General features: G+C 38.6%; 10 protein-coding genes and 1 pseudogene across 19 annotated transcripts; 5 read left to right on the top strand and 6 right to left on the bottom strand.

Moving 5' to 3' along the window:
• Positions 1-9230: 9230 nt before the first annotated feature.
• On the bottom strand, positions 9231-10093 carry LOC132269415 (uncharacterized). The gene is made up of 2 exons (XM_059770600.1): positions 9676-10093; positions 9231-9492 (listed from the first exon to the last, which is right to left on the bottom strand). The coding sequence occupies exons 1-2, from the start codon at positions 10039-10041 to the stop codon at positions 9322-9324; spliced, it is 537 nt and encodes a 178-aa protein (XP_059626583.1). The 5' UTR covers positions 10042-10093; the 3' UTR covers positions 9231-9321.
• Positions 10094-13550: 3457 nt separating this feature from the next.
• On the top strand, positions 13551-21266 carry LOC132269412 (transcription factor BOA-like). 8 transcript variants are annotated; one of them, XR_009469489.1, is made up of 5 exons: positions 13551-14768; positions 19590-19673; positions 20403-20470; positions 20622-20743; positions 21017-21266. XR_009469489.1 is itself a non-coding variant. In XM_059770597.1 (2 exons), the coding sequence occupies exon 1, from the start codon at positions 13798-13800 to the stop codon at positions 14746-14748; it is 951 nt and encodes a 316-aa protein (XP_059626580.1). In that variant the 5' UTR covers positions 13551-13797; the 3' UTR covers positions 14749-14768; positions 19590-19861. The 8 variants fall into 8 exon arrangements, 1 of the variants encoding a protein (XP_059626580.1); XR_009469492.1 differs by lacking the exon at positions 20403-20470; XR_009469488.1 differs by having other exon boundaries at positions 20622-21266.
• Positions 21267-25556: 4290 nt separating this feature from the next.
• Positions 25557-27992, top strand: LOC132269733 (uncharacterized). Its single transcript, XM_059770986.1, has 7 exons — positions 25557-25686; positions 25885-25982; positions 26187-26292; positions 26418-26855; positions 27017-27226; positions 27319-27377; positions 27537-27992. The coding sequence occupies exons 1-7, from the start codon at positions 25557-25559 to the stop codon at positions 27990-27992; spliced, it is 1497 nt and encodes a 498-aa protein (XP_059626969.1).
• Positions 27993-31094: 3102 nt separating this feature from the next.
• On the bottom strand, positions 31095-33378 carry LOC132269411 (pentatricopeptide repeat-containing protein At5g59600). Its single transcript, XM_059770596.1, has one exon. It carries the CDS (start codon positions 33099-33101, stop codon positions 31446-31448), a length of 1656 nt encoding a protein of 551 aa, XP_059626579.1. The 5' UTR covers positions 33102-33378; the 3' UTR covers positions 31095-31445.
• An 869-nt stretch (positions 33379-34247) lies between these two features.
• LOC132269409 (protein TOC75-3, chloroplastic-like) lies at positions 34248-39098 on the bottom strand. Its single transcript, XM_059770595.1, has 8 exons — positions 38382-39098; positions 37358-38347; positions 36956-37177; positions 36741-36848; positions 36464-36655; positions 35697-35945; positions 34801-35055; positions 34248-34686 (listed from the first exon to the last, which is right to left on the bottom strand). The coding sequence occupies exons 1-8, from the start codon at positions 38634-38636 to the stop codon at positions 34450-34452; spliced, it is 2508 nt and encodes an 835-aa protein (XP_059626578.1). The 5' UTR covers positions 38637-39098; the 3' UTR covers positions 34248-34449.
• A 25702-nt stretch (positions 39099-64800) lies between these two features.
• Positions 64801-69447, bottom strand: LOC132269410 (protein TOC75-3, chloroplastic-like; annotated as a pseudogene).
• A 1838-nt stretch (positions 69448-71285) lies between these two features.
• LOC132269408 (protein TOC75-3, chloroplastic-like) lies at positions 71286-78947 on the bottom strand. Of its 2 annotated transcripts, XM_059770594.1 has the most exons (8): positions 77740-78947; positions 76137-76788; positions 75449-75670; positions 75235-75342; positions 74936-75127; positions 74563-74811; positions 72021-72275; positions 71289-71872 (listed from the first exon to the last, which is right to left on the bottom strand). In XM_059770594.1, the coding sequence occupies exons 2-8, from the start codon at positions 76743-76745 to the stop codon at positions 71633-71635; spliced, it is 1875 nt and encodes a 624-aa protein (XP_059626577.1). In that variant the 5' UTR covers positions 76746-76788; positions 77740-78947; the 3' UTR covers positions 71289-71632. The 2 variants fall into 2 exon arrangements, with proteins under 2 accessions (XP_059626576.1, XP_059626577.1); XM_059770593.1 differs by having other exon boundaries at positions 71286-71872; positions 76137-78947.
• A 1355-nt stretch (positions 78948-80302) lies between these two features.
• On the bottom strand, positions 80303-84899 carry LOC132269406 (protein TOC75-3, chloroplastic-like). Its single transcript, XM_059770591.1, has 7 exons — positions 83478-84899; positions 82893-83114; positions 82686-82793; positions 82398-82589; positions 82061-82309; positions 80996-81250; positions 80303-80832 (listed from the first exon to the last, which is right to left on the bottom strand). The coding sequence occupies exons 1-7, from the start codon at positions 84693-84695 to the stop codon at positions 80593-80595; spliced, it is 2484 nt and encodes an 827-aa protein (XP_059626574.1). The 5' UTR covers positions 84696-84899; the 3' UTR covers positions 80303-80592.
• A 1664-nt stretch (positions 84900-86563) lies between these two features.
• On the top strand, positions 86564-89990 carry LOC132269407 (pentatricopeptide repeat-containing protein At1g11290, chloroplastic-like). Its single transcript, XM_059770592.1, has one exon. It carries the CDS (start codon positions 86823-86825, stop codon positions 88698-88700), a length of 1878 nt encoding a protein of 625 aa, XP_059626575.1. The 5' UTR covers positions 86564-86822; the 3' UTR covers positions 88701-89990.
• Positions 89991-90548: 558 nt separating this feature from the next.
• On the top strand, positions 90549-95222 carry LOC132269405 (uncharacterized). Of its 2 annotated transcripts, XM_059770590.1 has the most exons (5): positions 90549-90769; positions 92657-92831; positions 93212-93469; positions 93934-94581; positions 94831-95222. In XM_059770590.1, the coding sequence occupies exons 2-5, from the start codon at positions 92744-92746 to the stop codon at positions 94872-94874; spliced, it is 1038 nt and encodes a 345-aa protein (XP_059626573.1). In that variant the 5' UTR covers positions 90549-90769; positions 92657-92743; the 3' UTR covers positions 94875-95222. The 2 variants fall into 2 exon arrangements, with proteins under 2 accessions (XP_059626573.1, XP_059626572.1); XM_059770589.1 differs by having other exon boundaries at positions 90549-92831.
• A 4796-nt stretch (positions 95223-100018) lies between these two features.
• On the top strand, positions 100019-112351 carry LOC132269404 (L-type lectin-domain containing receptor kinase SIT2-like). The gene is made up of 3 exons (XM_059770588.1): positions 100019-102006; position 102764; positions 111793-112351. Exons 1-3 carry the CDS (start codon positions 100336-100338, stop codon positions 112161-112163), a joined length of 2043 nt encoding a protein of 680 aa, XP_059626571.1. The 5' UTR covers positions 100019-100335; the 3' UTR covers positions 112164-112351.
• Positions 112352-123387: the final 11036 nt, after the last annotated feature.

Here is a 123387-nt window from a genome sequence, read left to right as displayed (position 1 = left end):
TGAAATACAAACACAAGGAGTGTATTCTTTCCATCTAAAAAAATATGTATATGATTTTTCTTTCAAGTAATCGCTTGCTCTGTGTAATCGGCTCTTTACCGCCTACGCACCCCTCTTTGTTATATGTTAGGTTGACTGCCTAAAACTGTTAATTTGAGATGAACATAAATTATATGATTGGTTTTAGGAAAAAAAATAAAATAAAGGAAAATCATGATTTATTATTATTATTATTATTATTTTTAGTGCTACTTAGAATTCATAAAAGCATGACAAAACTGGCGAGCCCACGTGCCAGATCACATGGCCTCAATTAATTCCAACTAGGTCAAATGTCTTCACCTCCCCACATGCCCGTGGGTTCTAGGTTACATGCTGCTACACCGATACTTTGCATGGCATAAAAAAAGTGGAGTTTTTTTTAAGTCTTTCCGAGCAATGTGCATAAGAAGAGTCGGGTTCTTTTTAAAGGCTTTCAGAATCATGTGTGGACTGTGGAAGTAGGGAGGGTTGGATGATTTTAAAATGTTGAAAAGATTATATATATTTGTTGAGGATAGAGAATATTCTAGAAGAATAGGAAATTTGGTAGAATAGTAGACATTTAGATATGACCCTTATAAATAGGGTGAGGATCTCAAGAAAAGAGGGGCAGAACTATAAAAATACTTGTTTATAAGAATTATACCAGCGACCTTAGTGCTAATGTTTTTGTTTACGGTTCATCACATATAGCATTTTGATCTCTGCCCTGCAAATTGCGTATAAGGTTCTTGTTTATTTGTTTCCTGTTTATCAGATATGGTCATTTTGATCTGCGGTGTAACTTACGTGTAAAGAAACATTGTAGTAATTCTGTTCTTATATATGTGATAACTTATTTCAAGGTATTACTATTCTATTGCAACTTATTATTTTTGCAAAATTGACTGTTAACGGTTTATTTAATTGAACACATATATATATATATATTTCAAAGTTGTATTTTGAGTTTTTTTAAAGGTATTTTGTGTTATATTATATTTTGAGTTTGTTATTTTCGTTTAATGATTGGGTTATACAATAGGCCCTCTCTTACCCTAAATTGTCCCCTCCTCTCCCGATCTCCGTTGAAACAAATGTAAAATATCTTCTCAAAAAAAACATTTTCTATATGAAACATTTTGAGGTAATTTTTTTTTTAATTTTTTATTTTTTTACTTTTCGGTATTTAACAAAGGTCTTGAAAAAAAATATTTAGAACAAAAGCACCAGTCATTTTTTTCAGGTTTACTTAAATTTTGGACAACTAAACACCAAAAAATAAAAATAAAAATAAAAATAATAATTTCTAAAAAAATATTTTACGTAAAGCATTCAAATCTCTTTTAAGACTACCTAGAGACACTATTAGTTGGTGGTACCTTTAAACCTATATCCTAATTTTAGCTCCAAAAGAAACAATGTCTTCTTTTTTTTTTTTTTTTTTTTTTTTGATAAGTAAGATTTTATAAAAACGCTCAAAAGGGGAACGGAACCATGGAAACACAAGGGCCACAAGGCGCCTTAAACCTTTAAAGAGGCCAAAAATATAATAATCTCCTCAATAGATTTATAATCTCTCCCTGAAACCCAACAAAAAAGAGTGAAAATAATAGAGAATTCAAACGTAGAAATAGAAACACTGTCTTGACCTGACCACAAACCAAAATCCCAAGCCCGCCCGCCCACCTCCCAAGTACCACCCCACTAAGAAAAGAAGTAGTCCGGTGACTCGTGGAAGACTGGCTATTATTTAGATGTTGAATTATTTAAAAATGAAAATCATTTGATATCTCCACAAATTAATGGAATACAGGCTCGTACCATTCATTTCAGAAGCTCTGTTAATCGACCCTGCATAAAGTTGATTACACACTTATGAAGAGAAGACTATAAGTTTAGTAGGAGAGAAGAGTTGAGCAAAGAGGGACGGGAAGGAGAGAGCTGGCCAGCCTCAGAGTTTTCGAGGGAAAGGGAAAGTGTTGACAAGAATGACTTATTCACCTTTTAAGCCCTTTTGCCCTACAAGAGCCGTAATTCTTTTATATCATATACAGAGTACATCCATGAAAGACCCTTCCTTTCTACTTACCAAAGCAAAAGGAATATCATTCCCTAGATCTACATACCTCCTGTATCTCTCCCACTTCCTTTCCTTTTAGATTTTCACCACTCCTACCAAACAGAGCAGACTCCAAGTTGCTGTACAGTTTCCTTGGTTCAAAAATCTCTTCATTAATGATTGAAATCATTTTTCCGTCATGTTGAAAGAACAAGTAAATAATTACCACAAAGCAGTAGATGGAGGGTTGAAGTTTCATTGGGGCAAAGTTTTGAGTTTCAACTACTGAAAATAAAAAATAAAAAAAATTTAAAAAATGAACAAGTAAATTCACTTGCAGTATTTTCTTCTTACCCAAAAGATTTATTCTTATAAGAAGATGAATAAGCAATTGATTATTTCTATAGTTTGTACATGTATCTGTTTTCCCTATTTTATGAGACAAAATCTTTACTAAATTTCCAATACAAAAAGGAAACAAAAGAATTTAATCATATAACTCATACCATATAACAACTTTTTGGTTTTATTATAGGTCCACCTTGCTTTGGTGGTAGAGGCGTTTGTAACCATCCATTGCACCACCTCATCGTTGCAACGGTTGTAATGAATAATTTCTCGTTATAAAGGCCCATGCAAGGAGATTGATTATCTCCGTTGCTAGCCAAATGATCACAGTTTTAGATGATTGTAACTAGTAAGATCTGATATTCTAGATCAAACTAGGAGATTTTATTTATTTATTTATTTTTATGGACAAACTTCCATTCTCTTTTAAGTTTCACACTAGAGGAAAACGAAGTCTAAAGATTTCTTCTTTTAGCCTACAAATTCAATCAATGCTCTAACTTCTAATAACTCATTGAATTAGGAAGAACTTAACTCTTCTTTCCCCGAGGAATTCAAGCGGGAAACAAAAACTGTAAGCCAATCGACATCTACACAACTCTTTTCCCTTCTGAGTTATCAAAGGAGTTAAGGATACAAGGCTGCCAATGCTAATTCACACCAGCCTAAATTGCGGTACTGAATATCATTGGTCTACAAATTCGATGAATGGGGTAAAAGAAGTGTTGATGGTGATGTTACCGAACCTAGGTATAGCCTAATGTCACGGACTTGAACCTTTTCAAGCTCCCGTGCGGCCTTAGACACTTTCAAGCCCCCTTGAAGCACTAAGTCAGCCTACTCGAGTGTGCTAGCTTAGTGAAGACTAAGGCTAGATAAGTGTTTTGCTTACTTGGGTGTGTAGGAAGAGGTTAGGCAAGTGAGCAAGAGAGTTTGGGAATATATAGAACTTGTATTACTTGAGAGGAGAGATTACAACTTGGTTGCTTGGTGAGGAGCAAATGAACTCCCACCTCCTATTTATAGGCCTTTGGCCTTACAAGAACATTCTAGATGTGTACAAATGTGTGGCCTAGATTTAGTGTCTAGAATCCTCCAGAAATATCTACACAACTCTAGAACTATCTACTATGTACAAGACAAGTCTAGAGAATTCTAGAGAATTCTATACAACTCTAGACAAGTCTAGAAAAGGCTAGACAACTCCACACTAATCTAGAGAATTCCGGAAAGTTCCATACTTGTGTAGAGAAGTCTAGAAAGCTCCAATCCATGCAGGCTCCATGTCATCGTCTGCTGGGCGTCTGCGTGGCGCCTGCGTGGCATAGCCTCTTGGTAGCGGGGTGTGACATTCTCCCCCACCTAAGCTCGCGACGCCCTCGTCGCGTCTTCTTGCTTGAACCGCTGGATATGCTCTGCGAACTGCCATAGTGTATCCTCATGCTCCCAGCTCGCCTCGCTATCTGGCAGGTTCTTCCACTTCACTAAATACTCTGTATATTTGGGCACACCTTTTCCTGCTCATCACACGATCTGCAAGGATGCAATCAACTTCCTTGTCAAAGGATGTGACAACGGCCGTGGGTGCCCTATGCGATATGCCCCGAGTAAGGTCTTCCGTGTCTTCATGATAAGGCTTGAGCATACTGACATGGAAGACTGGATGTATCTTCAACTTGGGTGGAAGCTCCACCATGTAGGAGACCTTGCCCACCCGCTTGACGATGGGGAACGGGCCCTCGTACCTCCTTACTAGCCCCTTATGCACGCTCCGAAAGGACTTAAACTATTGGGGTAGTAGCTTAACCATCACCTGGTCTCCCACTATGTACTCCACCCGCCTTCGCTTGGTGTCGGCCCACTTCTTCATCTTCTTTGCCGCCTTGTCAAGGTACGCCCTAGCCAAGTCGGACTGCTCATGCCACCTCTTGGCAAATTTGTAGGCCGCCGGACTCTTACCATCGCAAGTTGAAGCAATGGCGTTGGGTGTCATAGGCTGCTGTCCGGTAACAACCTCAAATGGACTGTGATTGGTAGCCTCGCTCCGCTGCAAGTTGTAAGAAAACTGTGCCACTCCAAGGAGTTTGGCCCAATCTCGCTGGTTGGCACTCACATAGTGCCTTAAATAAAGCTCTAAGAGAGCGTTGATGCGCTCTGTCTGCCCATCTGATTGGGGGTGGAAACTCGTAGAGAAGTTAAGATCCGTCCCCATCTTCTTGAAGAGTCCCGTCCAAAATCTACCAGTGAAACGCGGGTCTCTATCACTGACAATATTCTGCGGAACTCCCCAAAGCTTGACCACATGGTCAACAAATAACTCTGCTGTCCTCTCTGCTGTGCAGTCTGCTGGTGCGGGTATGAAGGTGGCATATTTGCTGAACCGATCTACCACCACTATAATGCTCCCGCAACCCTCTGACTTGGGTAAGCAAGTGATGAAATCCATAGAGACGCTCTCCCATGGTCTCTCTGGAATAGGCAGTGGTTCTAGTAGGCCTGCAGGATGCTGTTGCTCAATCTTATCTTGTTGGCACACAAGACAAGTCCTCACATATGTCTCCACGTCATCTCGCATCCGAGGCCAATAGTAAGAATCTTCCAGGAGTGCTAGTGTGCGCCGCATACCTGGGTGACCAGCCCATTTGGTGTCGTGGCACTCCCGTATTAGCTCCTTCCGCAAGTTGCCCCACCTGGGCACAAAGAGTCGGTCCCCTGTAGTGAGAAGTAAATCATCCCTTAGCCAAAAGCGCCGAGTCTTCCCTTCCTTAGCTAGCTGAATAAGGCTTTTGGCTAGAGGGTCATGCTGCAACCCTTCTTTGATTCGCTCCACAAGAGAGTGTTGGGGCCGACTAATAGCTGCGAGCTCGGCCTTGCGACTAAGTGCATCCGCCACAACATTGGCCTTGCCCGGCTTATATTCGAAATGGTAAGTGAACTCCGCTAGGAAGTCCTGCCAACGAGCTTGCTTGGGGCTAAGCTTCTTCTGTGTCTGGAAGTAGCTGGTGGCAACATTATCCGTCTTGATCACAAATTGTGCCCCGAGCAAGTAGTGCCTCCAAGTACGTAGGCAATGGATGACCGCCGTCATTTCTTTTTCTTGCACAGTATAGCGCCGCTCAGTGTCATTAAGCTTGCGGCTCTCATAAGCTATGGGGTGTTCTTCCTGCATCAACACGCCCCCAATAGCGAAGTCTGATGCATCCGTGTGCACCTCATATGGCTTGGAGTGGTCGGGCAAGCTAAGTACCGGCTCCTCCGTAACTGCCCTCTTCAAGTCATCAAATGCCCCCTGGCACAACTCTGTCCAACTCCAAGCACGCGCCTTCTTGAGAAGGTCTGTCAATGGGGCTGCTCTCGCCGAGTAACCCTTGATAAAGCGGCGGTAGTAGTTGACAAGCCCAAGGAATGAGCGTAGCTCTGTCACCTTAGTAGGCGGCTCCCACTCTTGAATGGCCCTCACCTTTGCCTCATCCATCATCAGCTTGCCATCCCGTATCTTATGCCCTAGGAACAACACCTCCTCTTGGGCAAATGAGCATTTCTCCGTCTTCACATATAGGTCGTTCTCCCGTAGGACTTGGAAGACCGCCCTCAAGTGCTGCACGTGCTCCTTTAGAGTGGTGCTATACATAACAATATCATCCAAGTACACCACCACAAAGCGATCCAAGTAGGGATGGAAGAGCTTGTTCATCAAAGTACAAAAAGTAGCAGGTGCATTGGTGAGGCCAAACGGCATAACAAGAAACTCATAGGAGCCATACCTCGTTACACACGTAGTCTTAGGCTCATCCCCGTCCGCTATCCGCACCTGGTAGTACCCCGAGCGCAAGTCAAGCTTAGTGAAGTAGCGTGCTCCACCAAGCTGATCAAAGAGATCGGCAATGAGAGGAATGGGGTACTTATTTTTGATAGTCACCTTGTTGAGCGCCCGGTAGTCGATGCACATACGCAAGGACCCGTCCTTCTTCCTCTGGAACAACACCGGTGCGCCATATGGGGCCTTCGATGGTCGAATATAGCCCGCATCTAACAATTCCTTAAGTTGCCTCCGCAACTCCTCCAACTCTGGGGGTGCCATCCGGTAGGGCACCAAAGCAGGGGGTTTAGAACCCGGTTCCAGCTCAATCTTATGATCCACCTCCCTCCTAGGTGGAAGCTTCTTGGGCAGCTCCTTAGGCATCACGTCCGTGTACTCGTCTAGCACGGCTCGTATCTCCTTAGGCACCTCTTCTTGTGGGGAAGGGACTAGCTCATCTTCGAGTGTCTCCAGTAACGTAGCAAGGTAGCTAGTCTCTCCCTTCTTGAACTGCATAGCTGACAAAGCTTGGGCTTCCAACTTGGCGCCTCGCTCCACCGGCACCATGCATGTTGTGTTGCCTTCCATAATACACATAGTGTTGGCAAAAGGAATGGGGAAGGCTCTCACCTTGTCTAAGAACTCCAACCCAAGGACTAGTTTGAAGTCGTCCATGGGTACCACCGATAGATCTATGTGGCCACCCCACTCGCCAATGCATGCTTGGACGCCGTGTGCCATGCCATGTATAGCCTTTGCCGCCGAGTTAACTGCCTTCATGGAGCCCCCTTCTTTGCTATACTTGAGGCCCAACCTCTTGGCCTCGTCAAGGCTCACAAAGTTGTGGGATGCACCCGTATCCACCAAAGCACGTGTGGGTGTCCCATTGATGCTCGCCTCCACGAACATTAGCCCTTTAGCTGCCGCCTTAGGGACTTCAGTTTTAGCCTTAATGGCATTAAGGATTTGCAATGAACCCATCTGCGCCTCCTCCTGCTGTTGCTCTTCGTAGCGGCTTGTCATGGCATTGAGGGTCTTCCGCTTTGGGCAATCTCGTACCCAATGTGGTCCATCACATATGAAGCAAGAACCCTTAAGCTTGGGTGCTCCTTCCTTGTTCTCCCTTCCCTCTTTGCCTCCATGGCCACCACCTGGCTTACGGGACCAATCCTTGTGGGGTGCAGCGCCCTTGTCTCCCCCACCTTTGCCGGCATACCTCCCCTTGTCCTTGTCTTTGTCTTTTGGCTTGGACGAGGGTTCCTTCTTAGAGCTGAAATCAATAAAGGACTCCGCCTCTGCAATAGCTGTGGCAAGGTCTTGCACGTTGCGCCGCCTCAACTCCGTCTTAGCCCACAACTGCAATCCATCCATGAAGAAGAAAAGAGAGTCCTTGTCGGATAGATCCGGGATCTCAAGAGTCAAGTTAGTGAATTCCTTCACATAGTCCCGAATCGACCCAACCTGTTTTAGCCTTCGGAGTCTGCCCCTAGCTTCATCCTCGGCATTCTCAGGATAGAAATGCTTCTTGATTTCCCTAGTGAAATCAGCCCAAGTATCAATAGAGACCGTACCTTTGCCTATGTCACCATACTTTTTCCTCCACCATAGCATGGCATGGTCGGTGAGGTAGTGGGTCGCCGTACGTATCTTGATGGTCTCATCGGTCATGCCCGTAGCCTCAAAGTATTGCTCCATGCTGAAGAGGAAGTTCTCCAACTCCCTCGCTACCTGGTTCCCACCATAGCACTTAGGCTTGGGAATATCAACCAGGGGTGCTACTACCCCCGTAGTAGCTGTGCCGGACGCCACCGCCCGTTTGCACAATGTCCAGTCCGCTCGCATTTCCTCCATTTGCTTGCGGAAAGTGCCAAGCTCCTGATCAACATAACCACGTAGGGTGGCAAACTCCCCCAACATAAGTTCTCTAAGTGCTTGGAGCTCCTGCCGAAAGTCACCACTTAGGGCATTGAGTGACCCTTTGACAGCATTTTGGACCTCAGCATCCTCCGACTCCAGCCCATCCATGCGTTGGTGAGCATCCTCAAGCTGCTCCAACACGTTGGCTATGGACCCCTCCATGTTTGCCACACGTGCCTCTAAGCCCGCCATGATGTCCTTCGACCTAGCCCTCGTCCTCACTCCGCCTAGAGGGGGATTTGTTTCCCTTCCACGTAGAGTCTCCTCTTGGGTGCCAGTCACGTCTGATAGCTCCGCCATAGCTTCCTCCACACAAGGTGTGACGCCTCACGACCTTAGCTCTGATACCAACTGTCACGGACTTGAACCTTTTCAAGCTCCCGTGCGGCCTTAGACACTTTCAAGCCCCCTTGAAGCGCTAAGTCAACCTACTCGAGTGTGCTAGCTTAGTGAAGACTAAGGCTAGATAAGTGTTTTGCTTACTTGGGTGTGTAGGAAGAGGTTAGGCAAGTGAGCAAGAGAGTTTGGGAATATATAGAACTTGTATTACTTGAGAGGAGAGATTACAACTTGGTTGCTTGGTGAGGAGCAAATGAACTCCCACCTCCTATATATAGGCCTTTGGCCTTACAAGAACATTCTAGATGTGTACAAATGTGTGGCCTAGATTTAGTGTCTAGAATCCTCCAGAAATATCTACACAACTCTAGAACTATCTACTATGTACAAGACAAGTCTAGAGAATTCTAGAGAATTCTATACAACTCTAGACAAGTCTAGAAAAGGCTAGACAACTCCACACTAATCTAGAGAATTCCGGAAAGTTCCATACTTGTGTAGAGAAGTCTAGAAAGCTCCAATCCATGCAGGCTCCATGTCATCGTCTGCTGGGCGTCTGCGTGGCGCCTGCGTGGCATAGCCTCTTGGTAGCGGGGTGTGACACTAAGCTGCCTACGTATCCAGCTACGCGTAGCGTGATGGGAATTAGGTCAAACGTAGTTTGGCAACACCATTAGAAGACATTCTACAATTCCCCAAACAAGACTTTCCATAATTACTCATTATATCATAAGCTAGAACATATAAACAAAGAATGAGAAAATTTCATTTCCTCAAAATGTCAAGATAGAATTACAAAGACAATGAAAATCTTACATTCCGGAGTGCAATCTAATCATTCATCATCATCATCATATTCCTCAATCTTTTGTCCAAAACCTCTTGGTCCAGCTCTAGCTCTCACATTCCCCTTTTTACCACTCTTCTTCTTCTTTGCGGACTCCTCTTTCTCAAATCTCTCTCTCTCCCTCTTCTGCAAGAAATCTGTCACTGCTATGTAGATAACCTGGGGGGACAAGAACCACCACAAATCAGCAACAACCAACGTTCCAAAATCACAAATTAGCAACCACCCAAATTCCAAAATCACAAATTTCAGTCAATCCCTAAATAATTGCATCGATTTTTTTTTTATTTTTTTTCAAAAAAGAAAAAGAAAATAAAGAGCAAATCAGCTAGAGTACTTTACCCCTATAGTGAGAATGGATAGGCCAAGAAAAGCAATGAATAGAAGAACTGAGATTATGGTGGACACACCATCATCACCAGCAGAAACAACTATCTGCTCGGAATTCTCAACTGAATCTGAAACGAATTCATCTCCGGACAGTGCAGAGATTCTCCAATTTGGGTTGTTTCTTAGAGGAATTTGATGAGGTGGGTTGTGAAATTGTATGGTTCTTCTGGAGGTAAAAGACAGGGATGAAACATGGGTTTTGATGCACCAACCATGTTTTGGGTTGAGAATGGAGGAGGAGGAGGAGAAAGGTAACAGAGATAGAGATATGGATGTGGCAGCCATGTTTCGTCTGCTTTCCACTCTCTCTCTGTACATTGGCAAAAGAAGCGTCAAGTCACAAAGATGGGTATACAAGGGAATTCTAATTGGCTGTTGTCAGAGACGCCCTATCACTGTGTGAGCTACCAAGAAGCTGCTAGCTGCTGACAACTGTCCTATGAAATACTAGTTTTAATATGGTTAGATCAGGACATTTTGGGGGAGAGAAAAAAAACTTATGTAGCTAATTTCAAAATTATACAAGAAGAGTATAGATGATCTTATTATTATTATTATTATTATTATTATTATTATTATTTATCATAAGAGGATTAGAGATGATAACTAGTATCAAAGTTGAACAGATTCATGTAATCTACCATAAATAAATTTTAATTGATAATAATAGTTAGATGCGGGTTTCAATAATTATGTATTATCCCACTATAAGATAGTGGGTTATCATAAAATCAACTTCATAGTAACATTGCTCACTTAAAATTATGAGTGATGAATTTAATTTATTTGTACATAAAGGAATTGTGATATTAAACTGAAATATTTCAAGACTATTGAATGCATTAAAGTGGAACTCAACATGAATTCAAGCTCGGTTCCATAAAATGGACAATTTGTTTGGCAACCATAGTTGTTTTATGTTTTTGCTTTGACTCGAAGCAAAAATAATGTTTCCGTTTTAGGATGTGTTTAACATTATTTCAAAACTTGTTTAGTAACGTAAATTTGTTATAAAATTTTTTGAAACAAAAACGTGAAAGTTAGTTTGGTAAAAAGTGTTGTACTTTGAAATATTGAATGACTAGTTAAAAATATTAATTTAGAAAGATTTTTTTTTTTTTAAGAACAGTACTTTGTTATAGTGCGGAAGCAAACAAAAGTATCATTTTGATACTTCTGATTTTGACTTTAATTTGGAAAGCGTTTCGATACTATTCAAATGACAACAACCATTATCGAATATACTTTATGTTTTTGCTTTGTTACGTTACACTAACAAAAGCAAAATCTTTAGCCAAACAGGTATATAGTAACATTTCTAATCAAAATTTCCAAATAACAATCATTACCTCTTCCACGGTCATGCGCACTTGTTTGGTTTGGAAAGTTATATTACTTGTTCCTATTGGGCTTTCTTGTACTTTTAAGTTAGCGTTGGGCTAATTCCTTGCGGGTTGCGCTTTGTTCTCGTATTTATTCAATTGAAATTCAACTTTCAAAAAAAATATATATATATATATAGTGAGATCTAATCCATTTTATAATTAAATAACTAATTTAGTCGGATTATTCAATCAAAACTATTAATTTTTTTAATACGTAAACTTTGATCCAATAATTTATCTAATCCGCTTCTTGATTCATTTGACATAAGCAGATATGCTGACATCAGGAAAAAAAACATTAGTACTTAAAAACATGCCACATCGAATGCTTTCGAGATTAAAATAAAATTGTTATTACTTAATTGGCAGATTCAAGCTCTATGTTAAATGCCTCATAATAAATTACACTTAATGGTGGCAACATAATAATCTTTTTTTATTTATTATTTATGAGAAAAAGCTAGTGCACCCAATCGCTAATAAATTCTAATATTCAAATTGAAGCCCACTTTGGATGGATAGGGGTTTCAAATTTGAAGCACATTAATCTATTGTCACACATCACATTAATCTTAGAACTTATCATAAAAAACTATAACTTTTATTTGTAAATATATCTTAGTGAAACAAAACCCATAATCTATTTAAACTGAATTTAAACCCACATATAATATACATAACCAATAATATATTTTATACGATCAAATTAATTTGTGACATTATAATTTCTGAGGCACGAAATAATTGTGTCACAACTTTAATTTGATGTGTTGAAATAGAGGATAGCAAGGATAAAATACATTAAATTGAGAATGCAACATTATTATTCTTAAACCTTGATTTAATGTGTTGCAGCTTTCACTTAAATACAATAATTTGAAATTGTAACATGATCATTTCTAACTTCAAAATAATATTGCATTTTGATTTAATGCACCAAAGAGAGTAATGCTAAGATGTTGGAATTGTTTTTTTAGATGACCCCAGCAAATAAAAAAATCGGTTGGTACTTTTATAATTTTTCAAAGAAATAAAAAAAAAAAAAATGTGTAAAAGTTGTGATTGTCAAGACAAGAAAAACTTAAATGTTTCAATCATAATAATAACGCAGTATAATATGACGTACTTATTAAAGATGGACACAAAAATATAGAGATGATTAAAATAATACATTCTTATTTATATATCCGACTTTATTTAATAAGTTATATCATATATACATATAGTTTATAAAACATATATACATATAAATAATATTATAATTCAGGTTCGAGTTTTAGCATGCCTAAGTCTAATTCTAATTTTAATTAAATTTAAATTGAAAATTTATAATCTAAACTCATTCCTATTTGAAAAAATAATTGTTAAGCCCGTAAAAAAGCAAAGTGTTCTCAAATTGAATTGGGATTGGCCATCCCAAATTCCCACCCTAATATCATGCATGTCATTACTACATTCGCAACGTTCAAGTCTTTTTACACATCAAGACCATATGTTATTAACTTATTGGTGGTGCCGTCACAAACTGAACCACGTTTCTGGCTTCATTGTCAACCAAGTCACTGTACTCCTACTGGGTTCATGTGGACACTGGACACTTTAACCCCACTCAAAAAAGTTTGCACTTTTTGAGATTTGATGGAGTCCAATTAACCTATTTGAAGGCGGTGCTAAAATATACCACACTCCTTCAAAATATCCGACCCCATGAGCAAATTAAATTTAATAGTTTTATATCGGAACACGGAACATTCAAACTCATTAGTGAGGGTTGAGTAGTTGAGCAGTGTTAGGGAAAAAAATAATAATTTTATTTTGCTATAACTCGATTTAAAAAAAAAAAAAAAAAAAAAAAATTGAGAAAAACGTTTGAAGGAGTAATATTTACACGACAATGGTTCTTTTTAAAACAGTTCACCACAGTGGTTTAATTACACTAGTACAAATAAGTGAAAAAAATTTATTTTTTCTTTTATCTTAATTTGGGCGCTTTTTTTCTAAACATTACCATTGACCAAACATACATGTCTCTGTATTTCACCAATTTGACAACAAACACATGTAACAAAAAAAGTTGCCAAACATGCCCTAACCGGACATATAGGTGTTCTTGAGCCTGAGACTTTTTTTTTTTTTTTTTTTTTTTTTTTTTTTTTTTTTTTTTTTTTTTTTGGAAAGGTATCATATCTTTGGATAAAAGAAGATTTTGGCTCATAAGGGACACAATAGGCATGAACCATAGAAAACAGATCAGCCCAAAACACCCAACAGAAGCCGAGGACAATATAGGCAACAGGAAAAGAGCATCGAAAATATCTTGCTAAGACGGCCACGTTGGCAACTGGCCACGACCGATCTGGATCAGATAGTGCACTTTTTCATACCTTTCTCCTCAAAAAGAGAGATAAAAAAAAATCCTTTTTCTATTTAACTTTCCACTTCTTCCAAACCGAACCACACGTCTTCCTACGAATCTCTCTCTCTAAAATATCTCCACCCAAATTATATAAGTCTTCTCTCTCCCTCTCTCTACATATACATCTACCTATATATATATGTATATATCTATTCACAGTTTGCTCCGAGTTTTGATTAAAACCCTATTCCCAAATCTGCTGTTGAAAGTTACCATAGACGTATATAAACATGAATTTATAAAATCTGGAAATCCTAAAATTGTGAATTGAAGATGGGGGAAGAAGTGGGGATGAGTGAATACCAAAGCAGCGGTGATTGTGGCGGTGGCGAAGACCGAGTGTCAGAGTGGGAATTTGGATTGCCCAGCGCCGATGATCTCACGCCGCTGTCTCAGCCGTTGATCCCGCCGGAGCTGGCGTCGGCGTTCAGTATTATGCCGGAGCCTTGTCGGAGCATGGGCGACGTGAATCGAGCGTCGCAGACCACGTTTTCGAGTCTCCGAGGGCAGAGTCAGGGGCTGTCCTCATCTACCCATTTCAATTTCAAGTCGTTCAACGACGATGGAGTTAGAGACCCCATGGCTGTGGAAGGAGACGAAACGGATCTGACGAGGGACGGTTCGGATTCGAGGAAGTTGCGGAGGATCGATAGCGGCACGGAGGAGGTGGATTCGGCGCTGCGATCGGAGAATGGCAACGACGATACGTCGGCGAGGGCATTGAAGCGGCCGAGATTGGTGTGGACGCCTCAATTGCACAAGCGATTCGTTGACGTTGTGGCGCATTTGGGTATCAAGAACGCTGTGCCCAAGACGATCATGCAGTTGATGAATGTTGAAGGCTTGACTCGCGAGAACGTAGCCAGTCATCTGCAGAAGTACAGGTTGTATCTGAAGAGGATGCAGGGGTTGTCTAGCGACGGTCCCTCGCCTTCGGATCACCTTTTTGCTTCGACCCCGGTGCCCCAGAGCTTACATGAGTCAGGAGGTGGTGGACATGGACACAATAATGGGCAAGTGCTGATGCCCGTTCCAATGCCTTTTGTACCGCAGATGATCCCTGTGCCAATGCTCGGGATGGCCCATGGTCACGGCCAAATGGGGATGTCGGCTGCCCCTGTTCCTTATCATGGGTTTGAGTCGAATTCGTACCATATGGTGCAGCACAGAGACTGGTCAGGCAATAATTTCAGCCGTCACCATGTTACACCTAGTGAAAAATAACATTATCACCAATTAAAGAGGTTACTTTCTTGAGCTATATGGCCCTTTTACCATTAGTTATTATTGTTATTATTATCATTACTGTTGGTCTTTGCAACAGTATTTTGCTGTTGGATGAATTAATAATATACCATTGATATTGGGTTCAATCAGAATTTTGACTTGGTGACTCATAACTGAGGCTTTATATAGAGAATTACTCGATTTAGATTGGTAGATATTAGAACCTAATAAATCTTTATCATATGCTAGTTATTTGCAGCTGAACTTTGTTTCTCTGTTGCGTTTAAATTGGAACAACCATTACTTATCATAGTTTACTTGAAGCTAATTCTAGAAATAAATGGTTTAAGGCCCTTTTACCATTAGATGATTATTATTATTATTATCATCATCATCATGTTTACTGTTGATCTTTGCAACAGTATGTTGCTGTTGGATGAATTAATAATATACCATTAATATTGGGTTCACTCAGAATTTTGACTTGGTGACTCATAACTGAGGTTTTTTTAAGAGAATTACTCAATTTAGATTGGTAGATATTAGAACCTAATAAATCTTTATCATAAGCTAGTTATTTGCAGCTGAACTTTGTTTCTCTCTAGCATTTAAATTTGGAACAACTATTACTTATCATAGTATACTTGAAGCTAATTCTAGAAATAAATGGTTTAAATTACTATGTAATTCAGGGACATAGTGGCCATGGTATGTATTCTTCATTTGACTATTATGCTCTTCATAGGTGTTCTCTATATAGGGATGACAATGGTACTGGTATGGGACAGGTTTGCCTCAACCCTACCCTGCCCCCATTAAAGAATACCGCATCCCATCCCAGTCCTGAATAACCCTACCCTGCCCCCATTAAAGAATACTGCATCCCATCCCAGACTTCCCAGTCCTGAATCCCCCCCCCCCAAAAAAAAAAAAAAAAAAAAAACACAACAGAAGCAACAATTCCATCCCTGCCCAAACATACGATTTTTAGAAACCACAATCAGGTGATCTATCCACCAAGATCAATTTCAATGACAACAATTGATCCAGAAAATATAAAGAAGAAGAAGAAGCACACTCCGATCAAGATGAGAAGCTCCGTTCTTGCTGCCATGGTGGAACGTGGGACTGTTGAAGGTTGGGGTACTCTGTATATGATAGAGGGCCCTTTTTAGGGCGGCATGTGTTTGGTAGCATACACTAATGATAGAATGGTAATTTCAGGAAATGTTTTATATATACATATATTTAATATATGGCATGTATGTATCAGGGGTGGGGTAAGCATAAAACACATCGTCCCTAAATCAAGTCAGGTTGATTTTTTTATTTTTTTTATCCTCCTCGGCCCTAACCCAATAAAGAGTATCCCAAACCCTGTATAAAGGGGGCGGGAACCGCCAAGGCAGGCTAAATTGCCACACTTATCTCTGTATGGATTCCTTTCAGGTTGTAACTTAATGATTGCTGCTTTTTCTTTGAAAATTGTTGTACATTTATTTACCTTATGGTTCTAGAAGTCAAAGGGAAGCAAATATTCTTTATTTTTCTTTGTGCATAATGCATTAAGTGAACTAAAAATTAGTTGAAACATCTCACTAGGGAGGTGAGAAGTGGGTAGTTTGACCTTTTTCCATTTGATTATAATTGCTATTATTATCATTATTGTTAGTCTTTGCAACATTCTGTTTGCTGATAATAAGTGAATAATATAGAGATTGGATTCAATTGTCGAAATTGTGACTTTGTCACTCATAGTTAAGGCTTTATTTAGATAATTTATTCCTAAGAAGCACAGACACTTAAATGAGGTGCTGTGTCCGACACTGACACTCGATGGACACTTCTAGACACGTGTTCGACACTTCATGGCCGTGTCCATTATTTAAAAATAAATTTTACTATTTCAGACACTTGGCCGACAAATCTTAAACACTTGGCCAACACATTCGAAACACTCGACCGACACATTCTACACTATTCGTCTTATATAAAACAAACACACTACATTCATAGAAACAACATTATGAACATGCATGAAGATGTTCAACCTCTAAGGAACAAAAACATAACTATAATTGTAATGACCTGAACCCGAGGGTCCGAATCGCTAATCGGGTCCTTACCTGAATCCGAGGTCATATAAGACATTACAATTATTTCCAATGTGGAAATATAATTAATTACATTTAACTGCAGAAGTCCAGTCCAATATATACAAATGTCCCAAAAACAGATCTAAACATGCCCCAAAGAATAAAGTTACATCGTCAGGTCAACTATAAAACAATTACATAAAATTGTTTAAAACTTTACAAATATACATCATAGTACAAAATGGCTAATAAGAAATCTTTTCTAGTCCTGTCCATGCATGCGGAGGATCCTCACCCACCACCTCATCCCCGTGACCTGAAAAATGTAGAGGAGTGAGCACAACGGCTTAGTAGAGATTGCCTAAGTGGCATCTCCTCAAACAAGGTAATTAATCACATGTCTTTCAGACAATGAATAGGAAAAAGAACTAGGGATCATGCGAGGGATTCATATACAACATTTTCGTTTCCCAAATATCATCATACCATCCTCATGCAAGACAATGCATAAAATGCCCCAATGCAACCACACACAACACCCACGCATCTCACATGTCCACGTACCACATCCACCCCCTCATGTATCCACACATCACATCCACACCTTCGTGCATCCACACATCACAACCACACCCTCGTGCATCCACACATCAAATCCCTCATCCACACAACTCAATACCCATGAATGCCCTTATGCCATGCATATAGAAATGCTGTAATAATAATCAATCACTACTCGTTATGCTTCATAACACAATAGAAAATCGAAGCCCTCGTCGTGCTCGTCGACTTTGCCTTCAGTAGCAAATTCAAAATCCCAAAGATACAACCTAAATCTAAGCTTGAAATCAGAAAAGAAAAAAGAAAAGAAAAACCATACAGAGGATGAAAGAGAGATAGTGGCGTGGAGAAAAAGGAGTAAAATGGTCATTCTAATAACTAAATGTATAAGTGGGGTCCACTTGTATATAAAATATCTTTTGTCATTTAATATATATATATATACACACACACACACACCAACACTTTACAACCATACATTTCTAAACATACAACCACATAATTATACATTAAATAATAATGTACGAAATGCAATTATCCCGAAAAATAATTCCCGTGCACAACAACTCCGGTTGCGGATCCCGCCCGGGACCTCCCGACCCGAAAAGTTGGAAAATGCCGAAATGGGCAGCGATGCATTTCTAAGAGTCCCGAACTCGAAGAAATGCCTCAATCAACTCTCGGAACTCATCCGGCACACCCCACAGTGTCCAGCACGCAAAACGAGGCAAAAAAATAAATAATCTGAAAAATCCCTGAAAATGAAAAATAAGAAAAATCAGAAACGCTACAATAATGACAAGATAGGATAGTAATATTATATATAATATGCATATTCTTTTTGATATTCGAATAGCGTCATCTTCTAACTTACGTAACTTTAGTATAGAATTTATAAATTAATTAAAGTTCTATAATTATCTCATTCGTTAGATATACAAATGAAATTTTATATTTCTATTAGCCGTATCTACACCGTGTCCATGTCCTACTTTTTTAGAATTTGACATGTTGTCATATCCTTGTCATATTGTGTCCGTGTCCCATGTCCGTATCTGTGTTTCTTAGATTTACTCAATTTGGATTGCTAAATATTGGAATCCAATAAATTTCTTTCTGAACCTAAGTATCTGCAACTGAATCCAATAAATTTCTTTCTGAACCTAAGTATCTGCAACTGAATTTTATTTTTCTCTCCTGGTTCAATTAAAACCAGTACTCGCCATAGTTGCTTGAAATGAATTTTTAAATAGATGCAGGTCTCATTCGTTCTCTGGCCTAAATACAATATAATTCAGGCACATAGTGGCCATTGTATTTCTGATTCATTTGACAATTATGCTGTTCGTAGAGGTTCTCTTTATGGATTCTTTATAACTTAATGACTGCTACTTTTTCCTTACCTTATGATTTGTAGAATTTAAAACAAAGCAACTATTATTTGGTTATTCTTTGCACTTAATACATAAAGGGACCGAAGATAAATTGAACAGCTCACTGGGGAGGTCCGAAGGGGGTGGTTTGAGGTCATTAATTGCAATACATGAGTATATATTCCTCTACCTTCTGGTCTAGAAGACTATAACTAGTTACGCAGCTCATCAGTTTATCTTTTAGCTAATATTATATGTCTGACTACCAAGATCGTATTGAATATCAAGTGTGGTTGGAGTTCTGTAATTTAATCTTAATTAAAATTATCTGCCAGACTTTCATTATCATTCAGAATGTAGTTGGATAACAAATGAAGAACTCTAACGGGTATTTTACTTTTCTTCTCTTGGGGTAGTTAGGACCTTTATTTCTTACCTCATAAGACCTAGTAAACAGGCACAATGTGCCCCAAACAGAGTTATTCGATTTGGCTAGTTAAAATTTATTTCATCCTTTTCAAAAACTGTGGCACTAGCGTTTAATTTCGCTGGTGTTTCTTGTCTTAAAGTTGCCTTCATCTAAGTTCTAAAGCTATTATTTAGACTAAATTACAGTGTGTGTGCTTTGTGATTACCTGCACAACTATGCAGAATAGCTTTACAAGCCTGCATGTTGCTCCATCTGTTGTCTCTAACTTTTGGTTGATGAGTTTGTTCTGTGATCTTCCCGATTTTAATATCTATTTGTAAAGTGATTTACATAGCACTTCAATTTTTGTTTACAAGTTACGTTTTTAATACATTTCAGGTCTTCCCTTATGTTCACATATTCCCAGTCTTAATGGGTTTCATGATGATTAGAGGTGCTTGCAAGTTTTATAAGAAGTTTACAGTTAAGTTGGGGTCTGCTGGATCATTGCGCGACAGATTATTTAGATTTATTAATTCAGTGGTTATTGTGTGCCATTTGCCTTCTGTAATCTTCCTCTTTTTCGTGATAATGTTAACTTTTTTCCAATGTGTCTTCATGAGATGGTTTGATATGGTATTTTTTATTCAAAATCAGTTAACCTTGTCTTACCTTTGAATTTTTGCTGATACTAAAATTACAATATGAAAAATGTGTGCGTGTGTGTGTCTGTGTTTCTTTTCTTTTTTTGTTTTCTTATTATTTCTATTATTTTTTCAAGTGCTTATTCTTGATCCATTTTTTCTCAATAAACATATCAACAACATTTGTTAGTTGTAATTTTTGAAAGTCCACTGTTTGCAATTCTCTTGTTGAAGCTTCACATTCAATCTCTTCTCGTAATTGAAGATATCATCCTGTAATTTTATGGGTGTGTTTTGAATGGAGATTAGACTACCCCGTTATATTTCATGTGTAGTATAGTTGCAACCTATCAGCAGCACGCTGTAGAGAAATGGCCATTTCTCCTGAATGATAAGTCAGATAATATATCATTAGCCTCTGGTACTTGAGAAAAGAATTCTTTGATGGCCCCACAATTGATGATGGTTTTTTACCTTAAATTACTTTGTGAGTCCAATTGATACTTCAATTTCCTTGGAGCATCTATACATGGCTTAAAGAGATCATGTAGAAATGGTGATGATGCAGGGTGAAATAGATGAAGGGGACAAAAAGAAGAAGGAATTATTGATGTATAAAAAGATTCAGCATAACTGGTATAGAGTTGTTTTGCATGGCATTGAGGTTTTTCTAGTTAATTTCAGTTGATTGCATATTTCTATTATATTTTCATACGTTTTGTTGTAGATTAAAAGCTTAAGAAACTTGGCACTGGTTTAACTTTTGAACTCTCAACTTCTTTTTTAGCATAATTGGTAATCCTGGGCCTGCCAGTCATGGGAGAAGTTCTCAAGAAATCAGCAGAGATGCGTTGAGGTGTGCTTAATTATGGTTCGGGGGATTCTATATGAATCAGGCAAAGAATAAAGGTGAATTATTTCCATTTATGTCTTTCTGTCGTTACATTGAACTGGAAGGAGGTGGCTGGTGTATTTTATCTTGTCTACCTAGAGGATTGCAAGTCACTTAGTACATTCTCAATCAATTTTCAATCAGTGTGTTAATGACTGTATTAAACCTTGTTTTTCAGCAAGAAAGAAAAAGTGGATGCAAGTTGTCAAGCACATTCTTGACCTGTTCTTTAACATAAACGTTTTATTCTGTTCATTATTAATGAAAATATTGAATTTCTTTTCTTTCAGCAACAAAGTGAAAGCCAATGAGAAAACTGAGCAAAAATCAGGCAGCACTCCTTGGCTGCTGGGCATTCCTTGTTGTAATCTCCCCTTTCGGTATCCTGTCTTGTATAAATATATTCCTTTTTCATAAGCTTGATGATAATTTATTGCAACTTTGGTTGCATTTACCACTGATCCCTTCAATATTTGCTTCTTTGTACTCCTTTGTATGATGCTGTTTCATAATTATATCGTTTTGATATTTATTGTCTTAGCATTCCATCTTAAATGGGCTCTTTATTTATGAAAGTTAGATGAACTATCTACTCCAGAATGTTCACCATTGTAAGGACGTTGCTGTTCTCATTTGCAGGCTATAAAATTGTTACCACTGGGCCATCACCTGGTTAGGGAGGTGAGGGGTTTGAGCCCTGTAGTAGTCATTTGTGGGTATGTGCTAGTATTTAAGGGTTATAAAATTGTTGGAAGTCCGTAAATGGCATGGCTATCTTGAGCGGTTGTGTAACGACCCGAATCCGGGGGTCTGAATCGCTAACCGGGTTCTTAACCAAACCTGAGGACTAGGGGTAAAATGATCATTTTACTTTATGAGAGGTTAATCCATCCTTAAACTAATCAAATGAGGTTTAAAACAATCATTTTAGTCATTCTATGACATTTGAGGAGGTTCTACCGTCGTTGGATGTGATTTCCCAAAAGCGTCCTTACCCGGTTCAAGGGAATTCCTGACACTGTTTCACTAAAATAGCAATAACTCTCAACATGAATAGAATTTGAGGATGAGGTTGGTCTCATTGGAAAACTAACTTAAAATTCTTGAAAATGGGTTAAAGAATGATTCTATTCGGGTTTGGAACGAAGAAATTATGGGCAAACAAAGTGGTCAAAGCTAATACACTGTCAAGGCAAAAATATACATTGGAGGGCTGGAATCGGTTCCCAAATCTTGGTATCGATTCCACATGGAAAGGAAGTCACAATGCGAACCAAAAACACCTTTGAACTGGTTTCATAAAGGCTGAACTGGTTCCCGAAGTCCAAAAACTTGAAAATAGCCCAGAAAAGCCTGAAATTAAACATTTGTGTATATGGGTATTCCCTTGGTCCCTTGATGACTTTATTTAAAGTCTAAACCTATCCCAATTCATGCATTCAAAGTGTGTAAAACATAATTAAACTCCCGTGCCTTTCATTAAACTAAATACAAGTCCAATACATCGTTTAAAAATCGACTCTCATTTTATACAATTTCAAAAGGATTAAATACAAGTAAAGAGGCTTCCATGGCCAAAATTTACATAGCTATAATATGAATAAAATGAAATGAATTCCTAACTACACCAATGTCCATAGATGCATAGCATTCACCGGCTCACCTCCGGATTTCCTGAAAAATGTTAATAATGATAGGGTGAGCTTAACAGTTCAGTAGAAAAAGCCTAAATCACATTCCTAAAAATCCCGTGAGCCACAACCAAACAAAGGGAATCAAAGAAAAGGGATCAGGGGATTATAATTCATATTAATCATACATGAATTTCACAAATTCACCAACCATTCCATCACACATGAAATGCAATGTTCCTTTCTTCCTTTCCAACTTAACCTCACCAAATCCTTCATAACCTTCATCTTAACTTACAACACAACCCATCCTCTCACTTCCTAACCTTTCTTCCACATCAAATCTTCATCCTTTCTACTCACCCCATGTTAAGAGTATGCATGGCATACCACCATTCATCAATACACAAGTCATGGTTCACATCATAGTTATATTAAAACATTCAAACACAAAAATTGATCACATAAATCATACTTTCACATTTTCTCATAAAAAAAATAGCATGCTTCGCACAAATACAAGAAAACCATCATATTCTCAACTCAAGTAATTAGATCAAAACTATCTCATGCTTAACATCACAACCAAAAATTTACAACTAAGCATGCTTCACAATATCAAGATATGCATGTAAGAAAATACATAGAACTCACTAAAATCATAGAAAATTTGTAATTTAGACTTCCCCTACCTCAATATGATTAGCCAAACAAGGCCTTAGCAAGCCCCAACTTTGAAATCCTCCAAACCCTAGCAATATGGGTGCCAAATGGAAGCTCTCCTCAAGCTCATCAACTCCCTCTCTATGGCATCACCAAAAGCACCTTCTAATCTCCCCAAATCCAAGGTTGAAACATATGTGAGATATATGAGATATAGATTTGTAATATAGAGAGAGGAAAATGAAGACAAGGAAGAGGAAAAGGTGATGCCCAAAATGGAAGGGGAGGGGGAAAAAAAGTTGTCTTTCATCTTCCATGGCCAAGGTTGTGCCAAGTGTCACAATTTGAGTAATTTCTAAATCAAGCTAAGTTACTATAATGCCCCTCCTCTTTCAATGAAATGCCATTCTTACCCCACAAATATCTACCTCTAATATATAGATATAGATATATACATATATGTGAGAAAAGTCTATTATGCCCCTTCCTTAAAATGACAAAATCGAGAGAATTTACCGAATCCGGAAATTGTCCTGACTTCTAAAAAATTCTAAAAATGAAACCGTCACTTCTAATTGACTTAAAATGATTAAAAAAACACTTCTAAAACCCTCGGCTCAGAAAATGACCAAAACGCCCCTCAAGGCCTGCGTGGCACGTAAAACAAGGTAAGGATTAACATAATTCAGAAAATTAAATAAATTCCCGAAAATAGAAAATAGGGAAAATCGGTAACATTACAGGTTGAGAGTTATTGTAAAGGGTGGGTTCTTTGCTATCCGACCCAAAAACTTAAGTTATTAGGCGGGACTAATATCCAATCCATATATACTCATTGACTTTTTCATCCGGATCCGATGTGGACAAGCTTCCCCTTGTTACATTCTCCCTCACCTGAACTCGCAACTCGGGCCACCTTGCTGGAAGCTCTCTGGGCCGGGTGCTTGGCTTGACACTGGATCATAGTTGTTAAAGGCGCCGAAGGCGCGCGCCTGAGGCGCCAGGTGCCACCTTGGCGCCTTGAAAGGCTTAGGGCGAGGGCCTTGTATTAGGCGCGCGCTTTTGGGACTTAGGCGCAGGGCTACAGGTGCGCCTGTTTGAATTTTTTTTTTTTTTTTTATTATTTTGGTTGTGACTTGTGTGGGACAGTCAACATTCAACAATGAGTCGTATATTCAGTCTGCAAATCTTTAATTATCACTTGCAAGTTACAAAGCCAAAAAAAAAAAAAAAAAAGATCAAAAAGCAAAAAAGAAAAGGAAAGAAGAGACAGAGAAGAGAGAGAGAAGTACGAAGTGTCGAAGCCAGAACTGGAAGGGATTCAAGGGAAGCTCGGATCTGCCGTCTCCGTCTGCAAAGCCCGGATCTGCGAAGCACCGGTAAGTTCTCCTTGCTTCTTCTTCTTCTCTCCTTCAATCCTTCTTACTTCTTCTTCTCTTCTCAGTTTTTTTTTTTTTTTTCTTCTCTCGGCTCTCCAGTCTCCAGAGTCCAGCACTCCAGCCGTCCAGCCTCTCCTCAACTCTAGTCTCTTCTCTTGAGTCTTGCTTTTATTTATTTTATTTTTTTTTCTTTGAGCCGAGTCTCGGACTCTCGGCTCTTCTTTATTTTTTTTATTTTATTTTTTTATTTTTTCCCCTCTACTCTTCTTCTCTCGACTCTCACTCTCAGCCTCTAGTCTGATCATATTTTTTTTTTTTTTTTTTTCTATTCTTCTTCTCGGATTATTATTATTTTTTTTTTTTCACAACAAAAATATATAAAAAGAAAAACCTTTTTTTATAACAAGAAGTGAGTGTGCTTCTCTAATTTCTGATCTTATTTGCGGCTCTTTTTTTTTTTTTTTTTTTTTTTTTTCCCCTCTATTCTTCTTCTCTCGGCTCTGAGCCTCTTTCTGATAGTGTGATCTTATTTTTTTTTTTTTCAATTCTTCTTCTTCTCGGCTCTCTTTGACAGACTAACCTCTTATTTTTTTTAATTTTTTTTTTTTTTTTCTATTCTTCTTCTTGGCTCTTTCTGCTTCTGCTCTTCAGCCTCTTCTTTTATTTTTATTTTTTATTTTTTTATAATATGTGCTGCTGGAATAAATTGTAGTTTACAAACTTTACAATTCTGTGCTGCTGGAATAAATTGTAGTTTACAACTTTACAATTCTGTGCTGCTGAAATTGTTAATATTGCTTTGAGCCTTTGATTCTTTGAACTTTGAAGCTCTGTAATTTTTTTCTGTCATAGTTGTTGCAGACCGTAGACACTGATTAGTGATTACATGATGCTAATCTTGTTATTATTTTGTTATTTTGAATTTGATTGTAATTTGTACTTTAAAAGATGCCTAGCGATGGTTAAGAAAGGATCCGGCATGGAATTACTCACATTTGGAGAATCCGAAAGATACAAATGCCGTCACTTGTAACTTTTGTGCAAAAGTTACAAAAGGAGGTATTTATCGGGCTAAGCAACACTTAGTTGGAGGGTATAGAAATGTGAGTGCATGCACAAGATGCCCATTTAGTGTTAGAGAAGAAATCAAAGAGTACATGAGTAAGAAAAAGGAAGAAAAAGAGCAAATGAATTTGTTACCTAGTGATGAAATTAATTTCATTGATGGAGAGGATGAGGATGATGCTATGGAAGTTAACAATCGGGGAAAAAGGGTAGCTAGTGTAGGTAGTGGCAGTGCTAGTGTCAATTCCTCAAAGATGCAAAAGTAAAAGGGACCGATTGATTTATATTTCACTCCCAGACCGGAAATTGTGGTACAAAAAAGAAAGGAGGGGGGAAAACAAACAACCATTAATGATGCATGCAAGAAAGAGTTGAGAGGAAGAGCGTGTGCTGCTTTTGCAAGGTGGATGTATGATGCAGGAATTGCATTCAATGCTGTTAAGTATGATAGCTTTGCTGAGGTTGTTGAAGCAATTGGACAATATGGTCCTGGCATGAAACCACCTAGTTATCATGAGGTGAGAGTTCCTTTGCTTAGGAAGGAATTGGATAATACCAATGCTTTGATGAATGACCATAGAGAGTAGTGATCAAAATTTGGATGCTCATTAATGGTAGATGGGTGGACAGATAAGAGAGGGAGAACATTGCTTAATTTCCTAATAAATAGTCCAAGGGGAACCATGTTTATTGAATCGATAGATACTTCTTCTTTTTCAAAGGATGGTGCAAAGATGTTTGACTTCCTTAATAAATTTGTGAACCGCATTGGAATAGCAAATGTCGTCCAAGTCGTCACAGATAGTGAATCAAACAATAAGTATGCCGGTAAGAATGTTCAATGTTTATAACTTTTAGAGTTTACATTCTTTACAAATATATAATTTAAATCTTTTTTGATTTACTCATTCTCTTTATATCATTTTTTTCTTTTTCCATTTGGTTTCAAATAGGGAGGATGTTAGAGAAAGAACACCCACATTTGTATTGGACACCATGTGCTGCTCATTGCTTAGACTTGATGTTGGAAGACATTGGGAAATTACCGTCCATCTTTAGAACAATGCAGAGGGCAGTGGAGTTGAATAGTTACATTTATATGCGTCCAAAGTTGTTAAACATTATGAGGAACTTTACTCATAAAAAGGAGTTGCTTAGGCCCGCTAAGACTCGATTTGCTACATGTTTCATCACATTATCAAGTATTCACAAGCAAAAGAATAACTTGAGAAAGATGTTTACTTCAGAAGAATGGAATCGTAGTAAATGGGCGAAAGAGGAAGCCGGTAAAAGAGTTGCTTCTTATGTTTTGATGCCTTCCTTTTGGAACAACATTGTCTTTAGCCTTAAGGTTTCCGGTCCTCTTATTCCGGTTTTGAGATTAGCTGATGGCGAGAAAAAGCCTCCCATGGGATACATTTATACGGCTATGATAGGGCTAAAGAAGCCATTGCAAAATCATTTGGGGGAGTAGAAGATAAATACTCAAATATTTTTGAAATAATTGATAAGAGGTGGAATGTTCAACTTCATTGCCCTTTGTATGCAGCAGGTTATTATTTGAACCCAGAATACTTTTATTCAAATCAAAAAATTGAAGAAGATGAAGAGATTGCAAAGGGTTTGTATGCATGCATTGCAAGGTTAGTCCTGGATGATAAAGATCAAGACAAAATTACTGAGGAACTGTCCTTATATTCTAAAGCTGAGCGCCTCTTTGGTAATCGCTTTGCTATTAGACAGAGAAGTACACGAGCACCAGGTAAAGTGGTAAAGTATATTAAGTTAGTATAGCTAAGTGTTAAAATGATGAAGCTAAATTTGCTAAACATCATTATTAATTTTTTTTAATAGCTAATTGGTGGGAAGCTTATGGCAAGTCAACAAAACTTCTCCAAAAGTTTGCTATAAAGGTTTTAAGCCTTACTTGCAGTTCTTCTGGTTGTGAACGAAATTGGAGCGTGTTTGAGCATATAAGTATATACTATTTACTAACTAGGTTTGTAATTTAATTGTTGAAAATTAAAATTTTAATTTTTTATACTTACTAGTTAAAATTGAATTTATTGCAGCTTCATAACAAGAAAAGAAATAGGCTCGCTCAAACAACGTTGAATGATTTAGTGTTCATCAAATATAATAGAGCATTGAGGCATCGATATAATATGCGTGACACTCTTGATCCCATTTTACTCGATGACATTAATGAGAGCAACGAGTGGTTGACGGGGAGGATGGATGATTCTGATGCAGAATATGATCTAGTCTATGAAGATGATTCCTTGACATGGGGTGATGTTGCTAATTTTACTGGTATTGGAGAGGCTAGCAGGCCGCAACGGTCTACTAGATCAAAATCTAGTTCTAGTTCACGGTTACCAACAAAGGGAGTAAGAAGTTCTTCAGTTCAACTTGTGGATGAGGATGAGGATGATTCAGATGAGATAGAAGAGGATCCTAAGAATTATGAATCATTTAGTGACGATCAAAATGATGTTATGCTTATTAATGACAAGGATGATATTTAGATTCGTTGGTGTTGTCTTCTTAGGAAGAAATGATGTTTATATTTGTTTTAGTTTTATCTTATATTTCTCCTTAGTTGACTTTTGTATCTTTATGTTAATATGTTTGATTATTCACTGAATCATTGTTGAACTCAAATACTTGATTTACTTGGTTTTGGCATCTTTATGTTGAATATTTAACTTAAGTAATTCATTTAGTTGACTTTTACATCTTTATATATACTATTGCATCTTCAATACTTTATTGGGTGGGTTTTGTTTTTTTTTTTTCCAACGCGCGCCTCGCTTCAATCGGGCGCGCTCCTCGCCTTGCACCTTGCACCTTGCACCTCAGGCTCCAGGAGGCATTTGCGCTTTTGTGCGCCTTGAGCCTTTAACAACTATGCACTGGATTAAGGAACGAGTTTGGTTTTGATATCAACTGTAACGGGTGAGTACTTCGCTATGATCCAAAAACTTAAACTATTAGGTGGGGCTAATATCCAACCCATATATACCCATTCAATTTTCTCTCTGAATTCGACGTGGGACAATCTCCACCTTGTTATAGTGTACTTGAAGCATTTATAAATGGAATAGGATATTAACTCAATAACTCAATCTCTTAGGGCTGTTTGGTATCCATTTCTATTTTTCGTTTTTGTTTTCATTTGAAACAGACACAATAGTAATTGAAAACATGTTTGATAATGTAAAATTTGTTACAAGAGGTAACGACCCAGCTCCTCATGGATCCGGATCATTAAACGGGTCCTAACCCGACCCAAAAACATCCAAGGGTGAAACGGTAATTTCACGCTAAATTAAAATGTTGAGTTCCAAAAAGGGCAAGATGGTAATTTGCCATATTTCAATAAATTAAGACCCAAAGGACATCATAGTCATTTACGTGTATCACACAATAATTAAAATGAGATCCGGGGTAAAATAGTCCTTTTGGGGCAAAAATATAATTATGGCATTTAATTGGGTCATAAAATAATTAATTTCAACTTCAAATGATGCCAAAGTGTAATTTTAAGAACTTAAATTGGTAATTACATGAAAAGGCAGAACCGGTCGACGTATAATACGTCGACTGGTTTGGGATATGAACAGTGGGAAAACCCACTGCCATGATACCAGTCGACGTACCCCATACGTCGACTGGTTTGGGATCAGGATACCGGTCGACGTATGGGATGCCATAGACTGGTTTGGGACGTTAACAACTCAAACATATACGGTGAAGATACCGGTCGACCGGTTTGGGTTATACGTCGACAGGTTCTAGAAATTTTTCACTCCCACTTTCCACTGTCCTGTGTGACCCTGTACTCCAACTTATGGTCGTTCAACCACCCACGTCACTACACTTACGTGCAAAATTAATACATTTCAACAATAAATTCGAGTACAACAACCACGTTATTGACGTAATTTATCACACGTCACTAAAATACACTAGAGGATTTAGTGTAATTAAAAGTTAATTACATTTTAACATCAAATAAAACTACAACAACTATCAACAACATGAATCACCCCACGTTACTTAAATACACAAAAAAAGGCTTATGTTTGAATAAAACTTAATTACATTATCCAATTGCCATAATTGCAAACTTATTTACATTCTCTAAAAATTATAATTATACATGGAATGGCCAAATACAAAACATCTTCTAACAATTTTCAATTTTGAGGTGAATTGGCATCCGTCGATTCTTTTCCAAGACCTGAAAAAATATATATATAGTAGGGTGAGCTATATGCTCAGTAAGTGACACTTAAGAGTTGCATAGGCCAATGGGAGATAGGGAGCATACAACATAGGGGATTAATACAACATTCCAACCAAATTCGAATACAAAGAATGTAATGCCGTGGAATGCGAATGCATGCCAATGTCACTCCCCATTTTCATTCTCAAAATCATCACTTTCAACTGTTAATACAGCCCGCCCTTTGGTGACCCCGTCACGACACGAGATGAGGATTGGCTAGTATTCTTGACCCTTGGTAATCCCGCGGCGTCATTATGGGGCCCAGCTAGCTCAACCACGCTAGGGCGACTCCCTAGTCCCCTCTAAGCTATATTAACTTCCGGCCCGTTGGTAACCCCGCAGCGACCGGGTTTGCATAAAACCATTTTATCCAAAACACTTCCCCGAAATTCCCAATTTCATTTCGAAACAAATTTCTCCCGTTTCATGCAACCCAATGGTACATGTATGCACATATATTCCATACTTTCAATATTATGGTATTTAAAGAATTACAACACCCAATCAAACATATATCATGTTCAACATTTCTAGAAAGGTCATCAACATAATAAACACAACAAAGCATCAACTAGACATACTTTTCACATAGAACAAGTCATATTCAAGATTGTGAAATTCTCTAGACATCACTTACACAACATTAAAACAATTAATTCTCAATTTAAGCATGTTTATTACACAAAGAAGATAAAATTCACAAAAGAGCAAAAACATCATGCATTAAGGGTCCCTACCTCAAGTTTGCACCAAAACCCTAAAGATGGGTCCTCAAATTCGAACTCCAAAGGAAGGCTCAAAACTGAAATTGTTGGTATGAGTGCGTAGAGCTCGTCGTGCTCTCCGTTTTGCCTCAAACGGTACCTTAATCCGCCAAGTAATGAGAGAGTAATCAAGTCTCAAAGATTGGCTTGAAAAAGAAAAAGAAAATGCAAGTTTGAGAGAGTGGAAGAGAGAGTAAAGGGAGAGAGAATGAGTGATAGACCAAAAATGGTCTCTAGCCACTTATTTGAGATAGTGGTAGGCCCCTCCACTATGAATTCCTTTTTCATTTTCTTTTACTTCAATTCTTACACTACACACAAAAATGGACCACATCAATGCTACATAAATCATATAAAATTAAATGCACAAAAATGCAACTAGACCCAGCCACAATCCCATACGCAACATGTGAAAAGACAAAAATACCCCTGCGACAACACGATTTCCAAAAAACGGAAAATGCCAAAAATCAAAAACGTCACACAAGAGTTTTGGAAGTAAAAACATAAAGACATGTTTTGTAAAAAAGAATTGCAAAATTAAAATATGATTTGGGTCTTTTTCGGCATCAAATGCTATATTATTCAAATTGTAAGAAAAGTTATCAAGTACGTATTTTGCTTCGCTACATACACTACCCACAATAGAAAACATAAAACAAAAGCAATTGCCAGACATATCCTTATTACTTAACTCGTCCGCATCAACAGAACATCCAACCACACCAAAAAGCAATGAATAGAATCACATATTTGGTATTGCTATAAATTCCGTCAGTCATGAGAACCTCAAGTGGGTGATAAAAGAACCCCATTTGAAGCCAATCAGAAGGGGGAGTCGAGCAGACACTTTGACAAGAACAGGGTCACACACTAAACAAAAAATTACATGAACACTTTTCTTATCTAGCTGTGATCACACATCAGTTAGCTTCTATCGAATCTATCCAGCTGCGACCTGTGATTTTTCTCAGCTTTCTTCTCTTTATCAGCTTCTTCACGCCTGCAGCATTTCTCCAACTACCGGCATCAGCATATAAACTTGACAACAACAAGCTGCTTCCTGCACTGCCAGGCTCGAGCTCACGAAGATGCTCAACTGCTATTTCAGCAAGATCTATATTCCCATGCTGTCTACATGCCCCTAACAATGCTCCCCATACATACAAATCAGGCTCAATGGGCATTGTTTTAATCAAATCATAAGCCTCAGAAATTTCCCCTGCTCTACCGAGAAGATCCACCATGCATGCATAATGCTCTAATCTTGGCTTGATCCCATACTTCTCCTGCATTGCGCGGAACAAACTCTGTCCAAGTTCAATCATCCCAACATGACTACAGGCATTGAGAGCCGCAGTGAAAGTCAAGTGATCTGGTTTCTTATTCTCCTTCTCTACCATCTCATTAAAGAGCTCAATCGCTTCATTGCAATACCCATGATTCGCGTATCCAAAAATCATGGAATTCCAAGTAACTGTGTTTCTTTCAGACATCTTATGAAACAATGTTCTTGCTTCATATATTAAACCACATTTTGCATACATGTCTATAAGAGCACTCCTCACGAATATATCTTCTTCAACTCCAATCATCACTGCATACCCATGAATCTCCTTCCCACGCCTCAAGTCTGCCTTGGTTGCGCAAGCAGGCAAGAGACTACTAATTGCAGCGGAACTAGGATGCAACCCAAGATCCAACATATGCTTGAATGTCTCAAAAGCCTTGCTGTTACGGAAATTCTGCACAAACCCAGAAATAACTGAAGTCCATGACACCGTGTCAGGCTCAACACCGTCAACGCGCATCAATTGAAAAAGTTCAGAGATCATTGATTCATCGCCTGCTTGTGCAAAGCCGGCAATTAATGTATTCCATGTTACCACATTGCGCTTCACTCCCATTAGTTTCATTTCCTGAACCAAACTCCATGCTTCTTTAACACACCCGTGTTGAGCATAGCCAGAAATCATGGTATTCAATGCCACCAAATCTTTCTCAAACATCCCATTGAACACCCGCTCGGCCTTTCCAACCTGCCCACATTTTGAGTACATATCTATCAATGCACTATTGACAAAAGTATCGGATTCAAACTCACACTTTAGAACTAAAGTATGTATCTTCTCTCCGGTTTGTTGATCAGATAGATGACCACATGCTTTGAGAACGCTAGGAAGGACAAACTTGTTGGGTTTTAGGCCTTCTCTCTGCATTTCACAGAAGACACCCATAGCCTCCTGATAGAAACCACGGCGGGCATAGGCCCCAATCAGAACAATCCAACGTCGGATATTTGTTTCAGGAATTTTGTCAAACAGTTTGCGAGCATCGGATAATCGTCCAAGCTGTGAGTAGAGGGCTATGAGCTTAGAGGCAAAATGGGTCAAACGAGCTAAGCCATTGATGATCAGGTGTGCGTGTAATGCTCTGCCCGATTTCCAGGTTCGATCACGTGTGTACAACTCGATGAGGTTTGTATATGCATCGGATGAAAGATGAAAGTAACGGTGTTTTTTAATAAGGATTCTATGATGGGCCCTAGAAATAGTTGTTCCCTTGAAGAGTGTGTGCATCTTACAAGCGCGGGAAAGAAACCAGGCAACATTTCAATTGGAGAGTGAGGATTATTTCATTAATATGTAAAGCTTTTATTTATGTATTTATATATATGCCTCACTCCTGCATTATGGGAGCCGAGCAATTTTAACATGAAATGGGAGTAATTTTTAAAAATTAACTATAAAAAAGAGTTAAAAGAAAAAGAAAAAGTCAAGATAATCACATTCAGGTAAGATTAAGGAAGGGGAAATTCAAAACTCTAGTCAGCGCCCATATGCTATGATGGGGACTTCAAATATGTGAGGCCTCGACTAATCGGGTGTCACGATGTCTATCATTATTTTTCAAGTAACCATAATAATGACGATACATTCTTTTTCGTGAAATATTAAATGTTGTCTGAATTGCAAGGCTCAAAGAGTTTTATATAATACAATGAGAATAAAAGATTCCATTGAATTGAATAGGAATTTACAAATCAAATAAATAGTGAGAATTTTTTAATCCTTTGTAATTTGAAAATTCGTCTATAAATTGGCACCCTTAAGAGTACACAGTCGTTTGTTAAGTAAATTAGTCAAATTTGAACAACATTTGGAGCTACACTCACAAACATATTCTCAATTGATTTAGCAAGACTTATTTGGATTTGTTAACCATTTTTATTTTTATTTTTTATTGATATTGATCTCAAGATCGAGCTTAAAATTGACTAAACATACCAAGCAAGTTAGGCTTGACCGATATATTTGGATTTGACTATAAGACAATTGTTTGATTAATCGAACTAAGCTCAAAAACTCAAGCTTGAGTCGAGCACATTTAGCTGGCATGATTGTAGCCAAAACCAAAGGTTAAATCCCTATAACCTATGTAAATCCCTTAACATTGTCTCTATGAATCACAACACATTCGTTGCCAAAGCAAACTGCGTGACGCATCATTCTCTATCTAGCAAGCACAGTAGTTACATTCCAAATTCGAGAGAGAGAGAGAGAGAGAGAGAGAGAGAGAGAGAGAGGCCATTAAATAAAATTCATTGTAATGTTTAAAACATAACATTTCAAATAAATTATAAATGCGAGCCCTCTATTTCAAACCAAAAAAATATATAGAGAGATATAGATAAAAGTATTTACTACATTTTGATTATCCAGCAATAAAATATTTCCAGGCATTTCCTTGCTTCAGGAAAGGCTACATGAGAATGAAGATAAGCCGCAGAAAGTATGAAGCCTACTTATAAAAAGCCTTCATCGTTATAGATAACTCAAAAACTTGCAACATCCAGATATAGCTCCAAGAATCCTTTGTCAGACAAAACAAGATTAACGTACCAGTAAAACCATGAAACACTTCAATTCAAAATCGCTCTCCATATCTGAAGAACACAGCACCAGTGCCAGAGTTGTGATCAACGGCATACTCAGCCCGTCCTTGGCCTAACTTGACCCCACCATACGAGGAACCGTGACCTATTCGCCTGTAAACCTCCGTTGGGTTTCCCTTGACATCCTTTGAACTTCCAAGATCATTACCATGCTCTGCAAATGCATAGACATGCGTGTTCTTCACAGGCATCCGCAGCTCAGCAGCAAGCTGCACGAACCCATAAGAACTTATTTTACCAATAATTTGTTAAGGGCACATCCATAGATTGTTAACTGTTATAATGGCCTGTTGAAGGTAACAACTGACTCCAATGACTCTTACCTCCAGGATATTTCTGGCTGCACCTATCTCGCCCATAGCGTAACCCCTCACTGAATAAGGCCCCCCAAGTGTAAAAGCATCATAACTTGGAAGGTCTCCCACACAACCACCATAATGGCCATGTAGGACTAGCACAGGTGGTGGTGGTTTCCCAGCACCTTCCTCCACTTCTTTTAGCTGGATAAATCTTGTCACTGTTAGCTGGTGACGATTAAAGAAAGGAAACTTACTGCCGATGCCAAGACCTTGGTTCAGCTGCAATATTCATATGCAAAATACGCATGTCAGCAGGTAATGCAAGTCCTTGTTACATATGAAGATCATCTGAACTAGAAGACACTATTAATATTGTAATAATATTGAAAACAGGAATTTGCTCCGAATTGTCAGTCAAAAACTAGCACCTTCCCTTTTATGTAACACCCATGAGACACAAAGAAAATGGTTGTCTTGAAGTCTTCAGCACATATACATTTCAGGAAAACAAGAATATATGATTTCAGAAGGATAATTAACTGTTATTGCATCATTAAAAATAAAGAATTCGAGAGAACCAACGGAATTCAGATTAACGGACCTGAATGGCATTAAATAATCAATGCATTCTTCTGATGACCATAATATTTTTTTAAGGAAACAGAAATTATTTACAGGAAGTATATCCAAAGTTGGGCAGAAAAACTAAGAAACACATACATAGTAAAAGCACTGAACCACTTGTAATGTTCTTCAATGAGCCACTCCTAACACTGTCAATTATATCGGCTTTATTATATCAAGGACATCCAGATTTATGTTACTCTCAAATAGTAGAAATAAGTAAGGACATATATATGACATAAGCTTACGCAATCCGCTGGGGACACACCCAAAAAAGAAAAACGAATGACTCTCACCTGGAACACATTCCTCTCACCAACTATTGCTCCATTTACAAACTTAGTGTTATCACGGGTAATATTTGCCTGGAGAAATGCCATTCGGTCAATGCCAGTGCCACTAAGTGTTGTTGGAGGTCCGTCTGAACTAATTTCTCCACTTGGCAACACCCTTTGACCAAGTCGAGAAATACATTTGCTTTCATCACGAGTTGTTATCTCTTCCATCACAAGTCCGTAAGTGAATTTGCTCTGACGAGTGAAATTCTGCACACAAATATCAGTCAGAAAGTCATATTTTTTCATACGCAGGTATTTGTATTGATCTCAAATGATACGTCAATCAATACATAGAGCAAAGTGAGGGCATACCCTCACATTACAAAGAAAACAAGGGAAATAGAGAAGTACCACTTCCAGTACATCTCAAAGACAAAAATACCGCAAAAATAGTTACAAGACAGCACAAACATCTTGCACACAAAGTCCTGCTGCATCCACCACTTGAAACCAGGTAGTTCTAGCTACCTCTGTAGGATCTCTACAAGAACCTTGATGGTACCTCATGTTTCTCTCCCTCCAAATGGCCCATAAAACTGCCTCTAGTGTGCTGTTCAAACCATTGCCATAAGTGATCAAAGGATTCAATGGTAGGCAAGGACCAGTGAAACAGCTCAGCAAATCAGCTCCAAATGTCCACTGAGAAACTACTAAACCACATGATGAAGGGCCTCCTGAGATTTATAAGCATTATATTAGAGAAGAGCCAAAAGAGTGCACAATACCTCTGTGATATTAGCTTTGACACCAGCTCGATCAACCCAAATAGGGGGGACTTTGTCCACTTCTGGCCCACCGGTGAAAACTGGGCTAAGTCTGCTGCTGTTAAAGCAGCTTGCTCGGAATGTACGGTTGCGAGGCTTATACACACCATCTAAATATGGATGCACATACTCAAGCTTAAAAGCAAGATCACGCTGCAAAAAAAATTACCCATTAACATTGTATGATGCAAAATCATTTCTATAAATGATGTTATTTTTACATCGAAGTAAAAATCACCTGAGGGTTGAGGAAGTTTCTAGCCGTCACTGAACCAAGAAGAGACCTATTTAACCCTTTCATATTTCGGTGCTCAAAGGAAACAGTTCCACCAGGATGGAATGAAGCCTAAAATGGTAGCAAATAAACAAAATTCCAATCAGAGTTAGAACAGCAAAATTGAAAGCCCAAATCCTTAGTCCTCATCAAGTAGAGATTAGCTATTGACTTAATACCAGTGCAGGACGACCTCCGCGTTCAGTAACAATACTCCACTCTGTACTGACTTCAGCAGACTTTTGTTCTAATTCTTTAAGATTAAACTCAACAATGACCCCTCCCCCATTCTTCTCATCAGGTATTGGATTAACTTCACAACTAGAAAACAAGGATAACACACGTGTGTTCCTTAGAGCTTGTTTTGCAGCTTCTATATTAAAAGCATGCCCTTGTGTGAGCTGTTAACACAATTATAACATTCGGTAAATAACAAACAAAACCCTCTTAGCTATATGGATAACAAACAAAATTGGATACATAAAGCATCAAACATTATCAAATCTCCATGAATATGACTAATTTAACAAAGCAAAATCCATTCTGCACAAATTGATGGATGACAAACATCAATAGGCTACCTGTTTGGGTATTTCTCGACTCAAAACTGCGAATTGGGTGTTCCCCTCGCATACATTCCCAAGCTTATCCTGAAACTGAATCACCAACTGCGTAATATCCCCTTCCACAACCTCGCAAACCAGCTCCCTGGGATTTGAAATTCTAAATTTCACAACTTGAGCGTATACATACCCCTCGTTGTCGTACCACTTTTGAACCCGGTCCTTAATCTTCTGCAACAACCTGGCGCTCAAATTGCCTTGCCCTCTCATCATCTCTAACACCTCTCCGTGCACCGGCATTGGCAACAAACATGGCCTCGCCGTCCTGACTCTCCTCCTATAATTATTCTTTTCACTCCAATAGTACTCCAATTTCTCCTTCCCCGTCATGTCAGGGTCCATTTCAATCGGCTTGGACTGGGGCATTAAACCGACATTTATGCACCTAAACTTGTCCGCCGATTGCCATGTACTCTCCGTAAATGATATGGTTATTGCAATAGTGCCATCCGGGTTGGTCTTCCCTTCAAGATCCACCTTCTTAAAATATCCACAAGTCGCGAGTGTTTCGAGCTCCTTCTGGAATTGGGCTTTGGTGTATATACAGCTGGGCCGGATTGAAACCATATAAAAGAAGGAATCTCCGGTGCCGGCGGTGGTGATCCGACTAAGTCGATCGAAGAACAAAATTTCAGAGACTTTGTATTTCTTGAACCCATTAAGCTTGTTGAGCTGTACCACAATGTTGACAGGTAACCCGTGTGAGTTCCATTCTTGAGATTGTGATTCGTCATCTTTAGCGATCGCGGCAGGAGAGAATACTTTTGACCAAAAACCGCCGTCTCCGCCACCTCCACCACTGCCGCCGCTGCCTCCGCCTCCGCCTCCGCCGTTGCCCCAACCACCTGTAATGCGACCGTACAGGTTGGTGAGAGGGGGGCCAAAGAGAAAGAGGAGGCCGGTGGCGGCCGACAGGGCTAGAGATTTTTGGAGGAGTAGGAGGGGGGGGTTTAAGCGATGTACATTTTAAAGGTTCAGGGTTTTGGGAAGAGGAGTTGGGTTTTAAAGGATCAGGGTTTTGGGAAGAGGAGGTGCGTTTTACAGGTTTAGGGTTTTGGGAAGAGGTGATGGGTACGCGAGTGGAGTTGGGTAGGCGAGAGGTGGCGGGTAGGCGGATGGTGGTGGGGAAGCGAGAGGTGGCGGGTAGGTGGATGGTGGTGGATAGGCGAGTGGCGGTGGAGTGAAATGAGGGATTGAGATTCAGGAGAAGTTGCCCCGGGCCGGCGACCGTTGCCATGGCAGATAAGGAGGGAAGGTAAGGAGAGAGAGAGTGGGTTTTTTACTGTGTCCTACCAGCTGCTGGCGAATTTTCAGGTGTTGCGGACCAACTGAACATCTCCACATCACGGATGATGTTTTGTCCTTAGCCAAAAGTTTTCGAGGCCAACTTTAATGACTAGGTGGATACAGTGGCACGGGAGCACTCCACAACCAGACGGTGGTTGTATCAAAGTTCTCGAGCTAAAGTTTTTTTTTTTTTTTTTTCCGAGGGACTCGGAGTGCAAGGAGTTAGAGAACTTTATTTGGATATGAAACGGAACTTCAAGGCCCCTCATTTTTTTATTTTTTTTGGGAAAAAACTAGTAACATGCATCTCCTCGACTACGCCAAGCTTTGGTGGTACACTCTAACTGAGTAATACCTCGAAGAAGGAACCGAAGGAGTCCTCCTCCTCCTCATCCTCTTTTTTTATTTTTATTGTGGCAACCAATGAGCACTTACAAGCAAGAACTGTGACGACCCTGATTTTGTAAGTCAGTGTGTTTTGTGATGAATCGAAATTTAACTCGATAACGAATTTGAAATGCGAAAGCGAAAACATAAATAAGGTATATAGGGATATACAATATCCCTAGGACGCTAAAGTGATCTTCTATGTGTTCGCGGAACTTCACGAGAACTGACGCGAAATAAAAGAACAAAAAAAGACCAAAAGAAGTCCCCAAGGGTAAAATGGTCCTTTTTACATGGAAGCAACGTCTCAAGAAATGCATATCATTCCCAAGACACATCCGGAAGTCATGAAATCCAAAGAAAGCAAGCGGAGGCAATAAAAAAGAAAAACTGGGCAAGTTTAGCCCCAAGGACAAACTGATAATTTTTTAAAAATATCCAAGTGTAACCGAGTACACCAATGGATTGACAACGAAAAATTAATCAAGTTAGACTCAAAATTCGTTTGATTCGGATTCCGAACGAAAAAGATATGGCCTATCGACGAAAAACGAACAAATAACGTATAAAAGGGCAAACTGAAAATTTTTCAGAAAGATCTGGGTGCAACCGAGCACACCGTTGGAAAGATAGCGAAAAAAATAATAAATTTCGAAAAAAAATTCATCTTATTTGGAGTTTGGACGAAGGAGAACGAGCGAAAACAAAAATTGACGTCAGGATGTCGAGACAGGAGCACCATGGGTGCCCACGGCGCACTCCTAGTGCGCGCGCGCCAACGAACACCACCACGAGCATCCTTACAAGCACCCTGACATGTTATAGGCCTGCATAGATTTTGGAGTTTGAAATGCAATTTTGAAGGCCTAAATGGCATTTTTTGGAAAAAAGTTGTGAAGTAACCCCAAAAAAAAAATCATGTTTTTGTTTAAAATACTTTAATTGTTTTGATATTTCCCTGATTTTGTGCGCGGACTTGATCAACCCGTGTTCCGAAATTAAGGGGTATTACACCAACTCTTTCTCTCTGTTTTCCTCTCAAAACTCTCTGGTTTGTGTGTAACCCTATGCAGACATATAATGTTATATTTGTAGGCTTCTATACAAACTTAATTCTAATTCCAACCTAGTAATAAGTCGGCTACCCTAAGGAGAAGAAAAGAAAATAAAAGAAAAATACATAAGTCAGCTAACCCGTGAAAATATAAAAACCCTAGAATTATATTACAAATTAATTAATGAATAAAAATATAATTCAATTATTAATAATTATTAATAATTAAACTAATCCACTTATACATATATACCCATATATACATGTCTAAACATTCATGGGTATTAACCGTACCCATTTAATCCATACCATCCAATCCCATCCTTAATAACATTAAACACTTTAATTTAAATATTTAATTCAAGTCACCTATGCTATAATTTCAATTAAACAAATAAGGCCAGTTAGACAAATAAATTAATTTAAACCATTAATGAACATCCACAAAAGCATATAATGTAAGTAACACAAAGAAATCAATTCAAACAATTAAACAATTAACAATTAAACAAATTGACAAATAATCAAGTAAAGAATTTAAAAATGCACAAAAACCATAAAAGAAAATACCGAAACTATCCTTTTAAAATTAGGAGTATTACAAATCCTTTCATCCATGCCCCTACGGGAAAAAGAAACAACCGGCAAGCTTTTCTCCAAAAATAAAGTTAAGCATTTCGAGAAAATCAACTGGAATGAAAACTCGTGAAGTCAAAACTCAACTCCGAACACGGAAAGTGAGGTTATGCCAACAAAGTGACAAACGGGAAAAGCACGAAAAGTGAATACTGTCTAAAAAATGAAAATGTGGAAATGATTCGGTCATTAAAGAAAGTTGTCAATCCAAATGAAAGAGTCTAGGAAAGAGTCTTGGAAATCATTTCTGAGTACTAGAGACGACACTAAGTGATGAGTAACTGAACTCAGAAAAGAAAATTTAACGGAAAAAATTTATCCGTAAAATTTGAGAAAAAGGAAAGGAAGAAAAATGACCGGGTCATTACAAGAACAACAATAAACTCTAGAGAACAAACATACCATAACCAACCTAATAAACCAAAGAAACAGTCACCCCCAGAAGAAACAAGCAAAAGCATAAAACTCAAGGCATCGCCTTGACAGCCACCCAAAGGATCAATTTGACTCGGTTAACCGGGTTGAGAAGCCCTGTAATACCCCTAGTTTTCAAAAGGATAAAATGGGAATTTAATTTTGATTTTATTACATTTTTATTTAATTATGTGACTTTTGTGTTTTGTGTTCTTAATTGATTTATGGTGAATTTGTTTTATGTGTATTTGCTTAATTGATTATTTTTGTGTATTTAAATTAATTATTAATTAGAAATTGTTTTAATTTAATTGTTGATGTGTTTGGAATGTTTTATTTAATTATATTTATTTATTTATTTTCCTTGGTTTGTTTGTTTTAAATGTCTTATTTTATTATCAATTTGACTCGGTTAACCGGACTGAGAAGCCCTGTAATACCCCTAGTTTTCAAAATGATAAAACGAAAATTTAATTTTGATTTTATTACGTTTTTATTTAATTATGTGATTTTTGTGTTTTGTGTTCTTAATTGATTAATGATGAATTTGTTTTATGTGTATTTGCTTAATTGATTAATTGATTATTTTTGTGTATTTAAATTAATTATTAATTAGAAATTGTTTTAATTTAATTGTTGATGTGTTTGGAATGTTTTATTTAATTATATTTATTTATTTGTTTTCCTTGGTTTATTTGTTTTAAATGTCTTAGTTAATTATCTATTTAATTGTAATGGACGTAACTGTTTGGTCATTTGTTAATACAGTGTTTACGTATATTTAAGTTTAGGGTTTTGTTTTATGTAATTAGGTAAGCCGACGTATAAGTAGGTTGGTATTAGGATTAGGGTTTTTACAGAAGCCTATATATATAGAACAATATATGTCTGCAAGGGTTTGACAAACCCTATTCACGTATTACCTGGAGAGGGGAAAACAGAGGCTCTTGAATGGTTTTGAGAATAAACAGAGAGGGTCTTGGGAGATTTAATAAAGGGAATTGCTTGTGGGTTGAGCCAAGGAGCAACCTAGGTAGAGAGCAGTGGACGGAGGAGGAAGGAATGGTCTTGAAGTTGCCGGATTATAGAGACGACGTTTTAAGGTTTCAAACCGAAACCTAAAGGTAAGTTTCATTCTATCTCCTTCCTGTAAACTTGTATTCTGTGCATTCTATATAGTCTCTAGGGATTAATTCAACTTTTAAAGCTGATGGTTGATGCATGTTATTTCGGACTGTAACTTGTTTTACGTTTAAATAACTGAAATCGGTTTCTTGCATAAACTGTGTTGTTTTTTTTATTTAAACTTCTGTCAATAAATTCACAATAGAATTTGAGGAGTTTCTAGGACTGTTGGGACTTATATTGAACCTTAAGAACTTTAAGAAAATTTGGAACAGAGGACTAAAACTTTGCCGGAAGAAGAAGCGGAGAAGGAAAAACGGAGGCTGGGTGAGTGGAGGCGGCTCCACCCTTCAATGGAGGCGGCTCCATTGAAGTGGAGCTGAATCCACAAGGTGTTGAGGTGGCTCCAATGTGGGTGGAGCCGGCTCAACCTAAAATTGGAGCTGGCTCTACCTTTTGTAATTGCCCAGAAATTATTTTCGGGTAATTTTCTGAGTCCAGGGGCTTAAATGGAATTTTTGGAAACTATTGTGTGGTTTTAAATGTTTAAAATTAACTTGTTAAAGCCTTAAAATAGTTGGTTTATGCTAGGGTACTAATCCTAAGGGGCATCATGAAACATAAACAAATAATAGGCATATTGTCAAGGAAGGAAGGAGGAAGGTGTAAATCGTTAGTTTGTTTTAGCAACTTAAACGGACTGGTGTTAAATTATTTCTGGGATGTTATATAAATAATATATATAATTTAATGAAGGCCAGAAAGGTTGGTTTAGGATGTGGTTATAGACATCATGAACTTTAGGTACTAAATTGCGTGCTGTCAGGAGTTGAGGAAGTTTCCCTCGCTGGTTATGTTTTAACCAATTTAAATGGATTAGTATAAAACACTATTGGGATTTCATATAATGTGTATTTTAGACTTCTGAGTGTCATTATACCACGCACAAGTTTTATAATTGGGGATTAAATGGACGTCATGGGATTTAAAGATTAATTTACATGCCGTCAAGGATTGAGAAGGTTTTAAATGCTAGTCTTCGTTTTATCAATGCGAATGAACCAGTATGGAAGAATTGGTTGGGAATTCTAATATAATGTTGCTCAGTTTATAATTCTGATAATCATTATAACATGTTATGGATGTTAATTGCTGAACTGTATTAAATTTTTGTTCTGTCAATTATATGAAAATTGATGGTGTAAATTGTTTATTATTATTATAACAATTTAAAAGGAGGATCTATGATTCATGATAGGATCTTAATATTATCTGATTTCTATTATGCTGGTTTCTGGATATACTTGATGTTCATTTGAGTGTGCATCATTTGTAGATCATATGCATTATATGCACCGGTATGGGACGGTGGCATATCAGAGATGGATTAGATCAAAAAGTTAAGTCCTACCTCTTCATATGTAAGGAATGGATTAACTAAAACAGTTAAATCCTACATGGATGCATGTCCTGTCAACTAAAATAGTTGAACGACATAACAGATGTTTGCTCTATATTTTTCTGCAATAGGAAGGATAAGGATTTAATTGAAACATTTAAATCCTAAGTAAATGTCGTGTCTTGGCAATGAACAGTTGAGCGGCACTTCATTGGTTTTGGATGGAATTTATATATATATTTATGTTACCACGATATGAGCTTGTGTCTTAGGATCGATGGTTAGGGAGCGTATATGCATTGGGATGCATAACTGGCTATGATGGTTTGATGTGTGCCCTGTTAGGTCTGCTAGTCAGGTTGAGACAGGCCTGTTGTCCAGGGAAAGTCCTGTAGTGCGGATATATTTATATTTACGGATTATTTAGATATTGCTGAGCTATCTAGGATGTATCTGCGTATCGGGTTTATGTACGGATTTTAGTAGGATGGAACTTGCATGTGGGCTTGATCCACTCTTATTTTTCAGGTGTTCGTCAGTATAAGGCTTAGGGCTTGATCGTGTGGGTGCAGATACAGACACTCACTCTTCCGATTACATAGGATTTCTTTTCTTATTTTAGTTTTGGATTTTGGTTTTGTATTTATTGTTCATTTGGAGTTATTAGGGGTCCATTAGATGGATTCCCGAGTTGTACAGATTTGAAGGATTTAAATGATATTAATTTATTATTTTAGTTAGAGGATTTTTATATTTAGATTTCTGTTTAGCGTATTAATTTATTCTTATTTCATTTTGTATTCCTACTTGTTTACATATTGATTGTTTGGTATCTCTTGGATCTGTGCTCAGACTTGATCACCCGTGACTCTAGAATCGAGGGGTATTACAAGCCCCAACCAGAAGTGCAAGCTGTATAGCGAAGGACTGTGATGGAGACGAGTTGGATTGACCGGATTCCCCATTATGAGCACCAGATGTCCCACCTTGATCCGACTGAAGGCCAAGCAAAGCACCAAACGAAAACTAGTTATGAAACACACCTTTCTAGGGATTGACCATCGAAGCTTTGCGCTTATTTCCATCCACCTTACAAATACTAGGAACACTGCCAGACGAAAGTTGGCGTCTCTTACGACCTTTCTGCGTTGAGGAAGATCCCTGGTTTTGCGATGACGCCGAGCTAGTCGAAGTCCTTCCTTTATATACCACAGCCACCCTTTCCCTTTCCTTCCAGCCTTAGTTAGTTGATCCCACCTCTGCAAAGGTAAAACTCTTCCTGGACACTAAGAAGTAGGAGGAACACAGTGCATGGGCTCTTCAAGATTCGCGGATGCCACAAAACTCTGAGACGATGATCGTTGAATCCCTTTATCGTCAGGACCATGAACGTCATCAACAAATGGGATAAGCGCTTCAGAATTCCCAATCCCAATGACCTACTTGCCAATAAAACTAGGTACCATAATAAGGCTAGTAGAATATTCACCATGACCGTCTTCAGCAACCACTAGCGTGTGCACACCCATAGTAGAAAATGCCACTTCTACATTATTCAAGTTGTCTAATTGACACAGAGAAGGAGGCCGAACCTGTTGATGACCCTCAGCGTCACCATTTGAGTCCTCTCCCTCCATTCAAAGCCAGTTTTTCCCGAAACTAAAACACGTAGAATTAACTCGATCACTGCCTGGGTTCCAAATATCTTTACCAAGATAGCATTCGACCCCTAACCAAGGACCATACTCCTTCAACTCCGTGGGAGAGAGAGGAGTGCCAAAGGGGCAAGACTTCCAGTGATGTCCAATAATCCCACAAGCAAAACACAACGATAGTAGCTTTTCATAACGAACTTGAATCCACAACTCCAAAACCGTAGGCCCCGATAACAGAACATGTCGTCGAAGAGGTTTAGTAATACCCAACTCGACTTTGATACGGAAAACCCTACTATCAACCAGTAATTTTTTCTTACTTTTATTCATCTCTTTGTCCCTAAGCTCCACCTTCAAGCAACGACCAAGCGTCCCAGTAATGCATTGTTCCACTCTCTCGGATAGATAATTAGCATGGACATCCAAGAGTTGAATCCAAAATGGCGAAGTTTGGAACAACGACTCAGAGAGAAGTAAACCATCCTCCCATTCTTTCAGGATAAACAAATGACCGTCAAACAACCATGGACACCCATTGAGAATCCTTTGACGAGTCGAACTGTCAGGAATAAGTAGCTGAAACAAATTCCTCACAATTTTATATACTGTAAGTCTCGTTGACAGAGACTCTTGCACCTTCTCTGTGATAACCCGATTTTTTTTGAGATTTTAATTTAATTATTTCAAAATTTCAGTTGTCTTATTTTATTTTAAATTGGAAATGGTGATGATGTTGATGTAGGTCCCACAAGAATTATTAACGGGGATTTGGTGTTGTTGTATCTTTATATATATATATATATATATATGTTATGTCTATTAAGTTATGAAGGAGGCAGCAATGGTGTATTTGGCGGGTCCCATGGATTTGATTTAGTTGGTTTTCTTTATAAATATATGTGATATTTATTTATTTATTTTGTGTCTGAAGGTGGAAGTGATGTGCCAGCGGAATGGAAGAGAAAAAGGAAAAGGAAAGAAAAAATAGTTTTGGCAGGGCAATAGGATTGTTTTTGGGCTATTCACGTGGGTTATCAGATGTGTTTGGAAAGAGTGTGTTGTTTGTTAAAAAAAAAAAAAAAGGTTAAGTGGGGTGGGTCCCACTAGGTGTGACTTTTGGGCCAAATGCATTTGGTTTGGCTTAGTTTACGTGATGATATCTAGAAAGTGTACTGTTTATCTGATAGAAATAATAAGGAAATGGTAAACTAAGATAAGGATGGGTTGGTGGTGTCCACTGTGATGATTTCTTTTGACTATTGCAATTTGATTTGATAATGGTATAGTGCAGTGTGAATTGTATCGGTATAGTTTGCCTATATATTGGGTGCGTTCTTGTGGCTTGGTGAGCATTCAATGACAAAATAGAAAATTAGAAAGAGAGAGACAGCGAGAGCCGAGAGTTAGAGAAACAGAAAGAGTGAGCCGAGGAAAGAGAGAGTTTGAGGACAGTGAGGAACCGAGAGTCGCAGAGGAGTCTCAGAGCTTGATTTGATGATCCAGTGAGGAATTACTTTTTTTCAGTGTAGGGTTCTCTATACCTTGAATGGCTTTTAGTGGTTTTGCTTCAATGGTTTTATTAAATGTTTTGATTAAATGCATATTTATTTTGTTTATATACTGTCATGAATATGTATATTTTGTGAAGCTATTTTATTAAACCTTCATGACATTCTTGTCATGGTTTTTCCTACTGGGACTTTTGTCTCACCATCCTCCAGTTTCAAGTACCGGGATGAACGGGGATTGCTAGACTCGGGCTTAGGCTGAAAAGTCGGCGTTGCAGGATTTTTTTTTTTTTTATTTGAAGAGTTTTTGTGTATAGTTGAGGAAATTGGTTTTTGTATAAAAGAGAGCAATTTTTTTTTTTTATGATCTTGGGTGTATTCGAAATGTATTTGGATTTGATTAAATTGAGGATTTTAGTGAATTTTTCGGGTCGTGACATTTTCTTTGGGCCACAGTTTGTGAAACAAATTTCCAAAAGTATATTTTGCCCTAGCCAAAGTGATAGTTTTAGAAGACCAAATCTTACCAAACAGGCTGCTCCAACACATAATGACCCCTTGAGCAGTATCTTCAACTAATAAAATAACCAGCTCTTTTTCCTTGCACGTCAAGGTCAACCCACTAAATTTATCAACCAAACTGGACTCCATGAAAGCACAAGAAACAGGGAAGAGAATAAGATAAAGAAACAAAACACCCAACCCACTAGAAGATCAGTGCATATCCTTCAGCAAAGAGACCCAAAAACATATAACCCAAATAGAGAACGTGCTAGAAAAATATAGAAAGTGAACTTAAATAAAGAGATGGTAACAAAGCCCTAACATAATCATTAAGAATGACGTCACTAGGGAACACGTCTGATATACGCTGCTTCAACCAGACCACACAAGGCAAGAAATTTGAGCTAAGCCCACGTGAAATACCTAACCAAAAAGTGAAGTGATGTTTTGGGGGCATAGAACGAATTTGATATCGCACGTGTCAATAGCCCACCTTGCCCCACCAGGAAGCATCCTGAGTATGCATCCTCAATTAAAGTCCCACCCGATCAGCCGAGGACCGCGCAGGCCGTGTACACCCAACCGCCAACCATCCCGAGGATAAGCGAGAAACTGGTAGAAGCATCCCCAACCCCTTAACATGGAAGACAACTTGAATTCACTGTCATGGCATAACAAAAACAAGACAGAACAGTCGCCTGAAATCAAAACCATATGCCTGTGATAAGAAGCACAGTGTAACATCCCGAACCCGTAGGTCTGAACTGTTATCCAGGTCTTTACCCCGAACCCGAGGTTACTTAAGTCAATTGCCATCAAGTTCAGTACTATTACATCCTTAATACATCTTATAAATGATCCATGAGACTCTAAGCGACCTTCCAAGTCTCGTGGTTAGCTAAACCAAAAAAAGGGTGCACTATACACAAATAGTAGCAAACTGGTCGACCAAAATGGAGCTTTGGTCGACCGAAATGGCTCCTATACCGGTCGACCGAAATGGCCATTTCGGTCGGCTGGTTGTGATCCAAATAGTTGCTGAGGCTACTGGAAGTTTCGGTTTACCAAAATGCCCATTTCGGTCTGCCAAAATGACCTTGCGAGCTGAGAATTTTGCAGTAAGCTGCTATAAACCTGGGAATGAGTAAAAACTAATTATGGAACTTTATACTGAAGAAAACATATCCAAGCACATGCAAAATAATTGAAATACAAATCCCAATATCCATTTAAGTCCGATAGCAACATAAATATACATAATTCTTCATAGTCTCATACAAAAGAACAAGTTCTTATAATTTTACAGCCCTTGAGTTACAATTGTTTCCATAGCATCTACCTGTACAACATTATACAAATTACCCTTGGTCATTAAAAAAGATTATGGTTCATGTTTTTATACAAAAGACGGCAAAATGATAGTCCTGGTCCAAAATCAGATTTATGGTGGATTGTCGTCCGCCATTTCTTTTCCCAAACCTGAAAAATGTTAAGATAATGGGGTAAGTGATGTGTGTTTTTATTTATCAATAATAAAATACCACTTGCAATAGAACGAATCCTTGTAGGATAGAGCTATGTTGAGGGTGTCGAACCTCAAGGACTGTGGTGGTTTCTCAAGTTTTCAATTAATACTATTTTAATTTAGAAAGAGGATTTGATTTTGTGTGTTGTGTTACAATTCAATAACAGAAAAGAAAATAAATAATGTAAAAGAGAAGGGTAGAGATACTTAGGGATTGACTCCACCACGATCCTCCTACTATGGTCAACTGTTCAACCTTAGGATGTCAACAATTTATATATCATATGAATTAAACTCAATAACATTCATTTAATTCGGTTTTAAAGAAAGATATTTCATTGAACTTAGTTAACTATAACCTATCAAAAGTTGGCACGAATTATCCGCCTACCTACTTCTAACTAATGTTGCAGTATAACTCGTCTTCCCTAAGCATAGATTATGAAAGAGTTCATTTAAGAAAATCGTTTGAATACCATTACATGATCTTCATTCTTATGTCCAGCAGGGCTCCGTCAGATACCGTCCAATAAGAATGGGTTGAGAACAGTTTATAAACAGTTATATCTAAGATAAGATAATAACTATTCAGAAACTATTAATTCATTAAAACACCAATTGAGTTGGCTCAATTGCTCAAAATCATATAATCAAAGTATATAAATTATTAAATTCCTAAAGTATAAACAAGCAAATCATAGTAATCAGATCGGGTTACATCAATGCCCTAGGAGAGGAATTAACTACTCATGACGACGCAAGATATCATTTGTGGTGTTGTGGTCTTCATCGCCATGGACCACCAAAACTCCTTTTGGATCTTCTTCTTCAAAACCCTAAAGCCGCCGTGAGAGAGATATATATATATATATATATGAGAGAGAGCAATCGATCCCTTTTCTGTGGCTTTCTCCTCTTCTTTTATAGTAGAGAACCAATCCCAATCCCCTTTGGATTGGTTTTCTAGATTTTGGTAACAATTGGGCCCATAAGGAAATAAAGAAATATGATTTTTGGTAATTCCCACATGTATTTATGACTTCCAGGACGTCCAGGCTCGAGCTTTAGAGTCCCAGGCTCGAGCATTTGGGTTCAGGCTCGAGCATCACCTGCCAACAACTTTGTCTGAATTTGCAACGCGATTTTGACCCCTTTAGAGTGTGAATTCGGAGATGGCTATTAGAGTCAAAAACATCAAGCTTCAAGTCTTCTTTCTAGAGCCGCTGAGTTTACTCAATTTGGAGTTCCTAGTCAAAATTTATGGCCAAAATACTAAAGTGGGTTCAGAGTTTTCAGCCATGCTCAAGCCCGAAGTATTAGTGCTCGATCCTTTCTTCATGGTGCTCGATCCCAAGGTGTTGGGCTCGAGCTTTGGGGCTGTAGGCTCGAGCTTTAGGTGTTAGTGCTCGATCCTTAAGGTCTGGCATGAGGTCTGGGAGCTTGGAAATTAATTCCTTCAAATTTCGACACCTTGTGCTCGAGCTTAAGGGTCAAAGCTCGAGCACTCTGTGGTCAGGCTCGAGCATCCTTTGTTTAGGCTCAAGCCTGATGGTGCAAGGCTCGAGCTTCAATGCCTTCGGCTCGAGTTTTGAATTATGATTTCTTCTAAACTTCACCATTTAAGCTCTTGGCTTGCTTTGAATGACCGGAATGACGCGGTAAACTTCTTTATCATTCTTTTCATCATAAAAGCCCGGTTTTAACTACTTCTTTGGGAAAACACCTAACAATATGAAATAAACATAAATCAGTATAAAACATGATAGATGTATCACTTTAGGTCTTAACATATGCGTATTTAGGGGCTCGAATATGCAATATTCAACGCTCATCACGGTTGCATTAGCTTATGCAACAAGCCTTTAAACCCCTAAGTTACCCCTAGTGGACGAGTTATAGTCTCATGAGGGTTTCCAGTAAAGATACCCACAAACTTCTCAAATCAGTGCCTTAATTGTACGGTAAGCTCATTCAAACCTATTTTCATATCATAATGTCCCAGCAATGCATCAATCAGTTAACTACAACAAGTATAAGGATCTATATTAAACAGTGAGAATCTTCAACTCTCAATATCATATCAGCAACCATGGTCCCCATATGTCAGTTTAATCACATGTTTAACAATCTCGATCCCCAAAATCCTTTTTAATAGTGAACTTACAATTTTAAACATGTGACTTACCATCCATACTTATATCTAACTCATGTTATCCCTCAATTCACAAGTAAACCTTTCAAATTCTTATCCCCAAGGTATTTTTTCTAATGTTCTACAGGTATGCATTTATTTCATTCATCACTCAAATTTTTTTTTTTTTTTTTCTTCATAATGGTACTGTGCAATGCTCAGGTTAAGCTTTCTAAATCACTCTTGTAACGAGTTTTCAGCCAATGATTTCCAAACCAGATGGCTTTAGGGCATTAGGTGTTAAAACACCCCAACGGACCTAATTACTCAAGTAATCTAGGCAACCTAGACTTCTTATGTAACGAACTTTCAGCCAATGACTCCCAAACCAGTTGGTTTTAGGGCATTAGGTGTTGAAACACCCCTAAAGACTTAATTGCTAAAGTCATTTAGGTACAGATCCAAACTTGACCCTTTTTCTCTTTTTTCATTTGTTTCTTTCACAATGGTGAAGAACTTTTTTTTATTTTATACCTTGGTTCTCAAAATCATCAAATTCACCTGCTCATTTCAGTTTAACACAAATCAGAATAAGACTTCAAGTTTATACCCCACAGAATTCATGCAAGTGTGACCATGTGCAAAGTGAAGTATTTTAGCAATCAAAATCATCAAATTGCAACTATTCTGACAAAATGGACCATAAGCCACCAATTGATATCAATTTTTTTAAAAAATCTCTATTTAACATGAATTCGGCATACAAGCCATCTTAAACCAACATCAGACTGAATAGAGACATCACAACAATCAACAGACTCAAAATCATGCTTAAACAGTTAAATTGCATCTTTTTGTGCACAATATATCATCAACATAATTTTAAAAGGCACTGCCTTACCCCCAAACTTAAGATGCACATTGTGCTCAGTGTGGGAAAACAGATGTAGAGTAAGAAAGATATTACCAAATACGCAGAACCAGCAAGGATCACAAATTAAAGCACAGAGGATGAAATCGTCACCTCACCCCCAAACTTAGTCCTTTGTACCTGACAAAATAATCACACTCCACAACACACATCAGAGTATCAAGTATATGGAGTAAAACAGATATAACAAGTCGTTCAATTTTTTTTTATTTTAAGCAAAATAAAACAAAACAAAGCTGACCTAATCTAAAAATAAAAGAAAAATACACAAAGAAACTAACCTATTTTTCTTTTTCTTTTTTATAAAAAACAAACCTAAACTAACCTAATCTAAAAATAAAAGAAAAATACAAAAATGAACTAAAAACCTAAAAAAACTAAAAAGAAAAAAAAGAAAAAAAAATTTAATAAAACTAAAGTACAAATCTACAAGTGCTAAGTTTAACGCCAATAGCTCGACAGCATGCTAAGTTTAACGTCGCTAGCTCGACTGTACACCACTCCTTAGCCTGTATCCAACAAATCAACTACCTCCCTCATCCCAAAATCAGTCCTATGGGTGATTATGAAATTCGAAACATGAGGAACCACTGTGGTTCCATCAAGACCCATGAAAGAATACTCAAGCTTATCCGGTGGTGGCTTAGGCTCAAGTTTGTAAGAAGACTCACAAGAAGGACAAAAAAATATTTGAAATCAAATGAGGAGGATCTTTTGTTGGAAAGATGGTGACTGAATCCTTATCCATGACATCAATAAAGAAACACTCATCTTTCTCTGAGGAATATGGAATGGCATTGAAGATGTTTAATTTGAGCTTCATATTCCCAAAAGAAATATCCATAGCCCCAGTTCTACAGTTAATGTTGGCATTCGTTGTAGCTAAGAATGGACGACCAAGGATTACAGGAATATATTTATTGGGATCGTGAACAAGTTTTATATCCAGGACAAGAAAGTCAACTGGAAAATAGAACTTACCCACTTTAATAAGAACATCTTCATTTATCCTACGTGGTTGCTTAATAGATCGATCAGCAAGTTACAACACTATTGACATGGGTTTAAGTTCTCCCAAGCCTAATTGCTCATACACCGAGTAAGGAAGAAGATTAACACTCACTCCAAGATCAAGAAGTGTTCTGTCTATCACATTGTTTCCAATGATGCAAGATATAGTACGAGCACCGGGATCTTTGAACTTACGATGAGTGCTTTACTGAATGATTGCACTGACTTGCTTAGAGATTTTCTTAGAGACTTGGCTTTTTGATTTTCTCTTTTGAGTGCACAATTCTTTCAGAAATTTAGCATAAGCAGGGATTTGATTGATAGGATCTAGGAGAGGAATATTGACTTTTACCTATTTGAAGACATCCATCATGTCTTGGATTTTCTCTCCTTACTTACCAAAGTAAGAGGGTTCCTTGAGACGTTCAGGAAAAGACGCTCTTGGCTCATAAGCTGTCTCAAGGTTGGTAGTAGATGAAGAAGTGACTTCACCTTCAGCTCCTTTGGAGTTTGATGGAGTAGGATGTGAGGGAACATCTACAGGATGTGGAGTTGGAAGAATGGGATTGATAGGAATCCTACGCTTCTCTTTTTCTACCTTTTTTTTTCTCAACTTGATTATCAATGATCTTTCTACTCCTTAAAGTAGTAATGGCATTAACTTGCTCATGACGAGTACTTGAAGAGTTAGTCTCATCAATCATGTAAGTTTGCCTTTTGTGGATTTGCAATTGGCTGACTAGGAAATTTCTTTTCCTCTTGTTGATTAAACACTTTTACTATTTCCCCAACTTGAGTAGATAGTTACCCAACTTGAGTAGATATTTTCACAACTTGAGTTTCTAGATTGAATATAGATTCAGAATGGAAATGCAACAATTCATTGTTAAACTTAAGGTTACTAAGGTAGCCATGACATTCTCTTCAAATGCAGACGAGTACTTAGGAGGAGGAGGATCAGGATTAACTTGGTTCCTAAATTAAGATGTACAGTAGATGGAAAATTGATTGAAAGAATTATTTAGCAAAGGATTAGATGAATTTTGGTACTGTCCCTGAGATTGGGGAACAGTATTGCCTTGGCTTTGATTTTGCCATAATATACTGGAATGATCTCTCCAGCCAAGGTTATATGTTTTGGAATTTGGATTGTAACCCAAACTAGAGAACGCAACATTGGTTTGCACACTATTAGCATAATGAGATGGATTAGCACAGACAGAACACACCTCCTTTGGCAAAGAGGAGTGCTGAGAAGAATTAAGAGTACTGACAGCTGATAAAACTTGGTCAAACTTTCGATTCAACACTATTTGAGTGGCTAGCTCTCTAGATTTTTCTGCTTCATACAAACTTTCAACTTGATGGATACCAGGAGTTGACCTAGACCTAGAGGAAGAAGCATGTTGAACATAATTTTCATTTAGGGCCTCAAACAGTTCCCAAACGTCATCTGGGCTCTTATGCAGAAAACCACCATTACTAGAAGCATCTACCATGTTCCTATATGGATCATATAATCCATCATAGAAGATTTGCACTAAATGCTATTTAGCAATATCACGGTGTGGACACTTTCTCAGAAGATCATTGTATCTCTCCTAAGTATCATAAAGTTGTTCACCTGGCATTTGGGAGAACGCCATGATCTCTTTTCTCATTTATGTAGTTTTACCCACAGTGTAGTATTTTTTCAAGAACTCTTGTTGCAACTTATCCCATGTGCTTATGGAATTATGAGGGAGGGAGTGCAACCAAGTTCTAGCTTTGTCCTTGAGAGAAAATTGGAAGAGTCTCATCCTAAAAGCATCATCAGAGAGAGTGGACAACTTGGTAGTTGAACACAATTCTAGAAATTCATCTATGTGCTTATAGGGATCTTTAGTAACAAACCCATGGAAAGTTGGAAGCATTTGGATCATAGCTGGCTTGATCTCAAAGTGGGTTGCATCAGATTGTGAAAATTGAAAGCAACAAGGGGATGTATATGAGGTGGGAATGAAGTGATCCCTCAATTGTGCCCCATTTGAATTATCACTATTATTAGCCATGTCTGATTTAAAAAATTCTCCTAACAATTTAAGCTAATTTTAATGGTAACAAGCAGTAACAAAAAGAAAAATTTCAAGTGAAGAAAAACAACAAAAACTCACAAAAGGTCCTGAAACTGAAGCTTCTATTCCTTAGGCGTCTTCATCCTTGCTGCTAGATTCTTGCACTTGAAAAGAAAAAGAAATAAGGTGAGATATCACAAAGTCCTAAAACTATAAATTAAAATAAAAACTAATCTCAAACTTAACAAAACCGTGACATAGTCCACGGCAACGGCGCCAAAAATTGATGTGTGTTTTTATTTATCAAATAAAATACCACTCGCAATAGAACAAATCCTTGTAGGATATAGCTATGTTGAGGGTGTCGAACTTCAAGGACTGTGGTGGTTTATCAAGTTTTCAATTAATATTATTTTAATTTAGAAAGAGGATTTGATTTTATGTGTTGTGTTGCAATTCAATAACATAAAAGAAAATAAATAAAGTAAAAAAGAAGATCAAGGGTAGAGATACTTAGGGATTGACTTCACCACGATCCTCCTACTACGGTCAACTATTCAACCTTGGGATGTCAATAATTTATATATCATATGAATTAAACTCAATAACATTCATTTAATTCAGTTTTAAAGAAAGATATTTCATTGAACTTAACTAACTATAACCTATCAAAAGTTGGCACGAATTATCCGCCTACCTACTTCTAACTAATGTTGCAGTATAATTCGTCTTCCCTAAGCATAGATTATGAAAGAGTTCATTCAAGAAAAACGTTTGAGCACCATTACGTGATCTTCATTCTTATGTTCGGTAGGGCTCCGCCAGATATCGTCCAATAAGAATGGGTTGAGAACAGTTTATAAACAGTTATATCTAAGATAAGGTAATAACTATTCAGAAACTATTAATTCATTAAAACACCAATTGAGTTGGCTCAATTGCTCAAAATCATATAATCAAAGTATATAAATTATTAAATTTCCAAAGTATAAACAATCAAACCATAGTAATCAGATCGAGTTACATCAATGCCCAAAGAGAGGAATTAACTACTCATGACGACGCAAGATATCATATGTGGTGTTGTGGTCTTCATCGCCATGGACCACCAAAACTCCTTTTGGATATTCTTCTTCAAAACTCTAAAAGCCGCCGTGAGAGAGAGATATATGAGAGAAAGCAATCGATCCCTTTTCTGTGGCCTTCTTCTCTTCTTTTATTGTGGAGAACCAATCCCAATCCCCTTTGGATTGGTTTTCTAGCTTTTGGTAACAATTGGGCCCATAAGGAAATGAAGAAATATGATTTTTGGTAATTTCCGCATATATTTACGACTTCCAGGATGTCCAGGCTCGAGCTTTAGAGCCCAGGCTCTAGCATCTGGGTTCAGGCTCGAGCATCACCTACCAGTAACTTTGTCCAACTTTGCAACGCGATTTTGACCTATTTAGAGTACGAATTTGGAGATGGCTATTAGAGACAAAAACATCAGGCTTCGAGTTTTCTTTCTAGAACTGCTGAGTTTACTCAATTTGGATTCCGAGTCAAAAGTTATGGCCAAAATACTAAAGCGGGTTTAGAGTTTTCAGCCATGCTCGAGCCCGAAGTGTTGGTGCTCGATCCTCTCTTCATGGTGCTCGATCCCAAGGTGTTGGGCTCGAGCTTTGGGGCTATAGGCTCGAGCTTTAGGTGTTAATGCTCAATCCTAAGGTCTGGCACGAGGTCTGGGAGCTTAGAAATCAATTCATTCAAATTCCGACGCTTTGTGCTCGAGTTTAAGGGTTAAGGCTCGAGCACCCTATGGTCAGGCTCGAGCATCTTTTGTTCAGGCTCGACCCTGAAGATGCAAGGCTCAAGCTTCAATGCCTTGGGCTCGAGCTTTGAATTCTGACTTTTTCCAAACTCCACCATTTAAGCTCTCAGCTTACTTTGAATGACCGGCAACGACGCGGTAAACTTCATTATCATTTTTTTCATCATAAAAGCCTGGTTTTAACTGCTTCTTTGGGAAAACACCTAACAACATGAAATAAACATAAATCAGTATAAAACAGGATAGATGTATCACTTCAGGTTTTAACATATGCGTATTTAGGGGCTCGAATATGCAATATTTAGCACTTATCAGTGAGCATAAACTCAGTAGGAGGTGTCTAAGACACACCTCTTATGACCTTGTGAATCCACGCAAATAATAGGTAAAAGTAGGCAGGATCATAACATAGGGAGTGTACATGTAATACTCCTAATTTTAAAAAGGATAGTCTCGGCATTTTCAACATATTTATTGTATTGCCTTTTAATTTATTTTATTATCTTTATCGTATTTTTATTTAATTGGTTATTTGAAATTTGAATTAAATTGTTTTATGTGATTATTTGGTTTAATTGTTGTTTACCTATGTGTCATGTGTTTTAAATTGAATTAAGTATTTTTAATTATTTAATTGGGTTTTTAATTGGAATTAATTAGTTAAGCGGATTTAATTATTTAATTGTTTTTTTTATTTAATGCTGTGTTAAGTTACAGTTAACTTTGGGGTTGGAAATTTCGCGTTTAGGTAAGCCGTAACAAAGGTAGTTTCATGGGCCGACTAGGTTTAGAATTAGGGCTCTGTCTCTGATTAAACACGGATTAGGGTTTATGTTTTTACGCCTATATATATATGGGTACTCTGTATCAAGGGTTGGAAAAAAAACCCTATTCACGTACCAAAGATACAGAGAGAGAAACAGAGAGCAGTTGTGGGGAAACCAGAGTGAGGCTTAAGAGGAAGTGTACAGAGAGGACCAAGGAGGTATTAGGAGGCTAGACAGTGTTGCAGTGGTTACCGGACGTTGGGAAGACGGCGACAAGTTTTAAGTCCAAAACTTCAGGCAAGTTCTTTTCTTCCTCCTTCCCGTTGGCCTGTGTTCTGTGCACCTAGACATACTCTAGGGTTCTAATGGATCAATAATTGAATTAAGCATGTTTTTATATGTCAATTTAACCTTATCTTTGCCTTGAATAAATTCGGTGATGGGTTTTGAAAGTTCATTACAGTAGTTGTTTTTCCTAAGCATGATTTGTCTGTGGAACTTGTAGTTTTTTGTTTTTGATTTCAACTGTTGTAAACACTCCATGGGGATTATACTGGACATAGTTAGGACCCTTGGGAACGGTCTAAAACTAAATAGAACGGGTGGGAAGCGGCCAGCGTTGAAGAAGAAGGTCGCAGAAGTCACAGACGGACAGACGGCTCTCAAAGAGGGAGAGAGCCGGCTCCATGGAGGAGGGAGCCGGCTCCCCCCTAGTGTAGAGCCGGCTCTACCCAAGTAGAGCAGGCTCCAATAAAAATTGGAGCCGGCTCCCCTTTTGTTCATAACCTGTTCTCGCTCAGTTTGCTTCCAGAAGGTGTTTAATGTACTGTTTGAAGCTGTTGTGTGTGGGAACTGTTTAAAAAAAAATATTGGGACTTGCCATAGTGATTAAGAAGTTAACTTTGGGTATTAAGAGGTCTTTTAATTGATTAAAGTTTACCTCTAAATTAACGGAACAAACTGTATAAAATTTATGCACATTGTACACGATTAAGGGATGGAGGAAGACTTAATTGCTCAAGCTTATTTTTAAGCATTCCAGTGGGATCTAATATGTTTATAAATTGTTCTAAATACATTATAGGGTCATTGATGTATTGAAGTTGACCTATGCATGCTTTAGAGGCTAATTGTTGAAATAGTAAATACTTTCTGCAATGATATGGATTATCGTTTGGATTTTTAATTGCTAGAACATCAAATATCTTCCTGCAATTATTTGGATAATGTTTTGGAATGTAATTTACTAAATTATGATTTCTATATTGTAATTGGCATTGATATGGAGGATTATATGCACCGGTATGGGACGGTGGCATACTAGGGATGGTTTAACTTCAAAACGCTAAGACCTAACCTAATGGATTAATGGAATGGATTGTAAGATATCGAATCCTAATTGTGACTAAGTCAGATCAGCTGTAACCAAGTTGGATGACTTCCTGGATTAACGGATGGTAGTTAAGTCATATCCACTGAATAAGTTGAATGACTAATTAGTTGGTTTATTGTAGGTCAGTTTAATAAATTGTTAAACTGCTTACCCTGGATTTGGACGGATTATATATATATGTTTATGGTACCACGAGTTGAGCTTGAGTCTCAGACTTGTTGGTTAGGGTGCGTATATGCAGTGGATGCGTAGCTGGTTATAATAGGTTGAGGTGTACCCTGTTAGGTCTAGGTACTCATGCCCACCTTTGGGTGCGTATTCGCATGTTGCCTTCTATTCAGGTTGAGACCCCTATTATAGACTAGTGAATGTCCCTTAGTGTGGATATATTTATACGTATGGACTAGATGGATATTGTGAGGTGTCTATGGTGTATCTGTGTATCGGGTCACTGTATGGATTGCAGTTAGATTAGAACTTGCTCGTGGGTCTGACCCACTCCTTTATTATTCTTTTCAGGTACAGGACGGTTCCAGCCTTAGAGCTTGATCGTGCTTGTCGAGGACAGTCTCACTTTCATCTGATTACGTAGGACTTCTCTCGATGTTTCTAGTATTATCTATTTTCAGTTTCATTCTCAGTTGAACTTTTAGTTAGGGGTCCATCAGTGGATTCCCAAGTTGTAACTTTGAAGTTTTGGAGGATTGGAGTTTCAATTTTCAGTTATACATAGAGGATTTTATAATTAATGTTTCTTTCAGTTTTATTCTATCTTTATTGTTCTTTTTGTCATCTGTGTTCGTTTTAAAATACTTTAATTGTTTGATATTCCCTCGGGTTTGGGCCTGGGCCTGATCAACCCGTGTCTCGGATCCGAGGGGTATCACAGTACATCAATAATCGCAACAACAAGCATATAAACAAGTGTTATCCAATCATAAATACACCATATATGCAAATGATATACAATGACATGCTAATGTCATTCCTCGTTTCCGAAACAATTCCGTTTCAACTTCCAAACCGTTAGTGCAATCCGACCCAAGACACCTTCAAGGCGTCACGAAAGGAGGATTGGGTAACCATCCACGACCACAAGGCACCTCCAAGGCGTTGAATCCGACCTAGTTAGCTCAACCACATTAGGGTCTCTCCCTAGTCCCCTCTAGACCACACTAACACCACGGATCACTAAGCGCCTCCTAGGCGTCCGGTTTTCACAAACGCTTTTCAAAACATTTTCCAAAACAATTTCATTTATTTTCAAAAACATTTTCCCCCTTTTCTTTCCCAATGGATGCGTAAATGCTTCATGTTTCTAATCATCAATTCAACCATAGAATTTTCACACATGCTATTCAAAATAAATTTCTAAATTTCATAACTCATACTTTCATTAAACAATGATCTAGCATAGTAAGCATACAAAACATAAATTCTATTTTACATAGGCATGCTTAATTACAACATATCAACTAACACATAGCCACATATATTATATACAACATTTAAGCAATTTACAAGAATTTAGACTAATTAAACATGCTATACAACAAAATTATGGAGGAATAACCCACAAAAACATAAGACATTGTGTATTAGAGACCTCTACCTCAATGAAGAAGAAAAGCCCCAAAATTCCCAAATCAAAGCCTTAATTTTGAAATCCCAAGGTTGAGCTAAATGATGCTTGGCTCCTATCAAATCGATGGCCTCGACGAGCTCTCCAACTTTGCCTAAGGTACTACTATCAAATTCTCAAAATTTGAGGAAGAAATCTAAGCTTGAAGCTTTGTAGAGAAAAAAAAAAAGAAAAAGAAAATGAGAGGAAGAGAGAGTGCCGGGGAGAGAGGAAGAAAATGACATCAATTGATGGCCTATTTGCCACTAAAAGCTTAGTGGTAGATCTTACTACTAAGAAAAATTCACCCTTTTTAATTTTACACCACAAAATATATACATATGCACTATACTACAATCACATAAATTAACTCACAATATACAATTATGCACAAAATAAATATGCATGAAATGCAATGGACCCATGACATAATTTCTGTGCACAATAATTCCGGTAGCGGGCTTCACCCGAGACCTTCTGGCCTGAAAAACGAAAAAATGCCGAAATAGCAACCATTGCATTTCAAAAAGTCTTGGACTCAATGAAATTCCCCAACCAATTCTCGGACACACTCCGCACACCCCACGGTGTCCGGTACGTAAAACGAGAAAAGACGAAAATGCACAGAAATTCTGGAAAAATAAAAAATAGCGAAAAACAGGAACATTACACGCAGGATCGCCCAGATTTGATCAAACCCTAATAGAGTAGGTACAGAGCAAGTGGCGAGAAACTCACTCTGTAACTTTGCGATCCTCCACTTGAATCACAAACCCCCATCATCGAGAGATCCAATCAACTGGCGAGGTAGATCGACCTAATGGAAAATAGAACAAAAGATTAGACAATGGCCACACTCCATCAAATCCACAAGAAAATGAGAATGTGTGCTAAACAGAGACGAAACCAAGAATATCCATTAACAAGAGACATAACGATTCAAGGATACAATACCAGCCCACAGAAGAAGAACAAAAATCCGAACTCTGATTACACAGAGGAAGCTCAGAAAAACCGAGGACACTTATGAAAAGGGAAATGACATGAATGGTTTAACGGATGTGATGGTGGGTAGATAGATGACCCAATAACTTTCACGTTAGATATTCAAAGTTCAGAATGTAGAAATAATTTACCTAACCTAATTTGTGTTGTAAGGAAGGATCCTTCCTTACAACACAAATTAGGTTGCATAGGAGTCTCTTAAGAAGCTGAGACACACAAGCATTATGCAGGACTATGTGAAAGAGTTCAACTTGTTAATGTTGGACATCAAGAATATGTGTGAGGAAAATCATCAACTTTGTGTTCGGGTTGCAAACTTGGACACAAGCAAAATCGAGATGGTAGGGACACAAATTATGTTACATGGGAGTCCCTTAAAAAGCTGAGACGCATAGTCATTGTACAGGACTACGTGAAAGAGTTTAACTTGTTAATGCTGGACATAAAAAATGTCTAAAGAAGATCATCAACTTCACGCTTAGGTTGCAAACTTGGGCTCAAACAAAATTGAGATGGCATGGTGTGCGTTTTAATGTTATTGGAGTCAAAATTCTATTAGGCATTATTGCAAGCGAGAATCAATATTATTGGAGTTAAGAAAAAAATGATTGTTTCTCTATTAAGTTTACGTACCATGTTGGTATGTCAAGATGGGAACCTAGGCTTGAGCCCTTGGGCTTTGCCATTTCAATAGGATGGCTAGGTCAGAAGGCTTTTTAAGAATCCTAAGCTCATAGAGTTTGACCAACAGGTCAGTGGCCTAGCAATATCAGGCCTTTACTTTCCAAAGGAAGGTTAGGGGTTTAAGTCTTACTGCAGGCATGTGTGTGTGAATACCAACTAAGAAAAAAAAATAAAAAAATTAGTGTTTGAGTCGATATGTGATCTTAGAATGGACTTAATCTTGAAAATTAAGGACTTCATTTTGGACCGGACTTGAATTTAGAAAAAAAAAAAAAAAAAAAAAGAGAATCATTTTTTGAATTAAGTAAATATATTTTGATTTTTGTGAAAAAAAAAAATTGTGATGCCTTCTTTAAATACCATAAACAATGTTCAGCTCTAATTTTCGGGTGTGAGCCTTGCTGATATTTTTTTGTTCAATCGTATCGCATTTTTCCTAATACCCAAGAAGATGACACTCAGATATTTTTGAGGCACTAGTGGACTTTCTCTAGGATATAAAGCAGCACTTTAGGTGTAATGACCCATTCCACCACATGGTATGATATTGTTTATTTTGGGCCTAAGCCCGCACGGTTTTGCTTTTGGGTTTACCCCAAAAGGCCCATACTAATTAGAGATAACACCACCACATATAAGCACTTCACCTTTCCTTTACCCAGGCGATGTGGATTGTGCATCCGCAACTCGCCCAGTGTAGTAGCATGCTAGTGCCTCGCACCCGCCCACGGCAGACCCACCCACAAGGTCGCCACATTAGGAGGAAAATGAGTAGCATGTAGAGGTCGCCAAGTTTTGGTAGTGCACTTGAATGGGGGATAATAAAAATGCTGGTAGGCCCTGGATCAAGTCTGGGATACCTCGAAGAAAGAGCTAAATGATCAGTTTCTACCTTACATCACAACTTAGGTTGGAAAGGAGTCCCTTAAGAAGCTGAAACACACCGACACTATGTGGGACTATGTGAAAGAGTTCAACTTGTTGATGTTGGACACCAAGAATATGTCTGCGGAAGATCATCAACTTCATATCCGGGTTGCAAACCTAGACACAATCGAAATCGAGATGGCAAGATGTGCGTTTTAATGTTATCGGAGTCAAAATTCCGTTGGGCATTACCACGAGTGAGTATCGATATTATTAGAGTTTAGAAAAGAAAAAAAAAATTGGTCGTTTCTCTGTTAAGTCTACACATACCACGATGCCAAGATAATTCTAGTACAGATTGCAACTCCTCTCGACAATTGACAGTATTACGACCATTATAAGGGTGCATATCGGGTTGGCCTGGCTGACCTGCGGTTTTGGGAACCTAGGCCTTAGCTTGCTGGGCTTTGGTGGTTCAACGGAATAGGCTAAGTCGGAAGGTATTTTAGGAGTCCTAAGCCCCATCCGTAGGCTTTAGGATAACAGGTTATGGGCTTGAAATGGGCCTGGCTACACTTGAAATCGACTAGAATGCAAGCTGAGAATGGGCTTTAATTTTAATCATGAAAGGACTTTAATTGGGTTGGACTTGATTTTGAAAAAGAAAAAGAAATGCAAAAAGGGTAAATTATATTTTGATTTTTGCGGGAAAAAAATTGCTATCCCTTCCATTAAATACCTTAAATAGTGTTTTGCTCGTACTTTCTGGTGCGAGCCTTAGCTAATGCTCTGTTCATCTTTTTGTTCATTTACTGTCATTTACTCAAGGTTTTGTAGTTCAGTAAGTATTGTCCTATTTTATTTATCTTTCAAAGTAGAAGGTAGGGTTCAAGTGAATAAAATGGGTATGTGAATTGCTTGTCAAATAATAATAATAATAATAATAAAATCAAAAAAAAAAATGTACCGCCATTTTCATTTTTCTTTTGCACCACCTTTTAAACAAGACCCTCTCAAACAGTACCCCACTAAACAGATGACACAAAACGCAGATATATAAAGAGATCTACATGTTAGGAATTTGCACATAAATTGTACAAGGCACTCAGAAGACATCAAATTTTATTAACATTATTGTTACATAGAAAAAACAACATATATACAAAATCATAATAAAATAATACATGTTCGAAATAAAACTTGTCTAACATGATGAGTTTCACGGATAGCATTAACAAAGAATTCAATACCTTAAATAATAAAATGAACATGTTCAAAATATATACACTTGAAACATGAATAATTGTAAAAGACATTATCATTTAATTACAAATAAAATGAGAGTATAAGAGTAACAAAATTGATAATTGAGACAACACAAAATAATACAATGTTAATCACACTATATATCGCCATATTATTGTCTCTATCAATCAATCACACCATATTTGGAAGTTCAAAAAGGGCTGAATTAGTTTAGAACAGGCAGGTTCTTGAGGCCAAAGCATACCACATTCTTTTTAACAAAACATCAAGATTTGTTTAGAGGAAAAAATGGTCTCTTCTGTGGGATGGAGGTTAATTAGAAAAAAAAAATTATGAGAATTTACCTATTCTATCCTATTAAACAAATAGTGAAAAATTGCTTATTCTATTCTATTAAGCTGAAAGCCCTAATTCTTTGTTAAACATGCAATTTTGGTCTGATAATTTCATTTTTATAAGAATTCGATACTTCATAGTATAAGAGAGAACAGACAAAATTATCTGGAAAACAAAGATGCATTTTAAATACTCCACTGTGAGAAAAAAAAAAAAAAAAAAAACATACATCATTCTCACTTTACTTCAATTTAGCAAGCACAGTAGATACCCTTCCAAAATCACACAGAGAGAGAGGCCACTAAATAAAATTAATTGTGTCCATACTGTTTTAAAACATAACATTTCAAATAAACTATAAAAGTGAACCCTCTATTTCAAGCCACAAATATATGTATATTAATAATATATAAAGTATTTACCACATTTTGATTATCCAACAATAAAATATTTCCAGGCATTTCCTTACTTCAGAAAATACTACATGAGAATGAAGATAAGATAGGCCAGGCCGCAGAAAGTATGAAACAAACTTATAAAAAACCTTAATTGTTCTAGATAACTCCATAACTTGCAACATCCGGATATAGGTCCAAGAATCCTTTATGTCACACAGAGCAAGGTTATTAATGTACCCAGGAAAACCATGAAACACATCTCAAAATCTCTCTCCATATCTGAAGAACAGCGCACCAGTGCCATGGTTGAGATCAACGATACACTCAGTTCGTGATGGGCCTAACTTGACCCCAACACCAAACGAGGAACCTTGACCCCTTCGCCCATAAGCCAATGTTGGGTTTCCCTTGACATCCTTTGAACTTCCAAGATCATTACCATGCTCTGCAAATGCATAGACATGCGTGTTCTTCACAGGTATCCGCAGCTCAGCAGCAAGCTGCACAAAGCCATTAGAACTTGTTAAATCAGATATAAACAAACAAATATTCATATTTTACCAATAGTTTTTTTTTTGGAATGTTATTTTACCAATAGTTGTTAAAGGCAAAACCATATTTTTGATCCATAGATTGTTAGCTGTTATAATGACCTGATGAAGGTAACAATTGACTCCAATGATTCTTACCTCCAGGATATTTCTGGCTGCACCTATCTCACCCATATTGTAACCCCTCACAGAATAAGGCCCCCCAAGCGTAAAAGCATCATAACTTGGAAGGTCTCCTGCATAACCACCATAATGGCAATGTAGGACTAGCACGGGTGGTTGTGGTTTACCAGCACCTTCCTCCACGTCTTTCAGCTGGATAAATCTTGTCACCGTTAGCTGGTGGCGATTAAAGAATGGAAAGTTACTGCCAATGCCAAGACCTTGGTCGACCTGCAATTCATTTGCAAAATAAGCATGTCAGCAGGTAATGCAAGTCCTTGTTACATATGAAGATCACTGAACTAGAAGACATCATTAATGTTGTAATAATATGGAAAACAGGAGTTTGCTCCAAATTGTCAGGCAAAAACTAGCACCACCCTTCTTAAATATTACTTGTACAACACCCATTAAACACAGAAAATACTTGTCTTGAAGTCATCAGCACATATCCATTTCAGGAAAACAATAATATATGATTTCAGAAGTTCCATTTAAAAAATTTTGTAGTGTTTGAAAATAAATATCTACATTCTCTTTTTTGAAGTGTGCACATAAACAAGACCTGTAAGGCTTTTATATGGTAAAGCTTAGCATCCTTACATCATATATGAGTTTAATTAACTGTAATTACATCATTAAAATTAAGGAATTCTAGAGTACCAACAGAATTCAGATTAACAGACCTGAATGGCATTAAATAATCAATGCATTCTTCTTATGGCCATAATATTTTAAAAAGGAAACAGAGATTATTTACAGGAAGTATATCCAAAGTTTGGCAGACAAAGTAAGGAACACCTACATAATAAAGCACTGAAACACTAATAAGGTTCTTCAATGAGCATCATTATACCAAGGACATCCAGATTTATACTATCAAATGGTATATATAAGTACGTTAGCAATATACAAAAAATATGACATTAGCTTATGCAATTCTCTGGGGAGACTCGTACCCAAAAAAAATAAAAAAAATAAAAAACACTAACCTGGAACACATTCCTCTCACCAACTATTGCTCCATTTACAAACTTAGTGTTATCAAGCGTAATATTTGCCTGAGCAAACACCATTCGGTCAACGCCAGTGCCATTAAGTGTTGTTGGCAACACCCTTAGAGCATTTGGAGAAATATGATAGATTTCATCACGTGTTGCTATCTCTTCCATCACAAGTCCGTAAGTGAATTTGCTCTGATGAGTGAAATTCTGCACAACAAATATCAGTCAGAAACTGATATTATACATTAGGAAACTAGTAAAACCACATTTTCGAAAGAAAGAAAAAAAACTAGCAAAACCACATGATGATGGCCTCCTGAGATTTATAAGCATTATATTAGAGAAGAGCCAAAGTGTGCACAATACCTCTGTAATATTAGCTTTGACACCAGCTCGATCAACCCATATAGGGGGGACTTCATCCAGTTCTGGCCCACTGGTGAAAACTGGGCTAAGTGTCCTGCTGAGAAAGCAGCTTGCTCGGAATGTATGGTTGGCAAGATTATACACACCATCTAAATGTGGATGCACATATTCAACATTCAGAGCATGATCACCCTGCAGAAGGAATGAAAAAAAAAAAAAAAAAAAAAAACCCACTAACATGGTATGAAATTTTTTTGCAAATATAACAGTAAATCATTTTTATAAATGATGTTATTTTTACATTTCAAAGTAAAAATCACCTGAGGGTTGAGGAAGTAGCTAATCGTGCCTGAACCAAGAAAGGACCTATTTAGCCCTTTGAGATTTCGGATCTCAAAGGAATAAGTTCCACCAGGATGGATTGGTCCAATCAGTTAGTACATTAAATTGAACGCCCAAATCCTTCATGCTTCATCAAGTAGAGATTGGCTATTGACTTAATACCAGTATAGGATGACGTCCACGTCCACCGATAATAGGCAACTCTAGACAGACTTTATCAGACCTTTGTTCTAATTCTTTAAGATTGATCTCAACAATAATCCCTCCCTTATTCTTCTCATCAGGTATTGGATTAACTTCAATATTAGAAAACAAGGCTAACGTGTTCAAGTTCTTTTCAGCTTGTTTCCCAGCTTCTATGTTAAACACATGACCTTGTCTGAGCTGTAAACCATAATTATTACATTCAATAAACAAACAAACGGCCATTAAACCCAATCAAAACATAATCCTCTTAGCTATATGAATAACAAACAAAATTGGATACATAAAGCATCAAGCATTATCAAATTTCCATGAATATGACTAATTTAACAAAGCAAAATCGATTCGGCACATATTTATGGATAATAAACATCATCAATAGGTCACCTGTTTGGGTAATTCTCTTCTCAAAACAGCTAATTGGGTGTTCCCCTGGCATACATTCCCAAGCTTATCTTGAAATTGAATCACCAACTGAGTGATGTCCCCTTCCACAACCTCGCAAACCAACTCATCATTGGAACTCAACTTAACAAAATTCACAACTTGAGCAAACACATACCCCTCCTCGTGGCACCATTTCTTAACACGGTCCTCAATCTTCTGCACCAACCTGGGGCTCACATTTCCTTGCTCTGCCAACATCTGTAACACCTCTCCGTGCACCGGCATTGGCAACAAACATGGCCTCGCCCTCCCCATTCTGCTCTTATAATCCTTCGCCGTCGTGTCAGGGTCCATTCAATCGGCGCGATTAGACCGACATTAATGCACCGAAATTTGTCCGCCGATTTCCAAGTCGTCTCTGTAAATGGTATGGTTATTCCAATAGTCCTTTCAGGGTTGGTCATCCCTTCAAGATCCACCTTCGCAAAACTTCCACAAGTCGCAAGTGTTTCCAGCTCCTTCTGGAATTGGGCTTTCGTGTATATACCGCCCGGCCGGAGTGAAACAATCTCAAAGAAGAAATCTCCGGTGCCGATGGTGGAATTACGATGTTGATCGAAGAACAAAATTTCTGAGACTTTGTATCTCTTGAACCCACTGAGCTTGTTGAGCTGTACCACAATGTTGGCTGGTAACCCGTGTGAGTCCCATTCTTGAGACTGTGATTCGTCGTCCTTGGCGATCGCGGCCGGAGAGAATACTTTGGACCAGAAACCGCCGTCTCCGCCACCTCCACCACCGCCGTTTCCACCTCTGCCTCCTCCTCCGTCGCCGCTACCACCGTACAGGTAAGTGAGAGAGGTGCCAAAGAGAGAGAGGAGGCCTGTGGTGGTGGAAATGGCTAGGGTTTTTTGGAGGGATGGGAGGGGTTTAAGCGATGTACATTTTAAAGGTTCAGGGTTTTGGGAAGAGGAGGTGGGTTTTAAAGGTTCATCGTTTTGGGAAGAGGAGGTGGGTTTTAAAGTGTTTGGGTTTTGGAAAGAGGTGGTGGGTAGGTGAATGGAGTTGGGTAGGCGAGTGGCGGTGGGTAGGCGGATGGTGGTGGGCAGGCGAGTGGCGTTGGATTTGCGCCGGGAGTGAAGGGAGGGACTGAAATTCAGGAGAATTTGCCACGGGCCGGCGACCGTTGCCATTGGGGGATAAGGAGCGAAGGCAAGGAGAGAGAGACAGAGAGGAGTGTTTTTTTACTTTGTCCTAGCAGCTGTGGGCGAATTTTCAGGCTGTTGCAGACCAACTCCACATCTCCACTATCACGGATAATATTTTGTCCTTAGCCAAAAGTTTCCAAGGCCAGCTTTAATGACGTGGAGAATAAAGCCGCTCTAGCGGAGAGAGCACTTCACACCAAGCAGACGGTGGTTATATCAAAGTCTCCGAGCCCAAATATTTATTTTTACATTTATTTTTTTTCACACGATCAAGGAGCTAGAGAACTTTCTTTGGGACATGCATCATCGAAGCTGCTCAGTTTTTTTATTTGGGAGAAAATAGGTTATTATTAGTAGTATGTTGGTGGTACACTCGAATGGAGGATGATGTAAGTATTGGTAAATTTTGAATCGGGACTACCTGTTGAAAGATCAGTTCCTTCCTTACAACACAACCTGGGTTGCTAAAGAGTCCCTTAAGAAGCTGAGACGCATCAACACTATATGGGACTATGTGAAGGAGTTCTGCATGTTGATGTTAGACATCAAGAATATGTCTGACGAAGACGAGCTCTTTAACTTCATGTTGGGGTTACAAACCAAGGCACAGGCCGAATCAAGATGGCACGGTGTGCGTTTCAATGTTATTGGAGTCAAAATTCTCTTGGGCATTACTGCGGGCGAGAATTAATGTTATTGGAGTTTATAGAAAAGTTGTTGGTTCGCTTTTAAATTACATACCATACTGCGCGGGGTGTTCTTTGATGTCAAGATAATTCAAGTGGGGATTGCAACTCCTCTTGGTGATTATAAAGAGTGCATAATGTGTCGAGTTGGACTGGCCCTGCCCGTGGTTTTCGGGAACCCAGGCGTCAGCCCGTCATTCAACGGATTGGATTGGGCCTAAAAGTATTTGGGCTTTGAGATAGCAGGTTGTGAGATTGGAACGGGCTAAGTTGCGAGCTTGGAACGAGTTTTTATTTTTATTTTGAAAAGGATTTCATTTGGACCGGACTTGATTTTAAAAAAGAAAAGAAAGAGAGAGAGATGCACTTTTTGAAATGGGTAAATTTTTTGAGATTTTGTGACCCCTTCCCTTATTTAAAATACACAAATTTGAACTGAGTTCATCTGTTCATGTATCAAAAAAATGGATTAAGTGCTGAAAACACTTTAAAAATATATTTTGTATAACACTTTCATCTCTTATTTAAAAAAAATTGTTTACCCTCTCTCTTATTCTTTTAAATATGTGTGAAAAGGCTCTCAAAGTACCTTTTTACAAGTCATTGAAGTAATACTTTTATGCCGATTTTGTCCTTTTAACCTTCCAAAAATGTCTAAGGAGTGTGATTCATATATATTCTCATAGTAAAGAGTTGGGCACACATCAAATACATTTAATCTACTCTCTATATGCTATACCATACAACATTCTCAACAAGTGAATCTGGAATTTAAATCAATCATCAGGAATAATTTTTTTACTAAGATTGCTGTTGGAATACAAATAATAATTCATACATTTAGTGAGCACTACTTGAACAGCCACAACTGTGCCTCATAAGTTCTCCTCCATGCAACATCATTGGAAGATTCTGACATAGAAACAGCAAAAACATGTGCTTGAAGTCTCAAACATAGTTTGCAAATATGCAATTGAACAGGAAAATAAAAATGACAGTCTTAAGAAGTTGTTTTACTGTCCTCATCATTATTAAGTGTTTCTAATTTTGCGAAGACAAGGAAAAACCCACATATACTACATTGATATGCTAATATCATTTTTATAAGAACTTGATACTTCATAACATAAGAAAGAGAATTTGTATGTACATCTCTGGAAAAGTAATAGAATTCATAGAAGAATTTTGTTTTTACTCCACTATGAGAAAAATAACATACATCAATCTAGCAACCACAGTAGATAACCTTCCAAACTCAGAGATACTATTAAATAAAATTCATTGTGTCCATACTGTTCAATACATAACATTGTCCTCTATATCAAACCACAATAAATAAATAAAAATAATTAAAAGTATTTACCAATTTTTTCCAGGCATTTCCTTATTTCAGAAACACTATGAGAATAAAGAACGGCTGCCGCAGAAAGTATGAAACTTATTTATAAAATACCTTTGTCGTTCTAGATAACTCAACACTAGCCACATCTAGAATAGCACCAAGATTCCTTAATGTACACAATATGCACCCAGCAAAACCATGAAACACATCTCAAAATCTCTCTCCACATCTGAGGAACACTGCACCAGTGCCAGAGTTGTGATCCACGGCATACTCAGCCCGTACTTGGCCTAACTTGACCCCAACACCATACGAGGAACCGTGACCAACTCGCCTGTAAACCTCTGTTGGCTTTCCTTCGACATCCTTTGAACTTCCAAGATCATTACCATGCTCTGCAAATGCATAGACATGCGTGTTCTTCACAGGTATCCTCAGCTCAGCCGCAAGCTGCATGAATCCATTAGAACTATAAATGAGATATAAAGAAACAAATATTCATATTTGAACAATAGTTGTTAAAGGCAAAACCATATTTTAAATCTATAGATTGTTAGCTGTTATAATGGCCTGAAGAAGTTAACAATTGACTCCTTACCTCCAGGATATTTCTGGCTGCACCTATCTCACCCATATTGTAACCCCTCACTGAATAAGGCCCCCCAAGTGTAAAAGCATCATAACTTGGAAGATCTCCCACACAACCACCATAATGGCCATGTAGGACTAGCACGGGTGGTGGGGGTTTACCAGCACCTTCCTCCACTTCTTTTAGCTGGATAAATCGTGTCAATGTGAGCTGGTGGCGATTAAAGAATGGAAACTTACTGCCGATGCCAAGACCTTGGTCGAGCTGCAATTCATATGCAAAAATACGCATGTTAGCAGGTAATGCAAGTCCTTGTCACATATGAAGACAATCTGAACTAGAAGACACCATCAATTATTGTAAAAGGGGAAAACAGGATTTTGCTCAAAATTGACAGTTGAGAACTAGCACTACATTTTAAATGTAGTTGTTAAAAAATATAACTTGTACAATACTGTTAGGCGCTGAATGTTATACATTTTAGCTCGTTTACTTGCTTGTTTGATTCTCTTAATAATAGTTTATTTGTAATTTTACATTGTTTTATTGTTTTTATTTATTTCAGGGCTTTAATTGTAAAATCAGTCAAGACCAGCGATTATGACCTTTAACAGATGACATTTCGCGGGACCAAGCAAAGTTGAAGATCCAAGTCTAATTATACTTAAAAAATATTCCAAAAGAAGCCACAAGTTGATGAGAATGGAAAGAAGAAAAGGAAAACTCCTTCTCTAAAAAGAAAACTTTCGCCAAAGTTGGTAACTTGAACCCGTTTTGGTAATTTCGCTGTATCTCTCTCCTCGAGTGTCAAAACAACTAAATTCCCACGATGGTTGAAAGGAAATTCGAAGAGCTACAATTTTGCATTTCACGAGGATTCCCTAAAACAGCTGTTTACCTTGTCAAAATTTGCCTGGAAGTCTGTACGAATTTTGGAGTCCTTATTTGACAGAATTTTTATGTATGTCTTCTATATGAAAAAGGGAACTTTAGGGCTGATCTTTTATTATTTAAAGGGGGTCCTCTACAACATTGAATGATCATACAGAGGAGCTTGAGGCTGAGATCAGAGAGGAGCATTCAAAAGAAGGAAGGGATCAATCCATGGCGGTGAAGATGTCTTCCTCAACCATGAAGAATTCCACTGCAGTCATGCTTGGCTAAATGTTTTGCTAGGGTTGTGACGTAGCCCTAGCTTAGCACACTGGTTTGATTGTATTTAATTATTGGAGAACAATTTTATCATGCATGATTGTGTAATCTATAGGATTTTTAATTGACTTTTCAATAAGAATCGGTTTTAGAGTTTTAATTCAATTACAAATATTTTTCCATCTTGTCTTAGATATTTTAATCTTGTGATTGAACACAACTCATTCGCTTCTTGTAGTTGTGAATGAGATGATTACACAATGGTATTTCTCTGAATATAATGTTAGAGATTTGATGGATTATGCCTAAAAAAGAAAGACCATGCTACACCCTAGAGTAAAGTAGATAGGTAGATGGTTTATGCCAATCGAAGATAGTCCATGCTTAACTTTAAATTATATTATTTTCTAGCTGAATTAATATGTGCTTGTAGCCATGATTAATTCCATGTGCATGTTATATGATATATCTCCAATAAATTGATGCAATTGACTAGTGGTGCGACGTTAATGGTGAAATCATACCCCTAGTCCTCTCTCTTTATTTTCTACATCCTATTTAATCATTGTTCTTTAGTTTAATTTATTTTTCGACTTAGTTAATTTAGAATTAATTATCACAATTCGATTATCCTACTTTCAAGTTGATTTGGAATTTAATAAATCTGTTGACAAGTCCCTTGGGTACAACACCCTTACAAGTAAACCATATCTGCAAAGATTCGTGCACTTGCGAGAGGTACATATAAATCTCACAACAAATACCCATTAGATGCACAAAAAATAGTTGTCTTGAAGTCATCAGCACATATCTATTTCAGGAAACAAGAAAACATGATTTCAAAAGTTTCATTTAAATTTTTTTGTAGTGTTGAAAATAAATTTCTATTCTCTCTTTTTTCCGCTTTGTACACAAAGCAGACATTTAAGGCTTTTATATGATAAAGCTTAGCATCCTTACTGTTACATCATTAGAAATAAAGAACTTTAGAGTAGCAACAGAATTCAAATTAAAGGACCCGAATGGCATTTAATAATCATTGCACTCTGATGGCCATAATATTTTTTAAAGAAAAGAGAAATTAATTCAGGAAGTAATATTCCAAAGTTGGGCAGAAAAACTAGGGAACACCTGCATAATAAAAGCATTGAACCAGTCATAATGTTCTTTAATAAGTACGCATTCGTAAAACAGTGTCAATTATATTGGCTTTATAATATCAAGGACTCAGATAACAAATTTTGGGATATTTTTAAAATCAACGACATCCAAAATTATATTATCTAATAGTAGATTTAATATATATTAAAAAAAATAAATAAATAAAAAAAAAAGAAGAAGATAATACATAAGCTTATACAATTCACTGGGGACACACTTGCCCATCAAAAAAACTCACCTGGAACACATTCCTCTCACCAACTATTGCTCCATTTACAAACTTGGTGTTATCACGTGTAATATTTGCCTGTGCAAATGCCATTCGGTCAATGCCAGTGCCACTGAGTGTTGTTGGAGGTCCGTCTGTACTAATTTCTCCACTTGGAGCGACCCTTTGACCATTTGGAGAAATATGACTGCTTTCATCTCGCGATGTTATCTCTTCCATCACAAGTCCGTAAGTGAATTTGCTTTGACGCGTGAAATTCTGCCCAACGAACATCAGTCAGAAACTCATATTATAGATTAGGAAACTACTAAAACCACATGATGAAGGACCTCCTGAGACTTATAAGCATTATATTAGAGAAGAGCCAAGGAGTGCACTATACCTCTGTAATATTAGCTTTGACACCAGATCGATCAACCCATATAGGGGGGACTTCATCCACTTCTGGCCCACCAATGAACACTGGGCTAAGTTTCCTGCTGTTAAAGCAGCTTGCTCGGAAAGTACGGTTGCGAGGATTATACACACCATCTAAATATGGATGCACATACTCAAACTTAAAACCCAGATCATCCTGCAGGAAAAAAATACCCACTAACATTGTATGACGCAAAATCTTGCAAATATAACAATAAATTATTTTTAGAAATGATGTTAATTTTACATCAAAGTAAAGATCACCTGCGGACTGAGGAAATTGCTAGTTGTCACTGAACCAAGAATGGACCTATTTAGCCCTTTGAGATTTCGGTGCTCAAAGGAAACAGTTCCACCAGGCTGAATCGAAGCCTAAAATAAAATCAAATAAACAATTTTCCAATATGTTAGAACAATAAATTGAAAGCCCAAATCCTTAATGCCCCATCAAGTAGAGGTTAGCTATTGAACTTCGTACCAGTGTAGGACGACCTCCATGTCCAGGGACAATACTCCACTCTGTACTGACTTCAGCCGACTTTTGTTCGAATTCTTTAAGATTAATCTCAACAATAAGCCCTCCCTCATTCTTCTCATCAGGTCTTGGATTAACTTCAAAATTAGAAAACAAGCCTAATGCCCTTATGTTCCTTAGAGCTTGTTTTGCAGCTTCTATGTTTAAAACATGCCCTTGTCCGAGCTGTACAAAAAATTCACACCCAGAAACAACCAGTAATTAGACCCAATCGGATAATTAACATCTCAAAACCCAGTAAATCTAAATAAGATATTTTACAAAGCAAAATCCTCTTAGATATATGAATAACATACAAAACTGGATACAAAACTAACAAGGAAAAACCCATCAAACTAAGAAGAAAAAGGCTAATCCGCCTCTACCGATTCTCTCAACTTGTTGCGGGACCCACCGCTCTCTTCTTAGTGTTGGCGCTTGCCTATACAGCTTGTATTTTATTTTTCAAATAAGAAAGCTAAGTAACGAAAACCATGAATTGAGAATGGATCAGTAATAAAGCAAAGCCAGTCAAATAAAAACAATACAAATGCAAACTTTATAAATGCAAAGTTTATCAAATCTCCATGACTAATTAACAAAGCAAAATCCATCGGCACAAATTGATGGATAACAAACATCAATAGGTTACCTGTTTGGGTAATTCTCGTCTCAAAATAGGGATGTGGGTGTTCCCCTCACATACATTCCCAAGCTTATCATGAAACTGAACCACCAATTGCGTGATATCCCCTTCCACAACCTCGAAAACCACCTCCTTCGAATTCAAATAACCAAAATTCATAACTTTAGCCCACACATACCCCTCGTCGTGGTACCACTTTTGAACCTGGTTCATAATCTTCTGCATCAACCTGGCGCTCACATTCCCTTGCCCTCTCAACATCTGTAACACTTCTCTGTGCACTGGTATTGGCAATAAACATGGCCTTGCCCTCTCGATTCTCCTCTTATAATCCTTCTCTTGCCTCAAATAGTACTCCGATTTCTCCTTCTCCGTCATGTCAGGGTCCATTTCAATAGGCTTGGACTGGGGCATTAGACCGACATTAACACACCTAAATTTATCCGCTGATTGCCAAGTACTCTCCTTAAATGATATGGTTATTCCCATAGTTCCGTCAGGATTGGTCTTCCCTTCAAGATCGACCTTTTCAAACATTCCACAGGTCGCAAGAGTTTCGAGCTCCATCTGGAATTGGGCTTTGGTGTAAATACCGCCAGGCCGGAGCGAAACCATCTCAAAGAAGGAATCTTCAGTGCCGACTGTGCTTTTCCGGAGTCTATCAAAGAACAAAATGTCAGAGACCTTGTATTTTTTGAATCCACTGAGCTTGTTAAGCTGTACCACAATGTTGGCAGGTAACCCGTGTGAGTCCCATTCTTGAGATTGTGATTCGTCTTCCTTAGCAATCACAACAGGAGAGAATATTTTCGACCAGAAACTGCCGTCTCCGCCACCGCTGTTTCCACTGCTGCCTCCTCCTCCACCCCAGCCCCCAGCCCCACCACCTGTAATGCGACTGTACAGGTAACTGAGAGGTGTGCCAAAGAGGAAGAGGAGGCCGGAGGCGGTGGACAGCACTAGGGTTTTTGGGAGGGACAAGGAGGGTTTACACGATGGAAAATTTAAAGCTTTAGTGTTTTGTAATGAGGAGGTGGGTTTTAAAGGCTTACGGTTTTGGGAAGAGGTGGTGTGTAGGCGAGTGGCAGCCCGTAGGCAGATGGTGGGAGGGCGAGTGGCAAAACGTGGGCGGATGGTGGTGGGTATGCTAGTGGTGGTGGAGTTGCGCCGAGAGCGGAAGGAGGGACTGAGTATTGGCAGAAGTTGTCCGGGGGCAGCGATGGTTGCCATTGAGGATAAGGGGCGGAGGCAAGGGGAGAGACAGTGCGTTTTATACCATGTATGATTTTATTTTTTCCTGAATTACCATGTATGAATTTAAATGTAGTTATTTATCATAAATTCATATGTTTTGTGAAAGAATTATGAGTGCACAAAGGCAACGTACTGGGTGGCTTAGAACCCTAGTTGAATCTCTAGCATCCGAGTGACCTACGATGGCTGGGGTTGGTTGTCCACTTCAAACCTTCCATTAGTGTTTTTTACCAAATTTGGGAAAAAAAAAAAAAAAAATGTCGCCTTATAATCGTAGAATTTCAGTAGCGTGTTTCATTCAAACATCTTATGAAACAATGTTCTTGCTTCATATATTAAACCACAATTTGCATACCTGTCTATAAGAGCACTCCTCACAAATATATCTTCTTTGACTCCAATCACCACTGCGTAGCCATGAATCTCCTTTCAACACCTCAAATCTGCCTTGGTTGAACACGCAGCAAGAGACTACTAATTGTAGCCGAACTAGGATGCAACTCAAAAGCCGTTACGGAAATTCTGCGCAAACCCGTAAATAACTAAAGTCCGAGATTCCATGTCAGGCTCAACACCGTCAATGGGTATCAATTGAAAAAGTTCAGAGATCATCACCTGCTTGTGCAAAGCCAGAAATTAACGTATTCCATGTTACTACATTGGGCTTCACTATCATTAGTTTCGTTTTTTCAACCGAACTCCAAGCTTTTTTTAAAATACCCCAGTTGAGCACAACCCGAAATCATGGCATTCAATACCATCAACTCTTTCTCAACCATCCCATTGAACACCCGCTCGGCCTTTCCAATCGGACCACATTTTGGGTACATACCTATAAATGCACTATTGACAAAAGCATCGGATTCAAACTCACAGTTTAGGACTAAAGTATGTATCTTCTCTCCGGTTTGTCGATCAGAGAGATGCCCGCATGCTTTGAGAACGCTAGGAAGGACAAACTTGTTGGGTTTTAGGCCTTCTCTACGTCGGATATTTGTTTCGGGAATTTTGTCGAACAGTTTGCGAGCGTCAGATAATCGTCCAAGCTGTGTGTAGGGCTACGAGATTGGAGGCAAAATGAGTCAAAGGAGCGAAGGCATTGATAATCAGGAGGGAAGATGAAAGCGAAGACTGTTTATAAGGATTCTGTGATGGGTCATAGATATGGTTGTTCACTTGAAGAGAGGGTGCATTTTAAAAGCGCGGAAAAGAAACCAAACACCATTTCAATTGGAGAGTACGATTCTTTCATTAATACGGGAGCGGAAAGAAGAAGGAAAAAAAAAAAACAAAGTGAACAAAAGGTTCTACTGAATTGAATTGTATTCACAAATTAAATAAACTATTAAATGGTGAGAAATTTTGTCCTCTCACATTTTTAAAATCCAGCATGTAAATTAATATCCTTTCCAATGGATAAGATTTCATTTGTAGTTTTTTGTTAAGCAAAAGAATAGAATTTGAACGACATTTCGAACCAAGACTTGGGAACGTAGCAAAAATAACTAAAATTAACAAAAACAATCCATTAGAGAGTCCTATTTGGATCCAAATAAGGAGAAAAATTTGTTTGCCCTCGTTCACTTTGCAGCACCATTCATTACCGTACCTATTATACGCGTGCGCTATTACAAATGGTTTGAATGCGACTGTTGAACGATGCAATGATGTAACGATGCAAGAGAATTTGTCTCACAAACAAGTTAAATTTAATCGGTATATATCTGAATTTTACTATTAGAGAAGTGTTTGATAAATCAACTGGGCTTAAATTAGGAGTGAGTAAATCTGCGAATACGATTCATGCATATCGAATCAGATTGCTACACTCATGGATCGGTGACAGATTAAAAAAAAAATATGAATTCGTAACTTATGGATCGGATCACGAATTAAGCGGTTAAAACCCGATCCGATTCGTAATATATAACCAAGACTTGGAAACATATTCAAGCAAAAATAAGTAAAATTAATGAAAACAATTCATTTAGTCGGACTTATTTGGATCCAAACAAGTTAAGTTTGACAAATATATCTAAATGTAACTATTAGACAATTGTTTGATTAACAACTGACCTTAAAGTAGGGGTGGGCAAATAATCTGTGAATGGATTTATATAGATCAGATCAGATTGCTACACTCACGAATCGGTGGCGAATTAAAAAAAATTAAATTCATAGTTTACAGATTTAATCATAGATTAGGCTATTAAAATCCAATCATATCCGCGATATATATATATATATATATAATCAGTTAATTATCATTTAATGAGACTCTAAGAATGTATTAGTTAATAATAATTTAAATGTTGATAAATTAAATTTTTATCTATTGAATTATGGTTAAAAAATAAATAATATTAGACTATTTAGAAAAAAATTTAATCTGCGAATCCGATCCTTCATTCCATGGATTCAATTTGATATCCCAAATAGCCACAGTGAATTCAAAATTTTCTAATTCATTAGTAGCAAATCGAATTAGACACCACATATGGCCTTATGAAAAAATATACAGGGGAGACTTATTATATGGGGTACCCCAACCAATTGACATTCAATACTTTTCTTTGAAAACTCCCATAATTTCCATTTACCTATATTATCCTATTAAGTTAGTAGTGAGAAATTACTTATTCTATTTTATTAAGCTAAAAACCGCTCAATTTCTTTGTCCAACATGCAATTTTGAATTGATATTATCACCTTTATAAGAAATTGAAACTCGAGCAATATCTCATGAGAGAACAGGCAAGGACATCTGGAAAAAATAACAATTTATTGAAGAAAAAAAAAAAAAACTATGAGAAAAAGAAAAGACATCATTCTCACTCAAATTCAATCCAGCTTGCGAGCGCAGTAGTTAACCGTTCGAAGCTCAAAGAGAGGCCATTAAATAAACTTCATTGTGTCCATACTGTTTAAAATATAACATTTCAAATAAATTTAAAATGTGAGTCCTCTGTTTCAAACCACAAAAATAAAATAAAAATAGATAAAAGTATTTACCACATTTGATTATTATCCAACAATAAAATATTTCCATACTACATGAGAATGAAGATAAGCCGCGGAAAGTACGAAACTTATAAAAAACCTTAATCGTTCTAGATAACTCAAAACTCGCAACATCTAGAATAGCTCTGATAATCCTTTATGTCACACAAACCGATGTTAATGTACCAGCAAAACCATGAAACACGTCTCAAAATCTCTCTCCATATCTGAAGAACACCGTACCAGTGCCAGAGTTGTGATCAACGGCATACTCAGCTCGTACTAGGCCTAACTTGACCCCAACACCATATGAGGAACCGTGACCCATTCGCCTGTAAACCTCTGTTGGGTTTCCCTTCACATCCTTTGAACTTCCAAGGTCATTACCATGCTCTGCAAATGCATAGACATGTGTGTTCTTCACGGGTACCCGCATCTCAGCAGCAAGCTGCACGAACCCATTAGGACTTAAATCAGATAAAAACAAACAAATAACCATATTTTACCAATAGTTATTACTTATTAAGGGGAAAAACCAAATATTAAATCCATAGATTTTTAGCTGTTATAATGGCCTGATGAAGGCAACAATTGACTCCAATGATTCTTACCTCCAGGATATTTCTGGCTGCACCTATCTCACCCATATTGTAACCCCTCACTGAATAAGGCCCCCCAAGTGTAAAAGCATCATAACTTGGAAGGTCTCCCACACAACCACCATAATGGCCATGTAGGACTAGCACGGGTGGTGGTGGTTTACCAGCACCTTCCTCCACTTCTTTTAGCTGGATGAATCGTGTCAATGTAAGCTGGTGGCGATTAAAGAATGGAAACTTACTGCCGATGCCAAGACCTTGGTCAAGCTGCAATTCATAATGCAAAATAAGCATGTTAGCAGGTAATGCAAGTCCTTGTTACATATGAAGACCATCTGAACTAGAAGACACCATTAATATTGTAAAATGGAAAAACAGGATTTTGCTCCGAATTGTCAGGCGAAAACTAGCACCACCCTTTTTATGTAGTTCTTAAAATATTTACTTGTACAACACCCATTTGACACACAGCAAATAGTTGTCTTGGAGTCAACAGCACGTATCTATTTCAGGAACAAGAAAATATGATTTCAGAAGTTTCATTTAAATTTTTTTTATAGTGTTGGAAAGAAATTTCTATGTTCTCTCTTTTCTGATGTGTGCGGAAAGCAGCAAGGCTTTTATATGATAAAACGTAGCATCCTTATATCATAATATGAGTGTAAATAACTGTTACATCATTAAAAATAAAGAATTCTAGAATTCCAACTGAATTCAGATTAATGGACCTGAATGGTATTAAATAATTAATGCATACTTCTGATGGCCATAATATTTTTTAAAGGAAACAGAAATTATTTACAGGAAGTGTATTCCAAAGTTCGGCAGAAAAACTTAGGAACACAAGCACTGAATCACTTATAATGTTTTTCAATGAGCATGCACTCGTAACACTGTCAATTATATCAGCTTTATTATATCAAGGGTTTCACATAACAAATTCTGGAATATTTTTAAAATCAAGAACATCCAAATTTATATTATCAAATAGTAGATATAAGAACGTCAGCAATATACAAAAGTATGGCTTAAGCTTATACAATTCGCCGGGGGCACACTTGCCCAAAAAAAACTCACCTGGAACACATTCCTCTCACCAACTATTGCTCCATTTACAAACTTGGTGTTATCACGCGTAATATTTGCCTGTGCAAATGCCATTCGGTCAATTCCAGTGCCACTAAGTGTTGTCGGAGGTCCATCTGCACTAATTCCTCCACTTGGCAACACCCTTTGACCATTTGCAGAAATATGACTGCTTTCATCGCGGGTTGTTATCTCTTCCATCACAAGTCCGTAAGTGAATTTGCTCTGACGCGTGAAATTCTGCACAACAAATATCAGTCAGAAACTCGTATTATAGATTAGGAATCTACTAAAACCACATGATGAAAAGCTGAAGAGTGCACCATACCTCTGTAATATTAGCTTTGACACCAGCTCGATCAACCCATATAGGGGGGACTTCGTCCACTCCTGGCCCACCGGTGAACACTGGGCTAAGTTTCCTGCTGTTAAAGCAGCTTGCGCGGAAACTACGGTTGCGAGGATTAGTCACACCATCTAAATATGGATGCACATACTCAAGCTTAAAAGCAAGATCATCCTGCAGAAAAAATTCCCGTTAAATGCAGGAACATGCAAATGCAACAATAAATCATTTTTATAAAATATGTTAATTTTATATCAAAGTAAAGATCACCTGAGGGTTGAGGAAGTTGCTAGTTGTCACTGAACCAAGAATGGACCTATTTAGCCCTTTGAGATTTCGGTGCTCAAAGGAAACTGTTCCACCAGGCTGGATTGAAGCCTAAAATTATAGAAAATAAATAGATCAGTTACAAAAGTAAATAGAAAGCCCAAATCCTTAATGCCCCATCAAGTAGGGATTAGCTATTGAACATCATACCAGTGTAGGGCGACCTCCGCGTCCGGGGACAATACTCCACTCTGTACTGACTTCAGCAGACTTTTGTTCTAATTCTTTAAGCTTAATCTCAACAATAATCCCTCCCTCATTTTTCTCATCAGGTCTTGGATTGACTTCAATATTAGAAAACAAGGCTAACGTGTTTATGTTCCTTAGAGCTTGTTTCCCAGCTTCTATGTTAAAAACATGCCCTTGTCTAAGCTGTAAACACAATTAACACATTCAGCTCAAAACCAAATAAACCTATATAGAATATGAATACCAAACAAAACTGGATATATCATCAAATTGAGAACAATGATATACAAGCCAAATCGGACTGTAGGCATGGTGAGGCCCATAACTTCTTGTGGGACCAATCACTCTCTTCTGAGTGTTTGTATTTCATTTTTCAAATAAGAAAGCTAACTAATGAAAACTGTGAATTGAGAATTAATAATTAGTAAAGTAAAGTCTGTCAATTGTAAACAATAAAAATGCACACTCTATCAAATCTCCATGACTAATCAACAATGCAAAATTCATTCGGCATAAACTCATGAACAACAAACATCAATAGGTTACCTGTTTGGGTAATTCTCGTCTCAAAACAGCGAAATTGGTGTTACCCTCGCATACATTTCCAAGCTTATCCTGAAACTGAATCACCAGCTGCGTGATATCCCCTTCCACAACCTCGCAAACCACCTCCTTTGTATTCAAATTACCAAAATTCACAACTTGAGCGCAAGCATACCCCTCGTCTTGGTACCACTTTTGAACGTGGTCACGAATCTTCTGCAACAACCTGGCGCTCACTTTCCCTTGCTCTCTCAACATATACAACACCTCTCTGTGCACTGTCGTTGGCAACAAACATGGCCTTGCCCTATCGATTCTCCTCCTATAATCCTTCTCTTGACTCAAATAGTACTCCATTTTCTCCTTCTCAGTCATGTCCGGGTCCATTTCAATTGGCTTCGACTGTGGCATCAGACCGACATTAATGCACCTAAATTTATCCGCGGATTGCCATGTACTCTCCATGAATGATATGGTTATTCCCATCGTACCATCCGGATTGGTCTTCCCTTCAAGATCGACCTTTTCAAACATTCCACAGGTAGCAAGGGTTTCGAGCTCCTTCTGGAATTGGGCTTTGGTGTATATACCGCCGGGCCGGAGGGAAACCATCTCAAAGAATGAATCTTCGGTGCCGACGGTGCTTCTCCGGAGTCTATCGAAGAATAAAATGTCGGAGACCTTGTATTTCTTGAAACCACTGAGCTTGTTGAGCTGTACCACAATGTTGGCAGGTAACCCGTGTGAGTCCCATTCTTGAGATTGTGATTCGTCTTCCTTAGCAATCGCGATAGAAGAGAATATTTTCGACCAGAAACCGCCGTCTCCGCCACCTCCACCACCGGGTCCTCCGCCACCGCCTCCACCGGGTCCTCCGCCACCGCCAATACCACCTCTAATGCCACCCAGGTAAGCGACAGAGGTGCCAAAGAGAAAGAGGACGCCGGTGGCCCCGGACAGGGCTAGGGTTTTTTTGAGGGATTGGGAGGGTTTACGAGATGTAGATTTAGAAGGTTCGGGGTTTTGGGAACAGGCGGTGGGTAGGCGAGTGGCGGCATGTTTAGGGTTCTGGGAAGGGAGGGTGGGTAGTCGAATGGCGCCGGTGGGTTGGCGGATGGCTGAGGCGGTGGGTACGCGAGAGACGGTGGAGTTGCGCCGGGAGCGAATGGAGGGACTGAGATTGGGAATAAGAAGTTGCCCTGGGGAGGTGATCGATGCCATTGGGGATAAGGGGCGGAGGCAAGGAGAGAGATATTGAGAGAGTGAGTGAGAGAGAGAGTATTGAGTGCACTGTGTGGCACCCCCTGAGGCACCGTTACTGGGTCTCGCTTAGAACCCTAGTTGAATCTCTAAGTATGGGCGAGATCTACAATGAAGTAAAGTACAGTATTAGGTTTTCAATTGGTTGTCTTTTTCATAAATCCTTCTCATTTTGTACTCTCATCTTTTTTCTTTTCCTTTGTTTTTTTTTATAATGAGTAAATCAGCGTAGTCTTAAAAATAAGTAAATGTTGTCGGATAAATTAGGGTTTAATGAAAACAAAATTTTAATTTCAAATACCCCGTAGTTCTGACTGCTTTAAATATTAGTGAATATGTAAAACTAAAAATTTAAAAGGTGAACTTATAAATTCATATTAATTTTTAAAAATTTTGGGACATGTTCGGTTTGTTTAATTGGTTAATGGATGAATTGCTATCTCCATATTATGACATTTCTCAAGAATCACTTCCCCTTTATTTATTTTCTCCCCTGCATCAAATGTCATTGTAAGAATTTTAGGAAGAAGAGTGGAAATAGAATTTTATTTTTTATTTTGGGTTCCCGACCGTGAATAAAAAACATTATAATTTTTATTTTGATTTGTATAACTTTTGAATCAATAATAAAATAAATTAATAATAATAATAATTATTATATTTACCTTTTTTATAAATTACCTAAATAACATGAACCTCTCATATAATTTCAAAAATAATACTGACCTTCTATGTTAGTATTGACTTTGGTTCAATGTGTTAAATTAGTGCTATAGTTATTGTATTTTTATTAGTATAACATATTGATAAAATAATATTTTTAAACTTTAAGTTTAAAGTAAATTTTGAACATAACATAAGCACACATGAATATTAAATTTTATGACAATGAAAAATAGTATTATTCACAATCTAGGAAGTACAATAAATATGGATACTTTCCCAAGGTGTCATGGAGGTATCATACACGTGTTCAATTCCCATACGCTTATGATACACTTGGCCCACTTGGGCACGTGTGTCTGGTACTCGAAAAAAGTATAGGAATTTTTTAAATAAATTTTTATTTTTCAGATATAGCTAGGATACGCTAAGGATGTGGGGGATACTTTTTGGATATAGTTGGGATACGGAAAGATACTTTTTAAAAAATATTTTTAAAATATTATGCAAAACAATTATTATTTTTTTTAGGACAATATTTAGAGAGAATTTACACCACAGATGATGTGGACCAATAACACATTAGCACGTCCTCTTTTAATTACCAAATAACTACCATATCTGATTTGATAAGTAAATATATATCCCGTCATTTTTTATTTACTAATTAAAGATGACGTGTTTATATATTATTGGTCCAAATTAATAGTTAGAATAGTGTTGAGTGAGGATCTACGCATATATATATATATATATTTTTAATGAATAGTTTAAGGCTTTAAGTTTATTTGATGTTTAATGGTGTTGTGAAATGAAATTGTCTTTTATTCATTTGCTTCTTTATTTATAAATATGTTAATTATTGTATTTAAATTCATAATATTATGAAAAATTGATATAAATAATATTTTTTATGTAAAAAATATACATATATTTTAAAAATTGCCCTACCCGTATTTTTTTTTAGTCATTTTTAGTATCTCTGGTATGGTATCGTACCCCTTGCTTCATACGGAGTAGCTCCTAACTAAACCAGATAAAAAGTCAGTGTCATATTTAATGATAAGAGAGATCCTATTACTCAAAACCTAAATCAGACAAAAGGTGGGCAATATATTTGAAATTAGATAGGGATCCTGTTATTTAATCAAAATAGAGAAACAAAAGTGTATTTGATAGAAAAACATTCTCTCTCTACATATATCTTCTCTGGTAGAAGATCCATCATAGTTAAGGAGAAAAAATAAATATCAGTAATACATTATATAAAAACAAATAAAAAGCTCTACTTAAACATTAACATTTTACATTTTACATATTTTAAGTTTGATTATTTAGAAAGTCCTCTCATAAAAAGATGAGCTCCCTTATAGGTTTCCCTAACCTTTTACAAATTTCAGACTGCTTACCACGTATGGTGAGCAAATGAGCTTACGTTTCCCTAATTTTCACTTACGGTGCACATTAGAGAACGCAGCAAACACAGCCAACCAGCTATTTTCGCGCGCTTTAACGATCCGCAACTACCATTCCAGTCACCCAGAAGACGATTTCATCTCATGTGACGACCAAACCTTCAATTGGGAATGCAATTCGGACCCCATTGATTTGAATTTCCTGGTTCAGTTACAACATCATGGTTCCGTACACATCCCTTACATTCTCAACAAAATTGTATCCTATTGTGCCAAAACTTCTTCGTTCTACGTGGGTATTCAAGTCCACTCCACCATTATCAAAATGGGTTTGAATTCAAATGTGTTTATTGGCAGTGCTCTTGTTGATATGTACGGTAAATGTAGAATGATTTCATCTGCTCGGCAAATGTTTGATGAAATGCGTCATAGGAATGTCGTCACTTGGAATTCACTGATTTCTGGTTACATGCAAACAAACTACTCGGAAACATCGGTTAAGTTGTTCCTGGAAATGCTCAGAGCGGGGATAGCTCCGACGTCATTCAGTGTGTCCGCTGTTTTGATTGGTTGCACGCGGTTAGAAGATGGAGAGCTGGGGTCTCAGATGCATGGTTTAAGTTTGAAAGCTGGGTTTTGCTTTAATGTTGTTGTGGGTACGGGTTTGATTGACATGTACTCAAAATGTGTAAGTGTTGATGATTCAAGGAGAGTGTTTAATCAAATGCCTGATAAAAATGTTGTTACCTGGACTTCAATGGTTACTGGCTATGCTCAGAACCAACTACCCGACGAGGCGTTGATTTTAGTCAGAGAAATGTTGCGCTTGGGTCCTAAACCAAATCACGTGACTTATAATACTTTGCTGAGTTCATTTCATTATCCTGATGATCTGGACCGTTGCAAGCAAGTCCACTGTCGCATTATTCGAGAAGGTTTGGAGGCTAATGCATTCTTAGCGGTTACACTAGTCACTTTATATTCAGAATGTAGTACTAGCTTAGAGGGCTTCTATAAAATTTGCTCTAATATTACAATATGGGATCAAATTTCATGGAATGCAGTTATTTCTGGTTTCACTAATTTAGGATATGTTGATGACGCCATCATATGCTTTTCTAAAATGAGGCAAGGCGGCATTAATGTTGATTTTTTCACATTCACAAGCATTTTAAGAGCAGTGGGAATTATTTCAGCCCTTGAAGAGGGGAAGCAAACCCATGCTCTCATTTTCAAGACAGGGTATGCTTCAAACATGTGGGTACAAAATGGGCTTGTTTCCATGTATGCAAGATGCGGTAGGATTGATGATGCAAAAATGGTATTCTCATCAATGGGTGAACATGATTTGATTTCATGGAACTCAGTGCTTTCGGGATGTGCTCATCATGGGTATGGTAAGGAAGCTGTTGAAATGTTGGAAGAAATGAGAAAAACTGGGGTTAAACCAGATTTAACCACCTTCCTTGCTGTGCTCTCTGCTTGTAGCCATGCTGGGTTGCTGGAAAAGGGACTTGAGTATTTCGATTTAATGAGAAATGATGATTTCCATCAACCACCCAAAGTTGAGCACTATGCTTGTATTGTGGATCTCTATGGTCGAGCTGGGTATCTACACAAAGCAGAAGCCTTTATCAATACCATGCCAATAGAGCCGGGACCCTCAGTCTTCAAAGCTCTGCTAAGTGCTTCTCAAGTTCATGGAAATATGGAAATCGCTACACGTTGTGCGAGAAAGCTTGTGGAGCTTTGTCCTAATGATCCTGCAACTTATATACTGCTATCAAATGTGTTGGCAACTGGGGGTTGTTGGAGTGATGCAGCAGGAGTACGGAAGCTCATGTATGATAAAGGAGTGAGAAAGAAGCCTGCTTATAGCTGGGTTTGAGTTGACAAAAAAGATACTGATATTGTTGTTGACATAGGACCAATTAATTGATCTCGTCACATAACCAAATTAATGGAATAGGGAGCTGACTTGGAATTGTTTTCTTGGGAAGTAGAAATTTCACTTACTGAATGTACTATGTTGCATATCAGTGGAATAGGCAGCTGATCTTGGACTCATTTTGTGGGGATGGACTCCATAAGAATTCTTAAGATCTAAACTCCCTTTGTGCTTGGAGGTGATAATCTGATTTGAAGTGGGAATCGCTACATGATTGGCATTTGAAATCACTTGATATCATTGTTTTTCCTCATTGAATGGTGGATTATGGATTTTGGGAAAACATTTGAAATCAAATTCTATGTACGGATGAAATCATTTCACTGAGGAGTTATGCCAAAGGTTCTCTTTATTCAAGTGGACCTTGCACCTTCTTTCAAACGAATTGATAAATGCCTCTCGTGATAAAATCCTTTGTGGAGATTGTCGTCGATGAATTATGGAAGGAAAGAAACTAATTATACACTAATTTCAAGAGTTGAATCTCATGCAAGTTCAGTGCGTATTATCAGAGGGTTTGGAGTACACCAGGGCCTCCATTGAATTTTCTGAACATCAAATTTGCACACTGCTGCACGTGATTCCTATGGGTTTTAAGAGCCATTTCGGATCTCCAAAGACTTCCAACAACTGCATGTGGTGGAAATTGCAATAGCCTGAACATTGGATCTGATCTTCCTTGGTGTTGAGATTTGAGTTGAAGCAAGTGATCTTGGAAGTTTGGCTTCTTTGGTGATAGATCCACTGGTTAATCAACATGTTGTAATTGAACTCCTGTTGATGATAGCAGCCATGTCCGGTGGTACACTAACATCTGGCTTACAAATTAATAGGATCCAGTGGGCTTGTGATTACTGGGATCTTCTCGGTGGGAATTAACTGTCCTGAGCCAACTCAAGGTGTTGCAGTAAAAATAATAATTGCACCTCAAAATTCTAGTTCTCGTTCTCGTTCAGTTTCTGTCAAATGAAGTCTGGTCTTTCCTGCCAAAATAATACACGTCCTAAAGCGTAATCATTATGTTTAGATAGCTTTGATGGTTGTGGAAGTCATAGTGAACTCTTATGTACGGCACTGAGCAGCTTCTGTGTTAAATGGAATTGGAATTCGTTTCTGCCTTGGTTTTGGTCTCATGGAAAATGAAAAGAATTCTCAACCGTGTACAATGTGTTTTGTTTCTAATCTACATTATTGATGAATAGAAGTTCGGATGATTTGTTATTTGTACAATTGGAATACCTTAATTTTTATGCATGCAATTTCAAAGGCGATCTTCAATACCATTCATTCAGAATTATTGAGTGCAGTACATGTTGGTGAAACATTCATTATAGTGCATTATATTTCTCCATTACTTCTGATCTGGATTTGTGTTTGCACCTCAGAAAACAGGGCATCGATACCAGAAAATCTTATAAATTAGAAAAGTGATATTTTTTATTTGACTATGGTTTATAAGCAGGAAGAGCAGCCTCCAAATGTCTCCATGAGGTTCATGTGATGCTTCCAAATTTTAGCATTTTTCATTTTTTTCTGGGAATTTTTCGCCGCAAGGGCATTTTTGTCTTTTCACTTATCGTCCGGAATTGTTGTTGAGTCCAATTTTATTTTGTGGAATTTAATTTGTGTGATGATGTACCATTTATTTAGAGGAGTATTTTATGCGTATGAGGTGTAAATCAAGCAAAAAGAAAAAGAGAAAAGAAAATTAAAGTAAGTGGGCCCCACCACCCACCCACAAAATGGGTGAGAAACCCATTTCTCTCTCTCACTCTCTCTTTCCCGTAAGCCTTTCTGCTCTCTCATTTTCTCTCTTCTTTTTCTTTTCACTTGTGAACCAAACTTTAGATTTTGATTTCTCACTCATCGCTTATCGGATTGAGGGGCCGTTTGAGGCAAAACGAAGCTCGTGTCAGGCTCTATACATCCATACCATCAATTTCCAGCTTTGGGCACCTATTGGAGTGCGAATTTGAAACCCATTTCTAGGGATTTCGCTTGATTTCGGGGTAGGGGCATCTTAATCCATCTACTTCTTGTCCCATTGTGAATTATATATCTCTTATGTGCTAACATGCTCTACTTGAGATTTTTTTTTTGTGTTGATGATTTCTTAAATGTGGTCTAGAGAATTTCATGACTTTCATTTTGATTGGTTCCATGTAAAAAGTATGTCTAGATTGTAGCTTTGTGATGTTAAATGTGCTGTTGATTTAATTGAAGATGATGAACATGATATATGCCTAGATGTATTATGTTGTGCTTAATTGTGTTGTTACTCCATTCGAATATGTTGACATGTTATATGTTTAAGTTATGGAGTAAAATTTTGTATGTTATAATATTGAAGGCATGTCACATATACATACATGCATGCTCATGTCATTGGGATGCATAAAAAGGGGTGAATTTGTCAATGGAATGAAATGGGGAATTTTGGGAGATGATGGTTTTGTGAAATGGTTTTGATAAACCCGATCGCTACGGAGTTACCAATGGGCCGGTAGGTTAATGTAACCTAGAGGGAACTAAGGAGAGTACCCTAGCGTGGTTGAGCTATTCGGGCCCCTCGACGGCGCTGTGGAGTCACCAAAGGCCTAGGGACGGTAGCCAATCCTTTTCTCGTCGCGGCGAAGTTACCAAAGGGGGTTACATTAACATTTGAAAGTGATGGTTTCGAGAATGAAAATGGGGAGTGACATTGGCATGCATTTGCATTCATTGCATTGCATTGATTATATTGGGAAAAGACTTGTGTGTTGTATAAGATCCCCTACGTTGAATGATCTCTATTTCCCATTGGCCTATTCTTTGCTTGAATTCACAAGGACACAAGATTTGTGTCTTAAGTGTCACCTACTGAGCATATAGCTCACCCTACTATTTATACATTTTTTTTTTTTGACGACAACCCACCTCAAACTTGAGCGATACTAGAAGCTCACTTTTGTGTCTTTTGTATATTCCCCATTATTTTTACAAAGCACTAAAAGTGTAAAGGTATATATATATATATATATATATATATATATATATATATTGCAAAACTTTGTTATGTAATGTAACTAAGGTATTTGATGGTATTTTGGATGGGAATTTGGTAGCATGTAACCTTGTTGATGAATGGGAATGATAATTTTAGTTAAAGTAATTATCGGTGTTATTTGACTGTGTATGATCATATACTGTTGCCGTGAATTCAGAAATCAGTTGCATGACAGGTTAAGAAGGCATTTAAACAAGTTACGGTAGGTCCATATTTCGGGGAGGTTATGCCGAATTTAATAAAAAAAAAAAAAAAAAAAGAAACAATGGTATCAGTTAAGGGTTGTTACAATTCATTTCCATGTTATTTTCATTTTCAATATACTTTTGGAGGCTGCCCTTCCTGCCTCTGTCTTCCGTGCCATCTCCCGTGCCTACTCCAGAAATTGGTAGGTGGTAATTACCGAACATGTTTTTTTGTTTTACATCGAATGAATTGGTGCAGTGTTCATGTAATAGAAAAAAGGGTTGCTAAAGAACTCGTTTTGTATTGGGATTAGAAACCAATTTAGTTGCTAAAGAGCCAATTTTTTAGGGTAATGAAGTGGAAACCGTGACACTGAAAGAAATTCCTCTCCCAAGGTTTTAGGGTAACGAAGAGGAAACCGGTTGCTTTGAGCCTAGTCAACTGCTATTTTTAGAAAGTGTTTGGGAATCACGAAGTAGTAACAAGCTTAGCACATTCTCATCAGTCTATTGCCACTTGTAAAAATGGAGCCCACAAGCTCTTCACATAATCTTTGTCAAATGACACATGCCTCTCTGCCATATTGTCCATACAAGAACCCGGAAGGTAATGCATGAATATCGCTGCTTGTTCTTAAATTTCCCTATCCTTTTGTATGTTATAGAGATGCACAAAGAAACAAACACAACACAGACTTTTCTAGAGATCACAAAGCAGGAACCCCAAAAACTGTTCTCCTGGGTTGGCATCAATGGCTCAACTAAGCTTGCCGAGGTTCCGTGATAGCCCTAAAACTCCCCGGGCTCGTACCTCCCCAACTGTTGAACAGCTTCTCCAAGGTAATTCCATACCATTGCTTTTTCTACCAGAGCAACCAACCAACAATGCAATGACAATAACATAAATTGCTAAAAAGAAAGTTTTAAGGTCTGCTTGGTTCACTTTTCTTATACTACCTAATAGTTTTCAACCAATCTACAAATAGAAAATGAGAATTTTAAAAAAAGAAAAAAAAGTTTGTTCTCTGAGATTGAGGGTTATTTTTTTATTTTTTATTTATTTTTTCCGTTTTCAACTCGGTTTTTATATCATGATGATGTGGTTGATATCATTCATCATAATGCATGTTTTTCATTGAAGCCATAAATATTATATCACATAATTGAAAAGGTTGTATTCAATTATGAGTCCTGACATATACAGTACATGTTTCAAGCAGTTGACTCTTCAAGGTGGCCATCATCTACATCACCTACACTTGGGAAGGATTACGACCAAGAAGAAGATCATGCCCACCATAACAAGAAATCTGTTCTCGCTAAAGTGAAGGAGAAGGCTAAGAAATTGCGACACTCCCTCAGCAACAGGAGGAGGCAGCAGGGACATGATGATTGTGTCACACCCACATGGGGTGTTAGCTTGGATGACTATGAAGATGAAGAAGATAATAAGGATGCTGAATATCTTGGAGCCCCAAGTATTATATATACTTACAACTTTCATAATTTGTGGTGTTATGATTCCATCATTCCACTTTTTTCTGATGTGCTAGGAAAAGGGCATAACATAAAATAAAATAAAATGATTCCATATACATTACATGAAAGAAAAAAAAAAAAAAAAAAAAAAAATCTATTCCATATACATTTCATATTAGCAGTAATGCTATACTTTCAGATTGAGCTAGGCTACCAAGAGGATAATTTAATGTGTTCACTGTGAGCTCTGTGTTTAATCCATCGCACAGTTTTCAAGATATGAAAAAGATGATTTGTACACAAACGTGAGCATTGGGCTTAACCCATTTCAATTCAAGGAGGAATTTCTTCCTTCAAATGCTTGTGGAAATTAACAAAATTAGTGACAAACATGTGGTATTTGATGGCATAATCATGTGGTATGTATCCACATTCATATTTGACTGTCTACTTTTATTTTCAGTGTATGAATCGGAGCTAGCACCTGATCAGTACAAAGAGAAAGCAAGGCAGCAACCAAGAGCAGTTCCTATGGCTTCTGAGAAGCATGTTTTGCCAATCAGTGACAAGCATGAACTCGAGGAGGAAAAGGAGAAGCCTCCTACTCCTAAGAACAATATTCCTGGTCCTAAGAACAAGACTCCTGGCCCTAACAACAAGACCATAAGTGAAACCGTGTCTGAGAAACTGGCACCAGCATATGCTGCGGTGTCCGATGCAACTCAAACAATAACTTCCAAGATTGCAGGCCTGACCATTGCAAACCCCAAGGCACCAGAAACTAAAGAAGATGCTGCTAGTGGCACTCAGAAGTCAGGACGAGCACTAGAAACTAAAGAGCATACTAGTGGTGGTCATCAAACATGGGATAAAGGTGTTTCGGTGAAGGAGTATTTGATGAATAAGCTTGAGCCAGGGGAAGATGAGAGGGCACTTTCTCAGGTCATAACTGAGGCAATTAGCCCAAAGAAAACTTCCAGTAATGCTGGTGTGGTGGAGAAGGTGAGAGAGGCTATGACCTCATTGCTTCATTCCGGGGAATACACTCAATCACCAATAAAGACTGCAACTTCATCATCACCCATTCCTGTTTCTACCAATGCATGTGAAGGTAATTAAGTTGTTATTTTAGTTTTATTCATGGTACATTTAATTTTGATGTGAATCTTGGATATCTCTCTCTTTTGATTCTGTTCTGATCTTCCTAAAAATATTCACTTTGATAACCATCAAACTTTACTACTCTTGATTCTGCTATAGAGTATATTTATGGTTCACTTGGCATTGTGAAATTATTTTTCCTCTTATTTAAATGTTTGATAGTTCATCCCTTAACAAGATTTTGAACTGCAATTTACAGTTGTTGAGGAAGAAAACCAGGGAAGGATACTCCAAGCCAATTGAAGAGGAACATCTGGTCACCTGCAGATATAGAAATGGTTTTCTGGATTTAATACACCAACAACAGCAACTACAACAACCAATCATTTTTCTCAATTACTTGGGGTCAGCTACATGAAGCCTATGTTTCCATTTTGCGGTTTTCTGGATTTAGTGTAGAAGGTTTCTCTAATAGATAATAAAGTCTAGCCGATGATCATTTCCTCCATTGGTATAAGACTGTTTTGTATATTTAGCTATATTTATAGTTTTCTACACAAATGTATATTGACAGTAAATTGTTTTTGCAGCTTCAGAAAAGTAGTAAACATTAAAATTAAGATGAAATTGCACCATTGATGCATATTAATGTCTTTTAATAATTTGTCTCGATCAATTGATAGACAAGTAATGAAAATTATATTATGTTTCCAGTAAAAGAATATTTAGATATAGTAAAGGTAGTTCTGATGCAATTAACTTTTCTAAACAGCATCTCCACACAGATACTGCAGCTTGTATGTGGTTGAGAAATTTGAAATTTGGAACAAGAGACGGTCTCAGAGAACAAGTTAACAGAGGGAAGCCTTTAGCTTGACTTTGAGCATGTGGTGAGAGGCAGATGCTTAATATATGTATGTATATATATGAACATATATTTGGTTAGGTAAATACTCACACACGCCCGCATCCACAAATGCCCACTATGGGGCTCGAAACTCAAACCCCTCACCTCCTCTTTGAGGTTATATCAGCTGAACTAATAGCACAATGCTGAGAAAGCGAAAATTGTTCAGCGTGAGAACTCGAGTTTGACTACCATTTTTGTACAACTCAAACCTTGCCTCCAATTTTTTCATCCTAGCATTAATTCCACATAGACAGACATGCTTTGTATAATGACCTTAAACAATAACCAGCTTAAGTCTTCTAGCAATAATCAACTATATGCAAATGACATCAACTGAAGACAATAAATAATAATAATTCATTGCAGAGAAAGTGAAGGAAAATCTATATTTTAGAATGTGTTCTCCAAAGAGTGCTGGAGTTGTCACCATATTTAATGGAATATGATTTGTTTTCAGGATTTGATATTACCCAATCTATTTTCTTATTTTTTAGGATGACAACTTGACAAGCCACCAGTTTCTGAGAAGGTTCATTTTCTAATATGGATTTAAAGAAGCATGAGGCAATCTAAATACAAAGTATGATTAAAATATTTCAGAAAAAGTCAACTATAACAACCCAAAAAGCCATATTTCAACATCATATCTTGAGCATGTCAAGGAATCTTCATCCAAATTATACTTTTAGTTTTGTTTGCGCTGTTAAGAAATTCTTGAAGACGTGTTCAAGATATTTCACCTTTGACGGCAAATTGAATTTATTTTATTTGAGTTTAGGATATATTAAAGAAGTTCCAGCATCATGTTAAATCAAATCCATCTCATGTCCTGTAAAGAACTACATCTTCCTCATCCCTCATTTATTGGCATGCAAATGAACAATTCAAACATTCTTCTAACATTTACTGGAGAACATGGTTGCAGGATAGTGTAGATGAAGTTTTCTCATGCATGTATTCCTATTGATGTTCAGAAAATAGCTGATGAAGATTGTAAATTTGTTCTATATTAATGAAATGGTCTTGTTTCCCAGGGGAAAAAATAAAAATAAAAATAAAAGCTATATAATCTTTTATATAGTAAAATGAGAAATCACATATGATATATAATATCACCCTTTGCTTTGACAATACTATTATAATGAAGGTCAATATCATATAATAAAATGGGAAAATCCCATAATCCCAAAAAGTTGAATTTTCATCAGCCAGTTCTAGTCATATTTGACTTCGGTGCAGGGAAAGAAAGAGCATGGAATTTTCCTTTTGGATCCATCTTGAAAGTCTAGGCATGCATGAAAGAAAAAGCAGGCATGGAAACAGTGCATCAAAACCAGAACATTGGAAATCTTCATTTTCATTTTATTATTCAATTTAAAAAATTCTGCAGAAGAATTAGACCATGCAGTGACTTTGGGGAATCTGAAATTGATCTTATTTTTCTAGAAACCAATTTTCCTAGAATTGAAGAAATGTAGTTTTACTGAAGAAAAAAAAATGTGATGTTTATGATTTTTCAGCATTTTCATTTTTTCAATAATTCGTGGAGACAAGGGTGTTTTTGTCTTTTCGCATGTTGTGTTCGGGATTGTGGTTGAGTCCATTTGCATTGTGCATTTTAAATTATGTGGATTAAGTAGTATTTGCATGTGGTGCACTTGTGTGTGTGGTGTAAGAATTGAAATAAAAGAAAAACGAAAAAGAAAAGAAAATCTGGTGGGACCCACCACTCACACTTGAAATGGTCTTGAGACCACACTTCTTTGCTCCACACATTCTCTCTCTCCCCGTAGCTTCTCTCCCTCTCTCATTTTCCTTTTCTTTTTCTTTCCACTTGAAAGGCAATCTTTGAGCTTTGATTATTCTCTCAATTCTTGGCGGATTAAGGTGCCGTTTGAGGCAAAACGGAGAGCACGACAAGCTCTACGCGTGAGTACCATCAATTCCAGCTTTGAGCCTCCCTAGGGAATTCGAAATTGAGACCCATCTTTAGGGTTTTGGTGCAAACTTGAGGTAGGGGCCCTTAATCCACTTTCTTTTTGTTCTATTGTGAGTTATATCTCCTTTGTGTGATAAACATGCTTAATTTGAGAGTTAATTGTTTAAATGTTGTGTAATTGATGTCTAGAGAAATTCATGATTTTGATTATGATTTGTTCTCTGTGAAAAGCATGTTGTGGTGATAGTTTTGTTGTGTTTAATGTGTTGATGACTCAATTGATGATGTTGAATATGATATATGCTTAGTTGTGAAGTAATTATGAAATGTAAAACTTCTACATGCCATAATATTGTAAGCTTGAGACACATATACATGTACATGCCATTGGGTTGCATGAAATGGGAGAAATCAGTTTTTGAAATGAAAACGGGAATTTTGGGAGAAGAGTTTTTGTGAAATGGTTTTGATAAACCCGGTCGCTGCGGGGTTACCAATGGGCCGGAGGTTAATATAGCCTAGAGGGGACTAGGGAGTAGCCCTAACGTGGTTGAGCTAGCTAGGCCCCATAATGACGCCGCGGGGTTACCAAGGGTCAGGGACACTGGCCAATCCTACTCTCGTGTCGTGGCAGGGTTACCAAAGGGCGGGCTGTATTAACAGTTGGAAAGTATGGTTTTGAGAAATGAAAATGGGGAGTGACATATCATGCATTGCATTTCATTGCATTGCATTGTTTACATTGCATTGTTTACACTTGGAATTGACATTGGAGTTGTTTTAACCCTACATTGCATGATCCCCATTTCCCATTGGCCTATACTTTGATTGGATTCACAAGGACACAAGATATGTGTCTTAAGTGTCACCTACTGAGCATATAGCTCACCCTACTATATATTATTTTTTTTCAGGTCTTAGAAAAGAACCGGCGGATGCCAATCCACCTCAAAATTGAAAGTTGTTAGAAGATAATTTTTGCTATCTTGCATTTAGCTATTTCGTGTGTAATTATAATTTTGGGAATGTAATTAAGTTTGTGAATGATCCTTGAAAAAAATGTAATTAAGTATTACTCACTCAAAATCAGTTTTGTGTATTTTAAGTAACGGGTTGTAAATCACGTTACCGACGTGGTGATTGTTATTACAATTTGATGTTGAAATGTATTAATTTTGCACGTAAATGTTGTCACGTGGGTGGTTGAACGATCAGAAGTGGGTGTATTGGGGTTACACAGGACAGTGGAGAGTGGGAGTGAAGATTTTCAAGAACCGGTCGACGTATAACCCAAACCGGTCGACCAGTATCTTCACAGTATATGTTTGAGTTGTTAACGTCCCAAACCAGTTGACGTATGGCATCCCATACGTTGACCGGTATCCTGATCCCTAACCAGTTGATCGGTATCATGGTAGTGGGTTTTCCCACTGTGCATATCCCAAACCAGTCGACGTATAAGGAGTATACGTCGACCGGTTCTGCCTTTTCATGTAATTACAAATTTAAGTTCTTAAATTTACTCTTTGGCATCATTTGAAGTTGAAATTAATTATTTTTATGACCCAATTAAATGCCATAATTATATTTTTGCCCCAAAAGGACTATTTTGTCCCGAACCTTATTTTATTTACTATGGGATTCAAGTTAAGGACTATTATACCCTTGAGTCTCAATTTATGGATTCATGGCAAATTACCAATTTGCCCTTTTTGGACCTTGTTATTTAATTTTGACGTGAAATGACCATTTTACCCTTGGATGATTTTGGGTTGGGTAAGGACCCGTTTAATGATCCGGATCCATGAGGATTTGGGTCGTTACAAAAAAAAAGTTGAATAAAATAAAAAAACCCATAATCCTATAATAAAATGGGAAAATCCCATAATCCTAAAAAGTTGAATATTCATCTGCCAGTTCCAGCCGGTGTAGGGAAAGCAAGAGCATGGAATTTTCATTTTGGATCCATCTTGAAAGTCTAGGCATGCAAGATGAAAGAAAAAGCAGGCATGGAAACAGGGCATCAAAAGTTCAAAACCAGAACATTTGAAATCTTCATTTTCATTTTATTAGTCAATTAAAAAAATTCTGCAGAAGAATTAGACCATGCAGTGACTTTGGGGAATCTGAAATTGATCTGATTTTTCTAGAAACCAATTTTCCTAGAATTGAACAAATGCAGTTTTACTGAAAAAAACAAAAAAAAAAAAAAAATGAGGAAAAGAAAAAAAAAAAGTTTTCTTGTAAATACCATATATATAGTCCTTTACTCTTTTGCCAAGGATTAGTATTCTAATAGATGAGAAATGTTATACGGTACAGAATGCTTGACATACTAAATAAACCAAGAAATTAAAGTTGTATAGAGATGAGTGACTCTAGGTTTAAGATTGAGGTTTAAACAAAAACAATAATTACTAGCCACATCATGTGAGTTTTTGTTTGGACTATATATAATTTCCCAAATTAGATTAGACTCACTAAATTAGTAGATTGACACAATCATGTATATATATATATATATAGGAAGTTGTTCCAAATGATTGAATTGACTAAACATGAAAATCAGCATTTTCCAATAACCTATAGCTAGGCACAGTTGAAGTGACTTCTTTTAGGATTTTATTTTCCTTGATCGTTTTAGAATGCTAATTAGGCTGCCATTGGGTGGAGTGTATTTTTTTAGCAGGAAAATTCAATTTCCATAAACCCAAATTATCATATGATAACAAAGATGAGAATAAATTAAAATTAGAATGGTGGACTTATTATAATCCTACCCACCGTTTACTTCTAATTGGCCCAGTGTATTTTATGCATGACCAACAAATTTTAATCTCAAAAAAAAAAAAATTCTACAAATTCAATTTTTAATGTTTTAAGCAAGCAAGCAAAAACCCCACCTGTCTTTGCAAATGAGAAACCTCTTTCTCCTACTTTTCTCAATGAATATAACTCTAACATCACTTCTCTTCTTGATACTTTTTTCTCTGCCAATAAAATTATTGGCCTTAACTCAAGCTGAAGACCAGTTCATCTATCATGGCTTCGGTGGAACAAATCTTCATCTCAATGGGAGCGCAAAAATTCATCATAATGGTCTTTTGCAGCTGACCACCACTTCCAACCAACAAATTGGCAATGCTTTCTACCAATTTCCTCTGAAATTTAACACATCCTCATCCAGCTTGACTCGGTCTCTTTCATTTTCCACCACTTTGGTCTTTGCCATTATTCCAAATTTGCCAAATGATGGTGGCCATGGCATGGCCTTCACCATCTCCCCATCCATGGACTTCTCACACGCCATGCATACAGAGTTTTTGGGACTCTTAAATACTTCTAACAACGGCCAGTCTTCAAACCATCTCTTGGCAGTTGAGTTTGATACCGTTCAGAGTCTTGATGTTGCAGATATAGATGGGAACCATGTGGGAATTGATGTAAACAGCCTAAAATCTAATGTTTCGACTCCTGTGACATATATTTCCAATAGTACAAAAGGGGTAAAACAGAGCTTGGAGCTCGTGAGTGGGAATGCAATACAAGTTTGGATAGATTATGATGAAGTGGAAAAGCTACTCAACATAACATTAGCTCCTATCAAAACTCCAAAACCAATTCGACCACTCTTGTCAACAGCCCTCGATCTTTCTCTAGTTCTCCTGGACAGCATGTATGTTTGTTTCTCTGCAGCAACAGGATCATCTGCTACAAGCAACCACTATGTTCTTGGGTGGAGCTTCAACAGGAAAGGGCAAGCACAAGAATTAGAACTCTCAAAGCTTCCTTCATTTCCAAGACACAGAAAATCAAGGGTGAAAATAGGTCTATATGTTACAGTCTCACTAATAACAGTATCAATGGTGCTGATCTTCATCGCGATCACCTGGACAGTTTATGTTACAAGGAGGAAAAGATATGAAGAATTACGTGAAGATTGGGAACAGGAATATGGACCTCAAAGATTTTCCTATGAGGATTTGCACAAAGCAACAAATGGTTTCAAAGACAGAGAGCTTCTTGGAGCAGGAGGTTTTGGAAAGGTTTACAGAGGAGTACTCCCATCTTCCAGCAAAGAAATCGCGGTAAAGAAAGTCTCCCACGGATCAATACAAGGGATGAAGGAATTTGTTTCTGAAATTGCTAGCATGGGAAGGCTAAGGCACAGGAACTTGGTGCAGCTCCTTGGTTATTGCCGAAGAAGAGGAGAGCTGCTCTTAGTCTATGATTATATGCCCAATGAAAGCCTTGACAAGTTTTTATTCAGCAATGAAAAACCAAACCTTGATTGGGCTCAACGTTATCAAATCATCAAAGGGGTAGCATCCGCCCTTCTATATCTGCATGAAGAGTGGGAACAAGTTGTTATACATAGAGATGTGAAGGCCAGTAATGTTCTTTTGGATGCTGATCTAAATGGAAGACTTGGAGATTTCGGGCTAGCTAGATTGTGTGATCATGGAGCTAACCCTCAAATCACTGATGTCGTTGGAACTGTTGGGTATATTGCACCAGAGCTTACTAGAACAGGCCAGGCGACTACTTTCACCGATGTTTTTGCTTTTGGGGCATTTATGCTTGAAGTTGTGAAGATGCAAGAAATTCCTTCTCCTCTTTCTCTCTCTAGAATTCTTACACCTCAACCCAAAAAGATCCCCCCCCATTACATTCCATCTCCTATTTATAGATATTTACAAGATATTTACTAGATATTTACTGATTGCTAGATCTGGGCCTATTCCTTCGTAAGCCTTGGTCACCTTTGATGGGCTTACTCTCGTTCGGCCCATATGGCAGTGTCCTTCTATGGGCTGGCCCAGCAGTACGGACTGAATGCTATGTTTGCGAGTCGGATCTGGCCCATGTCATCCGGGGCCTCCTCAACTGCCCCCATAATTGCCCCTTATTTAATAAGGGGTAATTATTGATGGCGTCTCATCATGACGTTGACGGCTCGAGATAACCACGTGGGGGAGCGGACGGTCAGATCCAGAATCAATATTCCGGGGCTCGAGGGATTTCTCGCCTTCCCGACGCTTCGGCCCTCGGGCCCCCTCGCCTTTATAATGCTCTAGAATTCCACTTCACTTCCCTTTACCGTCTCCATCATCAGCCAAGTCTCTTTTTTTTTTCTTAGAACAGTGCTAAGCTTTCTCTGGTGAAATCCTTCAAGAGTCATTCTTCCAGCGATCTTGCAGTCCTTCGAGGTTAGTTTCGTTCTTTTTACTTTCAGCAGGCTTCCATTTACCCTCTTATAGATTCTTCTAGCACTTCCACCATGGTTGTAGATCTGGATGTTCTTCGTATGAGACTTAGACTTCCTGACAACATCGAAGTTAGGGTTTGCCCCCAAGACGTTAATATTACGACCGGCGCCGGCCTCCTGCCCGGCGAAGTCTTATTCACGAACCTTCAATTGAATGTTGTTAGGTTCCCTCTGCACCCTTTCTTTAGTTATGTCTTCAATAGATTGGGGATATCCCCTCTGCAGGTCAACCCCAACTTCTTTAGAATCATATCTGTTATGCTCTTGTTGATGCGTGACAGAAATCTGGACCTCGACCTCATAGACCTCCTTCTGTGCTATAAGGTGAGTAAGATCCGTACTAACGAGCCCTTCTACCACCTCTACCCGTTCGAGAAGATGTCCATATGTACTGACACAATTAAATCTGAAAAGGGTTGGAGGGACAGCATAGTGGGCATTAGTGGGGCTTGGTCTTCGCCGGCTGCAGAGGGTTACCCAATCCCGAGCGCCTTTGGTGTCTGCTCTGTCTCCTCCTATAAAAAATTCAAATCCCATAAACATGACTGCCCCTGTGAAACATGCGTTCCTCGTTTTTGCACTTTCTTATGCCGCTCCTTGGGAATACCTTGTGATGACTTGAGCTATAGTGTTTGCAGGGATAGGAGTAACTACTTGAAGAGATACGTTCTGAACGATATTCTTTCCTGCTCAGATCTCCTCACTTCAGACAACCTCTTAGCGCTCTCATCACTCGGCTACAACATGAGCAGACTTCAGATTCCCTCTTTTGGCAAGAGGAAAAATACTCCCCCAGCCACTCCTGCTGCTGGGGCGACCTCCTCTCCAGCATCAGCTTCTTCTTCAGCCACCATATCTGACACTGTCCCGAGCGCAGTGGCTACTAACCCTGTTGCCAGCGCCCCTGCTGCCAACCAGAACGCGCCCTCCCCAGCTACCATAGCTCCTGTTGCTGCGGGGGGCGGTCGGGACAAAGAACGAGGCAAAAGGCCTCATCCTGACAGTGAAATCGATCCTGAGGAGGAGCCTCTCATTAGAAGGACCCGGGTCTCTGGGCCGGGTGCTCTCTTGCACCGAGCGATCAGAGCTCCTTCTCCCTCTGGGCCTCCTGCAGCTGGTGGCTCTGCTTCTGCTTCAGGCCCCCCTTCTATCCCCAGCTTACCGCCATGGGCCCCTCGGTACACCCGAACGGATGGGACGTTCGTGAAACCGAACGAGACCATGCTGAGGGATGGCCAGACCGCTATGGCCTACTACAGGAGCATGTGGACTCCTAAGGACCTTGAGGCGGCAAAGGGCCTTTCCCAGAAGGATGTGTTCAGCCGCTTTCCCCAATCTGCTATGGAGGTGACTTTTATTTTCTAACTCATGAATTCTCTCATATTACTTGGTCTTGCCTTCGCCCGTTCTGACCATTGGTTTAACCGTTTTTAATGTGCACCTATGCAGACATTGTTCGGGATGATGGCCATGCAGAAGCAGGTGGAGATGGGGAACGCCAGGGCCCGTAAGTATTCTGACAGCCTGGAGGTGGCTAATAAAGAAAACGACCTCCTTGCCATGAAGAATACCGAGGTGCTGGTTCGGCTTGACAAAACCGAGCAAGAGAGAGATGTCCTGAAGAAGGAGAATGATTCCCTTCAGGATGAGAAGGACGCCCTCCAGCTTGAGAAGAGCGTCTGGCAGACCGAGCGGGAATCAATTAAAGAAGAGAAGGCAGAACTCCAGCGCCTTCTAGCTGATGAACAGTCTGCTCGGATGGCCTTTGAAAAAAGAGCTCTGGAGGAGCGTACCGCTCTGATCGACGCGATCAGCAGAGTGGGTGGTGGGATGCTGGCCCTTCACGCTCGGTTCTCAAGGGTCGGTGCTCTTAGGTATGCTCAAGGATTCCGGGAAGGTTTCGCCGACCGGGTTCCGGATGAGGGACAGACCAGCTCCACTCCGGATGAGGTAGACAAGGATCTGGGGATCGAACCTCTGGGGGTCTATGTCGACCTAGAACCCACCGAAGCGGAGTGTATATTTGATGAGTGCCAGGACATCGCATCCTCAAGGATCATCACAGCTCCTCCTACCGCTCTGCCACTGACCGCTCCTCAATCGTCAACCGTGGTTCCTTCCATAGCCACTGCTGACGCTGAACCCCAGCCGAACGATTCAGTCATTCACCTTGATTCCCCACCTCATGAAGGTGAGGCGGCTGATGGGGCCGAGGAGGCGAGTCGGCACGACCAGGATGCTGTTGGTACTGAGGCGTCTGGCTAGGGCTCCTTCGAATTCTTCCATTTCATATCTTCTTGTAATGATGGACATCTCTCTTTTGTAAACTCAATGTTCAATATTAATGAAACGACAGAACTCTTTTTCCCTATGTGTTGTGCTCTATTCAACTCATCTTCAATACATACATATCTTTTCTATCTTTTTCTTTTATATTAGCTTTGCCGTGTGTTTGTTTACGGCAAGTGCCTGGCGCTCGGCTAGGATGCCACTTGCCACTTGGCTTTAAGTTTTTAGCAAGTGTCTGGCGTTCGGCTTATAGTGCCAGCTGCCACTTATCTTGCTTAAGTGCCTGGCGCTCGGCTAGAATGCCACTTGCCACTTGGCTTTAAGTTTTTAGCAAGTGTCTGGCGTTCGGCCTATAGTGCCAGCTGCCACTTATCTTGCTTAAATGCCTGGCGCTCGGCTAGAATGCCACTTGCCACTTGGCTTTAAGTTTTTAGCAAGTGTCTGGCGTTCGGCTTATAGTGCCAGCTGCCACTTATCTTGCTTAAGTGCCTGGCGCTCGGCTAGAATGCCACTTGCCACTTGGCTTTAAGTTTTTAGCAAGTGTCTGGCGTTCGGCTTATAGTGCCAGCTGCCACTTATCTTGCTTAAGTGCCTGGCGCTCGGCTAGAATGCCACTTGCCACTTGGCTTTAAGTTTCATTAGTAGACCGTTGGAAAAGAAAATTCTTTTTTGTAAATTTCAGTAACTTGCTCATTCATACGTATTTGATTGACAACAAACAACATCCAATTAAAGCCAGAAATTAGCTTTTATTGGTAGTACCTCTTCAGAGACGTGGCGTTCCAGGGCTTGCTGACCAACCTTCCCGCCATGGTTTCCAACATATATGCCCCCTTGCCAATGATTTCTGCAATTCTGTATGGGCCTTCCCAGGGTGGCATCATTTTTTTGACCATCCCCACCTTTCTTTTCAGAACCAGATCGCCAGGGGCAAAATCCCTGTGTTTTACTCTCTTGTTGTGACTATTCGCCAGCACTTGCTGATACGATGCTAGCCTTATAGCCGCTGCGTCCCTCCTTTCGTCTATCATGTCGAGGTTCAATCTTAACATCTTGTCGTTCTGATCTCGACTCCATGCTAAGCTTCTGATAGTGGGGACTAAATGCTCAACCGGTATAACTGCTTCGGTACCATACGCCATTGCGAACGGGCTCTCCCCAGTCGGCCGCCTTGGGGTGGTTCTGTAAGCCCATAGAACGTTCGGGAGTTCATCCAACCACTTCCCCTTATGATCTTCCAGCTTCTTCTTAATGCAGGCGAAAATAGTTCTGTTTGTGATTTCTGCTTGTCCGTTGGCCTGAGGATGACTTACTGCAGCCAACTTCTGGTTGATTCCATACTCCTCCAGCAGCTTTCTTACTTGCCTGCTGTCGAGGTTTGTGCCATTGTCCATGACTATCGATCTGGGAACACCGAAACGGCAGATAATGTTGTTCCAAATAAATCGTCTCACCTGAGTCTGAGTCACGCTAGGATACGATTCTGCCTCCACTCATTTAGTGAAGTAATCCGTGGCCAGTAACACATACTTGTTCTGAGCTCTTACAGTTGGCAGAGGACCGACCACATCCATCCCCCATTGCGCGAAAGGCCACGGCGAGGCCATTACGTGCAATTCCTCAGGTGGTTGGTGGATCAATGGTCCATATCGTTGGCATTTATCGCACCTTCGAGAGAACTCCTCCGCATCTCTTGACATGTTTGGCCAGAAATACCCTTGTGTCATTGCTTTATGCGCTAACGATCTTCCCCCAGAATGATTGCCACACACACCCTCATGAATAGCTCGCAATACCTGCTGCGACTCCGCGGGGGTGACACATTTCAAGTACGGGCCAGAATAGGACCTTCTGTACAGCTGGTTCCGCACGATGGCGTACTTGGCAGCATTCTTTTTGAGTTTCCTAGCTTCATCCCTTTGCATAGGCAAAACGCCATCTCGAATATAGGTAATGATTGGGTCAATCCAACTCGGTTCATACGGTATGACGTTGACTTGCCAAGGGTCAGAGTCCATCGGTTCTTCGAAAATGGATGGTTGGGTCACTATTCCTACTGGAATCACCCTCGCCAATGTTTCACCGCAACTCGAAGCACTGCATGCTAAACGGTCTGCATCTGCATTCTGTTCCCTCGGCAACTGTATGAATTCAATCTTTGCAAAGTCCTTGGCTCTACGCAGAACGGCAGAACGATATGCCCCCATCGTGTCATCCTTGGTTGCGTACTCACCATTTACCTGCCGAACAATCAGCTGCGAGTCACTATACACTGTCAAAATTTTGATCTGTAGCTCTCTGGCCAACTTTAATCCATTTAGCAACGCCTCGTATTCCGCTTCATTATTGGTGGCTCGGAACTCAAGTCTGAGTGCTTGGCTCAAGGAAGTACCCTCTGGGGTTTGCAGTTTGATCCCAATCCCAGCCCCCATCTGGTTAGAGGAGCCATCCACAAAAAGTTTCCAAGAGCCGCTTCTAAGGTCCTCTTCCGTATCTTCGGCATCACATTCTAGTAGGAAATCGGCTACCGCTTGCCCTTTAACAGCTGTTCTCGGCTCATACGTTATGTCAAATGAACTCAACTCTATGGCCCACTTTGTCATTCTGCCCGAGAGCTCTGGCTTGTGCATGAGCGTTCTGATTGGGAAAGTTGTTAGAACAGCTATGGGGTGGGATTCGAAATAATGCCTCAACTTTCTTTTTGCATTTATAAGTGCAAGTACCACCCGTTCGGCCTTTGAGTATCTTTTTTCTGCCTCCATCAGTGTTTTGCTTACATAAAATACCGGGTATTGCACCCCTCCCTTGCAACGAATCAGAACGGCACTCGTCGCGACACCAGATACTCCAAGGTATAGAAATAACTTTTCTTCCGGTTCTGGGGCTGATAGGACTGGTGGATTCTACATATATTGCTTCAAATGAGTCAATGCTTGTCGTTGCTCATCCCCCCAGACCTGCCTTCCATGGCTCCGAATCGTGTCAAAGAATGGTTTGCAGTGATCTGACAATTTTGAAATAAATCGACTTAATGCAGCTATTCGTCCTGCTAGGGCTTGCACCTCTCTGATCGTCTTTGGCTCGGCATTCTTAATCAAAGCCTCTGCTTGAGCGGGGCTAACTTCGATGCCCCTGCGGTTGACCACGTGTCCCAGAAACTGTCCGGAACTCACACCGAACGAGCACTTGGTCGGATTGAGCCTCATCCCATATCGCTTTAGTACATCAAATACCTCTTGCAGATGCTTCAGATGATCATCCTTTTTCCTACTCTTTACCACCATATCATCAATATAGGCTTCGACAATCTTACCCATTTGATTCTTGAAAACTTTGCTAACAAGTCGTTGATAAGTTGCTCCCGCATTCTTTAGCCCGAAAGGCATAACTTTGTAGCAGTATGTTCCTCGCTCGGTGACAAAAGAAGTTTTTTCTTCATCTGCGGGGTCCATAGGAATCTGATTATAACCTGAATATGCGTCCAGAAAGGTTAAACGCTCATGCCCAGTGGTGGCATCCACCATTTGATCAATCTTAGGCAACGGGAAGCTGTCCTTTGGACAGGCTTTGTTCAAATTGGTGAAATCAATGCATACTCGCCATTTCCCATTTTTCTTCTGCACCACAACGACGTTGGACAACCACTCAGGGTAGTGCACGTCTCTGATAAATCCCGCGTCAAGCAGCCTATCGACTTCTTCCGCTATGATCTGATTACGCTCTGGAGCAAATCTTCGCTGCTTCTGTTTCACTGGTTTGAAATTGGGATTGACATTCAGGGAATGACAGGATATGGAGGGACTAATTCCAGGCATGTCTAGGTGACTCCATGCAAATACGTCGGCATTGTGGGACAAGAAATCCACTAGCTCTTGCTGCTCTTCTCTGGTCAGTCTTATACCTACTCTGGTAGTTCGTTCTGGCCTGGACTGATCGATCTGCACATCCAGAAGGGGCTCCTCGGTCAAGTCAACTGACTCCTCCACCCTATTCTGCTCGAGCGGAGGTTCCTGTAATTGCTATCTGGGGCTTGCCGAACGGACGGGCGCCTTTCCTTTCCCAGCATGCTTTAGTGTGACGGAATAACACTCTTTGGCTGCGACCTGATCCCCCCGAATGTCTATTACTTTATCTCCATCGGGCCCGAGGCACCTCATGACCTGATGCAGAGTTGAGGGTACACCTCGGACTCTGTGAATCCATCCTCTTCCCATCAGGAGATTATACGAGGGGTGAATTTCCACAACCACAAAAGTTTCCATAAGAGCTCGTTCTGCAGCTTGAACCTCCACTTCCACCATCCCGACGGGTTCCACCCTCTTCCCATCGAACCCTAATAAGGGATTTCCGGTGGGCTTGAGCCTCTCTGGTTTAATGTCGAGCCTGTCAAATGTGTCCCTCGGCATGACGTTCGCACTGCTCCCAGGGTCGATCAGAACTCTGCGCACCAGGTAATCTGCCACTGTCAAACTGACTACCAACGGATCGTCATGAGGCAGTTGAACACGCTGCAGGTCTGTCCAGTCGAACTTTATCTGCATTGACGGGCTCTGCTGGTGTAGAGTAGTCACATTGCCGACCCTTTTCTTCATCTGCGCCTGCCTCAGGCGCACCCGGAGCAGCTCATCTGACTCTTCACTAGGCTCGGGTCGACCATGGATAGCATTGATTATACGAACTGGTTGCGAATTGTGGGAGCTTTGTTTATGACTCCTTTTTATTTGTTCCACCGGTCGATTCTGCTCCATCGCCGAGCCTTGAACATAACTCGCGAACTCCCCTCTAGCTATCAACATCTCCACTTGCCTCCTCAGGTTCCTGCATTCGTTAGTCTGATGACCGAAATCAGAATGAAAAGCACAATGTTTAGTTTGATCCCTCTGTTCGAGGGGTTGCCTAATTGGCAGTGGTGGATGAAACTTGTCTTTGTTCTCCTGATACAGCCTCGCCAGAGTGACCTTCAGCGGAGTAATCAACTCTTCCTCCCTGGACCTTTTTTCTGCCTTCCAAGAGGTCTGACGTTGCGGCTGAGCCTGCTTCTGCCTGATCTTTGCCTTGGACTTTTCCTCGGTCGACACAAGCGACGTTGTCCGAGCATTAGCTGCCTCCTCTTCTTCTAGGCGCACAAAGCCATCGGCTCTCTCATTGAGTTCATCCATAGTAGTCGGCGTGTTCACTACCAGACTGGTGTGAAACGGAGTTCCGCGTGTCATGGCTAACTTGAAGGCTTGAACTGCCGTTGAAGGGTGGCATTCGATCACCATACTCTTAGTGAGATTAAACCTGGTAAGAAAGGCCTGGAGACGTTCATCCTTGTGCTGCCGCATCGTGAATAGGCTCGAGATGTCCTTCGGCGGGCGTTTGTTCCCATAGTACTGGCTTATGAACCGATCGCACAGGTCTCTGAAACTACCAATGGAGCTCCTAGGCAAGTTTTTGAACCAGCTGAGCGCCGGTCCGGCCAGGCTTGTAGGGAAACATTTGCACATTAAAGAGTCGTTTTCCGTATTCAGGGCCATTTTCAACTGGATATGATACACATGGTCGATCGGATCGGTCGTTCCGTCAAACAGAATAAAGACTGGCATAGCAAACTTCCTTGGATGCGGCGCATTCAAGATCTCGTCGGTGAATGGCGAATCCACCGTCCGAGCTGCGGATCGGAGAGCTTCATTCTCTCTCTGGAGTCCAGCGGTAGCTCTGTGAGTTACGGTTCTGCCCTCCGAACCGTGATGAGTGACAGTAACCATGGAGGGCCGGTAAGACGGATCGAACGACCGTTCCTCTATGAACTCTCTTTGCCAAGGCGACGCTACTCGACGGCGATCAACCTCCATCACTTCCTCTCGGTCAAACCTTTCCCGCTGTGGATCAACGTGAGTCGATCCTTCGTGATCTTCAACTCGACGAACATTTGGCGGCAAATTATCCATCATCCTTTCATCACGGTGGTGAGCTGACTGATTGTTCTCGTCCTGATCGCCTTGATGCGCGATATTAGATTGAACACCTCCTTCTCCGACCAGAAGTGGATGCGAAACCGCAGGTATTTGCCGATGCTGCAGTCCAGCTTTCAATTCTGCATTTTCTTTTTTGAGAGCTTCAATCAAGTTCATCAATTCTTCAAGCTTTGTTTGCTGGACAGCCTCCATCGGATTGGAGCTTTCACCTATCATTATTCCCGAACGGAGTAAAGGCATTAATCTCAAGTTCGCGAGTAGATCTGAGCTTCGCGAGTAGGAATTTTTAGATCTGGCTTCTAATTCTCCGAATTATGCTCACTGTTTACGAGATCTGAATTGTCTGAACTCTAAATCCGTCAGATCCTGCCACAATCGAACAACTCGTAGATCTGAAGTCACTCCAAAGCTTCAAGAATTGTAGTTCCTCCAGAGCAGGTCACAATCGCTCAGCTCTGGATTCAAATCCCAAAGATCGAGTCTCGATCAACCGAATTGGTTTGAATCCATTAGATATTCCTCATTGATCAACCAAACTTCCATGCGTTTCCCACAGACGGCGCCAATTGAAGATGCAAGAAATTCCTTCTCCTCTTTCTCTCTCTAGAATTCTTACACCTCAACCCAAAAAGATCCCCCCCCATTACATTCCATCTCCTATTTATAGATATTTACAAGATATTTACTGATTGCTGGATCTGGGCCTATTCCTTCGTAAGCCTTGGTCACCTTTGATGGGCTTACTCTCGTTCGGCCCATATGGCAGTGTCCTTCTATGGGCTGGCCCAGCAGTACGGACTGAATGCTATGTTTGCGAGTTGGATCTGGCCCATGTCATCCGGGGCCTCCTCAAGTTGCATGTGGAAGGAGGCCTGTAGAGCCACAACGATTGCCTCGAGAGAGAATTTTGGTTGATTGGGTTTTTGAGAGATGGAAACAAAGAGCTATTCTTGAAACCATTGACCCGAGATTGGGAGGTGATTATGCGGTAGAGGAAATGGAGTTCATCTTGAAGGTAGGTCTGCTCTTCTCACATTCTAATCCAGTGGCTAGGCCTAGCATGAGGCAAGTGATACAATATTTGAATGGAGATGTCTTTCCGGAGATACTACTTGAACGTGCAGAGATTGGAATGGTAATACTTGGTCATGGAGCAACTGCTGATTTTGTAATGTCTACTTTTTCTTTGTCCAGCAACGAGTCAATCCTAATAAGGGGTCGTTAGATTGGATAATTTTCATGCCTTGCATATATATATATATATATATATATATATATATATGCTAGTTTGTGGCTGTAAATTCATTTTACTCAGAATTATGGATGTGGATTGTCTGTAATATTGCATTAACACTTATAGATTATCATCATGCCTCACTCTTCTTATACTATCATCTATATATTTCTCAGTGGCATTTCATATTGAAGAGAAACTCTCATATAAGAAGCAGCTTATTACTTTTTCATACGACTCAAAAGCTGTAGTAACAAAATCTGTTCTACAACAAGCCACTTCTCTGGGATGGATGCAATGTTGCCAAGATTGGTCAATTATACGGCTAAAGTTTCAGCATGAGCTTCCTATGTATATGTCAAAATGAAAATCTCAAACCCTTTGTATTTTATATCTTAGACCATGCAACATGGGGAAATAGCACGCTTAGGTTAAGGGGAATTGGTTTATGTAGCAATCCATTTAAACTGAATTGATGTATATATATTTGCCACTTTACTTTTGTATGTAACATGGGATAAAGGTGTTCCGTTGAAGGAGTATTTTATGCATAAGCTTGAGCCAGGGGAAGATGAGAGGGCACTTTCGCAGGTCATAACTGAGGCAATAGGCCTACAGAAAACTCCCAGAAATGCTGGTGTGGTGGAGAAAGTGAGAGAGGCTATGACCTCATTGCTTCATTCAGGGGAATACACTCAATCAACAATTAAGACTGCAAATTCATCATCGCCCATTCCTGTTTCTACCAATGCAAATGAAGGTAATTAAGTTGTTCTCTTAGTTTTACTCATTGTAAAATTTTGATTGTTAATATTGGTGGGGTGAAGATAAAAAACTAGAAATGATGAATAGATGCAATCATGGCCAAACTAATAAAGGAATTTGAAATCCATTGTATAGTCATGACTGTATCATCTTCACCCTCAACAATTATGGATATTTCTCTCTCTAATAGTATTCACTTTGACAACTATTCAACTGCACTTCTCTGGATTCTGCTATCGATTCTATATTTATGGCTCACTGGGAAATTATTTTTCCTCTTATTTAAAGATTTGATAGTTCGTCCCCTAACATTATTTTGTACTACCAATTTACAGTGGTTGAGGAAGAAAACCAGGGAAGGATACTCCAAGCCAATTGACGACTGCAGATATAGAAATGGTTTTCTGTATTTAGTACCACAACAACAACCACCACCACCAATCCTTTTCCCAATTACTTGGGATCGGCTACATGAATCCTATATTTTCATTCGGCTGTTTTCTGGATTTAGTGTAGAAGGTTTTTCTAGTAGTTAATAAAGTCTAGCCAATGTTCATTTCCTCCATTGGTATAAGACTGTTCTGTATATTTAGCTACATGTATTTCTAGTTTTCTACATAAATGTATATTGATAATAAACTGTTTTTGCAGCTTCAGAGAATTTTAAACATTAAAATTCCGATGAAATTGTACCATTGATGCATATAAATTAACATGAAAATTATACTATGTTTCCAGTAAAAGAATAATCAGATATAGAAAGGGTAGTTCTGATGCAATTAACTTTTCTAAACCGCATCTCTACAAGCCTTTAGTTTGACTATAACCAGCTGAGAATGCGAAAACTGGTTTGCGTGAGAACTAGAGTTCGAGTATATATATATATATATATATATATATATATTGTTCGAGTACAACTCAAAGGTTCGGTTTGTCTCTATTTTTTTCCTCCTAGCATTCCACATAGACAAGACTTGCATTGGATAATACAATAACCAGCTGAAGTCTGAATATCCAGAAATAATCAACTTTATGCATATGAGATCAAGTAAGACTATAAATACAAATAAAAAACTATAATTCATTCCAATAAATTACATATTAAGAATTAAATCTAATGTCTAATGAAAAAAATTTAGTGGCTTATATAACTTATGAAGGAAAATCCATCTTCTAGAATGGGTTCTCAAAAAAAAAAAAAAAACTGTAGTTGTCTCCACAAGTAATGGAATTGGACCATTTCAGGATTTGATATTCCCAGTCTATTTTTCTCACTGGTTATGATGACAACTGACCAGTTTCTGAGAAGGCACATTCTCTACTATGGATTTAAAGGAACATGAAACAAAATTACATATAATAATACAATAGCAATATAAAAACAGAGTATGATTAAAATATTGCAGAAAGAAGTCAGATATAACAATTCAACAAGCCATGTTTCAACATCATAGTCTGAAAATGTCAAGGAATCTTTTAGTCATGTTTGTAGTGTTCGGAAAATCTTGAAGACCTGTTCAAGATATTCCACCTCCAACCACAAATTGCATTTATTTTTATTTGAGTTTGGAATATATTAAAAGTGGACCCAGTATCATCTCAGACCAAATCCATCTCATGTCCGGTAAAGAACTACATCTTCCTCAACTACCACTTATTGGCAAGAAAATGAACAATATTTTCATCTTCCTCATCCTCCAATCACATATATATCACCCTTTGCTCTGACCATATTATTATAATGAAGCTAAGGAAACATTGCATCAAAACCAGAACATTTGAAATCTTCATTTTCATATTATTAGTCGATTAAATAAAATCTGTAAAAGAATTAGACCATGCACTGACCTCGGGGAATCTGAACTTGATCTGACTTTTCTAGAAACCAAGTTACCTAGAATTAAAAAAAATTCAGTTTTAGTGACACCCAAAAAATATAAATAAATAAATAAATAAAATAAATTTGTAACGACCCGAACCCAGAGGTCCGAACCGTTAACCGGGTCCTTAACCGAATCTAAGGTTAACTAAGGACAACACCATCTTTCCTTACGTCAAGACATGCCCCACAAGTCAGTCCAGGGTCCAAAATACTTCGGGAACACAATTTATATGCACTACTATAACAAAGGTCAAGGAAAGGTCAGAAGGGAAGGGTCAGCCGGCTGGTGGCCCTTGGTTGGTTGGTTGACAAGACAGTTTCGGTCAGCTGACCTACGTGGTCGGCTGGCCGAAACGATTGTGAAAATGGTTGCTCTCGGGACTTTCCAAATTTGGCCTGTCGGTCGGCTGGTGAAGGGGGTTTGGTCGGCTAGTGGTGTAACGACCCGAAAAGATACCAAAATAATAATAAAAATCTATAAAAATTTCGGCATGACCTCCGCATAAAATGTCCCTTAACCACCTGTTGAAATACAAAAATAAATGCAATGGCCTCACTGGGCCTTAAATCTAACTTATCCTGTCCCAACGCACAATTCAGATATTATACTACATTCCCAAAATGGTTACATACATACAAAAGTCTCGTTCCTCTATCTCATCCAAACAAGGGACACATCCGTTACATCAAGTTACAGTCCATAATTGTAGCTAAAATTATAAAGTCCATAGCTTACAACATTATATCAACTAAACTAAAGTTTCACAAAATATTTAAGATTACATTTACAAAATATATATTAAAGTTCTAATACAAAAGATAGCAAAATAAAATAGATCTCCAAGCTAGTCTAAACCAGTGGTGGATCGTCGTCCGCCACCTCTTTTCTGTGTCCTAAAAAATGTTAAAAAATAATGGGGTGAGCATAAGCTTAGTAGGAAGTGTCTAAGACACACTTCTTATATCCCCGTGAATCCCACACAAAGAATGGATAAAAAGGGACGGGGTCATACCATGGGGAAAACATAATCTCAATCACAACGACAAACATAGTATAAATAACATCCAATCACAAATTTCCCACATGTACCATGAAGTGCAATGTCATGCCTATGCCACTCCCCGTTTCCGAAACAATTCCGTTTCAACAATTAAACCGTTAATGTAATCCGACCCAAGGCACCTCCATGGCGTCACGAAAGAAAGGTTGGTTAACTATCCATGACCACAAGGCACCTCCAAGGCGTCGCATCCGGCCTAGTTAACTCAACTACATTCCTTTCTAAACTACACTAACATCACGGACCACTAGGCGCCTCCTAGGCGTTCGGTTTTCGCAACACTTTTAGAAAATATTTTTCCAAAAATAATTTCGTTTGTTCTAAAAATATTTTTTTTCCCTTCTCTTTCCCAATGAATGCATGAATGCTTGTGCTTTAATTTATCAACCCAACCATATAACTTTCACACATACTATACAAGACAAATTTATAAAATACATGATAGAGCTCTCATTTAATATTAACTTTGCATAACTAACATGTAAAATATAAACTCAATTTCATACAAACATGTAAGCATGCTAAATCACCTCAAAACAATTATCAAATAGTCACATACATTCCATGCTTATTATTCTAAACAAATCTTTGTAAGAATTAGCACTAATTGAACATGTTAGGCATCACTTTAAGTTAGAAACTCACAAAAATATAAGAATTCATGCATTAGAACACCCCTACCTCACTTAGATGCAAAACCCCCAATTTTGAGCCCAAGAACCCTAGAATTTCAAACTCCCTAGAGTGCACCAAATGATGATTGGCTCTTATCAAATTAAGGGCCTTGACGAGCTTTCCGACTTTGCTTCACAAGGTTCTACCAAATTCCAATTGGTGAGAGTGAGATCCAAGCTTGAAATTGCAAAAAGAAAAAAAAATGGAGATGCCGAGACGCAGCAGAGAGAGAGAAAATAAAGAAGTCTGCGAAATGGCCTTATGGCCTTTTGTTATGCTTTTAACTTATTGGTGAGGCCCACCAACTTTTGAAAAAAAAACTTTTAACTTTAATATATATATATATATATATATATATATATATATATATATATATATATATAAACATTACAGATGGTGAGGGTTAGAAGGCCGAAACAAGGCCCGTCACACCCTAACTCTCTGGAATGGCTTCTAACTGTGCGAGTTATGAGCTAACCTTATACCGGACCTGTTATGGGATCAAGTTCCAAATTCACGGCAACAATGCATGACATTATACAATTGAAAGACATCATTAATTGGTCAAGATACACTTCATTCCCTATACTTTACAAAGATTTGAAGCTTTACAAAAGAATGGTAAATACACAAAAGATGTCAAAAATGGATTTCTATTCCTCCTTATGCCTTTGAAGGGTTGGCATCCACTACATCCTTTCCGAGCCCTGAAAAATGTTAAATATGAAGGGGTGAACAAAGTTTGCTCAGTAGGTGGTGCCTAAGACACACCTCTTGTGACCCCGTGAATCCAAATAATGAATAGGGATAAAGGATAGGGGTCATGCTTCGCTGTGAAAGAATACAACATCAATTCCAAATTCAAAGTGAGTAATGCCATGCCATGAAATGCAGTGCCATATATGTCGCTCCCCATTGTCAAAAATCCAAATTCATCACTTTTCAAATAGTTAATATAACCCGTCATTTGGTGACTCTGCAGTGACATGAGAGAAGGATTGGCTATTATCCCTGACCCTTGGTAACGCCGTAACGTCATTTGGGGTCAGCTAGCTCAACCACGCTAGGGTGATTTCCCTATTTCCCTTTAGGCTATATTAACACCATGACCCTTTGGTTACTCCGCGGCAACCGGGTTTTCATAAAATCACTTTAATCAAAACTTTGCCCCAAAATCCCTTTTTCATTCACATCAAATCATTTTGCTCTTTTCCATGCCCAATGTTATGAATGCATTATGATGTTTCTGATTTTCGCTATTTTTTTTTTTCAAAAATTTTTGTCGCTGCAAGGGTATTTTTGTCTTTTCACATTTTTCGTGCCGGACATTGTGGAGTGTACCGGTTGTGTCCTAAAATTGTTTGGGGCATTTCATTGAGTCCAGGACTCTTTGAAATGTAAGGTTGGCCATTTTCGCATTTTTTCAGTTTTTCGGGCCGGACGGTCCTATGTGGGACCCGCTACCGGAATTGTTGCTCATGGGAAATTTTGTTGGGTCCAATTGCATCATGTTTATTTTATTTAATGTGATTTAGAGGATTGTGAATTAAATGTGTGTATATATATTTATGTGGTGTAAAATGAGGACAAAAGAAAAAGAGAAAAAAAATTAAAAAGGGTGGGACGCACCACTATCACAAAAAGGGGTTAGAGATCATTTTTGATCTCATTTCTCAACCCTCTCTCTTTCACTCCTGCTGGTCCTCTCTCTCCCTTCCTTGGCTTCACTTTTTCTTTTTCTTTTTGCTTCCAAACTTTGAAGTTAGATCTCTCTTTCAATATTTGATATTTTTAGAAGCCGTTTGCGGCAAATCGAAGCCCACGACGAGGCCTACAAATTGATCGGAGCCAATATTTATTTGGCCACCATTTGGGGGATCTCTAAAATCCTAGGATTTGAAGCAAATTGGGGTTTTTAGCTTGAATTGAGGTAGGGGTTTCTAATTCACATTTTCTTGCACCTTTGTGAGCTTTCTACTTAAATTGTTGTTAAGCATGATTTAATTTGAATTACTTGTTTCTTAAATGACTTGATATGGTATATGAAACATATGATTATGTGTAATTGTTAATTTGTACGGAGAGCATGCGTAATTATTGATTTCCCTATGCTATTGTGTTGACAAGATTACTAGAAATGATACATGGAAATTTATGGAAATTTTCCTAGAATTATTTGTAAACATGCTTATTGTGTTGTATAAATTCTTTAATGCCCTAGTAATGTATACATGAGACATGCATGCATATTATGGGGAATGAATGAAGGGAAATGGTTTTGAACAAATGAAAAAGATATTTTGGGAAAATGTTTTGGTTAAAGAGATTTTTAGAAAATCTGGTCGCCACGGGGTTACTAAAGGGCTGGTGTGTTAATATAGCCTAGAGGGAACTAGGGAGATTGCCCTAGCATGGTTGAGCTAGCTGGGCCCAAAATGACGCCGCAGGGGTACCAAAGGTTAGGGACACTAGCCAATCCTTCTATCGTATCATTGCGGGGTCACCAAAAGGCGGGTTATATTAACAGTTTGGAAAGTGATGGATAGTTTTTGAAAATGGGGAGCGACATGCATGACATTGCATACATGGCACGATATTCATGTGTTTTGAACTGGAGAATATATATTGTATTTTCCCCGGTTTAGTATAACCCCGCTCCCTATTGGTCTATGCTTTATTTGGATTCACGGGGTTACAAGAGGTGCGTCTTAGGCACTACCTACTGAGCTTTATGCTCACTTTATTATTTAACAATTTTCAGGACTCGGAAAGGAAGTGGTGGATGGCATTCCCCCACTAGCTTGAAGAAGATTAGAAGTTGTAATTTGATATTTATTTTGTATCTTGGCCCATTTATTTGTATAGTCTCAAAAGCTAGAGTGTTGTACATTCGTTTCTTTTTATATAATGATAATGTATTGTAAACCATAATTTATGTTAGCATTTTGAGAGAGATCATGGTTATATAAACACTAGTTGATGAATGGGTATGGAAACTATATTTTGACTTATTTTTGAGACCATTTAATTGTGTAGCGCCCTAGTTCATTGCTGTGGATTGGGAATAGGCTGCTATTCAGGTGCGATATAGGTTTGGTAGTTGAAAATACAAGCAGTAGCCATTCCAGTGGGTTGAAACACAGGAAATCATGTTTCGGCCGGCTGAACCTCCTCATCAGCAGACCGAAACCCCAGGGTCGGCCGACCGAACCCCCATCGTCAGCCGACCGACAGTTAAAAACAGTGAAAGTCCCGAGAGCATGCAACTCCCAGAACCTCATCAGCCGGCCGACCATGTAGGTCAGCCGACCAACAGTTAAAAACAGTGAAAGTCCCAAGAGCATGCAACTCCCAGAACCTCATCAACCGGCCGACCATGTAGGTTAGCCGACCGACCCTGCACTGTCAGTCGGCCGATCATGGGCCATCAGCTGGCTGACTCTTTTTCCACCTGCTTCACTTAAACTTTCCTGTTAGACTATTCCTTAATGTATTTTGGACTTCGGATTGACCCATGTGATGATTAAGAACATAGAAAATGGATGGTAAAACCTAGCTAACATCGGGTCAGGGTAAGAACCCGGTTAACGGTTCGGACCCACGGGTTCGGGTAGTTACATGCATGTCACATACTTTGACATTACCATGAAAATAAAATAATTTTCATTACATAATTTAACATGCTTCGACATAGCGATTTCTAGCAAGATAATAAACACCATGGCATGGAAATTAACATTTAGGCATACTTTTCATACAATTTAATTAATACACAAAATCATAGATTTCATCTACAACAATAATATCATTTTCAAGGCAATCAACTCAAGTTAAGCATTCTTGACATCAAATTTTGAAAGAAAATTCACAAGGGAACAAGAAATTGGGAATTAGGAACCCCTACCTCAAAATATGCAAAAACCCTAAATTTTGTGTCCTAGATCTCCAATTTCCTATAGTGCACCTATAACGACCCGAAAAGATACCAAAATGATAATAATAAAATCTATAAAAATTTCGGCATGACCTCCGCAGAAAGGGTCTCTTTACAACCCGTTGAAATACAAAAAAAAAAGAAGCAATGGCCTCACCGGGCCTTAAAAATAACCTATCCTGTCCCAACGCACAATACATATATTATATTACATTCCTAAGATGATTACATACATGTGAAATGTCTCCTTCCTCCACCTCATCCAAACAAGGAGTATACTTTAGTTACATCAAGTTACAGTCCATAAAATTAAATAGCCCACAGCTTACAACATTATATTAACTAAACTAAAGTTTCACAAAATAGTTAATATTACATTTACAAAATACTAGAGTCTAATACAATAGATAATAAAATAAAATGAGTCTCCAAGCTCATCTAAACCTGTGGTGGATAGTCGTTCTCCACCCCTTTTCCGTGTCCTGAAAAAATGTTAAAAAAATAATGGGGTGAGCATAAGCTCACACAAAGAATGGGCAAAAAGGAACGGTGTCATACCATGAGGAAAACAAAATCTTAACCACAACAACAAGAATCTAGCAAATGTCAACAAATCACAAAATTTTCCCACAATATCATGAAGTGCAATGTTATGTAAATATCGCTCCCCGTTTCCGAAACAATTCCGTTTCAACAACCAAACTGTAATGTCTGTGTTATGTATATATATATATGTAATTGTGTGTGTGTGGTGTGAATTGAAAAAAAAAAAAAAAAAAGAAAAAAAAAGAGAAAGAAATTCAAAAGTGGTGGGACTCACTATCATTTTAAGTGGTCATGAGACCACTATTCTTGGTCTGATTCTCTCTTTCTATCCCGCAGTTATCTCTCTGGTCCTCTCAGCTTCCATTTTCTTTTTCTTTTGCTTTACAACTTTGAAGCTTGATTTCTCTTTCGATACTTAGCCTTTTTAAGTGCCGTTTGCGGCAAAACGGAGAGCACGGCGAGCTCTACACGTGTGTACCAGCAATTTCAGTTTTGAGCAACCTAGGGAGTCCAAAAATCTTGACCCATTTTGAGGGTTTGTGGTGCAAATTGGGGGTTTTTGCATAACATAGAGGTAAAGGTCTCTAATTCCTACAATCTTGTTCCTTTGTGAATTAATTGTTCTTAATTAGTGTCCTAGCATGCTAAATTGTGATGATTGTGTAACGACCCAGCTCCTTATGGATTCGGATCATTAAATGGGTCCTAACCCGACCCAAAAACATCCAAGGATAATACGGTCATTTCACGTTACATTTAAATATCAAAGTCCGAAGAGGGCAAAATGGTAATTTAACATAATTCAATAAATTGAGACTCAAGGATACAACGGTCATTAACTTGTATCACATAGTAAATGAAATAAGGTTCGGGGCAATATAGTCCTTTCGGGGGTTAAAAATATAATTATGGCATTTTATTGGGTCATAAAATAATTACGTGAAACCTCACTTGGGTGCCAAAGTGCAATTTGGAAAACTAAACACATACTACTTAAGAGACAGAAACCGGTCGACGTATCCATACCATACGTCGACTAGTTTGGGTATGAACAGTGGAAAAAACCCACTGCCAAGATACCGGTCGACGTATGGGAAGCCATACGTTGGCTGCAATACATGCCGATGCTGCTCCCCATTTTCATAATCAGGATCATTGCCTTCAAACTGTTAATGTAACCCCCTTTGGTGACTCCACAGCGCCGAGAGAAAAATTGGCTACTGTCCCTGACCTTTGGTGATTCCGCAGCATCATTATGGGGCCAGATAGCTCAACCACGCTAGGGCAATCTCCCTAGTTCCCTCTAGGTTTCATTAACCTACCGGCCCGTTGGTGACTTCGCAGCGACCGGGTTTTCCAAAACACTTTCATCAAAATATTCTTTCCCAAAACTCCCCATTTTCATTTCAAAAACAATTTCTTCCCTTCATGCAACCCAATGGTGTACATGCATGTCTCATGATCTCAATACTATGAAAATGAGGAATTTGACACAACACAAGTAAGCATGTTCTCATACTTTTAATATTTAAACAATAATGGATTATCACAAAATACAATAGGGCATGCTTTCATACACCATTCATAGCATGTGGACAATACAATAGGCATAAAACTCATTATATAAGCATGCTTCTCATATAGCACAATCAAGACAAGTCTTCACATATTCACATATATACAATCAAGACATTTTAAGCTACAATTAACACCAATAAGCATGCTATAACACAATTCAAGTAGAATAACTTACAAAGGTGCATGAATAATGTGAATTAGGAAGCCCCTGCCTTAAATTGAGCAAAACCCTTAAAATGATCAAGAATAACAAGAATTAGCTGAAATTGCTTACACTAGCGCGTAGAGCTCGTCGTGCTCTTCATTTCACCTCAAACGTCACTTGAAAATTCCAAGAATTGAAGAAGTTATCAAGTCTCAAAGATTTGAAGCAAAGAAGAAGGAAAAATGGAGTGAAGGTAGAGAGAGGGAAGAGGTAGCGGGGAGAGAGAGTGTGAGAGAACAAAAATGGTCTCTAACCAATTTGTTTTAATGGTGGGTCCCACCACTAATTCTTTTCTTTTCCCTTTTTCTTTTTAATTTCAATTTACACCACATACATAAAAATGCACCACTTAATCCACATAAATTAAAATGTATGAAATGCAAATGGACCCAACCACAATCCCGTACACATAACATGAAAAGACAAAAATGCCCCTGTGACAATGAAAATTCTGAAAAAATGAAAAACGCTGAAAAAACGGAAATGTCACAAATTGTTCCTTTGTGAATTAATTTTTCTTAATTAGTATCCTATTAGTACTCTAGCATGCTATATTGTGATAATTGTTC

Source organism: Cornus florida, unplaced genomic scaffold, assembly GCF_030987335.1.
Source record: "Cornus florida cultivar Cherokee Brave unplaced genomic scaffold, ASM3098733v1 CherokeeBrave_3.0.0_Hap2_Chr08, whole genome shotgun sequence".
Classification (NCBI taxonomy): domain Eukaryota; kingdom Viridiplantae; phylum Streptophyta; class Magnoliopsida; order Cornales; family Cornaceae; genus Cornus; species Cornus florida.
This window is presented reverse-complemented; position numbering and strand designations above follow the sequence as displayed.

Coding starts and splice junctions, on each gene's coding strand:
- LOC132269415 (XM_059770600.1), bottom strand. CDS start 10,041: ATGTACAGAGAGAGAGTGGAAAGCAGACGAAACATGGCTGCCACATCC. Junction 9,493..9,675: donor TATCCATTCTCACTATAGGG/GTAAAGTACTCT, acceptor TTGTCCCCCCAG/GTTATCTACATAGCAGTGAC.
- LOC132269412 (XM_059770597.1), top strand. CDS start 13,798: ATGGGGGAAGAAGTGGGGATGAGTGAATACCAAAGCAGCGGTGATTGT.
- LOC132269733 (XM_059770986.1), top strand. CDS start 25,557: ATGAGTAAGAAAAAGGAAGAAAAAGAGCAAATGAATTTGTTACCTAGT. Junction 25,687..25,884: donor AAAAAGGGTAGCTAGTGTAG/GTAGTGGCAGTG, acceptor TGTATGATGCAG/GAATTGCATTCAATGCTGTT. Junction 27,378..27,536: donor TCCAAAAGTTTGCTATAAAG/GTTTTAAGCCTT, acceptor AATTTATTGCAG/CTTCATAACAAGAAAAGAAA.
- LOC132269411 (XM_059770596.1), bottom strand. CDS start 33,101: ATGCACACACTCTTCAAGGGAACAACTATTTCTAGGGCCCATCATAGA.
- LOC132269409 (XM_059770595.1), bottom strand. CDS start 38,636: ATGGCAACGGTCGCCGGCCCGGGGCAACTTCTCCTGAATCTCAATCCC. Junction 37,178..37,357: donor GTCGAGAAATACCCAAACAG/GTAGCCTATTGA, acceptor TTGTGTTAACAG/CTCACACAAGGGCATGCTTT. Junction 35,946..36,463: donor TCAAAGCTAATATCACAGAG/GTATTGTGCACT, acceptor ATTTGTGTGCAG/AATTTCACTCGTCAGAGCAA.
- LOC132269408 (XM_059770593.1), bottom strand. CDS start 77,360: ATGGCAACCATCGCTGCCCCCGGACAACTTCTGCCAATACTCAGTCCC. Junction 75,128..75,234: donor GCAATTTCCTCAGTCCGCAG/GTGATCTTTACT, acceptor TTTTTCCTGCAG/GATGATCTGGGTTTTAAGTT. Junction 72,276..74,562: donor GTGAGAGGAATGTGTTCCAG/GTGAGTTTTTTT, acceptor TATGAATTGCAG/CTCGACCAAGGTCTTGGCAT.
- LOC132269406 (XM_059770591.1), bottom strand. CDS start 84,695: ATGGCATCGATCACCTCCCCAGGGCAACTTCTTATTCCCAATCTCAGT. Junction 82,310..82,397: donor TCAAAGCTAATATTACAGAG/GTATGGTGCACT, acceptor TTTGTTGTGCAG/AATTTCACGCGTCAGAGCAA. Junction 81,251..82,060: donor GTGAGAGGAATGTGTTCCAG/GTGAGTTTTTTT, acceptor TATGAATTGCAG/CTTGACCAAGGTCTTGGCAT.
- LOC132269407 (XM_059770592.1), top strand. CDS start 86,823: ATGAGCTTACGTTTCCCTAATTTTCACTTACGGTGCACATTAGAGAAC.
- LOC132269405 (XM_059770590.1), top strand. CDS start 92,744: ATGGCTCAACTAAGCTTGCCGAGGTTCCGTGATAGCCCTAAAACTCCC. Junction 92,832..93,211: donor TGTTGAACAGCTTCTCCAAG/GTAATTCCATAC, acceptor TGTTTCAAGCAG/TTGACTCTTCAAGGTGGCCA. Junction 94,582..94,830: donor TTCTACCAATGCATGTGAAG/GTAATTAAGTTG, acceptor TGCAATTTACAG/TTGTTGAGGAAGAAAACCAG.
- LOC132269404 (XM_059770588.1), top strand. CDS start 100,336: ATGAGAAACCTCTTTCTCCTACTTTTCTCAATGAATATAACTCTAACA.